Here is a 144179-nt window from a genome sequence, read left to right as displayed (position 1 = left end):
CGAGTGACTTGTTGTGGATTGATTCTTCCTTGAAATCATCATCACTCTCCAATAGTTGAACTTGTGTCTTCCCTTGATTGGCATCCTTTTTTGGGTTGGTTTCAACGGCACCTTCTTTCTCTTGGCCAATATCTTCTTGCATCTTTTCTTTCTGCTGCTGTTTTGCTTCATGAGCACCCTTTTTTTGCTCGGGTTCAGTAGTAGGTTCTTTTTCTGTTTCGATTTCTTCTTTTTTCTTTTCATTCTTCTTATCTCTTTTTTCATCGGTACCCTTTATTGGTTTGGGTACATCAGCCGCAATTTCTATCTTGTTCCTTATATCTTCTTTGGCTTTTGTCATTGGTTGGTATTCAAAATCTGGGTTATGTGCTTGTTTTCTTGACTTTTGTTTGATTCTCTTGACCATTGATCTTTGTTGGGGACTGCCAGTTTTTTTGGCGGACATTTCCTTCAATTGGTCTTCTTTTCTACGTAATTCAGCCATGAATTTTTGTTCCATTTCTTGCATTTGTGCTCTCATGGCTGCTATGAGTTTGTCATTGTCGTCCTCTTTGGTTGATATTTGTGCTTCGCCATCACCTATAAAAATGTTGGATTGTGTTTTGGTTAGTTTAATTAAATTTTGCAGTTTGCTTTAGTATTAGACAAGAGTGTACCTTGTGTATAAATGTGTCAGATTTCTCTTGGAGTTCTTCTTGTTGTTCTGTCCTTTGTTCTTCTTGTTGTTTTGCTTGTTCTTTTTTTTCATGTTGTTGTTGGTTTGTCAATTCTTGTTCATTGATGTCTTGTTGTTGGTTTGTTTGATCTTCTTCTTGTTCTTGTTATTGGCCTTCTTCTTCATCAGTGTCTTCTTGTTGATCACCTTCTTCTTCATCATTGTCTTGTTGTTCATCAGCTTCTTCTTCTTGTTCAATCACTTGATTTTTTTTCCTCATCACTCTATTCTTCTTGTTCATCACTTTCTGGTTCTTGCTTTCTTTTCTTTCTTTTTTTTTTGTTGTTCTTCTTGTTCTGATTCTGATTCTGATTGGTGTTCTTCTTTGAGAAAGTCATCCTCATCACTGTCTAGAAGTCTTTTTTTTTTGTTGTTGCTTTTGTTTGTTTTTTTCGCTTATTGTCATTTTCGTGGTCATGTTTCTTTGCTGAAGAGTCTGTTGATATGCTTTGATTGATATGCAATAACTGTATTTCTTGTTCAGTTGGAGTTAAAACACTTTGGTCAACCTGCATTGGAACAATGTGGCATATATCAGTAATACTATAAAATTGGTCAGTTTCATAGCATGAGTTGTACTGTGAGTAATGTGAGTTAAGTGTTGAAAATATGTTGTTTGAAACTGAAAACTTTTATAGTTTCATAACATGAGTGATGTTAAATAGATTTGTGCGTTTAAACTGTAAACTTTTGCAGTTTCATAACATGAGTGATGTTAAATAGGTGTGTTCTTTGAAACTGCAAACTTTTACAGTTTCATAATATGATTTGTACTGTGAGTTAAGTGTTGAATATATGTTGTTTGAAACTGAAAAATTTTACGTTTCATAACATGATTTTTACTATAATGATTGTGAAAGGAGTGTTAAATAGATTTGTGCTATGAGAGTATAGAAGAGTTTGAATACCTTTTCAAAGTCAGCAAGGCTGATGTGTTTCCACTTGGAGTACATTTTACCAAGGTTCCACTTTATAAACCTTGGGAAGTCTTCTTTGTTGGATGGTCGGAGGAGTTTACTGTGCTCACAGTACCAGTACTGTAAAAAAAAATTGAAATATGTTAGATAGTTCGAAATAGGTGGATGTTTGATATTTTTGTGTGAAGTAGTTGAGTAGTGTGCTTACTAAGAGTAACATGATGCATCCAGTGACATGCCTTGGGTTGTTGTTTGCATTTACCATTAAATTCATTAGTGTGTCTTTTATTGCCTCAACCCAATTGTACTTCTTGATGTTGTTGAGATTGTCAACATAGTTGAGGAAACTCCAACTGAGTGTATGGCCTGTTGTAGGCATGAGAAGTTTCAAGTACAAGTAAAGAGTGATGACCCCTGCAAGGTCTTGACGATCATTGGTTGATTTTCCTTTTTTTGTTTGTTAAAACATTTTGGTTAATGACTTGCCATCCAATCTCTTTACTGATTTGCATTGTCGTTTGTAAAATGCAAGCTCAAAATCCTTTGGTCTAGCATAGGATTTGGTGGTGATGCTGTCTTCTCCAAAGTCGATACCAAAAATGAGCCTGACATCACTGTTTCTGAGTTTCATTTCCTTTTTGCCAAGTATAAATGCTCTTTTTCTTTTGTTGTAGTGTGTTGTTATTTTTACTACAATGGAATTGTAGCATCTGCACCAAGAGGCCTTCAGTTGTGTTGAGGAGAGAGCATTCATAATGGGCCAAAAAAAGGTTTTTTCCAGCCCTGTTTGTTGGGCTTTTGTGAATTTGATCCCCTTTAATAGTTTGATTACTGTTCCGATGTTGGAACGTAATTAAACTGTTGGAATCTCTTTGCAGGGATTGCTCATTTTTTCCCTTTTGATGGCTTGGTTTTTATTTTGGGAGTTGATTGGCTTTCTTGGAGCTTTCTTTTTTTGGTTGGATGAGTTTTTTGTTTTTTTATTGGCTTTTTTTTGTTTTTTTTTTTGTGGTTGGAGGTGTGGTTGGTGTTTGTTGTGTGGGTGGGGTCTGTGGTATAGTTCTTAGGTTTTTTTCTTGTAGGTAGTGTGGTTGTTTTGTGGGTTTTTTCGGTTGTGGTGGTTGGGTTTTTTGTGGAGGGAGAGATTTTGGTGGCATTTCAGTGGATACAAGCAAATGACTGTCAAAAGGGGAGATACTTAAATCCCTGATTGGATTTTTGGGCATATGAGTTTGTTTCTTCCAATATCTTCCAACAACTATTTTTGAAAAAATGAAAGCGATAGCAGAGCATGAGTAATATAGTGACAAAACTGTATAATTTTGCAGTTTTATATGCAGTTTAATATGAAGTTATATCTATTTGTTGTTAATAGTTACAAAATTGTATAATTTGACAGTTTGATTTGCACTTTATAATAAGTTACCTATTTGTTCAGAATAGTGATTAAACTGTGTAATTTTGCAATTTCATTTGCAGTTTGAATAAATTTAGATATGTTACTTGTAGAGTGATGAAATGAAACTGTCTGATGTTTCAGTTTTTATAAACAGTATCAATAATAAGAACAACCCATTGTATTTTGTAAGCAACAACAATAACAACAAGAAGATTAAATATTCAACGAAATGTAGCAACAATACGAAGAAGAAAAGCCAATATTTAGCAACAAGAAGAAGCAAGAACAACAAGAATAAGAACAAGGAGTTGAATGTGTAAAAACAGGAATTTATGTGTAAAAACAATGGATTAGAATGTTTTAAAACATGGGATTATATATAAAAGAGGGTTTATACATTTTGAAGTATGTAAAATGTGTTTTATAAGGGTTTTTGTATGAAAGTGTTATTGAAACGGTATATACGAAATATGAAAGAATAATGTACAAATTTGAATGAAAAATAATAGGTGAAGAGAGATGTTACTTTTTTTCCCCATTTCTATGAATTGGAAGTTAGGAACTATGAAATTTCTTTAGAGTGGTGATGGTTCTTCGTGTTGTTGAGAGTCGTTGATTGGACGGCTTGGTGTTGTGTTGGTAAGAGTCGACGATTGGAGAAGATGAACGGGTTCGTTTTGTGGTTAGGGTAGGGTTTCAAAGGGAGTGGAGTCAAACGGTGGAGAGATGAAGGATTGAGAATGCAGAGTCGAGCAGCGGAGATGTAACAGTGTACTGATCAGACTGAGATGATCGTGAGTGAAGGTTGCACGCGTGTAAATTGGATGATATATTGTGAGTATTTTCATCTGATTGATAATTTGAGGACTTAATGGAGTATTAAATTTGTTTTGGGGCTAAATGGGGCATAATATGTTGTGCTTGTACCTTTGGGTTAGTTTCCCAAATTACATTGACATTTTCTGAGATTTTTATTTAATATAAATTTTTCTTTTATATTTGAAAAATTACATTATTGTTCTTGAGATTTGTAATCTCATTACAAATTGCCCCTAGATTGTCGATGTCACGTCCTAAAAATTTTTAATTGACAATCTTACCATTTTTTCATTACATCATCATGATTACATTCTACAACTTTTTAGCGTTAAATTCTCCCTGAACATATTTTTATTCAGTGATGATATACAAACATAAATTTTATACAAAATTTTCAAACATAATGATATATCTTAATGGTGACCTTTCACTTTAAAATAAAACACTCATAAACGTGATTTATATTTACAACAATATCACTATCACAATATTTTTATGATATTTTTTGTATAAATTTTAATATATGAATAGAATTCTTTATTTTTACTTCCACAACCATTTTTCTTTCTCGTCTATTTATCCATATTTATTATAGTAGTACCAAACATCGCCATTCACATTTATTACAGTATTACTGATTTTTTGTATTTTGTATTTTTTTTTGTGGTATTTTGAGATTTAAAAAAAATACAAAATATTATACTTCTTAAATATATTTAAATTAGATGTATATAAAAAATAAAAAAATACTTAAAATATTAAAAAAATTTAGTAAAATAAAAAGACACGAAAAATTTAAAAATTCAATTTTTTGTGTGAGTTAAACTAACAAAGATGATGGTTATTTCTCTTGAAATGACATGAACAAAATATTAGCATTATTTTATTATGCATAAAGGTTAAGGGACAAATATGTCATTTTAATCTGACAATGAGGTAAGTGTAAATTCTCAAATGTAAGGAGGGCATCTGTATTAAATAAAAATCTCAGGGAGTGTTAGTGTAATTTACCCTAAAATTAAATTTTGTCTCATGCGTTGCGGGCTAATTGCGGACTACTAAATATCGAATATTGATGGCTGACTCTATTAATATTTAAATAATTACGTCTAATAAAAATTTTGAAATTTTAATTTTATTATATCCTAATATAAATTTACTAATAAGGATAATGCACATTAAATCTTAAAATAAATTTTTATTTTTTTCTCATAATACACCCAATATTTCATATTCTATTCTCTTCATCTTCTTTCAAAGTTTCAATTATTTTCTCTTCATCTTCTTGTAGACGTCCCCGAATGTCCTGGGAGGGAATCCCATTTTGTTCATTTGGGGCTCACTATAGTTCGGACTCAATGTCACGGTCTTGTATCTAATCTCGCGGAGTGCAATGCAAGACCAATGAATCATCAAAGAGTCCAAGTCCGGCAAATCGTTTTGGAAAACAGATTTTTAGAAAGAGGTGCCAAACATGGACTGCTTTGCCAGATACAGAGTCGCCACCTAAATATTTTGTTTTGGGGGAATTTAGGAAATCCTGACTCGTTGCCTAAGGCCACATGTCCGTCATCACCAAAGTTGCCTCGGCTCGGGAACTTGGGTACGATTGGGGAAGGTCAGCTATGAGCACCCCCGCTCGCCCGATCCGAAGATCGGCCTATACTAAGCATGATATTTTATTTTGAAAACATATGTGTTCTTATTCCGGTTAATTAGCTAGAATTTACTATGTAATGCACACAACACACAAGTATAGACTAGATCGCCTAATTTGGAACAAAGCATCGTATATCCGTCTTGTTTTGGAAATTGGTTTGAAATTTGCTACTCGCAAGTAGGCTAAAACACGGGTTTCAACGAATTATTCCAATTCAAACAACCCAATCTTCACCCACAGGCATTCAGGCAGTTATATCACATAAGCAAATGGCCTCATGGTAAGCATGCTGTCATATTAACACTTACACACATGCAAGATGCTAAAGCATAAATACTCACAGTGTACTCCGAGCCAAAACAAGGAACATGTTAGTAATCAAATGTATGATCCAAGTCCATGTTAAGATGGCTAATGCATTGCATACAAAATGCAACTAGAATAGGCTCGGCTAATCTAAGGATGGCATGTGAAATGCAACAACTCGATACACGTATTCAACTTGGAATTTGAAATACTATGTAGTTAGTATGATGCGCCGAGCCCAGTGCATGCAATACAGATGAATGACGCAAACAAGCATAGCATAAGGATGCTAATTGAAATGTGCCCTAGAACTAACCATCAGAAGTGGTTAAGTAAAAGGGAGACGGAAATGATGGTTGGAAGACATGCATCACATACACACACTTATTACAAAATTGCCCTCTCTCGGAGGGTCCGAATGAATAATACATATTAATTAACTAACAAGCTAATTAAATATTACAAACCCTTAATTAATTAAACAAATTAACTAAATTACTGAAAGCAGTAAAACAGCCTCGGGAAGAGGGACGAATGCATGCACGCTTGGCTCCGCTCGGAAATCCACCGCCATGCTCATGTTGCCTCTGTTTACACCGATCTGTACTTCTGAAAACTTCACAAGTCTCAAAGAAGCTTCAGAATCACTCCCTGAGCACAGTGGAATGTCACCGACCAAGAGGGAGCACCACCGGCTATGGAATTATGGTCATCGACCAAAAATTAGATCACCGGCTGGGTATTGATAGTCGGCCGGCACTGAAAGTTGCCGACCGGCCATTTCTTCCTACAGAATACTGGTTTGCTGCAACAGAGGACAGACAAGATATGGCAATGCATTTTCAAAGCAATTTATGTACCACCACCCTCCTTATCATGTTTGAGACTCAAAGGAGTATGGTTCTCGATCCTTGGGCCATCAATTACGTATTTCAATGCATGACGGCCCAAGATGCCAAGTGTGCAATTTGATATCAAATGAAATGCACACAAATACACAATGATCCTAACCTCTATCATAATTGATCAAGAGGCAAGGGATGCAAACATGCACAATGCTATGCAACCTAGACATGCAAGCAAACTAATGCAACATAAGCTTGTGAACAAGCATGCAAACATGCAAGTATGTAACAACATATTAAACTCATGACAAAATACAAGCTAACAAGCATGCAAAATGCAACTTAAGCATGCAACGACATGCGATGAGCAAAGTATGCAACAACATACAAGGCGAGCATGCAACAACATGCAAAGGATGGGCTTACACCAAGATGGACAGCTCTCCAATAGGTCCAAAACAGTGGCCAAAATGCTAAGGGATAAGGGACAAAACCACATACAAACTTCCATGCTAATGGCCCATCACTTTAAACACAAAAGGGCAACCCTTAAGCACACTTAAAAGAGGATGAACATGGACAAATGGCATACATTGTAAGCTCTGAAATCATGTTAGGAATGGTGCCAAACCAACTAAACAAATCAAGCAAAGCATGCAACCAAGCCCAAAATTTGGAAACTAGCCATGGGACTCGAACCAAGACTACATGAAGCAAATCCCAAAGGGCCATGGGGACCTAAAATAGTCCCAAGGCAGGTCTAATCAAGACCAAAAGTGAGCTCAAAACTAGCCAATACAAGCTAGATTAAAGGGACAAAATCATGAGGCATGCAAGGCCATCGAAGAGGTGTTATACTACACCTAATACAACCAAACATAGCATGACTCAAGCAACAAAAATCAGAGATATGACATGTTAAAATGAGCCCAAAAACCCACTTAGATGGCATCTAAATGGTCTAAGCATGATGGCATACACAATGGTCCAAACATGGAGCATAAAACAACTCTTTAAGTCATTAAAGGAGCATCAAATGTAAGTAAACAAGCATGCCACGTGGACTGAAATGACATGGTAAGTGACTCCAAATCACTGAAATAAGCCAAGTAATGCATGCTAGGGGGTTCTAAACTCAAAGCCTACAAGCTAGATTGCATGGTAGCTATACAGAGCAAGTCATGGACAACCAAAACAACTAAAACCAGAGCTCAAGAATGTTAAAACAAGGCTAGAAGCTTCACAAAGTTGAGCCAAAATCATGCTAAAAACACATGTTATAACATGATGCATGTTAAGGCCAAAACATGGGATTACAAGACAAGTGTCTGGAGCATACATGGCATGTCTAAACCAACTTTGGACAGAGGTAAATCATGGCAAAATAACACCAAATATCAACTAAGCCATGGCTAACATGAACTTAAACAAGGTGCTCATACATGAGGCAAATATGACAAGTATTGAAGACGACAAAGAGAGGGGATGGCCCTCTCCTTCTTAGGACCTCAAAACACCATCCCCACCACTGAAATCCCTCTGGATTTTAGTGGTGAGAAGGCCAATACAAGGTGGTCCTGGAACTCACAAAAAAGGCACAAAAATGAGGCCAAACAAGGCCTAAGAGGGGGTAAACAACCCCAAACACCAAAGTGATCTTAAACAACTATTTTAAGCACTTAAAAATAGAACTTTTATCAGTTATAACTTAAGCTTAAAAATAGATGCAAGATAGGTTAAAAGTTTGTACAAAAATGGGGAATATAAAGCATATAGTGCTCACCCTCGAAGAACACTTCAAGAACACCAACCCCAGCCCCTTTCTCTGATCAAAACCAACTTAAAAACTCTAAAACTAGTCCCTCAACACCTTAGTAACTGAAGTATAGTGTAACACTAGGTGTTTTAGTGCAAAACTAAGAACAAAAGCACCTTTTGAACACTATTCCACACACAAATGGAAAGGGAGGGAGATATAGAGATAGATAGATATAAAACTTCTAACCCTAATTCTCTGAACCTTGGAGGAGGGAGGAGGGGCTCTCATCTTATAGAGGTTCAATTCTAAAGCTTCTAAGAGAAGCTAACCCAAGAGGCAAATCCCTCCATACACGTGTATGGAGGGGGTGAATTGTGCGTGCCAGCTCACAGCTGGCACTAAATATCTGCATAAAGCAGATGAACAGGGGTCGGCTAGAAAATATGGCCGATTGACCAACAAAAATGGCCGGCCGACCAAAAACATTGCCGACCGACCAAAATATTTGGCCGGTAGCAAGAAAACTAGGACGGTGGCCTCAAGCCAAGGCCGGTGAGGTGTGGGGATGGCCAACAAGCCATTCCCTGCCCTCAGAAGCAAAAACACAAGTGTTTGGTATACAACCAAGCACAAAACAAACAAGTCGAGAGGTCTTGAGGCAAGGTGCGCGACTGAGACCTCCGAGAACTCAAGACGAACACGAACATGGATGATCACCTAGTGTTCAAACGGTGATGTCCAAGTCTTGAGGACGGTCAAAAATGGGGTGTCTACAGTTGCCCTTCTTTGACAGAACACGAAAGTCATAATAATGACAGGAGTGAATGTCAAAGCCCAGAGAGGACCCATTTTTGACAAGGCCGAAGACTTAGACAAGCATGCAAGATAACAAGATATGTGCTCGAAGGCAGGGGCAAAATGCAAGAACAATGAATGTAACAGTTTTAAGCAAGCCAAAAACCAAACTACATTACAATGCAGAAATGATGTAAGAGAATTATGTAATTCTTGCTACGTTTGACACGGAGCATACAATACCTGTGCGGCTCGTCTGGTTGTGCCAGCTTCAAATGAACCGTACATACAATATCGTTCCTGTCCTGTTCGTCTGGTCATGCCAGCCTCAAATGAACCGTACATACAATATCGTGCCTGAAAAAGAAAGAGAACTTAACAGGTACAATATCGTTAGATAGATGCATAGTAACGCAAGTGAAAAGTGCGTGACAATGCGAGTGAGAGGGCGCATGACAATGCGGGTGGAAGGGGTGCATAACAACGCAACCCGGGTGTGTGCATAACAATGCGATTTGAAACAAGCATAACAATGCTATGAAGGCACAAACACATATAAGTAAAGTACACGTGACAACGTGTACAATGTGTGAAGGTGAGGCAAAGTATACACACGTAAGTAAAGCATGCGTGGAAACGCATGCAATGTGTAAAGCAAGAATGAAATGTACACATGTAAGTAAAGCACATGCGACAACGTGTCCAATGTGTGAGGCAATTGTGAAGATAAGTATGAACACATGTAAGTAAAGCATTCGCGACAACGCATGCAATGTGTAAAGTAAGGAATAAAATGTACACATGTAAGTAAAGCACATGCGACAACATGTACAATGTGTGAAAATAAAGGAACTTGAACACATATAAGTAAAGCACATGCGACGACATGTACAATGTGTATGGCAGGAATGAAATGTACACATGTAAGTAAAGCACATGCGACAACATGTACAATGTGTAAGAATAAAGGAACTTGAACACATATAATTAAAGCACACGCGACAATGTGAGCAATGTGTATGGCAGGAATGAACACATGTAAGTAAAGCATGCGCGGAAACGTATGTAATGTGTATAACAAAGCGAGAGAAGAGAAAGGGCGCATAAACACATGTAAGTAAAGCATACGCGAAAACGCATGCAATGTGTGAAGCAAGCAAAATATACACATGTAAGTAAAGCACGCGAGGAAATGCATGCAATGTGTATAGCAGAAACAATGCAAATGAAACGTGTACGACAATGCGAGGTAGGAAAATGTATGACAATGCATATACTGAAATGCATGACAATGCAAAATAGGGAAATGCATGACAATGCATGTACCGAAATGCATGACAATGCATGATAAGGAAATGCGTGACAAGGCAAGATAAGGGAATGCATAACAATGTATGTACTAAAATGCATAACAATGCAAAGTAAGGAGATGCATGACAATGCATGATAAGGAAATGCATGACAATGCAAATGCGGTGTGCATAACAATGCGCGATGAGAGAAATGCATGACAATGCATGTACTGAAATGCATGACAATGCAAAGTAAGGAAATGCATGACAATGCAAAATGAGACACGCATGACAATGCATGAACAAGAATGCATGACAATGCATGGAATTGAAATGCACGACAATGCAAAATGAGACACGCATGACAATGCATGAACTGAAATGCGCGACAATGCATGTGATTGAAATATACGACAATGCGTGTAATTGAAATGCATAACAATGTGTGATAAGGGAATGCATGATAATGCATGTACTGAAATGCATGACAATGCACGATATGGAGATGCATGACAATGCATGTAATTGAAATGCATGACAACGTGTGTAATTGAAATGCATAACAATGCGTGAGAGGTATGCATGACGATGCGTGATAAGGAACATGCATGACAATGCATGTGAGGAAATGCATGACAATGCAAGATAAGGAAGATACAGGACAATGCGTGTAATTTGAGATGCATGACACTGCATGTGAACTCAAATGCGTGACAACGTACGTTTATTGAATGCATGACAATGCAAATAAATTCGAATGCGCGATTGGGCGCATTTGTTGAAATGCATGACAATGCATGTAAATGCAAATGTGAGACAACACACGTTTATTGAAATGCATGACAATGCAAATGAACAGTGCATAACAATGCAAATTGTGTGCATTACAACGCGCGTAGACGTGCATAACAATGCAACCTATGCATGTTTATCATAAACGAGGCAACACATGTAATGCAACGCATTTAAAGTGGTTATTGAACCTTACAAGATACCCAAGGATACGAAAAGGATACACCTTGCGCGTATTGAGCATCGCATACGGGAGACACGGCTCGAGGTCAACACAAAGGCTGATCAAGGTTCAAAAGTGCATTTCTTTGTACCGCCTTGATAAATGAAGGTTTCAAACCACATGAATGACCCAACCAAGGGTGTGGAAGATGCACCGGCCACCGGAGAAGACCACCGGCCATCTATCAACCACTAAATAAGGTCACCGGCCAAAAAGTTGGCCGACCGGCTAACAATGTGGCCGACTGGCCAAAAATTGTTGTATTGGGGTAGTTTTGTCAATTGGCCACGGGTCTTTAAATATAGGGCTTCAATCCCTATATTTCCACTTCTTCTTTGGTCAAAAATCTCTCCCCTCTCTCTCTAGGCGAGTTTCCTTCCTTTGATCCGAGTTTTTGCCATATTTTAGGGCCCTTTTCGTCGTTTGATTCGCGAAAACCTCCTCGCTTTGCGCGTTTTGAACCGAACAAATCTTAGTTTCGGTGATTTTTTCTTGGTTTCCACCACTTGGGGTTTGTTTCCCCTAAGTTTACCTCGATCTTTGCGTCCTTTTCGAACTCTGACTTTTCTGTCCATTTTTCATCCTCTCGGGGTTGACTTTTGGGTTGACTTTTCACATTCTTGTCCGGTTTTCACACTTTCGACCATTTTCACACTATTCTTGAGATGGCAGATGACATTCCAGGCGGTGGGGCTCCCCTGGAGTTGGACGTGGACCCTGAGGCTGAGCTCCTGCCTCTTCACATCCGGCCGTTCGATCCGGCAGCCTATAGGCCGGCGATACACGTGCTTCCTCCTAACAGCCTCCGTCACTTCAGGAGCTATGAGCGACGCGTGCCACTGGAGCTTCTACTGCGCGAGCAAGAGTCACATCTGTCCTATGGCGCTTTTGAGGTACACTCTTCCCTGTTTCATTTTCTGCAAAGTAGAATACATAACTGCAATAGTTGATTCTGTTCTTTTAAATGTTTGGCCTGGATACACCGATACATCGCATGCTGTAGTTCACTACGAGCACACCTGCACCTGATATCTGTTTGAATCTGAACACGTGTACACACGTTGTATTTTCCACTGAACTACTCAAACACACTGATACATCACATGCTGTAGTTCACTGCGAGCACACCTACACCCGATATCTGTTTGAATCTAAACACGCGCACACACGCTGTATTTTCCACTGAACCACTCAAACACACTGATATATCACATGCTGTAGTTCACTGCGAGCACACCCGCACCCGATACCGATATCTGTTTGAATATGAACACGCGCACATACGCTGTATTTTCATCAATTCTGAGTGCTTTCAACACTGTATTTGTAACACTGCTTCGCAAATGTTTGTTTTGACCACAGGGGGATTCCCATGTCTTCCGGGGGTATGGAAATGTTGCTGCCAGAGGTTGGTACATGGAGCTACCTGACGCGGTTCGTCGCATTATTGACTGAGCCGGATTTAGGACCTTCTGCATGGGACTCTCGCGCCTCACTGGGAGCAAGCCCCTTCTTGCTGCTCTGGTGGAGAGGTGGTGGGACACCACCAACTCCCTCCACATTTTTGCCACCGGGGAGATGACGATGACTCCCTTCGAATTCTCCATGCTCACAGGCATCGGAGTGGGGGGTGATTCGATCCCCTTTGATACAGACATGGATGAGTGGGATGCCACTCAGATGTACCTGCTCGGCGCTCAGCCACCTCTTGCTCGGGCAGGGTTGGGGCGATACTCATGGTTCGAGGATCATTTCCGGATCCAGGCACCTACTACCCAGGAGGAGGAGGAGCAATATGCTCGCAGTTTTATCATGTTTCTGCTAGAGACCACGCTTTTTGCCGACCGGGCGAACACCGTCGCCCTCTATTTGCTGAGCGCGCTTGTGGATATGACATAGATCCGCTGCTATGACTGGGGTGGCGCCAACTTGGCCACTCTCTACGGGTACATGAACTCATCTTCTCACCTCAGTGGGTAGTTACTCGGAGGCTACTGGTGAGCCTGGGAGGTACATGTTCCCTTTTCTGTCTTTTCAGTTCTATTTTACATTATCTGTGCTCTATACATACTGCGCATACGCAATCTGTTCTATATTGACTGTACATTGCACACACTGCACAACACACCGCACACATTGCACAATACACTGCACACTATTTTCTGATTTTCGCTTTTATCTGTACACTGCTTTATCTGATAAGCTTACTGGTGTTTGCTTTGTTTCGTTCTGTAGTTGTGGGTGTACGCCTACTTTCCGAGGCTTGCCCCAGTACCGGACGAGGAGATGCCCCCATGGTCCTATTTTCTCACCGCTTCGACGTGAGGTGTGAGTGGAGGCTGCAGGAGCCCTTCATATTCTTCCGCCGCTACGTTGACACTATCACCGCAGCCGAGGTATGTCAAACATTTCAGTTTATTGGCTCTTCTTTGCAATGTACCTTAAATATCAGATAACAAACTGTATTTACTGCTATTTGCAGATCACTTGGCAGCCATGGGCCTCATTGCCCATTGCAGTTCGGGAGCAGTATGCTGGCGCTGAGGAGACTGCCCGATTCAGAGTCTTGTTAGATGGCCCAGTCTGCCGTGCCTGGTACTTTGGGGAGCGCTTCTTGCGGCAGACCTTGGGTGTACCAGAGCAGCCGGTCCCAGCACCTCCTCCTACCCATGCGAGGGACACTGAGAAGTATACCTTAGCGGAGATGATGAGTTACACCATCAGCTGGAGCCATGAGCGCTATGTAGACGAGGGCGACTACACGGAGTTCGTCCAGACCTATATCATGCGGCCTCTGGCCGGTACCGGTCGAGTTGAGAGAGAGAGACCAGCGGCGCCAGCTGTGAGAGTGGGAGCATCGCGGGCACCTCAGGCCTGAGGTAGGAGTGGGCCCCGGAGAGGGCAGGGAGCTGGGTGGCCCGAGCTGCCTACCATGAAGACATGCCGAGGGCAGGGTGGGGAGACTTACCAGATCCCCATCGCTCCTCCTCCGCCTGATCACGAGCTAGTCAAATTCTACGGCTTGCCTCCGGTATGTACTACTGTATTTTGCATTTTGTACAGTCATTTCATTTCATTTCTCTTGATTTTTCGCAGAATATTGATGTTTCTAACACTCTTGCAGGCTTCTGCCGAGTACACTCGCCAGTCTTTGGATTTGACTGCTTCCGTGATGGGGATGCTACAGCGGAACCTTGACCTGTTGGCTATTTACAGTATCCCGGTAAGCTCCTTCAACCACAATCTCAAATTGTGCATAATCTATTTCACACATAATCTGATGCATCGCACTGCCAACATGGCACTTGATACACGGCCCACACAACATTTGATACACTGTAACCCACAGACTGTTCATAGCATTGCTTACGACATTCATACACTGCACTCAGTCACTATACTCTGTACTGACACACAGCTCATAGCATTCATACACGGCATTCTGCACTGATATACTGCTCATAGTATTCATACACGGCATTTTGCACTAATATACTTCTCATAGCATTCATACATGGCATTCTGCACTAATATACTGCTCGTAGCATAACTGATGCATCTACTATTTTTCATTTTCAGCCCCCATTCCAGATACTGGCTACAGGAGGTGCTCGAGCAGGACCATTCGTGTCTGCCCGAGGAGGAAAGCGAGCAAGGCGAGGGACCACAGTACCCCCCCGCACCAAAGCGGGGCGCACTCATGTTGGGAGCAACTCGCGGGCACCGATTCCAGATGATGATGAGTCCGAGACAGAGGCAGAGACAGAGTCATCTAAGGATGAGACTGGAGATGACTCGGGCTCAGGCTCAGATGGTGGGGACGGCGACGACGCTCCTGGACCTTCGTCCAGGAAGAGGACGAGGATAGACTCTCGTGCCTGAGACCAGTTGACATTGATCTAGACTTTTGCTGCTTTTCTTTCTTTTTGCTTTATTTTCCTTTTAGTAGTTTGAGCACTTTGTACTGCTTGAGGCAGGTTCTACTTTCCCAAAACTATTTACTTGAAAGGATGATGGAATGAAACAAGCTTTTTTGCTGAAAAAGTGTTGCATTTGTACATCGCATCGCATCATATCGTATCATACCATATCACATAACAATGTAATTGGATGGAAATTGAACATGCATGTACTGCCGGGTCAGGTAGACCAACGTAACAAATTAACTCAATAAGCAAAAATGAGACCTTAACAAGTTTACAACTCGATAAGCAGAGAGCAACAACTCGATAAGCAAAATTGCGACAACTTGGTAATCAAATGAGTAACAACTCAATAAGAAAATGGGTAACAACTTGATAAGCAAATGAGCGACAACTCGATAAGCAAAATGGGTAACAACTCGATAAGCAAATGAGCAACAACTCGATAAGCAAATGAGCAACAACTCGATAAACAAATTGAAGTAACAACTCGATAAGCAAATGAGCAACAACTCGATAAGCAAGTTGAAGTAATACAGGTGTGACTTTGCAAAATCAACACCGGAAGGGACTGGAAATGGAACTAATCACAAGTTCTCAATATGTTCAACATATAGAGTGTTCATTTTGAACACACCGCTCGCATCATAATACTCTGTTCATTTTGGTCATATGGCTCATGCAGGACACTGCTGATTCTGAATACACAGCCCATTCTGAACATTGCTTATTCTGAATTCACAACCCATAACACAGCATTTGGTTTATTCGGCACACGGCTTATTCTGAACAAACAGTTCGATCCGAACAGACAGGATGCAAAGGTGGGATTGGCAGAAGTTGAAACATACTCAGATGCTCCAAATGTAGAAGAACAAACGTGGATAATGGCACAGCACTCTGAGCACAAAGCGATCCATTTTGAAAATCGAGAAATGAGTTCTCAATCAGGTATTGAGCCTACGACTGAACACAGCGAAAAATGACTCAACAATAGAAAACAAAAGGTATACAACCTAAAGACAAACATAGACACCTAAAACGACTCAAGACAAGAATCAAGACAAACAAAAGACACGACATTCAGACGTGTTACAAAAGCGAGAGGCCAGTTTCTCTGGGTATTGTTTCCCACCCTTTCTCATTTGTGATTCTTACATCACTCTGGCACTTAATCTCTATTTTTTTTTTTTTTTCTGAAAAAGCCCTTTTCCTCACTTTTTCTCTCAGCGCACATTTCTCTATTCTTCAATCTCTCATCATTTTTTTTTATCCCTCCCCTGGGTGGTTTGATGGATAAACAAAAGTTGTGGGTTCATGCCCAACACTATTAGCTCGCGGCTATCTCCTCTGATGTCATTTAGTCAAGGCCCCGGATGAGGGAGTGGAGTAACTTGATCCACTCGAATTCGTGTTTCGCACTTGGCTTGATACCTCGTTGCTCGGAGGATGTTAAGAGCTTTCGGCCATTTGTTGTTAGCTTCAACTGTGCGCTTTTCTGGCAGGTAGAGTGCCCTTTCTGGCAAACGCATGGATAACGGGGAAAAGACAGGAAGCCTGACTCAACTGTGCCCCTAGTTCATCATTTTGACTCTTTTTTGTTTTTGCTTTTTACTAACACAATTTTGATCAATATAAAAGTTTGATTAACATGCTCGTTCAACTTTCTGACTTAAAATCATGCAAGTTAGATTGTGAGCACTGAAAATTTTCCTTTTTGGGTCCAAGAAAATGGTCTGGTTTTGGAAAAATGGAATAATTTTTGAGAAAATTAGTCAACCTCAGTAAAAATTCTCAAAAACTATTTTTGCAAACGGCCACTACTCTACGAGCACAGAACCTACTCTTGAGATGTATGACCTCAGATCCAAAACAATGGAAAATTGCCCCTTGTCTGAACGACATCTCAGCACACTAAATGGCAACGAAAAGTTGCCCCTTGTTTAAATGGTATTGCGGTGCATTGTATGGCAACAGAAAGTTGCCCCTTGCTTGGATAGCGCCGCTGCGCATTGTAATCAGCCTTCAGAGTGACGATCACAACCAAACTCTCGGATATAGAGAAAACAAAGATAATCGAAACCATTACATGGAGACAATCCATTTGGGAATGTTTGTGGCTGGACTTCAAGATGAAGTTGCCTACGTATCCCAAATATGGGAATCAAGCCTTACGTAGTTCAGGTTAAGGGACACTCGGGTATTGACCTCTCCTTTTACGCTCTAACTTTTGCCAAGGCCGCCCTTCTGGGTTTTCGACCTTGCGAGCTTTGTTCTTCTTTTCTTTTCATTTCTTTTCTTCTTTTTTCTTTTTTTCATTCTTTGCATTTTTATTTTTATTTTTTTGTTCTTTTGTCCTTGCTCTAACTTTTGCCTAGGTCGCCCTTCCGGGTTTTTGGCCCAGCAAGCCTTTCAAGGATAAAAGTGTAGCTTTGTCCATGTCAAATGGTTTTAAGATCTCGAAGCCATCTGAATCCAGAAGAATGGCTGCTGTTTACTGATGATGTCAGAGTCCATCCAATGGAGGCTGAATTTGCCCCTAGTGTTGTGGATAGGAATTCAGTTGTTCTCCGGTAGTACTTTTTTCTTTCCTCCCTTCTGGGATTTGGCATTCTTGCTAATCTTCGTCTTGGACTCTTCGAGTGCATTATCTGACGTCTTTTGCCCCTTGTTCGAGAGGTGCTTCTGATCTGGCCATACAAGTCTCACATTGTGATTGATCGTTGAGCATTCTGGACGCAACTTCAACTGTTTGAAAGCAAAAGGGGGTCGAGTCTCGAGGCTGAAAGCAATCCTAAGCTGCATGATCTCAAGAGCGATTCCACACAGGTCTTCGCAGGACCACGCAAAATATTTTTTGAAAAATTTTAAGAAAGCGACTAATCGCTCGCGCTGAAGACATGTAGAACCAATTTAGATCAAGTCACGATCCTTCTTAGTACTCATATTAACAAACATGATCTCATTCATTAAGGGCTTAGCATGCCTTTCTTTCTCTCAATTTGATCAAATTTTGCAAACATGATCTCATTCATTAAGGGCTTAGCATGCTTTTCTTTCTCTCAATTTGATCAAATTTTGCAAAACCCGAGGAATTCCTTCCTCTCCGTTTTCATCACAATGTTCAAAAACTTTTGAAAAACTTAGGTTAATGCAATGATTTGAAGGCGCAGAAGAGCAGGTGAAATGCACTACCGTTTCATTCAAGATTCTAGCACAATTGGCGTAAGGCAAAAGCAAACACGAGAGTGTGAAAATTATTGTTGTTTCATTCAGATCTTCTGGTGTAACTGGCTTTAAGACAGAAACAAATTCAAAAGAAAGGACGAACACAAAACAAAATAATGATGTCCGAAACAACAACCCCAGAATCACCCAACTTCTGTACGACAGGACTGACTCGACACAACAAGACAGACCTTTAATCAAAAAGACTGACTCAAAACAAAGAGACAGACTCAAAACAAAACCACAGAACTAACTCAACACTCGAGTCAGAAACTACAAAAGCTAGCATTCACAAATGCTCAAAACAGTGCGTGCCATACGCCACATCTAAAGTAAACCGAGCACCACCGGCAGGTGGGCCAACCCCTAATCACATACTTGTATTATCTTCGAAGTCCACAAACTCAGTAGTGACGGACTTTGTTGAGCTAGGTGCGAGGATGACCTCATTATCGATCAAGTCTTGCACTTCGTGGCGAAGACAAAAGCAATTGTCGGTGGTGTGACCAGCCTGTTGATGGTACGCACAGTACTGGGTGGCATCATGTGAGAGAGGGAGATTACCTGGGAGAGGCCGAGGCTCAAGAGGTTTGAGATGACCTTTTTCCGTGAGGATTCGAAGAGCCTTGGACAAGGGCATGTAGAGGGCATGAAAAGCCCTGCGCCCTCGGGGCAGATACTTCGAAGTCTGTGGACCTTTGCTGGACGCACTAGCAAAAGGATCGGCAGGTGCTGCCTTGGCTCTCTGATCTTTTCCAGGTGCAGGATTAGGGTTGAGAGGAACGGTTCTGGTACGACAGTCCCTATCTCGATTTTCCCTGTGGCTTGAACTGCTCTCGGTCTAAGTGGGGAAGATGTCATCCACAGTCTTAGCCACAACTGCGAGTACTTGTTGCTTATTCAACCCCCCGACTTTCAGAGCCTTATTAGCTTGCTGGAGTTGTGCATAGGGATCTGCAGCTGCCCTCATCTTGTTCTTTCCACTAGCCTCAGCTTGGTGGGAGGTTTGGGTTGTTGCTTCAGTGCGAAGCCCCGTTGTTGATGATACATCATTGCCGGAGTTCGAGACAGCTTTAGGCTGGCTGAGCTCAATTACAATTCGCCCCAGTAGCGGGGGCTCCTGTGGCATGAAGTTCCCGGCATACGATATGGTTGGTGGCGAAGCTGACATTCCACAGGCGAGGTCAGCCACAGACCTTTGGAGGTCGCCAATATTCCCATTAACTCAAACATGGTGGGTTCACGAGCTTGAAACAACTGGGGTGTCCAGATCGGGTGCGCGACAGGCGACCTAGGCGGATGTGGTATTTCAACATTGGTCTCATCCTGCAAGATGATTCCTTGGTCTAATGCGGCTGTCATAACCACAATTTCCTCTGAATTTTGTGTCATCATAAGTCTGTTGAATTGAACGGAGGTGACTGACGAAGCAGGTGAACTGGTAAGCCTTGACTGGTCTTGCCTCAACAAAGGAGAACGCTGGCTGCTCCAAACAGAATCTCTAAACTGAAAGAGAAAGTAGGCATGATCTTAGCCCAATTTTACTAGAACAGACATAAGTATAGCTGAATAACTGTATTCGACCACTGATCACTATTCCCCAAAATTACTGCCTCAAATCTGAATCTGATACCCACAGATATAACTGATTCTCAAAACACTGATGCCCGCAAGCTTGATACCCAGACTTGCAAACTGATATGTGCATTCCCTGTAGAGGTCAACCCAAAAAGCACATAACAAGCAAGTGAGAGCCAAAACACCCCTATGTTGCGGTAGGGTTTCCCTGTCCTATTTTGTCAGGAGCTAGGGTTTCACTACGTACACAGCGGTTTCAAACAACCTATAATTGGGTAAGCAACTTGTCCTAGTTTGGAATGGTCACTATGGATTCTGAATATGCACCAGGTCGAATAGTCAAAAGGGGTGCCCTGGTAAAAACCGGGGTTTGTGTTCCCATCGTGGCAGAGCCCGTAACCGGTCAGCCTTATGACATGCTTCTCAAAGCGAGCCTTCGGCAAACTGTTCAAGAATAGAAGATGGCAAACACGGTGTCCTAGGCACACCAATGCAAATGCAATGCAAAGAAACACATAAGTGTAGTAAAAAAAAGATATCATGAGTCCGAGCCAAGTTCTCTAAATCCCCAACAGAGTCGCCAGAAACTGTAGACATCCCCGAACATCCCGAAAGGGAATCCTGTTTTGCTCATTTGGGGCTCACTACAGTTCGGACTCAATGTCACGGTCCTGTATCTAATCTCGCGGAGTGCAATGCAAGACCGATGAATCATCAAAGAGTCCAAGTCCTGCAAATCGTTTTGGAAAACAGATTTTTAGAAAGAGGTGCCAAACATGGACTGCTTTGCCAGATACAGAGTCGTCACCTAAATATTTTGTTTTGGGGGAATTTAGGAAACCCTGACTCGTTGCCTAAGGCCACGTGTCCGTCATCACCAAAGTTGCCTTAGCTCGGGAACTTGGGTACGATTAGGGAAGGTCAGCTATGAGCACCCCCGCTCGCCCGATCCGAAGATCGGCCTGTACTAAGCATGATATTTTATTTTGAAAACATATGTGTTCTTATTCCGGTTAATTAGCTAGAATTTACTATGTGATGCGCACAACACACAAGTATAGACTAGATCGCCTAATTTGGAACAAAGCATCGCATATCCGTCTTGTTTTGGAAATTGGTTTGAAATTTGCTACTCGCAAGTAGGCTAAAACACGGGTTTTAATGAATTATTCCAATTCAAGCAATCCAACCTTCACCCACAGGCATTCAGGCAGTTATATCACATAAGCAAATGGCCTCATGGTAAGCATGCTGTCATATTAACACTTACACACATGCAAGATGCTAAAGCATAAATACTCACAGTGTACTCCGAGCCAAAACAAGGAACATGTTAGTAATCAAATGTATGATCCAAGTCCATGTTAAGATGGCTAATGCATTGCATACAAAATGCAACTAGAATAGGCTCGGCTAACCTAAGGATGGCATGTGAAATGCAACAACTCGATACACGTATTCAACTTGGAATTTGAAATACTATGTATGCGCCGAGCTCGGTGCATGCAATACTGATGAATGATGCAAACATGCATAGCATAAGGATGCTAATTGAAATGTGCCCTAGAACTAACCATCATAAGTGGTTGGAAGACATGCATCACACACACACACGCTTATTACAAAATTGCCCTCTCTCGGAGGGTCCGAATGAATAATACAAATTAATTAACTAACAAACTAATTAAATATTACAAACCCTTAATTAATTAAACAAATTAATTAAATTACTGAAAGCAGTAAAATAGCCTCGGGAAGAGGGACCAATGCATGTATGCTTGGCTCCGCTCGGAAATCCACCGTCATGCTCATGTTGCCTCTGTTTACATCGATCTGTACTTCTGAAAACTTCACAAGTCTCAAGGAAGCTTCAGAATCACTCCCTGAGCACAGTGGAACGTCACCGACCAAGAGGGAGCACCACCGGCTATGGAATTATGGTCATCGACCAAAAATTAGATCACAGGCTGGGTATTGATAGTCAGCCGGCACTAAAAGTTGCCGACCGGCCATTTCTTCCTGCAAAATACTGGTTTGCTGCAACAGAGAACAGACAAGACATGGCAATGCATTTTCAAAGCAATTTATGCACCACCACCCTCCTTATCATGTTTGAGACTCAAAGGAGTATGGTTCTCGACCCACGGGCCATCAATCACGCATTTCAATGCATGACGGCCCAAGATGCCAAGTGTGCAATTTGATATCAAATGAAATGCATACAAATACACAATGAACCTCTATCATAATTGATCAAGAGGCAAGGGATGCAAACATGCACAATGCTATGCAACCTAGGCATGCAAGCAAACTAATGCAACATGAGCGTGTGAACAAGCATGTAACAACATATTAAACTCATGACAAAATGCATGCTACCAAGCATGGAAAATGCAACTTAAGCATGCAACGACATGCGATGAGCAAAGTATGCAACAACATACAAGGCGAGCATGCAACAACATGCAAAGGATGGGCTTATACCAAGATGGACAACTTTCCAATAGGTCCAAAACATTTGCCAAAATGCTAAGGGATAAGGGACAAAACCACATACAAACACGCATGCTAATGGCCCATCACTTTAAACACAAAAGGGCAACCCTTAAGCACACTTAAAAGAGAATGAACATGGACAAATGGCATACATTGTAAGCTCTGAAATCAAGTTAGAAATGGTACCAAACCAATTAAAAAAATCAAGCAAAGCATGCAACCAAGCCCAAAATTTGGAAACTAGCCATGAGACTCGAACCAAGACTACATGAAGCAAATCCCAAAGGGCCATGGGGACCTAAAACAGTCCCAAGGTAGGTCTAATCAAGACCAAAAGTGAGCTCGAAACTAGCCAATACAAGCTAGATTAAAGGGACAAAATCATGAGGCATGCAAGGCCACCGAAGAGGTGTTATACTACACCTAATACAACCAAACATGGCATGACTCAAGCAACAAAAATTAGAGATATGACATGTTAAAATGAGCCCAAAAACCCACTTAGATGGCATCTAAATGGTCTAAGCATGATGGCATACACAACGGTCCAAACATGGAGCATAAAACAACAACTCTTTAAGGCATTAAAGGAGCATCAAATGTAAGTAAACAAGCATGCCACACGGACTGAAATAACATGGTAAGTGACTCCAAATCACTGAAATAAGCCAAGTAATGCATGCTAGGGGGTTCTAAACTCAAAGCCTACAAGCTAGATTGCATGGTAGCTATACAAAGCAAGTCATGGACAACCAAAACAACTAAAACCAGAGCTCAAGCATGTTAAAACAAGGCTAGAAGCTTCACAAAGTTGAGCCAAAATCATGCTAAAAACACATGTTACAACATGATGCATGTTAAGGCCAAAACATGGGATTACAAGACAAGTGTATGGAGCATACATGGCATGTCTAAACCAACTTTGGACAGAGGTAAATCATGCTAAAATAACACCAAATATCAACTAAGACATGGCCAACATGAACTTAAACAAAGTGCTCACACATAAGGCAAATATGATAAGTATTGAAGACGACAAGGAGAGGGGATGGCCCTCTCCCTCTTAGGACCTCAAAACACCATCCCACCACTGAAATACCTCTGGATTTCAGTGGTGAGAAGGCCAATACAAGGTGGTCCCGGAGCTCACAAAAAAGGCACAAAAATGAGGCCAAACAAGGCCTAAGAGGGGGTAAACAACCCCAAACACCAAAGTGATCTTAAACAACTATTTTAAGCACTTAAAAACAGAACTTTTATCAGTTATAACTTAAGCTTAAAAATAGATGCAAGATAGGTCAAAAGCTTGTACAGAAATGGGGAATATAAAGCAAATAGTGCTCACCCTTGAAGAACACTTCAAGAACACCAACCCCAGCCCCTTTCTCTGATCAAAACCAACTTATAAACTCTGAAACTAGTCCCTCAACACCTTAGTAACCGAAGTATAGTGTAACACTAGGTGTTTTAGTGCAAAACTAAGAACAAAAGCACCTTTTGAACACTATTCCACACACAAATGGAAAGGGAGGGAGATATAGAGATAGATAGATATAAAACTTCTAACCCTAATTCTCTGAACCTTGGAGGAGGGCGGAGGGGTTCTCCTCTTATAGAGGTTCAATTCTAAAGCTTTTAAGAGAAGCTAACCCAAGAGGCAAATCCCTCCATACATGTGTATGGAGGGGGTGAATTGTGCGTGCCAGCTGTGCCAGCTGGCACTAAATATCTGCATAAAGCAGATGAACAGGGGTCGGCTGGAAAATATGGCCGATTGACCAACAAAAATGGCCGGCCGACCAAAAACATTGCCGACCGACCAAAATATTTGGCCGGTAGCAAGAAAACTAGGACGGTGGCCTTAAGCCAAGGCCGGTGAGGTGTGGGGATGGCCAACAAGCCATTCCCTGCCCTCAGAGGCAAAAACACAAGTTTTTGGTATACAACCAAGCACAAAACAAACAAGTCGAGAGGTCTTAAGGCAAGGTACGTAACCAAGACCTCCGAGAACTCAAGACGAACACGAACATGGATGATCACCTAGTGTTCAAACGGTGGCGTCAAAGTCTTGAGGACGGTCAAAAATGGGGTGTCTACACTTCTTCTTCACTTCAAAACTTTAATCCACCCTACAAAAATTCACTATCTTTAGTGTGGGTATTGTCTTAGCACCTTGTTGTGACAACAAAATCCTATCATTTTAGTGGGTTTGATTTGTATATTAAAAAAAGAAGAAGAAGAAGAAGAAGAAGAAGAAGAAGAAGAAGAAAAGAAAATCAATGAAAGTAATTGTGTTCATTCACTACAACCTGACTTCACTTTTCGTTTATTACAAGGAAATCAATCTTTGCCCAAGTTTTGTTTCTTAAACTTCCTACCATAAGGGAGGCTTGTGAATGAGAGGGGGAGGGGAGGTCTCACGCAGGGTTCATGGATTAGGGGATTCAAACAAGTGGATAGAAAAATTCCACTCCCACATTTACAAGCAACAGCCATTACGAACCCTGATTTTGATCTCACAAAGTGAGTTTGTGTGTGAAATTAGGTTTTTTAATTTGTTCGTTATTTAGGTATATCTTGAAGGATAGTTTGGAAAAAAAAATATACTTTGTCGTTTGGAAAGTGGGTTGGCTTTTTGATTTTTTTAGCTATTTTAACCTGGGCTAAAATGTAAGCTGCGTCTCCTAAGAGGAGACTTAAGGCGGCCCACATACATATTAATATTTGTAAATTATATATATTATATATTATTTATATATTTATCCTTACATATATATTTATCTTTTGATAATTATGGGTGATAATTATTAAGGTTGCCTAAAATATCAAGAACTCTAAAGGGTGGTTTGGCTAAAGCCTATCAATTTCTACTAATTAAGTTTCCTTGATGGAAGGAAACTAACAAAGTTTATCTGATAATGTATCTATCTGATAAGGGTCCCTGACCTAGCAGTTATAAATAGGCCTGTGGTTTTCCATCAATGAGGCACTCAAGTTCTGCATAGGTTAGAAGACACTTATTCCTAAAGTGTGAAGTGAGTGATATAATATTGAGAGGTTCAGAAGAAATACACACATCACATAACTTGATCAACAATGGCTGGAGGAGGTTAATATAAATTTTATTCTGCTGTATAGCCATTCATATATGATTATATTATATGTGTATGATTTTCCTACATTGTGGTATCCGAGCTTACCTCCAAATCCCTGTTGATCAGTATATAGATTCAATATATATATATATATATATAATATATATCTAGTTGACGTTCATATAAAAAATTTTTTTTCCTTTTTTCATCAATCCCGTTCTTGCAATTGTATAATTGTCTTCATCATGACTAGGATAATTTAGAATTTGGATTTTTATCAATTTGTTTTATATGCTAAAGCTTGTCAAGCTTTCATTGCTTACTAAACTCTCTGTGTGTGAGAATGCATGTACACGTATGTCAAAAGGTAATTAAAAATGCAAGAATAGCTTCAGATTCTGATATTAAAAAAAAAAAATCTATAAATAGTTGTGGAACTTTATTTTGTGAACAATTTGTTTCAAAATTTGAAGTTTGTGATGCATAATGAATTATTTACAGAAATTAAATATCTTGGGACCATTTTTTTTGGGTTTGTTTTCTGTTCAATTAAAGGTTATATGGTGCCGAATTTATAAGATGGTTGAGCATTACAGTAATTTGAGAATAGCCACAACATCTTAAATTATTGTTATATGTATAAAGTTAGAAAATAATTTTATTAGATGGCATCTTATTACTTGCATTTAAATTAGTAAAATTAATTATTTTACCCACAGGAAGATAATTGTTTTATTAATTTATTTGGAATAAGATAGTAAGTTAAATATCAAAATAAAAATTTTCTATGTCCACAGATAATGGAATTATTTTTATTTTGTGAGAGATATTTACTAGTCTTATTAATAAAGTTAAGTAGGTTCGATGCAAGTTGCAATCTTTATCCATAGGGAGATTAGAATTTACTTTATTTTTTATTTTTTCTGTAGCATGATTTGTTCTTGGTTGTTGCAGTCATTCGTACTACATTATTGAGTTCTAAATCATCTTATATTCCATTTTTGAGTGGTGAAAATTTTTCTGACTAGAAAGATAAGATTCTTTTGACTTTGGGGTGCATGGACCTTGATTTGGCACTTCGTGTGGACGAACCACCTATTCCCACGGAATCAAGTACGCTAACTGAGAGGGCTTCTTATGAGCGGTGGGAGCGATCTAATCACTTAAGTTTAACGCTCATCAAGTCCCATATCAGTAAGGGCATTAGGGGTTCAATCCCTGACTGCGACAAGGTTAAGGTCTTCATGAAGGCTATTGAAGAGCAATTTGTGACACCTGATAAGGCATTAGCCAACACCCTAGTGAAGAAGCTCTCAAGCATGAGGCTTAATGGTTCTAAAGGTGTGCATGAACACATTATGGAAATGCGGGACATTGCAGCTCAACTTAAAACATTGGAGACAGAGATTTCTGAGTCATTCTTAGTACATTTTATCCTTAACATGGAATATAGTGCTTTCAAAATTTCCTATAACACACAGAAGGAGAAATGGTCAGTAAATGAACTTTTGGCCATGTGTGTTCAAAAGGAAGAGAGATTGAAGCATGAAAAACTAGAGACTGCCAATCTTGCATTTCATGGAAAAGGAAAAGGTCGAAAGGACAAAATTGTTCCACAACAAAAAGTGCAAATGAAGCGTTATGGCAATAAAGGTGAATGCTTCTTTTGCAAGAAAAAAGGGACACATGAAGAAAGATTGTCCTAAGTACAAGAAATGGCTCGAGAAAAAAGGTAATCTATTCTCTCTTATGTGATATGAATCTAACTTAGTTAAAGTTCCTGGTAATACATGGTGGATTGATTCTGGTTCTAGAATTCATGTTGCCAATACTATGCAGGGCTTTCTCAGCCTAAGGAAACCGACAAGAAGTGAACAAGGCATCTATTCGGGAAATGGGATGCGTTCACATGTGGAGGCTGTGGGAACTTTTAGATTGATTTTAAATTCTGGCTTTGTTTTGGATCTTGAAAACACTTTTTATGTTCCATCATTTTCTATAAGTTTAGTTTCGATTTCAAAATTAGTACCTTTTGGATATACATTTAATTTTGTTAGTTTGAGTTTCAATTTATTGAAAAATAATGCTATTATTGGCAATGATTTTTTAACTGATGGTTTATATAAATTTGATTTTGATCTTTCATATGAAAATAGTCTTTTAACCTTACATAATGGAATTGGCATTAAAGAGAAGTGTTACCAAAGAGAACTCCTCTATGTTATGGCATAGAAGATTGGGACATATCTCAATGGAAATGATAAAAAGATTAGTAAATGATGGAGTTTTAAATACTCTTGATTTTACTAATTTTGGTACTTGTGTGGATCGCATTAAGGGAAAGCAAACCAACAAGTCCACTAAAGGTGCCAAAAGAAGTTCCCACATTCTTGAGATTATACACACAGACTTCTGTGGACCATTTACTCCACCTTGTTTCAATGGTCAGAGATATTTTGTCTCATTTATTGATGATCATACACGATATATGTATCTCTATCTTTTATTTGATAAGGCTGAGGCACTTGATGCTTTTAAAGCCTATAAAGCAGAGGTAGAGAAACAAATAGAAAAGAGCATTAAAATCGTGAGATCAGATAGAGGTGGAGAATATTGTGGAAGGTACACAGAATTCAGACAAATACCTAGTCCATTTGCTAGGTTTCTTAAAGAAGAAGGAATAATTGCCCAATATTCAATGCTTGGTACACCACAACAAAATGGTGTAGCTGAAAAAAGGAACCGTACACTTATGGACATAGTAAGGAGCATGCTTAGTTATTCCAATGTTCCCATAAATTTGTGGAGTGATGCTTTGAAAACCGTTGTGTATGTCTTAAATCGGGTTCCATCTAAAGTTGTTTCTAAAACACCTTTTGAATTATGGAAAGAATAGAAACCAAGTTTGAGACATTTGCACATATAGGGTTGTCCAGTTGAGGTAAGGGTTTATAACCCACACTTAAAGAAATTGGACCCAAGAACAGTTAGTGGTCTTTTCATTGGCTATGCTGAAAACTCTAAATGTTTCAAATTTTATTACCCTTCACACACTCTTAAAATTGTTGAGGCTAGAAATGCAAAATTTCTTGAGGATCCTGAGTCAAGTGGGAGTGGTTTTTCTCGTGTCATAGAATTCGAGGAAATAAGGGACCCTATTGAGAAACCAATTGGGGAATTGGTTATTGTTCCAAGTGTTATTCCAAATATCATTGAAGAACAACCAATGCAAGAACAACTGCTCCATGAGGAACAAATCAATACAGAACCTCTTATTCAAAATTTAAATAAACCAATAGGAGTAAGGAGATCCACAAGAGAAAAGAAATCAGCTATTTCTAGTGATTACCTTGTATATCTACAAGAATCTGACTTTGATGTTGGACCTAAAGCTGATCCTAGTTCATTTTCACAAGCCATGAATGGAATTAATTCCAATTTATGGTATGATGCCATGAAAGAAGAGATGAAATCAATGGCCACAAACAAAGTTTGGGATCTTGTTGAGTTACCAAAAGAAGCTAAGGCCATTGGCTATAAATGGGTCTATAAGACCAAAAGGAATTCTTCTGGTAACATTGAACGATATAAAGCCAGACTTGTAGCCAAAGGTTTTACTTAAAAGGAAGGAATTGATTACCATGAGACCTTCTCTCCGGTTTCTAAGAAGGACTCATTTCGAATAACCATGGCCTTAGTAGCTCATTTTGATTTAGAGCTACACCATATGGATGTGAAAACGGTTTTTCTTAATGGGGATTTTGAAGAAGAGGTATACATGGTTCAGCCTGAGGGATTTTCCTCAAAGGATAATTACTTGGTTTGTAAGTTAAAGAAATCTATATATGGACTTAAACAGGCCTCCCGCCAATGGTATTTAAAATTTCACAACATTGTTACTTCATTCGGGTTTACGGAGAACATTATTGATAATTGTATATACCTTAAGGTTAGTGGGAGTAAATACATATTCTTAGTCCTGTATTTGGATGACATTCTACTTGCGAGTAATGATTTGGGTTTGCTACATGAAACGAAAGAATTTCTTTCTGAAAACTTTGAAATAAAGGATATGGGTGAAGCCTCATATGTCATTGGCATAGAGATTCACAGAGATAGATCTTGTAAAACATTGGGACTATCTCAGAAGGCCTACATTGAAAAGGTTTTGGAAAGATTTAACATGAAGTCTTGTTCACCTTCTGTAGCACCTATTGTCAAAGGAGACAAATTTAGTCTAAATCAATCGCTACAAAATGATTTGGAGAAAGAACAGATGAAAAACATACCTTATGCATCTGTAGTAGGTAGTCTCATGTATGCTTAGGTCTGTACAAGACCTGATATTGGGTTTGTCGTAGGAATGTTACGTAGATATCAAAGTACTCCAGGCCTTGAGCACTGGAAAGCTGCTAAAAAGGTTATGAGGTATTTGCAAGGAACTAAGGACTACAAGCTTACATACAGACATGCGGATTCATTAGAGGTGATTGGATATTCAGATTCAGATTTTGTTGGATGTTCCAACACTAGAAGATCTGCTTCAGGATATATATTTCTTCTTACTGGAGGAGCTGTATCTTGGAGAAGCATCAAACAGTCCATAACTGCTTCGTCTACTATGCAAGCGGAATTTGTTGCATGCTATGAAGCTACAACACAGACCTTATGGTTAAGAAATTTTATCACAGGACTAAGGATTGTTGATTCCATATCAAGACCACTAAGGATTTACTGTGATAATTCGGCTGTAGTTTTCTTTTCTAAAAACAATAAAAGTGGCAGCCGAAATAAACATATTGACATAAAGTATCTTGTTGTTAGAGAGAAAGTCAAGATGCAAGAAATTGCTATTGAGCACATCAATACTGAGCTGATGGTTGCAGATCCCATGACAAGAGGATTGCCGGCTAAAGTACACAATGATCATGTGGTTTATACGAGACTAATTAGCTCTTTTGATGTATGAAATTACTTTCTCATTTTGAGGGATTCGCTATTGAAAACAATATTTATTTAGAATAAATACATGACCTTTGATTGTGCACTTAAAGTATTTGTCATGTTTGTTATCCATTGGGATACATAAAGTACGACCCGAATGGCTATTTGTTAGTCATTTGTAAATTGAAGTATTTTATTTAGTATTCATTGAGAAGTGTCATACATTGTAATTTATAGAAGGAAATGTCCATTAAATGGGGTATAACCGCTATGATTCGTGTAGTAACACTTGACAATGGAGTGTGAGGATTTCAATATTAAAGTTTAGGCAAATTTAATGGCCATAATTTAGTACATATCACCCAATACAGTATTTATTTGATTTATGGACCAAGTGGGAGAATGTAAGTTGTGTCTCCTAAGATGAGACTTAAGGTGGCCCACATACATATTAATATTTGTAAATTATATATATTATATATTATTTATATATTTATCCTTACATGTATATTTATCTTTTGATAATTATGGGTGATAATTATTGAGGTTGCTTAAAATATCAAGAACTCTAAAGGGTGGTTTGGCTAAGGCCTATCAATTTCTACTAATTAAGTTTCCTTGATGGAAGGAAACTAACAAAGTTTATCTGATAATGTATCTATCTGATAAGGGTCCCTGACCTAACAGTTATAAATAGGCCTATGGTTTTCCATCAATGAGGCACTCAAGTTCTGCATAGATTAGAAGACACTTATTCCTAAAGTGTGAAGTGAGTGATATAATATTGAGAGGTTCAGAAGAAATACACACATCACACAACTTGATCAACAATGGCTGGAGGAGGTTAATATAAATTTTATTCCGCTGTATATCCATACATATATGATTATATTATATGTGTATGATTTTCCTACATAAAAAGCTTGGTTTGGGAAGGACTTTTTGGGTTTTTTGGCTTTTTTTTTTTTTGTGAGAGAAGAGTGTACTGATTATGGGTTGGATGTGATGTTTTGTTTGTTGTGGTTAAAATAGCCTATTTTGTCTTTTGTGGCTAAAATAGCCAAAAAAGCCCATAAACCTTCTTCCCAAATTGAGTCACCCTAAATAATTTAATAAAGTGTACTGAGAAATTGAGCGTACCTAATAATTTTTTTGAGCCTAAATAGAATCTTCCAATATGGATTGAGCCTGTAGCTTAGTACCCTTTTGACCCGTGAACTCTTTAATAGCCAGCAATGGCCCTTAAGACCTAATTACCATGTAAGTGATTAATTTTCTAAATGTTGAATGTAATTTGGATGTTATGTGGCTTTACAATAGTAAGTCAAGCGTACTGAACTTATCAGATTTCATATTGATATTTCAACTTTTAACTATCCCTTTAGAAAATCGTAGAAGAATTTTCGTCAATTTTGTTAACTTTAGATGCACAACCAAGATTTTTTGGGGAGTGAGGGCCATATATAATATATGATATACTAATTATACGTGTGCACACTGGACTAAGTCCTTACAGTCTAGCCAAGTAGGGTTTTTAAGCCCTGATATCTATGAGTCCAACATTTTTTGTTGGCGAGGAGAGTCGAATCTAAAACTTTGAAGAGCCTCATCCTCTAGGCTCATATGATTAAAAAAAATTCTTAAATTTAATCATTTACTAATTATGAACTTGACAAATTGAATGAAATTATGTAAATATATATTAACATCATCATCATAAAATTATACGTTCATCAAATTTAAACTATATAATTTGATGCTCTATTGAAATTAATCAGAGATTTACTTTTTAATCTAGAGTTTCACAACAACATATATTAACTCGAAAAACAAAACACAATTTGTTTGAGAAGTGGGTTGGCTTTTTGACTTTTTGGCTATTTTAGCCTGGGGTTAAAAAGTCTCGTTTGGAAGATACTTTTTAGCTTTTTGGACTTTTTGTGAGAGAAAGAATGTAATGATTATAGGTTGAATGTGATGTTTTGTTTTATTGAGGCTAAAAAACTTATTTTGTCTTTTTGTGGCTAAAATAGCCCCAACCCAACCCAACCCAACCCAACCCTTCTCCCCAAACGAAGCCTAAAAAAAGGAAAGGATTATGGTACCCCTTACCATAAAATAAAATAAAATAAGTTATGAGTTTTTATGATGCTAGTTACAAATGATTGTGGTTATATGATAAAGAATAATGCTTGGTAGCTTGAAATCCCTACGGCCCGAATGGCTCGACTGTCCAAAACGACGTCGTTTTGAGCAGTATTTTTTTTTTTTGTCACGACCCATCCCGATGACCAAGGCTGGATCGCAACTAGCTAATCCTAAAATCCTATAGAGTAATTCCAAGTAATTAATTTGAATAACGCAGCGAAATAAAATAAAAGGGGTAGATTAATATCCGGAGCGTACATGGAAATTTTTATTTATGATATAACATTAGTTGAATGATGACTATAAGGAAAAAAAAACACATGATATCCATGTCAAATTTGAGGTTCTGATCCACAGGGTAAAACCATCATTCTTTAAATTTCTTCACCTGAAAGGGTTTTAACAACTATAAGCACATGGCAGAGTGAGAAATATTATACTGAGAACATAATTATTTAAGCTAAATGATGAATAATTTGATTTGAATAAATTATTTTTCATAACAGACATATAACACAAAATCATATAAAATAATTATAACCACGGTACAGAACAGATCAGAGGGTCAATGGATCCATGACAGACAGAGGGTCACAAAGTGACTAATCAAAGTGCCAAAAGTTATTTAAGTCCCCCAAGGCATGGGACTATCAGAGGGTCACTAAAGTGACAATTCAGAGGGTCAGTAATTATTTAAGTCCCCTAAGGCATGGGACCTCCGTGGTGATACTTATTCAAAACAAATGTTTACAAAATCATTGTCAAATATTTCCTAAAATTCAAACAAACATATCAATAGGTTTCAATTTAAGCAAATAGAGTTCAGAAAATAATCCACGTAATTAAAACATTAATATAATCATAAAACATAAATTATATAAAATAATTCGTGGTAACTTAAAACATTCGTAAAATATATTATGGTGACTCAAGGTATAATATTACTCACCTTATTATCGACTCTTAGCCTTTACTTCCCTATTATTGCTCACTAGTATACTGTACTTGCTTGAATCTATGTATTTTTTTTTTTTCTTGTTGCTTTCCGAAGCTTGGCAACTCTCTCTATTTATAGGGAGAAATTCGCATAGTCATGGTGAATGTGCCACCACGTGTCACCCAAAAACACTTGCCACTTGCTTCATCCCTATCATTACTTAGCCAAGGACTTATCTAAAGAGGCACATTCACCGCCTATGTGTTAGGGTGGTGACAGACCGTATATATCCTTTTATTATTGTTATTATTAACATTTCATTTTATTAACCATTCCAAATATATATATATATATATATATATATGTGATATTTATTTTAGGGTGTCACATTTTTTCCCTTCTCTTATATCTCTGAAACAAAGGAGGGAGGAAGAGAGAGAAGAGAGAAGAAGAGAGAGAGAAAGAGAAAGAGAAGAAAGAGAGAATGAGGGGGAACCACGCATCACCGGTGCTGCCATCATCTGTGTGTATACACACATGGATCTGTGTACCTCTCTCTCTCTCTCTCTCTCTCTCTCTCTCTCTCTCTGTGTGTGTGTGTGTGTGTAGATCTATGTGTATATAGAGAAGAAGAAGAAGAAGAAGAAGCACATCACAGATCTAACCAGAGGAAGAACATATATAGAACAGATATGTGTGTGTACAATTTTTTTTTTTTTTTTTTTTGTGATTGTTGGTTGTTGTTGATGATGATGTATTGTTGTTCATGTTGATACCCTCTCTCTCTCTCTCTCTCTCTGTTCCTCTTCTCTTTTTCTTCTCTCTTCATCTTCTTCATCTTCAGAGAGAAAAGAGAAAGAAGAAAAAAAAAAATCCAAAACGACGTCGTTTTTGGAATTCAAGCCATTTGGGGTGAGTCTTATTCGAGTTATATAGCAGAACTGTATGATAAAAAGGTGAACAATAAGAAGTGATTATGTTAGGAATACAAAGGCTTCGTTTGGGAAGATAAATAAGGTTGGGTTTGGGGCTATTTTAGTCACAAAAAAATAAAATATACTTTTTAGCCCAATAAGATAAAAGATCACATTCAACCTATAATTAGTACATTCTTTCTCTCATAAAAAGTCAAAAAAAATCAAAAAACCCTTCCCAAACGATACTTTTTAGCCCGAGTTAAAATAGTCAAAAAATTAAAGAGCCAGCCCATTTTCCGAACGAACCCTAAATAGTTACTAAAGAAAAGTTACAAGCTATAATGGTTAGAAAAATTATGACTTATATTGTGTTAAAGTTACTTAAGTATATACGATGAGTAATTTTTTAATAGCATGTACGATAATCTTTCCTGTATCAAATGCAAAAAAGTTTTCTTGTGCATTGAAAAAAACATGTAGATATGTTGGAGAAGAAAAGTGAGGCTATTTGGTTCGCGGAAATAATGGAAAGGAGGGGAAAAAATACAGAAGGTAAAGAATAAGAAAAGATAATAAAAACAAAAAAGGAACAAAAACCAAAAAATAGAGAGGAACTGGAGGCTCAGGGATCAATATATGTAGAAGGGAGGAAATAAATAGGTAGAAGACTTATGGGCCAATCTTATTAACATTGCAACAATAATTCATTTTACTAAAAAAAAATTATTAATAGCATTAATACATTGAAAATGTCAAAAAAAAAATAAATTCACATCATTAGTTGTGCTATTAGAACACTATTTTTACTACGCTCAACTATTTTTTTTAACATTCTATACAAGGGAAATTGAAATTAACCAATGGCAAGGGGTCATGGTCCATTATTGTCTTAACATAGTTCTGTCTCTAGACACAAAGCTAACATTTTAACTTATGTAGAGTGAAATGTGATAATCAAAGTTGAAGGCATCAAAACAATATTTTGATAAAAGTATAGCATATTAAGTGTAATTATTTTTTTTTTTCATTTGTTAAAAGTTGAGTTAGTGGACTTTGCATTTCCTTAGTAAATTCGTAACGACTTTTTAAAGCAATGAAATTTCCATTGTGTCCTTGTAAACCAATGAATCCATCTAACTTTTCTTCAATTGGCTGTTGCTGCAAAAGATCTGCGTTCTTTTATGCTTTATAATATGGAAAGTTATCCTACTTTGTACCGATCTAGGAAACAAATTCAAATGGGAATGCTTTTGAGGGTTTTCAACTGTTTTTGATAGGGATGGGCTGCCCGTCTAGGTCCGTGGGGTCAATTGGCTGTTTTTACAGTGAAATGCGGTTTCAACTTTTCGAATTATTTATTTTGTAAAATATTTCGTATAGGTTAGTTATAACAAAAAATTACATCAATTTTATAATTATAATTTATTTAGTTTTTTTCTATAAATAATATATATAAACATTTTATAAAATAAAAAGTTTAAATTATTAAAATAAATCTCATAATAAACCTTACGGGCTCAATAATACCCTTCTTTGCTATAATAAAAAGATTTCTTTCATCACCTAACGATTACATATGTGCAGTGGCGGAGTCACAGTAGGCCTAGGGGGTCACGTGCCCCTTTGATTTTTTTTTTTGCATTGTTCACACACAATATATAATCTATTTAGTAATCTTGGAACGCCATGTGGTGGTTTAAATTAATAATATAGTATCAAATTTTATGAATGGAACATAATAACTCATTATTGTAAGGTAATTGGAAGATAATAGGTGAATCACTTAGTGTGAGTTGCGATTTCTTATATCCAAAACACTACGTCATCAACACCACATAATATTCTGAGATTATCTAATAATTTCTATTCAAAATACATTTTTATAATTAATACTATCTCTCTAATATTTTTCTATTAAATAAAAATTATAGAAATTTTATAATGATTTGTGTTATAAATGATTTGCTTCTATTTTCTAAAATTAAGAATTTTAATTTGTAATTTTTTGTGCTAAAATTGCATACTTATATTATTATTGTGTCCGGATTATTTCACATTATTATAGAATTTTGATTAGTTGCTATTAATAATAAATAATTAAATTTTTATACTTAAATTTAGCTCATAAAATTATTATTATTTTATTGGTGATCACTAAAAACAATTAAAATTATAAAGTGTCCATTCTACCTTAATTTCTTGGCTCCGCTACAGCATATATGGAAGCAAAATGTTAGAAATTTTAAATTTATCCACTAATTTATCATCAATGCTGTAATAATGGAGTTAGACCTATATATTTGAGTGTGTGACAAATAAAAAATTCGACCCCGCTACGTAGCTCGAAACTCGGTGGCTCGAATTTTGCTCGACACCAAAACGACGTCGTTTTGGTCTCTTTTTTTTTTTCTTTTTTCTTGTGTTTTTGTTGCAAAAGAAAGAAGAAAAAGAAGGGAGAAGTAGAAGAAGGGTGGAGAAGAAGAAGAAGAAGAAGGGTGGGTCTGTAGATCGGGAGGAGGGGGAAGGAGGAGGAAGAATGAGAAGTGGAGGGGAGGGGGCCATAAAAATCGGGCTGGAGGAGGAGGCGCGCGGGGCTGCGACGAGCTGTAGGGGCTGCGACGGAGGAGGAAAAAGAAGGACTGGAGGGGAGCTGCGATGACGGCAGGGAGCTGCGGCGATCTCTCCTCTCTCTTTCTTCCTCTCTCCTCCTCTTCCCCTTTCTTCTCTTTCAAGCCATTTTTCGAGCCAATTTCTCAAACTATCAATTTTTTTTCTAAAAAATTATCACTTATTATATTATATCATCACGAGTCATATTGAAAAAGTAAATTTTGAACACTCAAACCTAAGAGTCGGGTGTGGTGTCGTGTCAAATCATCATGGAATTTAATATATTATATACTTCTATGATCACTCTTATGGAATTTAATATCAGGAAAATATCATGTACTTTACCAATATTTTAATGACACTTCTGGAAGCTCTGAATATGATCCAGATGATAAATCTTTTTATAGTAATAAATGTTTTGCATTTTGTGAGAGATAAATTACATTGATTTTTTTGAGATTTAAAGAAAATATTGTAAGTTTTATAAATTTGACATAATTATATTGATCTATTTTTAAATTGAAACCGGTTTTCCTCCGGTCCCAGATCGGATTGGAGGGAACTATTAGGCCCGTAGGGGTCCATCACAAGTCTCATTTCAATAATCCGAACTGTTCAATGTGTATAATTCGTCGAGTACTATATGTCTATAAAAAAATCACGTTGATCGAATGTCAATAACTATGCCTGTAATAACTCTATAATTTTTTAGTTATATCGAAAACCGTAAATGACTAATATGTATGATTTATATTTTTAATAATTTTTGGCTTTTTTATTTTTAAAATATTTTTAGCTTCTTGACTTTTATTTACTAGAAATAGTGGCACACACAATGCGTATACATATGATCATTTTGTTTTAAAAAATAAGATTGTAAATTATATAATTGAATTCAAAATTTGAAAATTAAAATGAATTTGAAAAAATTCAAAGAGATTTGAACAAAAAAAAGAAGAAGAAGAATGTAGGACGTAACTGTCCATATAACTGATATAAAGTAAAAAGGAATTTTGGAAGAAATTAAAATATGAGATACAAACACAATGCGGAGTTTTATACTAGTGTATATTTATTTAACTTTTTAATTTTTTTAATTAAAAAAATTATTTTCCTAGATGAGAACAAAATTGACACTTTGAGGGAAAGTAATCCTAACCAAGTAATAGACGAATGCGGATAACGATGATTCATGTCATCTTCTTGGCTACAAGTCATCATTGACGGAGAAAATATACCATCTCACTTGTGGTGCGTTTGTTATCTTCTTGGCTACAATTCATCAACTCGTTTGTTGCTTTAAATATGGAGGGGTCGATTTAAAGTTGTATTAATCATGATCGATGTTGATTTTTTGAATTTAAAATATAATTAATTATGTAGTAAAATTGAACCCAATTAACGTAATGTAGTTTTGATTGGTTCAGGTTGGAACCTTAATTCCACCATAATAAATCATTTATTTAAAAAACATTGCCTTCCCTTTCAATCTTATTATCATAATAAATAAGAAGAAATTGGTGAAATATCTACTCCGAGAAAAATTATTCAATATTTCTAGAGCGACGTATGCTTACGCTCCTTCACTAATCATCATATACAATGCTTTCTCCACCAATTACAACTCTTTGGAGTACTACGTGGCCATATTCTAGGAGCATCCAATAACCACTCTCATCCCAAAGGGATATAAGATGTTCAATTTAAGGTAAATTCTTATTTGATGATAAAGATAAACTGGAAAAGGTTGTCTGAAAAAGTCGCTAAAAAAAGAAAAAAAATGCTTGGAAGCACTAATTTGGCACCACCAATCCACCCCTAATGACATGAAATTGATCATGTGAAGGGGTGGGTCCACACTCCTCTCTTTATCTCTCTCTATTCTCTCTCTCCCATGTCATTCGAGGTAGATTTTGGGTATTATATTGGCGGAATATAACATAGTTGGAAAAAAAAGTAAAGTTAAAGACTCACAAATTAAACTCCTAAATTTATCCATAATGATGTGGCAAGATAGATAGGACCCACATAATTGAATATGTAACAAATCAAAAATTTGCATATATTATATCATATTATTGTGAATCAAATTGTGAGAGATTTTATTTTGTGTGGGTCTTAAACATTTTCCGCTAAAAGATTAGTTGAAAAAGTCACCGGCGGTGACAACCGACAGCTGGTGACCACCAATGGTAGTAAGATAGAGAAATATGTATATTTAACAGATCAGTTATTAAATGAGCGATATGTTAGTTTCGTGAATTTTAACAAATAGACAAAGATGTTGATTTGAATGTTGACTTCAACAAATAGTTGCCCTTTTAGACAAATTATGTCATTATGGTCCAAAGAACTTAGAGCTTGGGACTAAGGGTTCAAAATATTAAGAAATGGATTGACTTGATTGCCCTAGAAATAAAATTAAAACATTCTAACATGGCATAAAATTTGACCCAAAAAAATAAGAAGAAAAGAAAATGACATAGAAAAAAAAAAAAAAAAAATTGCTTCAAAATTTAATAGAAGCCAACGACTATGATTAGTCATTCATATTGTTCTAATATTACGAATACAAATTACAAAAGTCATTAATATTGTTCCATTAACAAAATTCAATAAAATAGAAAAGTTAAAAAGAGAGGGGGAAAAAAAAAAATCAACAGTATAGCACTGTCTAATTTTCTTTCCACCAATTATATGAAGACACTTATAATTTTTTTAATAATATGTATATAAATTCGAGTTAATTTTGTTTAGATAAGGTCTAAATTGGGAACCAAACCGATTATTAGGTTCATGATTTTAAGACAATAAAAGATGGTTGATTCAATTTTTGGGTCTTATAGGTCTCTTGTATATCCGTACGGATAAGAACAGCAACAAATTTTTCAAATGAGACTTGTTACATAAAATAACTATTATTTTTATTTTTTACAGCTCCAACATGCTCTAACACCTAGTTCCGTTTGGCAAGTTGGGTTGGGGTTTTTTTGGCTATTTTAGCCACAAAAGACAAAATAGGTTATTTTAGCCACAAAAAACAAAACATCACATCCAACCCATAATCATTACACTCTTCTCTCACAAAAAAAGTCAAAAAAGTCAAAAAGCCAAAAAGCCATTCCCAAACCAAGCTTTTTAGCCCAGGCTAAAATAGCCAAAAAAGCCAAAAACCTAAAAAGCCAACCCACTTCTCCAACGGAGGCTTAATATACATCTTCAATCCCCAATGAACACCCCCGCCACTTTCTTTTCCCATCTCTAATACTAATGTGGCGTATTATAAAATATTATAAATTTTAAATTAATTAAGAGAGACAACTATATAGAGAATAATATTAGAGTACATTAGAAAAATAAAAATTATATTTATTATATTCTTTAAGTAGCCAAATATGTAGGGAAATTCTAGGTAGCGTTTGGTTTAATTTTGAAATCATGATTCCAATAAAAAAATTTCAAAACTGTTTTTAAAACTCATAACTAAACACTCAATTCAAAATTATTTTTAAAACTCAAAATTTCTTTTTTCAAAACTCTATTTTTAAAACAAAAAAAAATTCAAAAAAATATTTTTATTTTATTCTTTAAAATTATTTTTTATATTTTATTTTTAAAAAATATATATTTTTCAGAAATATTTTCTTTATTTTTTTGGAAAAAATATTTTGTTATTTTTTAAGTATTGACCATATAATTTGTTATAATTTCGATATTTATGAGCGATGCCAAAATTTTTAAAATTCAAAAAAAAATTCAAAAAAAATTAAGTACTTAATTTTTTTTTAAAAAACTATTTAAAATATTTTTAAAAAAATAAAATAAAATATTTGAAATAAACAAATAAGAAAATATTTAAAATAAAAATAATATATTTTAAATTTTTAAATATTTTAAAAAATATAGCGCGCAAATGTAGTAAATACAAAGTACATTAAAAAAAATATTTAAAAGAAAAAATATTTACTCTAAAAAAATAAAATTAAAAAAATTAAGTATTTAAAAAAAAAAAAACCCAAAAAAAATTTAAAATACAATTCAAAACTCAAATTTTTTTCCAAAACTCCTTTCAAAACTTTTTTCAAAATTCATAATTAAACAAGTTTTCTCTTTCCAAAACTCATTTGAAAAATTATATTTTCAAAACACAACTCCGCACTCAAATTTTGATTCTAAAACTAAACTAAAATGAGCCTAGTTTTCGTTTAAGATATGAGTTGACTTTTTGATTATTTTAGCCTAGGGCTAAAAAATCTCATTTGTGAGAGACTTTTTAAATTTTTTGACTTTTGCAGAAAAAAAAAAAAGAAATAATTATGATTTGGATGTGACATTTTATCTTATTGATTTTTTTAATCTATTTTATCTTTTATGACTAAAATAATCTCAAAATGCTATATCAAACCTAGCCTTAGTGTCTCCTCCCATGTACATACGCGGCAGTGCTATGTAGCTCGAAACCCCTCCTCCCTGAATCCCCCGAACCAAAAACGACGTCGTTTTGTTTTGTTTTATTTTTTTTGCAGATCAGAAGCAGGAAGAAGAAGGAGGAGGGAGGAGGAGGAGGAGGAGAGACTGGAGGGGGAGGTGGAGGAGGGACTGGAGGGGGTCCAACAAATGGGGCTGGAGGCGGAGGCCGGGGGCGGAGGCGGCAGAGGCAGGGCTGCGAGGGGCGGGGCTGCGATGGCGGAGCTGCTGCTGCGACGATCGGAGCTGCTTGACGATGGGCAGGTCGGCGGCGGCAAGGAGGGGCCCTCTTCATTCCCTCTTCTCTTTCTCTCCTCTTTCTCTCTTCTCTTTCTCTTCTCCCGTTCCTGAGCTGATCGAAAATGGAAGAAAAAAAAAGAAAAAAAAAAAAAAGGCTAATGCCCAAAACGATTAAGGGGATTCGGGGAAATCCTCGAGCTACCAAACATTATTCATACTTATATTAGTACAATTTTTTTTGAATAGTATGTATTAGTACAATTGGAGTTATATACCCTAGTATGTATTAGTACAATTGGAGTTATATATCCTAACCTATTGGTCAGGTACAAATCATCAAAATTGTTAGCTCATTAGTTTGACTCATGAAAGGTCTTTAGTTCACATCAAGCTCACCTTCATGGCCGCCTGGCCTTTTTGTCCAACCACTCATGCATTTTCAATCTTTAAATTTGGCTCTACCCCTTTGAGATAGAGACTATTGGCTCATTGACTCACAACATCTACTTCAACTATTCTACCCATTCTTTAGTACTCCCTTCTTCCCTCAGAGTAAGGATCCTTTAAAAGAATTTTTTAAAAGTGATTTTAAAATAATTTTTTTAGATAATTGAGATTTAGAGAGTGTTTGGGGTGCACTACGAAAGTGTACAATTTTTTTTATCTTTTTATCTTCTTTAGATTATATCATCTCTCTACTTTTCTATATATATTTTTTTGTAAAAAGTCAAAAAGTATATTTATTTTTAGATTATCCCAAATATCCCTTAATATTATAAAAATTAAATGTGTAATAGTCAAAAGTTAAGGGTACAATAATCATACCAAAAAAAAATACACTTTACTTCAGAAAAATCACTCCAGAGAGGATATCCTTATTCATCATTTCATCCTCCCTCTTCTTTATGTAATTTTCTTAAACTAGAATGGTGTTTTGTAATATAATGAAAAGTTAGTTTTTGTTATTTATTTATTTTCATCTTTGATTGAAAAATAAAAATAAAGAGACTTCAAGCTTTCACCTTAAATTTAAGAGATCAAGTATACCTATTCGTTGACCACTTTTTATTAGCAAAATAATTATGGGAATTGCAAATAAGTAGATAGTGAAAAAATTATTGTACTATAAATAGATATTTTTTGGTATAATTTTGACAAACAAGGACTTGCACCTTGCACACATGACACTTACACTATCCTGAAAATAGAAATGCTTTTTCACTGTCCCATTAATTTTCAATTTTCTCAAATAATTATAAAAAATGCTACTAGCCTAAATTTATTTATCAAATTTTAGATATCATGTGATATATTATCAATACGTCGATGTAATGGATCTCATTTCTCACTTTTTATTTCTTATGATTATGTTTGGTTTATGAATTTGGAAAAAAAAAAAAAATATGTGTGAAATGTAATTATATCATATTCACATTTTATTTATCATTTCCCTTTTCCTTTCCCTTTTCCTTTCCAAATCACTCTTTAATGTTGTGTTTGGTTAGGGGATTTGGGGAGGAATTTGAAAAGAAAAATAGAAAAGATGTGTGAAACTAGGTTAAATATAAGTATATTTTATTCACATTTTACCTAATTTTTTCCTTTCACTTTCCAAATCTTTTCTCAAATCTCCCAACTAAACACAGCGTAAATCTATAAATCAAATACAACCAATATCAATATATTGTATTGGTAACACATCAAGAATATGTTTATTTAGTTTCATAAGTGGTGAAATTTGATTAGCAATTTAGTGGATTCTATATAAATTTGTTAGGATTTTTATTGATAAGTCCAATTTAGAAGTGTTTTAACCCAAAAAGTCCATGAAGGAAATTTTTAACCCATTTAGTCCCATATATGTATAGTTTTATTCCATAAAGTCCATTTTCTTGATTTATACTATTTTCTTGGACACTTATGCCCTTACATTCAATTTTGATACCCTTATAAATATTTTTTGAACGATTAGCAATTTAATGATGTGAACATTCATATTTTAAAATTCACAATGGTAAGAATGTAAAATTGACCCGTGGGCGGCCCGAAACCCGCCCGGGAGCCGGGGTGGGCCCGGCCCGTTGACAATGTGAATATTTACATTGACATATTAACATTCACATTAATAGGAGTGTAAAATTTGTCAGCGTCCCGTGGCGGCGCGAAACCCGCTTGCGGCCCACGGACGGCCCGGGACGGGCTCGGCCCGGCCGGTTGACAATGTGAATATTCACATTGACATGTTAACTTTCACATTGATAAGAGTATAAAATTGGCCCGCGGCCCATGGGCGGCTAAAAGCCCGCCCGCGGCACGGGGAGGGCCCGGCCTGGTCCGTTGACAATGTGAATATTCACATTGACATGTTAACATTCACATTGATAGGAGTGTAAAATTAGCCCGCGCCTCGTGGCTGCCCGAAACCCGCCCATGGCCCGTGGGTGGCCCGGGACGGGCTCGGCCCGGCCGGTTGACAATGTGAATATTCACATTGATATGTTAACATTCACATTGATAAGAGTATAAAATTGGTCTGCAGCCCAGGGCGAGCCCGACCCGGCCCGGCCCGTTGATAATGTGAATATTCACATTGACATGTTAACATTCACATTAATAGGAGTGTAAAATTGGCCCCCGTCCCGTGGCGACGCGAAACCCGCCCGCGGCCCATGGGCAACCCAGGGCGGGCCCGGTCCTGCCCGTTGACAATGTGAATATTCACATTGACATGTTAACATTCACATTGATAAGAGTATAGAATTGGCCTGCGGTCCATGGGCGGCCAAAAGCCCGGCCCGGCCCGGCCCGTTAACAATGTGAATATTCACATTGACATGTTCACATTCACATTGATAAGAGTGTAAAATTGGCCCGCACCTCGTGGGGGGCCCGAAGCCCGACCGAAGCCCGAAACAGGCTTGGCTCGACCCGTGACAATGTGAATATTCACATTGATATGTTAACATTCACATTAATAGGAGTGTAAAATTAGCACACGCCCCGTGGCTACCCAAAACCCGCCCACGGCCTGTGGGCGGCCCGGGGCGGGCCCGGCCCAACCTGTTGATAATGTGAATATTCACATTGACATGTTAACATTCACATTGATAGGAGTGTAAAATGGGCCCGCAGCCCGTGGGCGGCCTGAAGCCAGACCGCAGCCCGAGGCGGGCTTGGCCCGACCCGTGATAATGTGAATATTCATATTGACATGTTAACATTAACATTGATAGGAGTGTAAAATTTGTCTGCTGCTCGAAGCTCGCTCGCGGCCCGCGGTAGGCCCGGACCCAAACCTAGGCCACCCCGGGCCGCCCATGGGACGCGAGTCAATTTTACACTCTTATCAATGTGAATGTTAACATGTCAATGTGAATATTCACATTGTCAATAAGCCGGGCCGGGCCCGCCTCGGGCCATCTACGGGCCGTGGGCGGGTTTCGGGCAGCCACGGGGCACGGGTTAATGTTACACTCTTATCAATGTGAATGTTAACATGTCAATGTGAATATTCACGTTGTCAACGGGCCGGGGCCGGGCTTTGGGTTGCCCATGGGTCACGGGCCAATTTTACACTATTATCAATGTTAATGTTAATATGTCAATGTGAATATTCACATTGTCAACGGGCCGGGCCAGGCCCGCCCTGGGCAGCGGACGGGCTTCGGGCCGCCCATGGGCCAATTTTACACTCCTATCAATGTGAATGTTAATATGTCAATGTGAATATTCACATTGTCAACAGGCGGGGCTGGGCTCGCCCCGGGCCGCTCACGGGCTTCGGGCCACCCATGGAGCGCGAGTCAATTTTACACTCTTATCAATGTGAATGTTAACATGTCAATGTGAATATTCACATTGTCAATAGGCCGGGCCGGGCTCGCCCCGGGCTGGTTTCAAGCAGCCACGGGGCGCAGGTTAATTTTATACTCTTATCAATGTGAATGTTAACATGTCAATGTGAATATTCACATTATCAACGGGTCGTGCTGGGCCCGCCCAAGGCACCCCACGAGCTGCGGGCGGGTTTCAGGCCGGCCACAGGCCACGGGCTAATTTTACACTCCTATCAATGTGAATGTTAACATGTCAATGTGAATATTCACATTGTCAACGTGCGGGGCCCGGCCTGGCCCGGCCCGGGCTTCGGGCTGCCCACGTGTCACGGGCTGATTTTACACTATTATCAATGTTAATGTTAATATGTCAATGCGAATATTCACATTATGAACGGGTCGGCCCGAGCCCGCCCTAGGCGGCGGGCTGGCTTCGGGCTGCCCACGGGCCGCGGGCCAATTTTACACTCCTATCAATGTGAATGTTAACTTGTCAATGTGAATATTCACATTATTAACGAGCCGGGCCGGGCCTTTTTTTTGGTTTGTGGGCCGGCCCGGCCCCACTCGAATTTTTTGGGCACCCACGAGGATCGACATGGGCCGAGCCCCTACACATTGACGATATGAACATTCACATTGACGGTGTGAACATTCACATTAGGGGTATTTTGGTAATTATGTCACCCATAGGACTTATTGAAATATAAGAAAATAATGTGAACTAAATGGAACATAAGTAGATGAAAATGGTATTTTGGTCTTCTTATCTCAAATTGGACCTAATGGAATAGTCAAAAAGAATATGGGTTGGATGGAATAAAGCTCTTAGAAAATGGATTTATCAAAAAAAACTCTCAAATTTGTTTGGTTGTCAAAAATAACATAAGACTACATGTCATATTACATAATTGACAAGCTTCTTAAAATTATTAATTTTAACTTTAATTTAAATAGGAGGATCAAATTGAAATTATAGAAACTAAATTAAAATGAAATTTGAATGAAAGGTGAAAAGTGTAAATTAATCCTTAATAATAGTAAAACTTTAGGTACACCGTGTAATTATGTCTCCAAAACAGGGGCATTATGTAATTCTCCATTTCGTGTGGTGTGGAGCAATGTTCCTGTACCACTAAATAACTTCTCCAGCTGTTTTACCCGCGTTGCTTCCTTCGTGTCATGTCACTTGGGTACTTCGCACGGCAACACCTGCCCCTTCTCTCTCTCTCTCTCTCTCTCTCTAGACTCTGAAGTCTTCTTCTCAGTCACTACACACATGCAACTCATCTCTGGTCTGTTGTATTTCGATGCCTTTCTCTTTGCCAATACACAATTTGAATCGAGTTCTGTTTCGATGTAAAAGCCACCGTAATCTTAATCTTCCTATACTTGCTTATGAATTTTCTTCTAGGTTGCTCTGTTTGGTTGCTGAGAAAAAAAAAAAAAAAGGAAATGAAAGGAAAAGTTGTTTTTTTATTGGAAAGTCTCTATTTCTGTTTTAACTTGTCGGTTTTCTCAAGAACCAAACAGAGTATTTTTGGTTTGAGTAGAAAATAGAGGTGTTTGTTGATAATGATAAGTGTATTTTGTAATTTTGATTGGTTTTGCAGGCTTAATTAGAGGAAGTGAAATTTAAGTTATTGTAAAAGGAAAAGGGATTTGAAGAAGAAATGGCTTACAATAGAAAGGGGTCTGATCCGCAACCGCAGAGGCGGATTTTGCGGACTCAGACCACGGGGAATTTAGGGGAGACAATGATGGATAGTGAGGTAGTTCCATCATCACTGGTCGAGATTGCTCCGATTCTACGGGTCGCTAATGAAGTTGAGCCCAGCAACCCCAGGGTGGCCTATCTTTGTAAGTCCCAATTCCACACTCTTAAGGCGTAGTTTGGGAACAGGTTTTTTTGGTAATTTTTTAATTTTTTTACTAGAATATGTAAAAAATTAATACGTTTCGAATGATTTTTTAAATTTTTACAAAAAAAAATATATGAAAGTGGAGAATTTTTTTTTTTGACATTTTATATTTACTTTTTAATTTTTTTAATAACTTTTGCTTTTGATTAAAATTACACTGAAAAAACCGGCTTTATGTTACTTTTAAATTCTATCTACTAAAAAAGAGGTTCAGAACTGCTGCAGACCCCAGGGGGGTCGCACCCCGTGAGGTGGCGAGCTTTTTTTGTCCAATCACGGTGCACTGGGGTCGACCCTCAGGGGAGTCCGAAGCATTTTTCAAAAGAGGTTACATATAATCAATTTTTTTTAAATCATATTTTCACATTTTTTTGAGACAAAGTGAGTGTCTTATTTTTCACCTAGAGGGTCTATATGCATTTTTTTAAATCATTATGTATAGTTTCACATATCTATTAGTAATGTTAAATTGTTAACTGTTGTTAACTCATTTAAAAGGTTAAGCATTTTGGGAGACTGATAACTTTATTATTTACAGGGCTAATTTTCCTCATAGCTTTAGTTTCGCCCTTGTACTTTGAATTTTGTCAGTTTGATTCTGATCCTTTCTATTAGGAATGGCAACGGGGCGGGGCGGGGCCGGGGATCACCCTCCCCGTCCCCGATCCCCGATGGTGAACATTGCCCCATCCCCGGCCCCGATCCCCGACGGGGAACCTATTACTCTCCCCATCCCCACCCCCGATCGGGGATCGGGTTTCCCCGACCCCGAAAATTACCCGGCCTAAATTTGTTTCAACAACATGAATAACAACATTAACAACAACAACACAGATCTGAGATCTGAGAGGCACAAAATCATCAATATCATCAACATCAACAACAAATTATTAACATAAAAAAAAAAAAAAATTGATAGAAAAAGACACAGATCTGAGAGGACGACGGAGAAGGGAGGGAGAGAGAGAGAGAGAGAGAGAGAAACTAGATCTGGTGGTAATCGATCGATCATGCAGCGGCCAAGATCGCCGGTGATCGCCGGTGACAGAGGGAGGCGCGGCGGTGACGGAGGGAAGAGAGAGGGACAGACCAGTGGCGAGAGAGAGAGAGGGGAGCGGCGTGAGTGAGTGTGAGAGGCTTTGAGTGACGGATGGAGGATCGCCGGTGACGGAGGGAGCCGCGGCGGTGACGGAGGGAAGAGAGAGGAACAGACCAGTAGTGGCGAGAGAGAGAGAGAGAGGAGCGGCGTGAGGGATGATGAGAGGCTTTGAGTGTGTCTGTGATGAAACCTAACCAAGACAACATATGCATATATATATATCCAGGGACAAAAGGGTAATTTCAGCTTGGGGACCATGCGGGGCGGGGCCGGGGCCGGGGCCGGGGCCGGGCCGGGGCCGGTTCTGAAACACATATCCCCGTCCCCGGCCCGGATATCATCGGGGATGAATTTTTAAATACCGTCCCCGGCCCGTAGGGGATATTTTTCGGTGAATAACCGTTGAATTCGGGGTCGGGGGGTCGGGTCACCGTCGGTCCGGTTTCAAATTGCCATCCCTACTTTCTATCTTGTTCCACTTTGGTCTTTTTGCTTTACAATATGGACCTTAAGATTTTAGTTATTATATTCTTGCGTCTTAAGTTTTGTTATATTATAAAAATACCTTTTTATTTTATTTTATCACGCACACCTTTTTTTTTTATTATTATTATTTTTTTTCATTTTTCTAGTGGTAGTAATTCAAAAGGTAAATGTAAGGATAACAATTATTTGTAGTGTTTTTTCACTTATTTTCTACAGTACTTAATTTCTTACATTTATCTAATAGTAGATGTTTCGAACTTGTGTATAATTTCTAATTGATTTTCTTTAATATTTTCATTAAGTTCTTTTAATAACCTGATTATAGTATCATTTTGTTCAATTATTATTTGTGCACTATACTAAAGGTTAGGTGACAGGTGTGTACCTAATCTTTTTCCTTCCAAACACATATTAATGTGTACTAATTGGGCGTTATTTTTTTTTTTAATCATTTGTAGTGAAGTGTTATTATTTAAATTATCTAATTTGATTTTTTTAGTATATTTAATACTCATGTATTTATATTGGCAAGGCTGAGAAACCAGAATCTGACACCAATTCTAAACTTAAACAATTTTACATGGATTTTATAATTATACTGTCACGCCCCAAGCTCCGTGACAACGCCGCACACTCATTTAAGTGAGCATGCAAGGCTAAGAGTCCAACACATAACCAACAATGTAAAATACTCAAATTAAATCCTTAAATATCATAATGCTAAAAACCATACAAATAGATAATTCTTATCATATGAAATTGCCCACCAAGTCCACTAATAAAAGAAATAATAATAATAATCCAAGTACTTAAATCATAGTCCTACTCTTGGCACTCCCACAAGTAAAAACCCCGCGCAGCTCTATTCCTCAGAATCTGAAAAATAAAATAAGGGTAAGCTAGACAGACCAGTAAATAACCAACCATCACTGTTAGCTGGATCAAGTATACAAAAAAAATAGTCGATAACCAATAAATATATTTATTGCTACCATTCAATAAATGAACAATTATTTTGTAAGATGTTTCGTAGCTGAAAATAAACAGTGTAGCAATACATTTTAATTGAAAAGACAATGAGGTAATTCAATGAAATTTCGTTGTTCAAAATTGATGGTTCGATATTCAAATGGTTCAATGATGCAATTCACAAAACCCAAGTCTTGGTGACTACGGTCACTTAGCCCGTGACAAGGCCCAGAACCACACGTAGGCCGGTGGTAAAGCCCCAAAAGAAACTAGTTTCTGTGCCAATAAATAACCCCCATTGGCTAGGGTCCAAATCATAGTCAGACTAGAGTGATGCTCAGAATTCAAACAATACACAACTTTTAAATAAAAATATTCGATATTTTCGGAATAAACATTTGGTACAATTTTCAGAATAGTTTCACCAAATATTCGAATAATTTTCGTAATAATATTCGATGTTGTTTTATACTTGACCCATATTTTATTTTAAGAGAACATAAAGGTTATAAATAAATATTTATGATTTTAAACGATTTGATACGAATGAAAATGAACCAACAGTGATAGAGGGTTACTTACCTTCAAACAGCTAAAATAATATTTTCCAAGCTAATCTCAATTTACCAATATCCACCTCAATCTCACAAACCTAATAAAATATTACACCGCATAAACAATTATTATGTGCATCCATTCATCTCTTCTTGTAACAACAATAAAATAAATTAACCCAATTGCCTATTAAGAACTCCCCCAATTTAGCATCAAAACAAAGCCATCACGGTTTCGGAAATTCTCAATCCATATTATTCTATTGTTGTTTATATACACGTAACAATTTGTAATTGCTTGTAGTTAAACGTGTATCCCACAAATACACCACCATTAAACTTAACCCATCACATATCAATCTCAAAATATGAACCACCCAAATGGGATGCAAAATACACTCTAAAATTTAGCAAAATTGAGACCCCCAACATAGACTACATCAATATATCTATTTAATCATATATGCCCATAAAGTCATCTATTGATATATTAACACTAAAATCATAGATAGGAATGCAATAAAATAAATCTTACCTAAGTGATGAATAAAGCAAAATCACCACTCTTATGAATCCTCCCTTTTCCTTGGTTTGGGTTTCTTTTCTTTAATTTTAAACTTTTCCAAACCCTTGCTTGTTGCCTTCACCTTTAACTCTTCCAAACCCTTTCTGCAGCACAAGCCTCTCTTCTCTTTTTCTTTTCTTTTTTCTTTTACCTTCTCAAACCCTAGCCGCCTATGGAGCAATTCATAGCCTCTGTTTTGTTTGTTTTCCAAGACTTAAAGCCACAATAGGTGGGCTTATTAACCTAATTTCTCAAAGTTACAAAATTACCCATCTAAGTAATAGGAAATATAATGCCATCTCATAACTAATTCTTTGATATTAATAAATGACTCATATAAGTTAATTTAATTACTAATCTATCCAATAAAATAATAATATTTAAAACTTGGGTTTTACATATACTAATAGGGAAATAGAGCCTTATAGTAATTAATAGAACTTCTGGGTTTATAGTTTATTTGTGTATTTCCTTCAAGAACTAAATTGATTTGGAATTGAATCTTAATGGACTTAATTGGCACAATTTGAAGAATAGAGACTAAAATGAAATAGGTGTCAAACTTGAGGGACTATGGCTATAATTCACCGTTATTTATATATTCAAACACAAGCCAAACTCTTTTTTCTTAGAGGGGTTAAAGATATGCTAGTATCGTAATTATTGGGTAGACAGTGAAATTTGACTACATGAATTATTACCATATTAAATTGTTCATCATTACCACATCTAAAAACTATTAGAGAAATGGACAATCTTATTATTTATATCTTCAATATAAAATGCGGATTTCGCTTCAATTTACATTTTCCTTCTTTTATGTTTCCATTAATAAAAAAATATATATATAAAAATATTTTACCAGTCATGATAAAAAGGATGATGATATTAAAACATAGATTGTTTAGAACTGACTTGAGTTAATTTTAAGGCCTAATGTGACAATTTTAATTAATACTTTTTACAAAGTTCAATATTTTTTAAAAATATTTTATTTAAAAATTAATTTTTTTCCTTTCTTTTTGAGATGAAAATTACTAAATAAATCTTTCTATTCAAGTTTTGCTAACATATTATTTTTTAATTTATAGCATGGTTAATCCAGTTAATCTCTTTTGTGACATAGTCAATCTAAGGTATAATTTTGAATTTTTTTCTTTTATGCAGGATCAATGGGTTTCATCAATAATATTCTATAGACAACGCATGTAATTGGAAAAAAATATAATATTTTTGGTTTTTATATAATTTAGTCTGTCAATCGGAGCACTTTATTTTGTTTCTATAATTTCCCTATTTCATTTCTGAAAATAAATTTAAACCGTTAATATTAGGACTTCCAATGATTGAAATATATGAGGAACAACTTTATTATTTATATCTTCAACATAAAATGTGTGTATGCACGCCTACACAATTCAGTTTTGCTTGTGTCAAAATGTGGATTTCACTTCAATTTACATTTTCTTTCTAGTCAAGGAAAAAAAGATGATGATATTAAACATAGATGGTTTAGGGCTGACTCGAGATAATCTGAGGCCTAAAGCAACAATTTAATTAAAGGTTTTTTTTTTTTTTTTTTTTTTTTTGAGATAAAACTACTAATTAAATCTTTGTAAGTTTTGCTAACATGTTCTTTTTCAATTGAAGGTATGGTTAATCCACTAATCTCTTTTGTGACATAGTCAATCTCAGATACAATTTTTATCTTGATTTTTTTTTCTTTTGCTTTTATGCAGAAACAACTGTATTGTTAATAATCAATAATATTCTACAGGCAATGCATGCAATGGGAAAAATATAGTCTTTTAGTTTTTATATAATTTAGTATGCCAATTGCAGCATTTTATTCTGTTTCTATAATTTCTTAATGACTTTCAATTCTCAAAAATAAATGTAAACCGTTCAGAACTTCCAATGATTGAAACATCCAACAAGACAATGCAAACATGGTTGTTATTTTGTTAACCAATCTCCATTAGGTTCAATTTTCAAATGAGGGCAACGTTTAAGACTATCTTTTCTTTCTTTGTTTGCAGTCCTTTTTACTCATTCACCGTTTGCTTAGTTTCCCTATTTTAATATGATATATGGTTTTTGTCTTTGTTCCTGCGAAGCTTGATTATTTTCTTCTCTCCCATGCACATTGAATTTAATAGTATATCATGTTAGAGTGATATTATTCTGCTCAGTTGTTGTTCCTGAAAAAATGCAATGGTCTTTTTGAACTTAAATTCAATCTGAACTCTTATGGATATTGATGCCTTTACTGGGATCAGGTCGGTTCTATGCCTTTGAAAAAGCTCACAGACTAGATCCAACATCAAGTGGGCGTGGAGTTCGCCAATTCAAAACTGCCCTTCTTCAACGCTTAGAAAGGGTATGTGAATAAGTGGTTAAAATACAATTGATGTGCTTACCACATCGTTCTTTTTTCTTGACGATATAATCTTTAAGAATGTTGAGATAAATAAATTGCTTATTATACTTGAGAGCTAAGTTTTAACTTTACATATTTTTGACAAACATATCTCTGGACACCTAAATTTAGATGGTTGGAAAAAGAAAATATTCTTTTTTTGAATATTTTAATAAACATATGGGAAACGCATAGAAGAAAACAATGACATTTTTTTTCCGTGTATGTTTACTAATATCTTATCTTTGTGATTGTCTCTATACCTCTTCAGTATGGTCTCTCTGCATTCTTATCTCAGTGGTTTTGGTTGATATAATAATTTGTCATCATTTCAACGTTGATATTTTCTATTTCCTTTGATAAGACTGAAAAAAGACTTTATCTACAGGGATGTTAAATGAGCTGAGCAGCTTGTGAGTTGTTTGGGTTTGGCTTCTTCAATAGCTAGCCTGAACTTATTTGTTAAGAAAAAAGGCATAGTTCAAGTGTAAATTTTCAGGTTGATAAAGAAACAAACAAAGTTTGTGTAATTTTTCCCTTGGCTCAGTGAGGCTAACAAGCTTACATGCTAATAAGTTTAGCAGGGTCAATGGCATTTGATTAAAGGTGCTGGAAATGGTGTTGTTAAAAGGACAAAAGGCTGTCACTTTTTAGAAGGAATATAGTTTTACCCATGTGTACTCAAGTACATGCCCACGTATGAGATTGTACTTCTATTCTCAACACAAAATAATTTTATTACTTGTATGATTGCTGTGACATATTTATATGGTTATAGGTACAAGTACATCACTTGAACATTTGATTGATATATTATTTTTGATGGGATTGGATATAAATGGGATTATTGATAGGATTGTGGGGAATGAGTAATGTTATTGGATTAGATGTGATGTAGTATTGGATATATGATAGGTTTATGGATAGTATTATGGGGATAAACTATACCATGGGATAAATGATTGGATAGAGGAATTAGGGTATTATGTTTGGTTAGGATGTGATAAAAAGATATAATTATTTTTTGCCATTGGATGGCACAATTCCTATGGCATTACTTAATCCCCTTGGTATTACTTAATCCCTATTTTCCCCCATTTAATCCCTCATACAAGTATTAAAATTATCCGGAGTTTCTATACCGTGCTAAACAAATGTTGGACTGAAAACATGTGGGCCCAGGTGATCCTTCCTTCCTCATCCTGCAATCAAAAGTGGGATTAACTTTCAGGTGGGGCCTAGATGTTTTTCAACCTCTTATCCTGCATTTTATCCTCCAAACAAACATGCACTCACTGTATTGCCACACACTTTTGCCTTTCTCCTCAAGGATCTCCATTTAAAGGTGCACAGTAAATATTATTGAACCATTCCTTTCTTTTCAGGAAAATGAAACAACATTAGCGGGAAGGACAAAAAGTGATGCTCGTGAAATGCAGAGTTTTTATCAGCATTACTACAACAAATATATCCAGGCTTTGCAGAATGCCGCTGATAAAGCAGATCGGTAAATTGTCAAAGGGCATCCTCTGATTATCTGCTTGGAGATGTGGCCTTCCTGCATTATGCTTTATTTGATAGGAAGTGTTTGTTTTTTTCCCTAATTCAGTGCTCGGCTTACAAAAGCATATCAAACTGCTGCTGTTCTGTTTGACGTTTTGAAGGCTGTTAATCTGACAGAATCTGTTGAATTGGCGGATGAGGTGTAACCGAATTTTTTTTGATTGGTGATTTTTTTAATACTGTCATTTATTTAAGGAAATTGTTATATCAGTTTTGTCTATGCTAAGACAAACTTGTATCTATTTAGAACTTTGTTGTGCTTGTAGTAGTTTTCTTGCATATTTAGTGTATGGACTTGCATGTATTTGTAGGTTTTGCAAACTCAGAAAAAAGTTGCAGAAAAGACAGAGATATATGTGCCTTATAATATACTGCCTCTTGATCCTGACAGCTCAAATCAAGCGATTATGAAATACCCTGAGGTTGGTTTCTGAATTTCATGTGCAGCTTTCTTGATTTTTTCAATTATATATATTTCTAGTACCTTCTTAATACCTTCTTAATACCTTCACTGTTTAATTTTCAGATTCAAGCTTCTGTTTCTGCTCTTCGAAACAACAGGGGTCTGCCATGGCCCAAGGGGCACAAGAAGAAAGTAGATGAAGACATTCTAGACTGGCTTCAAGCTATGTTTGGATTTCAGGTGACTGAATTGATTCTTTCGATGACTTCTTTTCATTTAATTCGTGAGGGGATATATTCTGTTTACTATTGATGTGTGCAGAAGGATAATGTAGCAAATCAAAGGGAGCACTTAATTTTGTTGCTGGCGAATGTGCACATTCGAAAATCTCCAAAGCCTGATCAGCAACCTAGGGTATTATGTCACAAATTGTGTTGGCTTGTAAATTTTTTACTTTTAAAGTGACACCATTATTCATAACATATACCTGTTTAGTTGGATGACCGTGCACTTACAGAAGTTATGAAGAAACTTTTCAAAAACTACAAAAAATGGTGCAAGTTTTTGCGTCGCAAAAGTAGTCTTTGGTGAGTAAAGATTTTATTATTCTTTTTTATTGTTGTATAATTTTTTTGGCTCAGTGGAATGATTTTATTCCTCTCATGAGTGTCAGTTTTCTTCCTCCGTATTCCATACATATCTTTTTTTCTTTTTGGTTAATTAGAGATTGATGCTTAGATTCATTTATAACTTTCTTAATTTGTAAGTGTTGTAAGTTGTGGTTATTCTTCATTTGCAGGTTGCCAACTATTCAACAGGAAGTGCAGCAACGGAAATTACTGTACATGGCGCTATATCTTCTCATATGGGGGGAAGCTGCAAACTTGAGATTTATGCCAGAATGCCTATGCTATATTTATCATCACGTATGCAATAAGATGCTTCTCTTTCCTTTCAATATGGAAAACCTGTATATAGTATTACCTTTCCCCTTTTATGATTCCCTATAAAATTTTGATAGTTGTCATGGCCTTATTCTAGTGATTCAAACTGAATATTATGTAAAGCTTGGCTTCTAATATACACATGCAATTACACTGGCCAGGGCAGATTGAGTAATTACTCTGGCTTCTCATTTTTGGGACGATTGGAGGATGCAATATAGACCTATCAAGTATCTGTGTGCTCGCGCACACACAAAAAAAAGAATGCAGACCTCCTAAAATAATTGGGCAATAGTATAATACTGCATGGAAAAATCCAATCTCACAAGTTAAATTATATGTAGTTGAAATTAGCACCTTGCCTTCCCCTTAAATGCATATTTCTGCATACATATATATACACTATTAATATTAAATATCTGTATGCACAATAACCATGAAATAATGTAAGAGAGACTAAAGTTAGTTTTGAAATTTCAGTGAAAGATTTTGATTCATGAATTTGATTAAGAAAAAAATCAAATACTAAAGTTTACGGACTAAAATTTCCATTTGAGAAAGGACACAATAATCAGTGATATCAAACATGTAATTGTAATGTAACTTATAAGAGGAAGTTCCAGTTTAAGGGGTAGCCATGGTCCGTAACAGCTCCCTCCTAAATCCTCTCCTACCTCCAGCTGAGCACTTATTCTAACTTACATAAAAGCCTTAGATGTAAAATATAAAATGGAAAGATTCATGGAACCTTCATGTTAAATAAAACCCTTGCATAAACCAAGGAATGTTTCTTTGAGCATTTTTCGTGTTTGTGTGTGTGTGTGTGTGTGTGTGTGAGAGAGAGAGAGAGAGATGCATGAAATATAATTTATTTCAGATTGTTCTAATTATTTCATTCATAGCAAGACATCGTATATAAGTTATACGCTTCTATAAACATAAAAATTGTAAGATATCATTAGTTTCACAAATAAAAAGGATTATAATGGTACTTTTTCCATACTGTACATAACAAGCATGAAAATTGATCACATTCGTTGTGGTTTTTTACAGAAACTTATACAACATATGCAAGTATTGATATCATTTCATATATGTTACCAATGCTATGATAGGAGTAGGTTGAGAGTAAATTTCAACATTAAAGGACCACATTTATATACCAAAAATTATTTATTATCTCATTTGTCACTGTTGTATTGGTTTAATGTACCAAAGCTGCCCTATTTGTTTGAGATAAGATTATATTGTCAAATATATCAGAAGATATGGAACATATTAGAATATATGGGCATCCCATAATTTGTGCTTATTATGATTTTTTTTGTATTTTTGATTTATTTTAGTTTCTTAACTGAAGGGATTTGTTTGTATTTCCCACTCTAGATATATGGTGTATCATGTATATAAGAGTATCAAGTGGAGTGAATAAAAGATGTAGTCCATAGGGCTTTGTGTGTGTGGATGTAGGCTAATATTGGCTGCACCATGTTAAACCTTTATGTTCTTTCTTTTATCTTTTATGTTTCTATTATCTTTCCATATTCAACCTTATTGCCTTATTACAAAATTCAACTTGATATCAAAGCCTACCAAACCGTGGGCATGTTTCTCTATGGAGTGTTTTCTCACTCTACAATTTTTGTTGTTGTTGTTGTTGTTGTTGTTGTTGTTGTTGTTATCAAGGTGTTTTTCTCTTTTCCTTATGTTGACCACTAGTTTGCTGATGTGGTATGCAAACTTTGTGATTTTTACTTGTTTCGGGACTGCTGGTGTGATTGGTAGCATTATTCTATGATACGATGAGTTTTTCGGCTACCACTTTACCCTTTTTGGTTCCCTGTGCTGATGTGGTAAGCACATATTTGGTTCTTTTTTGTTTTTGGGCTATCGGTGTGTTTAGTAGCATTCTTTGTGGGACGCCGTTTTTTTGGCCTTACTGTTTGTGGTGATTTGCCGTTGCTTCGACCTTGTTGCTTTCTCTCTCTTGGTTGGTTTCTCTTACTGTCATCATGATTCATTCAATGCACGTTTTTCTATTGCAAGATGTTGATTTCTTGCCTATATTCATTGAAGGGAGTTATTACAATTGTTGTTGTCTTTCGGTAACTTCATTTTGGTTGTTTGTAATGATCATTTTATTTACAAGTTTAAGTTGGACATTTCAATTATTCCGTGTTCCAACTTGAGGGGGAGTATTGGGGATAAGATTATATTGTCAAAGATATCAGAAGATAAGGAAGATAATAGAATATATGGAGATCCCATAATTTGTGCTTATCATGATTTTTTGTATGTTTGATTTATTTGAATTCCTTAACTGAAGGGATTTTGATTGTATCTCTCACTCTATACATATGGTGTATTATGTACACAAGAGTATCAAGTTGAGTGAATGAAGGCTGTAGCCCATAGGGCTTTGTGTGTTAAACCTTTGTGTTATTTTTTTTTTTATCTTTTCCGTCTCTTTTATTTATCAATATTCATCCGTACTGCCTTATTACAAAATTCTACTCTGTCACTCATATATATTACCAATGCAGTGATAACAAATGAATTGGTAAGTAACTTTTGGAGCGTGATCATCATGGCAATAATAAAATTTCAATGGTTTAAAAATTTTATTAAGATATTTGGGTAGCATGTCTTTCATGGCCAATAGGAGTAGGAGACTTCAATTGACCTTTAGGGGAGGGGCACTTCTTCCTAATATACCATCCAAGAAGAAAAAAGCTACAAAATATTTGGAGATTTGTGGATGTTTGTGTAAGTTTCTGAATATTTCTATATATTCAACTTGTTCTAATACAAAGATTACAACCAATATTTATAGAAATCCTAACCCTAATCTGAAATAGGAAATAATAACCCTATACAATCAATCTAATATTCACACAATCAATCTAAAATATACAATCAACCTAATTGATGTAAGTAACATAATATTCTCACATCCCCACTCAAACTCATGGTGTTTTAGTAGAAAACATTGAGAGTTTGTCTAGAAGAAACTGAAAGCGAGCAGTGTTGTGAGTTTTCGTAAAGAAATCAACAAGTTTCAACGCCGAAGAGACGAAAGGAAGTGAGATGGAGCTAGACTGCAGATGCTGACGTACAAAATGACAATCAATCTCAATGTGTTTCGTCCGCTCATTAAAGACAGTGTTATGTGCAATCTGAATAACACTGCGGTTGTCACAGTAAAGGGAGGTCGGAGAAGACTGAGGGACACCCAAATTAGTCAAGAGACAACGAAGCCAAACAATCGTAGCAGTGGCATGGGTCATGGCATGGTACTCAGCCTCGGCAGTGGATCGCGTAACAACAGTCTGTTTCTTGCTCTTCCAAGAAATCAAAGAATCACCAAGAAACATGCGGAAGCCAAAAGTGGACTTGCGATCAGTGACATCACCAGCCCAATCAGAATTAGCATAAACCACTGTGTCCAAAGAGGAAGTAGAAGACAACAGTAAATCTTAAAATATAGTATCCTGGAGATAGCGAAAAATCTGAACCAAAGCAGTCCAATGGGTAGAATGAGGAGCAGAAACGAATTGACTAACCACATGAACAACATAGGCAAGATCAGGGCGAGTGACTGTCAGATAAACTAAGCAACCCACAAGCTCTCGATATAAAGTAGGATCATCTAGAAGAACACCATCAGTAGTGGTGAGCTTCACATTCAGCTCAATGGGGGTTTCAGAAAACTTAGTGTTAGTAAGACCAGCACGATGAATAACCTCACTGGCATACTTGGCCTGAGATAGAAAGTAGCCTTTGGGAGAAGAAGCTATCTTAATACCAAGAAGATACCGTAAGGGGCCCAAATCCTTCATTTCAAAGGTGCGAAAAAGATACTGCTTGACCTCAGAGATAGTAGAAGAGTCGGAGCCAGTGATGATCATATGATCCACATACAGTATTAAGGCAACAAATCTAGCAGAGGTGTAGAGAAGAAATAAAGTAGAGTCCTGAGTAGAAGGATGAAACCCAAGTGCAGTAACAACAGTCTGAAAGCGATCATACCAAGCACGAGAAGACTGCTTTAGACCATACAGAGCACGTTGAAGTTGACAAACCTGTCCAGAGGAATGGTGAGGGCCAGGGGGAGGACACATGTAAACCTCCTTTGTGAGATGGCCATTAAGAAAATGGTTCTTAACATCCATCTGATAAAGGGGCCAAGAACGAACAGCAGCGATAGAGATCAAAGTACGGACAGTAGTCATCTTGCCAACATGAGCAAAGGTCTCCTCATAATCAATATCATATTCCTGTGAGAAACCTTTGGTAACTAGACGAGCTTTGTAGCACTCAAAAGAACCATCAGAATGAGTCTGGACTTTGTAGACCCATTTGTAACCAACCAGCTTCTTACTAGCCGACAAAGGAACCAACTCCCAAGTATTAGTTTTCTGTAAAGCAGACAATTCGTCCTCTATAACTTGAATCCAATGGGGATCCTGACAGGCCTCCTTGTAAGACTGAGGTTTTGAAAAAGAATGAATCGCAGACAAAAAAGTACGATAGGAAGCAGAAAAATATGTATTAGACCAACCCAACCTGTTTGGAGGATGACGCGCTCGAGTAGGATATCGATGTGCAGTAAGATCAGAATCGTCAGAAGCAGGAGGATCAACAGTAGAAGCAGAGACAACTGGTGGAGGGAGAGCTTGGTGGCTAGAATAAACTAACAACGGAGGAGGAGGAGGAGGAGGAAGAGGAGGAGGAGAAGGAACAGGTGGGGGAGGAGGAGAAAAGGGAGGAAGGTCAGGGAGAACAATAGACATGTACTCATTAGGAGGGACCTCAAAAGGAAATGGATCAATGTGAATCAAATCCTCTTTGGAAATTGGAGCAGTGATAGGAGGAAGCTGGAAGTAAGGCAAGCATTCAAGAAAAGAAACGTGACGGGAGATGTAAAGATGACAGGAAATAGGTAACACCAATATCCTTTCTGAGTAAGACTATAACCCAAAAAGACACATAGGACAGATCGGACACTAAGTTTGGTCCGATCTTTACGGGGAAGAAGGATAAAACAAGCAGACCAAAACACATGAAGGAGAGAGTAATTGGGAAGTTGAGAGAACAGAGCCTCATAAGGAGACCGAATAGAAAGAAGAGGAGTAGGCATGCGGTTAAGAAGAAAAACAGCAGTAAGAACTGCCTCTCCCCAAAACGAAGCTGGAACTGAGGTAGAGAGAAGAAGAGACCTAGCTGTCTCAAGGACATGACAGTGTTTACGCTTGGCTTGACCATTTTGGGCAGGTGCATCAGTACAAGAAGTTTGGTGAATGGTGCCCAAATTGGCCAAATACTCACACAACTCAGTTTTAAAATATTCTCTACCGAGGTTAGATCGTAACAATTTAATGGTAGCCGCAAATTGTGTAGTGATCATAGACTGAAATGTACGATATATTTGGTAGAAGTCAGATTTATGAGTCATAAGATAAAGCTAAGTATAACGGGTGCAATCATCAACAAAAGACACATAGTATGCGGAACCCCCTTTAGTGAGAACAGGAGAGAGTTCCCAGACATCAGTATGCACAAGAGAAAATGGAGAAATAGAGATTGAAGTATTTTTATTAAAAGGTAAAGCTGACATTTTGGCAAGTTTACACCCTCGATATTCATCAATTTGACTAAGAGAAACTTTACCCAATAATCCTGACCGAGCTAAAGACCGTAAGCGGTCAACAGATAAATGACCTAGGAGAGAATGCTATAAGTAAAATTGACTCGACTGAGAATCTAACTGAAATGAGGAAAAAACAACTGGAGATGTGGATAGAGGGAGATGCAAGCTTTCTACTACATAGAGATCTCCAACTCTACGGTCGGTCCCAATCTGCTTTTTGGACACCTGATCCTGAATAAAGAAAGGTGAGAGCAGAGGCAGATGAGGATGGTTGGGAGGTGGACAGGAGATGTTGAAGCTGAGCCATCTGGGCATACAAGGAAGCCAAGCCAGGATCAGAAGCTAGAGCAAATGCAGTATAAGCAGCAGGAGGTCAAAACTGTGGCTAAGGCAACTGAGAAGATTGAGCAGACTGACGTCCCTTCTTGGGACAATTGTACTTCTAACGGCCATCCTGATGGCAAAAGGACACTCATTAGAGGCTAGTGGCCTCTTCTTGGGCTTCGCATTGCCCTGAAGCTGATGAGGTGGGAGGGGCCGACAACTGAGGAGGCTGAGTAGGAGCCAAGAAGACAGATGGAGACAGAGTCTGACTGGCCGTCTTAAGATGGGTTTCCTCGGAGCTCACGAACAATAGCATCCAAAGAGGGAAGAGGCGACCGGTGAAGGATGCCACCATGGATAGCCTCATACTGACGGGAGAGAGTCGTTAAAAATTGCACCAAACGACCCTCTTCTCGAAACTGCAGATAGGCATCTAGTACCTTAAGACTAAATGGTTCCATGAGAGCAAGCTGATCCCAAAGTCCCATCATCTCAATATAAAAATCCTGAATAGACCGATCTTGCTGACGAGCATTCTGAATAGCTATTTCCAACTCATACCATTTGGCAAAGTTGGATTGTTGATAAACCCGCTGTAAATAGTCTCAAACCTCCTTGGCAGTAGTATATTTGGAGATTATGATCCCAATGTGATCATCCACAATATTATGAAACCAAGTCAGAACTTGGGCAATATCACAATCCCAAGTGTCACATGAAACCTGATATCCATCCGTTTTGGGATCTGACAGATGAGAGATAGAACTAGAAACATATCCCCATTTTTTCGACTAAGCAAAAAAAATTTCATAATAGTGGACCAATACGCATAATTGGCTCTAGTAAGTTTGCAATTTATAGATTGACTTTTGTCGTCTGACATGGTGACAATATTATGAAAAATTATAAAGGACCTTAATGAAGTATAGTAAAACCAGTCAGGTCAAACTTACAATACCCAAACCTAGTTAGGTCCAAATGCTAGAAGCAGAGTTTCTTAATAAAGTATAGTAAAACTAGTTTGGTTAAACTTATAATACCCAAACCTAGTTTGGTCCAAATACTAGAAGCAGAGTTTCTAGAAACAGCGGGTGACCCAAACACAAGTATCAATAGGAGAAATCCAGAGAGAACCTGAAGTCGAGATGAGAGAGAGAGATCGCGAACCAGGTGTGAACCCGAGAGAGAACTCGAGAAGCCGAGATGAGCGAGGGAGGTCGCGAACCACAGAGGAGAGAACATGCTTGCACAAGATAGAACCAGAGGGTCGCGACTTGACCAAAGATGTCGCGACTTTAGACCAATGATCAGAAGTATGTCTCGACTTCGAAGAAACACAGAGAAGACCTTCGCGACACAAGGAGGGCTTCGACCAACAAGTTTGAATGAAACCCTAACTCTGATACAATGGAAATTTCTGAATATTTTTGTATATTCAACTTGTTCTAATAGAAAGATTACAATCAATATTTATAGCAATCCTAACCCTAATCTGAAATAGGAAATAATAACCCGATACAATTAATCTAATATTCATACAATCAATCTAAAATATACAATCAACCTAGTTGATATATTTCCGTGAGTAACATAACATTCTCACAGTTTGCAGGGGCCACCGCCCATCACTATTAATATTTATTTCAATTTTCTTTGGTAGGCCATGTGACAATACATGAATTCTTGACCTTCTACTGAGGTGCAGGAGTTCTGGCCAATTGAGCTAGCCCAAGTTGGTTTATTTTTTAGTCAAGAAGCAAGTTAGGGGGGGAGGTTGTGTGACTATTTTCTTTTAGATTCTAAAGGCATTCCTTTCTCTATTAAGCCGTTATTTTTTAGTAGTTGCTATGAAGTATTGGGATTGGCCTTGATTTGACATGTTCTATCAAATTTGGGTCCTTTGCAAATCGGTAAGCTATGAAGCACGGATACTTCAAATAGGGTGACGTATCCGTATCGTATCCGTATCGGATACCGATACTCCTTGGATACTCGCGGATACGTATCAGATACTTATTAAAAGTATCGGATACTTCTTAATTATTTTTTCATTAATTTTGAAATATCGGATACTTAATTTTGAAGTATCAGATACTCTAAGTCATGTTTACTTGTTTTATGAAATTAGAATTGTAATATTTCTTGCATAGTAATATAATATAATATAATTGCAAGTATAAATATAAGAATATTTTTCTAATATTTTGTTAAGTTCTTCGATAAGAAGAGCATAGTGAGTTAAATAATATAATTTATCAAATTGATGTATCTTAATTATTTCATGCATGTCCCCTATAACTACATAGAAAGCAAGAATTAACAAGAGAATATAAAAATGGTAAAATTAAATATCAATAAATAAATAAACAAGGAAACTTGAATATAATATTTTTCACTAGTGTTAAAGGAAAAAACCATAGGTACAAATTGCGAATTGTTCTATTATTGTAATATAAATATATTAAACTTGATATTGAAATGAAATATTTGCAAGACCTATTAAAAATTTAAAAGTAAACAAGCTACTAGCTTAAATTAATACAAAATTCTTAAAAGATAGTATTTTGCATTATAAAATTATATTGTGGTTTCTCAACGTTCTTTAGCTTATGTGTAACTTACTATTAATAATTTTAAAAAATATGTTTTTCACAAACGTATCCTAGCCGTACCCGTATGCTATTTTTTTAAGTTTTGTCGTATCGCCGTATCCGTATCGTGTCGTATCCATATCTCGTATCCGTATCTATGCTTCTATGCTTCCTAGTCGGTAAGGTTCTTAAAAAGTTGCAAATCTTGTTTTTATGCCTTATTTGAAACCTAGATAAACAGAATCAATGTGTATTGGGACAGAAAAGAGCAATTTTGGAATACATTTAGTCTGTTAGTGTCAACTGTATAGAACTTATGTGTAATGTTTTGTAAAAGTTGAGCAATGGTACAGATTACAAATTTTCATAAAATAATTGGTAAGTGGTGAAAAGGAGCAACAATTTCTTGACTTTACATTGAATGGTTGCACTTCAATATTTTTATTTTGCTTTTTTGAATTATTATTATTTTTTTTTGGGAATTAGTTGTGAGTTTTGGAAAGTATGAGGACGTATAGTACCATACATCAAGCTTACAAGTATACGCCTTTGAACTTAAGCTGGGTTCATCCTTTTACAATCACCACAGCCAATTATATGCTGGAAATATTCTATGGTTTCAAGTTTTTGTATACATATTTATATATATATATATATATATATTTAAATTTAAACTGACTGTTAGATATATTAATTTGTTTTCTATATTAATCTGTTCTTTTTTTTATTTTATTTTCAGATGGCATTTGAACTGTATGGCATGCTGGCTGGGAATGTAAGTCCCGTGACAGGTGAACATATTAAGCCTACATATGGTGGTGAAGAGGAGGCTTTCTTAAAGAAAGTGGTGACTCCAATCTATAACATGATAGCAGAGGTGTTTCCTCTTCTTGTTGTCTTCAGTCTGTAAAAGTTATTGCTGTGGTCTTTTGACTTTTCTTTTGGTTCATGTCTTAAAAAATTTCCTTCCTTGTGCCTTGCAGGAAGCTAAAAGGTGCAGAGGGGGGAGATTAAAACATTCTCAATGGAGGAACTATGATGATTTAAATGAATACTTTTGGTATTGTGATTTTCTTTGTCTACATTTTCTTTTTCCTTTTTCATATGTATTCAGTTTGTCAAATATGAATCAATATTGGGATTATTGTAGGTCAGTTGATTGTTTTCGGCTAGGTTGGCCAATGCGCGCTGATGCAGATTTCTTTTGCCTGCCTATTGTACAGCTTCATGCTAACAAGAATGAGGTATATAATATTTGGTACCTAAATATGTAACTATCGTACAGTTAACTTTTCCTTCTTTAAGAACATTTGACTGTTTACTTCTTTTACATGAAAACATTATGCGCCGGGGATTTAAAATCTGTTTCATGCATTTTCCTATCAATTTAATGTAATGGAAGGAATTTAAGCCTTTGGCCTCAATGCTTGCTTGATGGGATACTCAAAGAAAGCACTTCAATAGTTAATGTTTTGATGTTTAAAATGTACATTAGCTTGTGCAATGCTTGCTTTGATGTGAGATGTGCCTCTTGAACATGGTTTGAAGTGCAAGCACGTCCTGCCTTGGATGTGTTAGAATCACCAAGTTTATAAACCAAACTATGCCTTGTGTCCCACTCAAGTAGGGTCGGTTACATTAAGCAGAAATGGTATATGATGTTTTATAAGAGTGTAAGAATTTATGTATTATTGATTGATGTTTATTGATATATTACAATGATTCATGATTCCTATATATAGAAGAGGGTGAGTGTGTAGTAGGTAAGGAGTAGGTGAAGTGGAGGTGGTAGTGGTGTAGTGGGTTAGGTTTAGTGGAGTAGGTGAGGTGGTAGTGGTGTAGTGGGTTAGGTTTAGTGGAGTAGGTGAGGTGGTAGTGGTGTAGTGGGTTAGGTTTAGTGGAGTAGGTTTAAGTGGGTGAAGTAGGTGATAGGTTTTAACAGCCCCCCGCAAACTCAAGGGGGATAGGAACTAACCAACTTGAGTTTGGAGAGAGTTACAAAACAAGAAAATACATAAAAATAAAAGAGGATAGGTGACACTGTATGGTCGTGTCAGACCATTGGTGAAGACACTGGATGGTGGTGTCATAACGTTGTAGAGGACACGGTATGGGGGTGTCATAACGTTGTAGAGGACACTGTATGGTGGTGTCGGACCGATGTAGAAGACAGTTTATGGGGTCATGTCGGACCGTTGTAGCAGACAATGTTGTGACAGTTGTTGTGACAGTTTACAGAGTCTTGCTGGACCCTTGTAGAAACTAACCGGAATCAATGTCGGGACAGTTTACAGAGTCTTGTCGGACCCATAAAGGAGCTAACCGGAATCAATATCGAGACAGTTTACAGAGTCTTGTCGGACCCATGAAGGAGCTAACCGGAATCAATGTCGGGACAGTTTACAGAGTCTTGTCGGACCCCTAAAAAGTCGCACTCTCAAAAGGTGTGCCATCAAAATGCGTGCCCAATCCATAAAAAGACGTGCCATCAAAATGCGTGCCCAATCCATAAAAAGACGTGCCATCAAAAGTTGCGCCCTCAAAAGGCGTGCCCACTTCATCAAAAGTCGTGCCCGACAGAAAGCGTCGAGCCATCAAAAGGTGAGCCGGAGACGCGGCGAGGCACGTGAGCGACAGAGTGGCGTGTCGGCCGCGTCGTCAGTGTCGATATAAACCAATGCGGAGGCTGTGCTTGAGGCAGAAGCGAAGACAAAAAAACCTGGGAAAAAATTTCTGAAAAAACTCTTCATTTTCTGAGAGAGATATTCGTTTTTCTGAGAGGTTGCCTCTAAGAGCTGCAAATCTTGAAACACTCCCCTTCCGAACATTATCAGTCTGAAATTGCTATTTCCCTGAAACACTCAGCAACCCAAAAAACATGGCCTCTTCTTCCCGTTCAGCTACCCAGAATATGGCCTCTTCGTCCCGTGGTCTGCTCACTCTTTTTCCCGACCTCAACGAGTCAACAAGAGAGATAACTGGTGCGGTGGCACTGGAACCTCAACCAAGCGCCCCGGAGTTTGCTCCTTTGAACTTTCCTATGCGGTCTGTGGAGCAAAGAATGGCAGTGCAGTCGGATGTGGAGGCCAATCAGTATACATTGAAGTCATGTGTGGAAACCATGACTGCGGTTACAAATTTGTCGAACCGGCTGCAGAGTAGGACAAATGAGGTGCAGCAGTTAAACGCCCAACTGGCTCTGCTCCAACGCATGTATAAGGATGCGCGAGCAGAGTTAAGTGTGCTAAAGGCGGAAAATAAGGAGCTGAAGCGGAAGGCCACCGTGATGTTCCGATTTGGAGGTCCACCGTATGCTGTAGTGGAGGAGCAGGGAGGAGGCAACTTGCTTGGTGGTCTAGGAAGCACGGAGGCAACACCGGCAAGGACCACCCAGGACGGAGGCAAGAAGAAAAGACCGGCGGCTGAGTAGAGAAGAAAAATCCCACTGTGGGTGTGGTAGTTTTGTTTTTGTTTGTGTGGGTTTTTTTTTTTTTTTTTGATGTAAAAGTGTGATCGGGGTTGATCCCCTGATATGAATAAAATGACAAGGTTGTGGAATGTTGTTGGTGTTATTTTGTGGTGTTGTTTTGTTTAATAAGAAAAATAAAATAAAAGAAAATAATGGATAAAGAAAATAGAGAAAAATATTTGTGGATGGGTGATAAGAAAAAACAGCAGTGTGATTTTTTTTTTTTTTTTTTTTTTTGGTGGAATATAAAATAAATAATAATAAGAGAATGGAAAACGGGTGATGCTTACTAACAAGGGATAGGGAAAATATATTATAATAAAATATATATATATATATATATATATATATTAAAATAAAAGAAAAGGGTGAAAGAACGTGGATGAAATAAATTAAGAGAAAGGAGAGATATGATTAAAGTGGGTTTGAAAGTGGGAAAAGATGAGAGAGAGGGAGATAGAGTGGGTGCATGATGATGATGTTGGGTCCATGGAGAGAGAGAGAGAGGGATGTCCAAGAAGCTTGTGCTTTTGATAGTTACACATTACCCAAGCTGTATGTGAAGATGCATGTTACTGTCTTACACTTCTGCAGGCTTGGTATTCTTTGTGGGGCACTTGCAACACGTGACATTGAAAATTGTATTCGAAAATGATGACATCTCCAACATGAAACGTCTTGGAAGCAGCCCAGGCCTTGTAATCAATATTCCCAATGATGGTTCAACCAGCGGAGTCCCCAACCTTGTACACTGCTGCCATTGAAACCTTCAAGCCAGCAAACATGGCTACCAACAACAGAGCCACAGCTCTACACCCCACACCCAAATCCATGGCTAAGAGAGAGAGAGCAAATCGGGAAAAAAAAAAAAACAGCAGTGACGAGCAGAAAAGCAGCGCCAGAAACGCCAACGACAACGACGACGACGAGTAAGAGTACAACCACGGATATGTGAGAGGCGAGGTGAACGGCGATAGAGGCTAGACGATGATGCGGGTGCCGCCGCCGACATAGCGGAGGAGGGGTGTAAGAAAATGTTGAAGAAGTCAAGGTATGTGTAGAAAATAAGCGGAATAGGTTGAGGTCCGGCGGGCGGCCAAGGCGAGGTTGCCACCCGCCGGTGAAGCGAGAAATACTAAGGTCTTAACCTTGCTCTGATACCATGTAAGAATTTATGTATTATTGATTGATGTTTATTGATATATTACAATGATTCATGATTCCTATATATAGAAGAGGGTGAGTGTGTAGTAGGTAAGGAGTAGGTGAAGTGGAGGTGGTAGTGGTGTAGTGGGTTAGGTTTAGTGGAGTAGGTGAGGTGGTAGTGGTGTAGTGGGTTAGGTTTAGTGGAGTAGGTGAGGTGGTAGTGGTGTAGTGGGTTAGGTTTAGTGGAGTAGGTTTAAGTGGGTGAAGTAGGTGATAGGTTTTAACAAAGAGCGACTATGAAATGGTATCTTATAAAACATTAGGGGCATTTAAATAAAAGGTTATATAATAAGGAAGGGGCAGCTTGGGGGGTAGCTCTAAATGCATCCCAAAAATTAAGTTGGGCACCCCAATTAAAAATTTAAATATTTATTTGTTTGTTTGGACACCCCAAATAATACCTATTATAACCCTAAAAAAAAAAAACCCTAGAAATTCTACTTTCTACACCCGAAGTAATAGCTTTTTCATTTGGACACTCTGTGCCGAACAAATTATGTATGTTTGGAAACTTAATTTTGAACCTATGACGTTTCTTCAGATACTCAGTGCCATATAAATTAAATATGTTCGGATACTCAATTCCAAACAATAAAAAATTGGTTGTAGCATTTTCACTTGTATACTTAGTGCCGAACAAATTATATATGTTTGGATATTTAACTCCGAACCTATGAAGTTTATTTGGATACTCAGTTCCGAACAATAAAAAATTGTTGCAACATTTTCATATGGATACTTAGTGACAAATTGTATATGTTTGGATACTTAATTTTGAACCTATGAAGTTTCTTCGGATACTCAGTGCCGAACAAATTAAATATGTTCGGATACTCAGTTCCGAACAATAGAAAAATGAAAAAGAACAAATGAAACATGTTTTATAGAAAACTGCTTGAAACATCTTCTCTATCTATAGAAAATTGAAACATCTTCTTTATTGTCCATTGTTGATTCCAATATGAAATAGAATGCAAGAATGACGGATTCAAGCAAATAGGGTTAGGTATGAAAATGCAAAGCGAAAAGAGTAAGAAGAGAAGAGAAAAAAAATATTGGAACTGATGATGAATGGGGTGTTCAGAACACTTTGATTTACACTTTTTCCAGTGTCAAGTACTTTTTGGTGATTTTAAATAAAGACTTAATGGTAATAAAAAAGTTTCATTAAATTGGGGTGCCCAACCTAATTTTTGGGGTGCAAATAGAGCCACCCCAGTTTGGGGCCACCATGCTGATCCTGGCCTGAACCCAAGTCAGGCATGCTGCCTTCGTCCCATGCACTCCTTACCCCACTTAAGCAGTTAGGCCCCACATAAACCTGTTCCATAAAGGATGGGAAGGGTGCAGGGCGGCCCAACACTTAACGGGGCCTAAAGCAAAATATTAATGGGGGCCTTCTTTACTTATAAATATTTATTATTTTTATTAAATTTCATGCAAAAAAAATTATTTTTATTTTCAACAAACTTTTGACTTAAAATGTGTAATTGCTAAGCTCAACACAAAACTTGGCAAATATCAAAACTCAACCATTCGAAGACATAAACAATGTCGTTTCGCAAGGAAGAAACCAGATGAAATGCACAATGCCCATAAAAGATGGTCCTTTTTTGGTGTTAGTTCGCTCAATGAAATGTTATTTTCACTTGAGCCTCTTTTTTATTTTATAATGATGGTAATTACATTTACATATCACATTTGTGTACATTTAACACCTAATATAATACTAATCACATCATTTGATGAGCCTATAAAATATTGGTGTTTGTGTTTTCTAAATAAGAGATAAACTTAATAATGTGATTAACGCCATATACATTAGATCTTACCTAAATTTTAAAATTTATATCTAATTATGATCACTTTAACATTGCCCTTCGATTTTTTATTTTAATTTTTTTTGAACCTGTAGCCTTTGAGTTTTTACTTATGGTGAATATGCAAAACATGTAATACTAAAAATTGGAGGCTTTTCTACTGTTGAGGCCTAAAGTAGTGGCCTCTTTGCCTTTACAGTTGATCTGGCACTAGGAGGGTGCCCAACCCTTGATTTGAAAATTTCTTTCTAAAAAACAGTTGTAATTTTCGTGATCCAACTGAATATAATGCAGCAATTGAATCCAACTGTAAAATGTCTAGTGATTGGAGAGTTTGGATTACTTGAATATATAAGAGGATCAGTTTTTGGTTAATTTGTAGAACCACAACTGCAATTCTGAAAGCTACCTGCTCTTTGGTGAAATCCAGTTTAGAGTTTTTAACTGGATTATACTTATATTTGTATTGGGTTTGAATCAGTTCCTTTTCCATTCTGCGCAGTTGTGTCTCACCTTGTTAAGCAGTTCCAAAAGCAGACAAGGACTGTTTCTCTTGAAGCATCACTTAACTTTAATTGGAACACAAATTGCTGTAAGAAGGAATCACAAAATAAACCTCGAGACTGCACTCTTTTGACATGGAAACATAAGTTCTCTAAGCATATATCTCACAGAAACTTGCAGAAAAGTTCCAATATTGTTGACTGAGAATGTGAGAAGGAATTTGCTATAAGAAATATAGTTTCTTGCAAGTTATAACCATGGGTTCGATCATAAAATAGAATACAATTAGACCTCATCTAAGCCAACAGACTACGAAGCACAAGCACGGACACAGACACATGACATGACTTGGACACGCACGTAAATTTTCAAAAAATTGTAGGACACGACACGTGGGGGACACAAGCAAAATATATAATTTTATATATTTATTGAATTCTAAGTTAATTTATTCAAACTTATAATGAGTTTCATGTGTGTCTAAGTGTTGGGAAGTGTCCAAAGATAGTCGTGTCGTGTCGGACACAACACGTTGCCTTCTTATAAGTGTCCATGCTTTTTAGCCAACAGATTGTTAAGAAATTGCATTAGCTCATAGTTCCTGGGAATAGCATATAAATGCCTTATTGACAATACTGTTTTTTGGCACTATTTGGACTGTAGTCCATGTTGTTCCGTAAAGTTATTCTTCGAATATTAGTCTCTTATTCAAATAAAGTCAACAACCATAGCTGTCTTCAATCTGAAACAAGCTTTGCATTTTTCTGGAGGAAGCTGGATGTGCATTATTCTGATACAGTTTCTATGAATTGATTTGAAGCTTTTCTTGAATATACTTCAACACTTCTTATTGTTGGATGTGCTCAAGCAGGGTTGGTTGGTAACTCAACTTTGCTGATTGAGACTCTCTCTCTCTCTCTCTCTCTCTCCCCCCTAACCTGATTTTTGATATGAAATACTGCCTTTCTTATAGTAGATTTTGATGATATTCAGGAGACCAAACCGGCCACTAGGGATCGATGGACAGGCAAAATTAATTTTGTTGAGATATGCACATTTTGGCATATTTTTAGGAGTTTTGATAGAATGTGGACCTTTTTTATCTTGTCTTTACAGGTAATCTTTTTATTTTATTTTTTTATGTTCTTTATCTATATATCTATCTATTGTTGGTTTCATATGTCTTCTTAACTTTATTTGATCATGTTAACATGACAAATCGATTGAAGGCAATGATCATCATTTCTTGGAACGGGTCGGGGACACTACGTTCTATATTTCAGGGTGATGTGTTCATGAAAGTAATGAGCATCTTTATAACTGCCGCAATATTAAAACTTGCACAAGGTGATTTTTTGTTAATTAGCTTTCCATTTTCTTCTAGAGCTTTGCGCGCTCTCTCTCTCTCTCCTCCCAACTGTTAGGTTCAATTATGTTTTCATTGAAGTTTTCATACTCTAGATAATTGTTCATAATCCTTTTCTTGTTTATTTTGTAGATTTGTGTTGGTTGTAGGCATTATTATTCCCTCTAAATAGTGTTGGGATCTTTTTTTTTTTTTGTTTAAATTTCATTTGTTTATTTTTAATGAAACCTCGGTAGCACAAAGTGAAATTACAAAAGAGGGGACCAACCCTTTGTGAAGCGAAGTCTTGTTGAATATAGGAATTAGAATATTTCATGTTGAATATAGGAATTAGAATATTTTTATGTTTAGTAGATTGTATAAAAACCGTGATTGTAGAAATCACTGATTTAGAGCCTTGTTTATATTGTTTCCTAAATTGTATTATGAATATATTATATATACATGGCTCTACCACATTCATAAGTAAGTCAATTCATCATTTTCATTCTTTTTGGTAACAAAGCCTTCTCTCTTCTCTCTTCTCTCTCCCTTCACCGATACCCTACCCACTTCTTTTCCACTACCCGAAAACCCTAGCCCCCCACCTCATCCTAGCAAAAACACCTACCCATACCTTCTAACCTAGCTGAAACACCTACCCAACCCCTTTACCCTAGCCGAAAACCCGTACCCACCATCCTACTACCCTTGGCAGTGCTCTAGCACGTCTGCCGAGGGCCTTCAGTGCTGCCAACTAGGTCTTACCTTGGTCTAAATAGAGTGATCCGGCACCCTCCTTAGGGTGGTCCAGGTTCTATTTTCCCCCCTTTCGGGGTGTTGTGCTAATGTATTAAGCACCTCTCTTCATCTTTCATTGTTCTTTGGGCTACCGGGTTTTGTTCGGTAGCAGTTCTTTAGGTAAGCCGTTTTTTTGGCTTTTTTGGACATATTTTTGCTGCTGTTGCTATGTGATTTATCAGCCCTCTTTCTTTCACGATGATTGAGTCTCCTCCCGCTGTGTCTACTGAGGTTTCCATGAAACCCATTCCGGTTAGTTCTGATTTTTCTCTTTCTCATCACACTCTTGTTCATCGTATTACGAGTGTGGTGTTAAATGGGAAAAATTTTGCTGTTTGGAGTCGTTCTCTTAAACTCTATTTAGGGGGCAAGGGAAAGGCTCATTGGCTTTTCCCTACTATTACACAGCCGGTAGCCACTGATCCTACTCGTAGCCAGCGGGATATTGATAACTGTACTATCCTTGGCTAGATGTTCAACTCCATGGAGGACCGGATTTACCACATGTTCCTTTACTGTGACACTGTTCCGAGACTATGGAATGCTTTAACACAGATGCATGCTCATGCTCATAATGATGCTTTTATCTTTGAGCTTTATTAGGATATTGCTTGTGCTTCTCAATCTACTTTGAGACTTTCTGTAGCGGAGTTCTTTGGATATCTTCAAGCCCGTTGGGAAGAGTTGGCTTAATATAAGCCCTTGACTGAGTTACCTGAAGCTTGGGTAACCAGCTTAGGGAATGATAGAATATCACCCCCTATTTATAGATTAAGATTAGGGTTTACAAGAAATGCAATTACAAGATGATCCCCCTGAGTGCTATCCCTGAGTGCATAAAATGATTACAGACAGACCCTAGTGTATCTTTCGGCTACCTTTCGGCTAATATAATATCACTTAATATAATATGCTAACACTCCCCCTCAAGCTGGTGCGAAGATATCTCTCATGCCCAGCTTGACTATTATGTCATGAAATGGTTTAGTGCCAATCCCCTTGGTGAGAATGTCAGCAAGTTGTTCACCAGACTGGACAAAGGGAGTACAAATGATACCACTAGTGAGTTTCTCCTTAATGAAGTGGCGATCAATCTCAACATGTTTTGTCCTGTCATGTTGAACTGGATTGTGAGCGATGTTGATGGCGGCCTTATTATCACAGTATAACCGCATGGAGTCCGTTTGATCAATACCTAGATCACGCAACAATAATTTGATCCATAAAAGTTCACACACACCTTGTACCATAGCTCTAAACTCAGCTTCTGCGCTGGACCTGGCAACCACATTCTGTTTCTTACTCCTCCAAGTAACTAGGTTGCCGCCAACAAATGTGCAATACCCTGAAGTTGATCTCCTATCAGATACTGATCCAGCCCAGTCAGCATCTGTATAGGCTTCTACACGAAGATGATCATACTTTGAAAAATACAGACCCTTACCAGGAGCAGACTTCAAATACCTCAAGATTCTCATGACAGCCTCAAGGTGAATCTGATGAGGAGCATGCATAAACTGACTAACTATACTGACAGCAACAGCAATATCAGGACGGGAGTGAGATAGGTAAATGAGCTTACCCACTAGTCGTTGATAGCTCCCCCTATCCACAACTTCTCCTCCTTCATCATCCCCTAATTTCTGATTGGGTTCCAGGGGGGTGGCACATGCCTTGCAGCCAAGCATCCCAGTTTCCTTCAACAGGTCAAGCACATATTTTCTCTGTGAGATAAATATCCCATCCTTAGAGCGAGCAACTTCAATTCCCAGAAAATACTTCAAGCTGCCCAAGTCTTTGATTTCAAACTCTTTAGCTAAATATTTCTTCAACAGAGGTATTTCCCCACTATCATTGCCTGTAAGAACTATGTCATCTACATAAACAATAAGTGCTGTAGTCTTACCGTGTGAGGAATGTTTCACAAACAATGTGTGATCTGCCTGACTTTGTTTGAAGCCATATTTAAACATAGCCTGAGTAAATCTCTCAAACCAAGCCCTTGGAGACTGTTTGAGACCATATAATGACTTTCGAAGTTTGCATACTTTGCCTTCTGTTTGATGATCCTCAAAACCCGGAGGGATGTCCATATATACTTCTTCTTCGAGGTCACCATGAAGAAAAGCATTCTTGACATCAAACTGATAAAGCGGCCAATCCAGATTAGCTGCTAGAGAGAGAAGTATTCTGACTGAATTCATTTTAGCCACGGGTGCGAAGGTCTCCTGATAATCAATGCCATATGTCTGAGTAAACCCTTTTGCCACAAGTCTTGCCTTGTAACGCTCAATAGACCCATCTGCTTTGTGTTTCACAGTATATACCCATTTACATCCCACTGGTCGTTTGCCCGGAGGTAACTCAGTCAATTCCCAAGTGCCATTCTTCCTAAGTGCTTTCATTTCCTCAATCATGGCTAGTTTCCATTCAGAGGTAGCAAGAGCATCCTGAAAATGGTTAGGAATGCTAACAGAGGAAATATTGGACACAAACGCTCTGTATGAGGATGACAAATGAGAGTATGATACAAACTGTGAGATAGGATGTTGAGTACAAGATCTCACACCCTTCCTCTTGGCAATAGGAATATCAAGATCAATGGACTCGAGAGATTCAAAGTTACCTCGACTCTCATCAGAAGCAGGAGATGGCAGTGGGGTAGCAGAAACGGTCCCGTGTATCCAGTTAACTTGTTTTCTGTCTATGTCCCGGACATAAACATGCCCATCCGTATTCTTGGTGACAGTGGGTTCTAGAGTCCCAGTAGAAGAGGGTGGTGCAAGAACAACTGGTTCCTCCATAGGAAGCACAGTAGTAGCGGGTGGTGCAAGAACAACTGGTTCTTCCATAGGAGGCACAGGACTCACTTCACACCAAGGCTCCCCCGGAAATGAGGACGGTGACACCGGAGAGGACAAGAAATAGGACTGGGATTCAAAGAAAGTGACATCCATGGACACAAACCACTTACGAGAAGAAGGATGGTAACATTTATACCCCTTTTGAGTAGGAGAGTAACCAAGGAAAACACACTTGAGGGAGCGAGGGTCCAACTTACCACGAGAGGGAGAGTGATTATGGACAAAACAGACACAACCAAATATTTTGGGAGGAATAGAAAACAAGGACGAAGAACCAAGGAGGACATGAAGCGGAGCCTGTTTGTCCAAGACCTGGGTAGGGAGACGATTAATAAGATGGGCAGCGGTGAGAACAGCGTCACCCCAATAGGGCCGAGGGACATTCATAAAAAAACACATACACCGAGCCATGTCAAGAAGGTGCCGATTCTTGCGTTCGGCCACCCCATTTTGTTGAGGGGTATTGGTGCAAGAGGTCTGATGGATAATGCCATGAGTAGAGAAATATTGTCCTAACCCAGAATCTATGTATTCCCCGCCATTATCAGAACGAAATATTTTGATAGTGGCCCCAAACTGAGTACAAATCATCTTATGAAAAGTGCGAAACACAGAGAAAACCTCACTCTTATCTTTCATGAGATACACCCAAGTAGCACGAGAAAAATCATCAATAAATGTAACAAACCAGCGATGACCTTTCACAGACAGAACACGAGAGGGACCCCAAACATCAGAATGTATTAATGAAAAAGGAACGGAGCTTTTATTCAAACTGGGAGCAAAAGAAGCTCTATGTTGTTTTCCAAGTTGACAAGACTCACAAAGAAATTCAGACACATGATGTTTTGCAAAACTAGAAGGAAATAAATGCTTAAGTAAATGAAAGGAGGGATGCCCAAGACGCCGATGCCACAGCCATAAATCAGCGGGGGTAGTAGAAGACGTGGTGGAAGAATAAGCAAGTTTGTCCGGTTGATCTAGGAAGTAGAGACCATTTTCTGCACTACCACTGCCAATCGTCCTCCCCGTGACAAGGTCCTGAAAAAGACAATGATCATGAAAAAACGTCACGCTACAATTCAAATCTTGGGTAAGACAACTTAAAGATAACAGATTAACAGAAAACTTAGGAACATGGAGAACAGAAGATAGATGTATGGTAGGAGTGACTTGGACTAAACCTTTTCCAGAAATGGAAGAAACAGTACCATCGGCAATCCTAACTTTGTCCTGACCTGAAGAGGGCTTATAGACAGAGAAAAGATCAGAGGAGCCAGACATATGATCTGAGGCACCAGAATCAATAATCCAAGGCAATGATGTATGACACAGGAAAGCACAAGGAGAAGATGCTAAGTTACCTGAGCGGGCAAAGGACGAGGAAGCGGTACTGAGAGTAGTAGAAGATCGGCGGTCCAACAATTGGCGCAAAGCATCCTCTAGTTCAGTATCAGAAGTTGGGGTAACAGAAGTAGAGTTAGACTCAAGGGTATCAACGGTACTTGACTGATGAGCCCGGGAATATGAACCACGTCCTCTAGATTGGCCTGACCGACCTCCTCGAGAACCAGACCGATCACCTCGACCCCCGGATGGAGTCCCATGAAGCTTCCAACACGTCTCACGAGTATGCCGCGGCTTCTTGCAATAATCACAGAATACAGACTCCTTATTAGCAGACGAAAGAGGCAGGCTGAGGCCATCTCGAGGAGTAGACAGTAATGCGGAACGGTCAGTAGAGACAGTGGACATCATGGCAGACCGGCGACTCTCCTCATTTTGTACATAGGCAAATGCCTCCTGAAGTGAAGGAAGAGTATCCATACTCAAAACTCGACCCCTAACTGGATCATATTCCACATTTAAGCCGGCCAAAAATTTAAAGACCCGTTCCCGGGCGATGAACTTTTTGTACCCAATAGAATCAGTAGGGCAAACGGGCTTATAGTCTTCCAGGTGGTCAAGGCGTTTCCAGCCGTTGGTAAGGAAAGTGAAGTATTGAAGAACAGTTTGCTCCCCCTGAAGTGAGCTCTCAATAGAGCGGCGCAACTCAAATGCCTGTGAAAAATTTCCTTTGCGGGAATAGGTAACAGCCACAGCCTCCCAAATGTCCTGGGCGGTTTCCATAGACAAGTAGCCCTCACCAAGTTCTGGAACCATCGAATGGATAAGCCAACTCATAATCAAAGAGTTGGTAATCTCCCATTGGTCATATCCTGAGTCAGTGGTACTAGGTGCCTGTATCCTGCCATCAATATACCCCATCTTTCCTCTGCTTTTCAAAAACAAAGTCAAACTTTGAGACCATGCTAGGTAGTTTTGACCATTAAATAGAGAGGTGGTGATTTTCAGACTAGGGTTGGGGTTCTCAGTCATGGTAGTAGGTAGAATGGGACTCTCACTCTTTGGTGTTTGAGAAGAAGGAGACACACTGGTGGAATCTGTCATGGATACAATACTACCGAACCCGCAACAAAACTAGTGATAATCACAAACCCGGAAGGTGGTAGTGAGATAACAGGCACAATGACTACTATAAAGACAAAACAAAAAAAAAAAAAATTAAGAAACCATTCTTCTTCTTTTTTTTTTTCTTTTTTTTTTCCTTTTTTTTTTTTTTTGTTTTTGTTTTTGTTTTTTTTTGTTTTTGTTTTTGTTTTTTTTTTTTTGTTGTTGTTGTTGTTTTTTTTTTTTTTTTTTTTTTTTTTTTTTTTTTGGGTTATATATATATATATATTGATTTATTTATATAAACATGTATTTATATATATAAATATATATGATCAGGTTATATTAATATATATCAGCATATATATACATATATTTATATATATCAAGGGTGTGAGATACCAGAGTGACGAAGGCGAGGGAGATGAGGACGACGAGGGCGATGGCGGAAGGCGAGGGAGATGAGGACGACGAGCAGACGAGCAGACGAAGCAGACGAAGCAGACGAGCAGACGAAGCAGAGACGAAGCAGACGAGCAGACGAAGATGAAGACGAAGCAGACGAGCGGAGGGACGAAGATGAAGCAGAGGACGGCTGAAGGAGATCAACCCAGTAGATGATCCAACTAGGTACGTTTTGAACCCTAACCCTAGAGGTGTAGCTCTGATACCATGAAGCTTGGGTAACCAGCTTAGGGAATGATAGAATATCACCCCCTATTTATAGATTAAGATTAGGGTTTACAAGAAATGCAATTACAAGATGATCCCCCTGAGTGCTATCCCTGAGTGCATAAAATGATTACAGACAGACCCTAGTGTATCTTTCGGCTACCTTTCGGCTAATATAATATCACTTAATATAATATGCTAACATTACCTACTGAAGTTGCCTCTCTTGTGTTCAAGCGACTTACCTGACAGCACACTTACTAGTTTCTGATGGGTTTATACCCTGAATTTGAGTCTCTTCGAATTTAGATTTTAAACACATCACCTATTTCATCTCTCTATGAGGCCTTTGCCACCATTGATAGTGATGAGTGTCATCGGCGTTTGGTTCGGCCGAGCCCTCTAGTGTCTCCAATTTCATTTGATCAGATGGCTCTTGTTGCAAATTTTGGTTCTCGGGGTTCTAGTGGTCCAGTTACTTGTCATCATTGTGATGCTTCTAGACATGTTAAGGCTCGTTGCTTCAAACTTCATCCTGAGTTGAAGCCACGCTTTTCTCACACTCGTGGTACTAGCACCCCTCGTACTGCTGCTTTAGTGGAAGCTACTATTGCTTGGGGCTCTCCTAATATCCCTAATTTATAGGAGTTGCTGACTTAGATTGGTCAATTTCAGGCTCAGCTTGGATCTCTCATTGCTAGTTCTCATAGCCCATCATCTTCCACTGCTGCCATCCTTACTATAGGTACCTCTACTGCTTTCCATGTTCGGTCTGCTACTCCCTTATGGGTTTTGAATTCTGAGACTAATGATCATATGATGGGTGAGTTTTCCTTTCTTTTTTCTCCAATTCCTACTACTATTGCCCAATTTGTGTGTCTTGCTGATGATTCTTCATGTTTTGTTCGTCATAAGGCTATAGTGTCTTTATCCCCTACCATTACCTTATCGCTTGTTTTTCATGTTTCAAATTTTGTATATAATCTCTTATCCGTTAGTCATCTTTCCAAAACAATTTAATTGTGCTGTCATCTTCTTACCCTCTTCTTGCCTTTTACAGGACCTAAGTTCGAAGAGGATTTTTGGCAAGGGCTATGAGCGTGATGGACTTTACTACTTTGGGGATCCACCGGCTGAGCATTCCTCTTATTCTTTAGCTAGTTTTCAAGTCTCTGTTTTGCTTGCTTCCATGTTTTTTGTATTCAGGCTTTAGAATTATGGTATGCTCGTATGGGTCATATCAATTTTCAATATTTATGTCAAACTTTTTCCTTCATTTTATAGAGCTTGCAAAGATTTTAAATTTCATTGTGTGGTTTGTGAGTTGTCTAAGCATACTCATACTAGCTATATCTCTCATATGACTTGTGCTCCTCGTGCTTTTGATCTTATATATTCTGATGTCTGGGGTCCTTCCTTTGTCACTACTTTTTCTAGTCATAGGTATTGCGTGACTTTTATTGATGATTACACTAGGTGCACTTGGGTTTATCTACTTCGTCGTAAGTCTGACATGTTTCTCATTTTCATTCAGTTTTTACAAATGGTTAAAACTCAGTTTCATACAGTTGTTAGGAATATTCATTCTGATAATGGTGGGGAATATATTTCTAATGAATTTCATTCCCATCTTAATCAAATCAATGTTCTTCAACAACTTACTTGCCCTTGAACCCCTGAACAAAATGGTGTTGCTGAACGTAAAAATCGTCATATTATGTCTGTTGTTCGGTGTCTTCTTCAGGGTATGGGTGTTCCCAAGTCTTATTGGCATATGGCTTTCCTTACTGCTGTTTACCTCATCAATAGGACTCCTAGTCGTGTGTTGAATGGTCTCACTCCGTTTTATATCCTTATGCCCACTACCATTTTGTTTTCTCTTTTACCTTGTGTCTTTGGGTGTACCTGTTTTGTTCAAAATTAGAGTCCTACTCGCACTAAGTTAGATGACACATCTATTCTTTGTGTCTTCTTAGGGTACTCTTCCATATCCAAAGGGTATAGGTGTTGTAATCCTGTGTCTCATCACTTTCATCACACTTTGAATGTTATTTTTTGTGAGAATCTTTCTTTCTTTAATACTAACCCTCCTTTGCAGGCTTTTACTCTCGTTACTTCTAGTGTTCGCCTAGTGCCCATTTTGGACAAGTTTGAGGATGAGGTTGTTCCCTTTCCTCCTTCTCAGTCTTCGCCTCCTTCCCCTCTCCATTGTAGTTATACTTTCGTCTCCTATGCACTTAGCTTGCCCTCTGCCGCCTCTCCGATCTCTAGGTCAGGTAACTCTTCTCCTTTAGCTCCCTCTCTTCCACCTCCTCGTCGTAACCCACCTCGGGATTAACATCCTCCAAATTGTTGGGGTTGTTTGAGTAGTACTAATCATCCCATTGTTTAGTAACTTTCCTTTGACAAGGTTTCCGATTCTTATCGTTCTTTCCTTAGCAAGCTTGAGTCAGAGTCCATTCCTCATTCTGTGTCTAAGGCCCTTCAGAATCCCAAATGGGTAGAGGCTATGCAGACTGAAATGACGGCCTTAGAATGGAATCACACTTAGGATCTTGTACCTTTACCTCCCGGGGCAAGCATTGTTGGTTGTTAATGGGTGTTCACTATAAAGTACCTAGTTGATGGCTCAATTGACCATTACAAAGCCCGCCTGGTGGCCAAAGGTTTCACACAGATTCCTGGTGAGAATTTTGGTGCCACTTTTACCCTTGTCGCCAAGCTTACTTCTGTTCAGTGCGTCTCCGTATCTCCCTTGCAACATCACATTCTTGGCCTCTTCATCAGCTTGATGTCAAGAATGTGTTTCTTTATGGAGATCTCCTTGAGACAATTTACATCGCTCCTCCACATGATTTTCGGGGTGAGGGGGAGTATTTGGGAAAAGTGTGTCGGTTACACAAATCTTTGTATGGTCTAAAATAGTCTCCGCGAGTATGGTTTGGTCACTTTAGTTTTGTTATCATATCTATGGGCTTTGTTCAGTGCCGCTCAGATCACATTTGTTTCATTCGCCATAATTTTGTGGGTCAGCTTATAGTCTTGTTAGTTTATGTGGATGATATTATTCTCACAGGTGATAACTCTGTCGACATTGGTCAAGTAAAAAAGGACTTAGGCCAAACTTTTGATATTAAGGATCTGGAATGTCTCAAATATTTTCTGGAAATTGAGGTGGCTCGCTCAAGGGAGGGGATCTCCTTGTCTCAAAGGAAGTACACTCTCGACTTGCTTAAGGATACTGGTATGTTAGGGTGTAAACCTGCTTCTGCTCTTATGGATCCTAATGTCAAGCTTACATCAGAGTCTGGTGAGGTATTGGATGACCTAGGCATGTATCAGCATCTTGTTGGACGCCTCATTTATTCGACCAATACTAGACTTGACTTGGCATTTGTGATTAGTGTTGTGAGTCAGTTCATGCATGCATCTCGTACGGAGCACCTTGACGCAGTTCATCACATTTTGAGGTATTTGAAGACTTCTCCTGGCTTGGGATTGTTCTTCACAGCTGGTCTTCAATCTAGGCTCTCCTGTTTCACCGATACTGATTATGCATGATCTAGGACTGATCAGCGTTCCACTTTTGACTTTTGTACTTTCTATGGTGATTATCTTATATCCTGGAAAAGTAAGAAGTAGGCGGTTGTTTCTAGGTCTTCTGCATAGATTGAGTATTGGGCTATGGCACATAGAATATGTGAAATTCTTTGGCTTTGCTCTATTCTGACAGAGTTGGGTTTTGAGGAGACTGTTTCTCCCTCTTTATTTTGTGATTATAAATATGCCATTATGTTATCCTCTGATTCTGCCCTTTATGAGCGTATCAAGCATATTGAGATTGACATATATTTCATTATAGAAAAGGTTCGGACTGGCATTATGTGTCTATCTTTTGTCTCTTCTTCTCAACAGTTAGCAGGCATGTTTGCAAAGTTAGTGGGATCAATGTTGCTCCAGTCATCCATTGACAAGTTGCGTTTGTTGAATGTATTCATGCCAACTTGAGGTGGAGTGTTGAATATAGGAATTAGAATATTTCATGTTGAATATAAGAATTAGAATATTTTTATTTTTAGTAGATTGTATAGAATCCGTGATTGTAGGAATCATTGATTTAGGGTTGGTTTGGGATGTTCTAAAAAAGTGCACTTTTTGACTTATTGGCTTATATGAGTTGGGTTTGGGTTGGGTTTGATGTGTTGTGTTAGAGAGGTGATGTGATTTAAATAAGATAATGTGACTTAAATAGGATAGTGACTTTTTGACTCTTTGTATTATTTAGTAGATGCCAAACTTGACCTTAGAGCCTTGTTTATATTGTTTCCTAAATTGTATTATGAATATATTATATATGCATGGCCTCTACCTCATTCATAGGTAAGCCAATTCATTCTTTTTACTCTTTTAGTCCCACATCGCTCAAGTACTAAAATAATGTTAAGCATATAAGCGTGAGGGCACTCTCACCTCAAAAGTTAGCTTTTGGGATTGAGTTCTATCCAAGACCGTGTAACATGGTATCAAAGTCAGAGTACTTAGGAAAGGGTAGGGTGTGTGTCCCTGGTCTGCATGCCGCAGGTACTGCTGAGTGAGCATAGTGGGTGTGAGGGAGGGTGTGAAGTGAAGTCCCACATCGCCCAAGTACTAAATTAATGTTAAGCCTATAAGCATGAGGGCACCCTCACGTCAAAAGCTAGCTTTTGGGGTTGAGTTCTACACACACAAAAAAACAAAGAAGAAAAAAGCTTTTGAAGCCCAATTACAAAATTTGTGCCAACTTTTGTTTATTTAGGTAAAATCAAACCTTGGTGAATGAATATCAATTCATTCCCTTTTATATTAAGTAACATAACTTACAAGGAGAGCCCTAAGGCATGAAATCAGGAAACAAATAATTACAAATATATAAATGATATATAAATGAATATTCTAACACTCCCCCTTAAGCTGGTGCGAAGATATCTCTCATCCCCAGCTTGCGAAGAATATCATCAAACGGGATATTCCCAACCCCCTTTGTAAAGATATCAGCTAGTTGTTCACTAGACTTCACAAATGGAGTACATATTGTGCCGCTAGTGAGTTTCTCCTTGATGAAGTGACGATCAATCTCAACATGCTTTGTCCTGTCATGTTGAACTGGATTGTGAGTTATGTTGATGACAGCTTTATTATCACAATATAGTCGCATGGAATCTGTTTGATCTATCCCCAGATCACTCAACAACAACTTGATCCATAAGAGCTCACACACCTTATGCCATGGCTCTAAACTCTGCCTCCGCACTAGATCGGGCAACAACATTCTGTTTCATACTTCTCCAAGTAACTAGATTCCTTCCAACAAGGGTACAATACCCCGAAGTGGACCTCTTATCAGTTACTGATCCTGCCCAATCTGCATCCGTATAGGCTTCCACACTAAGATGATCGTGTTTGGAAAAATAAAGGCCCTTTCCAGGACAAGATTTTAAGTATCTCAGAAACCTCATAACTGCCTCCAAGTGTATTGCATGAGGAGCATGCATGAACTGGCTAACTATACTAACTGCAATAGCGATATTAGGACGAGAATGGGATAGGTAAATGAGCTTACCCACTAACCGCTGATAACTCCCCCTATCAACAGCTGCTCCTCCAATATCATCACTCAGTTTTTGGTTAGGCTCTAGAGGAGTGTCACAGGCTTTACTTCCAAGCATCCTTGTTTCTTTCAATAGGTCAGGGATATATTTTCTTTAATAGATGAAAATCCCATCATTGGATCTGGCAACTTCAATACCCAAAAAATACTTCAAATTTCCCAAGTCTTTGATCTCAAACTCACTTGCCAAATACTTCTTTAGCAGAGGAATTGCCTCAACATCATCCCCTGTAAGAACTATGTCATCCACATACACAATGAGAGCCGTTGTCTTACCATGGGAGGAATGTTTAACAAACAGAGTATGATCAGCCTGACTTTGTTTGAAACCATACTTCACCATCGCTTGAGTAAATCTCTCAAACCAAGCCCTTGGAGACTGTTTGAGACCATATAGTGACTTTCGATGTCGACATACCTTCCCCTTTGTCTGAAGATCTTCAAAACCAGGGGGAATGTCCATATACACCTCTTCTTCTAGGTCACCATGGAGGAAAGCATTCTTCATATCAAACTGGTGAAGTGGCCAATCCAAATTAGCTGCAAGAGAAAGGAGTGCCCTGACAGAATTCATCTTCGCAACTGGAGCAAATGTCTCTTGATAGTCCACCCTATATGTCTAAGTAAAACCCTTTGCTACAAGTCGAGCCTTATAACGCTCAACTGAACCATCTGCCTTGTGCTTGACTATATACACCCATTTGCATCCCACAATTCGTTTGCCCCTAGGTAACTCAGTCAATTCCCAAGTGTCATTCTTACGAAGTGCTTTCATTTCCTCAATCATAGCAAGTTTCCACTCAGAGGTAGTGAGAGCATCCTGAAAATGATTAGGTATACTCACAGAAGAAATGTTGGACACAAAAGCTCTATATGAGGACGACAAATGAGAGTATGACACAAAATTAGAGATAGGATGTTGAGTGCAAGATCTCACACCCTTTCTCTTGGCAATAGGAATATCAAGATCAGTAGTGTCAGGAATAGCAATATCAGTAGACTCGAGAAACAACAGGGTCAAAGTTACCTGGACTCTTATCAGAAGTAGGAGATGGCAGTGGGTGAGCAGAAGTGGTCTCTTGTATCCAAGTAACTTTCTGTCTGTCTGTCCCTGATATAAACTTGCCCTTCCCTGTCCTTGGTGGCATTAAAGTCTATAGTCTCAGCAATAGTTGGTGAGGGAACAAATGATTCCACCATAGGAGTAACAGGGATAACATGAATCTCTTCACACTAAGGCGCCCCCTGAAGGGATGACTGGGGCACCGGAGAAGACAAGAAGTAAAACTGGGACTCAAAGAATGTGACATCCATGGACACAAACCACTTACGAGAAGGAGGATGATAATACTTGCTGGAAATTTGTGTTAATAATAAGATAGTGGCATGTATATAATATGATAGTGGTGTTGGTGGTAGATAGTGGCATGTATAGAATATGTGATAGTGGTGTTGGTGGTAGATAGTGGCATGTATAGAATATGTGATAGTGGTGTTGGTGGTAGATAGTGGCATGTATATAATATGTTAGTGGTAGATAGTGGTAATATATAATATGTAAGTGGCATATAATGGGTTATAATGATGTTTGTAATATCTCCTATATAAGGAGTGTCATTTGGTCTTGTAAGATAAGAAGTTTTGAATATAACAAAAATATATTCCTTCTTCCTCATATTTTTCGGAGTTCTTCTTCCTCATATTTTCTAAGTATACTTATATCCCTTTTGAGTAGGGGAGTAGCCGAGGAAAACACACTTGAGAGAGCGAGGGTCCAACTTATCACGAGTAGGGGAATGATTGTGAACAAAACAGACACACCCAAAGATTTTTGGAGAAATGGAAAACAGAGACGTGGACCCTAAGAGAACGTGGAGAGGAGCCTTTTTATGCAATACTAGAGTAGGAAGACGATTAATGAGATAGGCAGCGGTGAGAACGGCTTTGCCCCAATGGGACCGAGGCACGCCCATAGAAAAATACATACACCGAGCCATGTCAAGAAGATGACGATTCTTGCGCTCCGCGACCCCATTTTGTTGCGGGGTATTGGTGCAAGAAGTCTGATGGATAATGCCATGAGTGGAAAAGTATCTCTCTAACCCCGAATCAATGTATTCACCCCCATTATCAGAACGTAAGATTTTGACAACAACCCAAATTGAGTACAAAGTATTTTATGAAAATTTTGAAACACAGAGAAAACCTCACTCTTTTCTTTTATGAGATACACCCAAGTAGTACGGGAAAAATCATCGATAAACGTGACAAACCATCTATGGCCTTTTAAGACATAACACAAGATGGACCCCAAACATTAGAATGTATTAAAGAAAAAGGAACTACGCTTTTATTAATATGAGGAGCAAAAGAAGCTCGTGTTTGTTTGCCAAGTTGACAAGACTCACATTGAAAGTCAGACACATTATTTGTGGTAAAAACAGAAGGAAATAAATGTTGAAGCAGATAAAAAGAGGGATGACCAAGACGTTGATGCCACAACCATAAATCGTCCTTGGTGGTTGGAGACTGGATAGAATGATGTGCAACCTTGTCAGCCTGATCCAAGATATAGAGACCATGTTCTGCTTTACCACTGCCAATCGTCCTCCTCGTGATAAGGTCCTGAAAAAGACAATGATCAGGGAAAAAAGTCACACTACAATTCAAATTCTGAGTAATACGACTCAAGGATAAAAGATTAACAGAGAAATTAGGAACATGTAAAACTGAAGAGAGAGGAAGGGTAAGAGTGGCACAAATTAAACTTTTCCCAGAGACAGAAGAAATAGTACCATCTGCAATGTGAACTTTGTCGTGTCCTGAAGAGGGCTTATAGTCGGAGAAGAGATCAGAAGATCCAGACATATGATCTGAGGCACCAGAATCAATAATCCATGGGACAGACATATGGGATATGAAAGCACTGGGAAGAGAGGCTAAGTTACCTGATCAGGCAAATGAAGAAGAGGATGCATCTGGAGGAGTGGTAGAAGACCGGCAGTCCAACAAGTGACGCAAAACATCCTCAAACTCAGAAGAAGACAGGCTAGATACCCCATCAGAGGACAAGCCAGCTGGGGCTGGAGTGGAATCAAGTATGCCAACTGCACTGAACTGATGGGCCCGTGGATTAAAGCCATGTCCTCTAGACTGGCCGGACCGGCCTCCGCGAGAACCAAACCGATCACCTCGACCGCCAGATGGAGCCCCATGAAGCTTCCAACAGGTCTCACGAGTATGTCGTGGCTTGTGGCAGTAATCACAGAACAAAGGGTCCTTTGTAGAAGGATTAGGAGAAGCACGGGGCAGATTGGTCCCATCCCGAGGAGGAACAGAAAGTAAGGCAGAGCGTTTTGGAGAAGCAGTTGGCATCATAGCAGAACGACGACTCTCGTCATTCTGTACATAAGCAAAGGCCTCCTGAAGAGAAGGAAGAGTATCCATGCCAAGGACACGACTCCGAATTGGATCAAATTCCAGATTGAGACCTTCCAGAAACTTGAAGGCCCTCTCCTGTGCAATAAACTTCATGTAGCCAACAGAATCAGTAGTGCAAACCAGTTTATAGTCCTGCAGGTGATCAAGACGTTTCCAACCATTGTTAAGAAATGTGAAGTACTGAAGAACAGTCTGCATCCCCTGTACGGAGCGCTCGATGGAACGACGTAACTCAAAGGTCTGCGAAAAATTGCCCTTGCGAGAATAGGTGGTAGCCATAGCTTCCTAAACATCCCGGGCAGTTTCCATGGACAAGTAGCCTTCACCAATATCCGGCAACCATAGAATGAATAAGCCACCCCATAATCAAGGAGTTAGTAATCTCCCATTGGTCATAACCAGGATCATTGGGACCTGGTGGTTGAACCCTTCCATCAACATAACCCATCTTCCCCCTGCTCTTCAAAAAAAGAGTCAGACTCCGCGACCAGACTAGATAATTATGATCATTAAACAACGAGGTGGTAATTTTGAGGCTAGGATTGTAGTTTTCGAATTGAGTAGGCACAATGAGGCTCTCCACTTGAGGTGGTTGGACACGAGTGGTGGATTCACTAGTAATTTCGGCCATTTGAGTATGCTACTTATTTAAACCACAACCAGCAGGAATCACTACTATGGGAGGAAGAGAACAACCAAATAATGACAATCACAGCCACTATGGGCGCATGAAAATCAAATTATTGGTGCCATCTATTGACCCAAAAATAAATTAAAAAATAACTGAAACCAGAACCTCAATCAAAACAAGTTTTTTTTTTTTTAAGATATCACGATCAGTATATCAGTACCAAACCTCACAGAGACATGCGAGAGCCACAGAGGAACAAAGGGACTGCCGACTAGACTTAAACAGACAGTCGAACTGCCAAAAGGTGTCGCCTAGTCCTGGGTGAACTCCGACGGAAGGCGTCTGGTCTTGGGTGACCTCCGACTGGCTTCGTCCTGGCTTGGATGGCCTTCGACGACTGTCGGCTGAGCTTGGAAGGCTTGCTGCTGTGTGCGCAAGCCCTAGCGGAAGTCGTCTGGTCCTGGGTTACCTCTGCTGGTTTCGTCCTGGCCTCTATGGCCTTCGACGGCTGTTGGCTGAGCCTGGAAGGCCTGCTGCAGCATGCGCAAGCCCCAGATAGCTAAATGAGAGACCGAAAAATGGTGGTGGTGGGTTGGCTGGAGATGGTTTTTTCAGAGTGGTGATGGAAGGTGGCGGGAGAGCTGGGTTTAGGGTTTGGGCTCTGATACCATGTTTGTTTAGGTAAAATCAAACCTTGGTGAATGAATATCAATTCCTTCCCTTTTATATTAATTAAGTAACATAACTTACAAGGAGAGCCCCAAGGCATGAAATCAGGAAACAGATAATTATAAATGTATAAATGATATATAAATGAATATTCTAACAACTTTGTCCAAATTGATAAGACCTCGGATCTAAGTTGGAAGACGTTGAAAAGAAGGAAAACAATCATCTAGATGATCACATCCCCAATTAGCAAGAGCATCATCCCCACTATTAACTTCTCTTAAACAATGAGAAACTTGATAGTGAGTCCCTAAGAGCATCCCTTAATATTCATAGTGATAGAATGCACAGAATTGAACATGAACCTAATAAAATACCATAAAATCTTTGGAATCCAGCTCAGTAGAAACATGTGACAAACCAACCCTCTTGCAAAGATTAATACCATGTGCACAAGCATATGCTTTTTAATGTAGGAAGTGTGCCTAACATGTGAGTTGGTGAGTAGTTGGCTAGTGGCCTATATCTAGAGAAGTAGTGATCATTTATATGACAATTGATTGATACAGAGATATTCTCTCTCTAGAACCCTTTTTGGGTTCCTGTCTTTCTAATTTCTCTGTCTTGTTCTTGGATCCCATCCCATCACTTTTGTAACCATATTAGAACACACCCAAAAAGAGTTTGCAAAAGTGAACAAAACCTCACCCAACATATCACAAATCAATGTTCCTGCAGTTGCTGGCCCCAGTTTACCCGTGCTATTGTTGGATAGCTGTAAATACATTGTTGGGGCCATTTCCTAACAATTTAAGCTTTTGGGACAATTGGTGACTTAACATGATATCAGAGCTTAGGTTGAGAGAGGTCTTGAGTTCAAGTCTCTTCGTTGGCATCTAAGAATCTGTCTCCGTTTGGTTTCTACTTCTCTGTTTAGTTATTTGCTTCTCTTTCTGTTTGGTCTGTTTGTCTCTCCATGTGCAAGACGGGGTTGCACACGAGGGAGGGTTTTCGATAGCTTGATATACGTTTAAGCTTTCGGGACAATTGGTGTCTTAAGCTTTTAGAACAATTGGTGACTTGACAACTACACACATTGCAATTAAGCTTGCAAAATGAGGAGGTTTCAAAAATTAAAGACCAAAACCCGAATTGTCACCCTCAAAACCTGATATTTTCAAAAGATTATAGAGTTGCAACACATTCATATAAATCTGGTTCTTATTGATTGACAATCCCTCAAATCTACACTGATTTCTAGCCCTTGAGTGATATTCCTGTGGAGGCAGCACCCATTGTTCCCAAGCGCATTCACATCCGTTTTTGATGGGTTTGAAGCCTGAATTCGAATCTCTTCACATTCAGGTTTTAAATACATCACCTATGTTATTGTTGAACTAAAGATTGTTTAATGTTTGATGCAACCTAACCTTAAGTGGTAAAGCTTACGGTTTGTCACAACATGTTCTTCAGACTCATTAATATATTATTCTTTTTAACTTCAGTAAGAAAAGATAATGGCTTATTATAAGAACTAATGATAATACTATCTTCTCCATAATACTCCTCTGCATTCAACAATTAATATAATGAGAATCTACTTGCTGAAAGTTGTCATTTGATTTATGGACTCTTCATATTTGCAGCTGTCCTTGATATAATTATGAGCTGGAAAGCCAGGCACAGCATGTCATTGCACGTTAAACTAAGATACATTTTGAAGGCTGTTTCTGCTGCGGCTTGGGTGATAATTTTACCAGTAACTTATGCGTATAGCTTGAAAAATTCTCCTGGATTTGCACAGACCATTAGGAGTTGGTTTGGCAATAGTTCAAGTTCATCTTCTTTGTTCATTTCGGCAGTTCTAATTTACTTATCTCCAAATATGCTCTCTGCATTGTTGTTTCTGTTTCCATTCATCCGTCGGTATCTAGAAAGGTCAGACTATAAGATTGTGATGCTCATTATGTGGTGGTCTCAGGTATGCAGGAATTTCCACGTTGTTTTATATGATTATTATGTTTTTTGGCCCATACTTCCAAAACTTCTTTGTGTCTGTCAAAACAATACCTGAAGCTGCTGCTTTTTAATATTATTTTTTTTTTCCTTCAGTTTTTCTGTTGCAACCGTTCTGATATCCTGTGATGTCTTGCAGCCTCGGCTCTATGTTGGAAGGGGAATGCATGAGAGTGCATTTTCTCTTGTCAAGTAAGAATACAATGTCAGATTGTCAGGTGGGTATGGCTTGAATCAGATGTTTGCTGTTGTAACTGATAACATCTGTTTCAACTTTCAGGTATACAGCATTTTGGGTTCTCCTCATTGTGGCAAAGTTAGCTTTCAGTTACTATGTAGAGGTGTTCCTCTTATTCATTCTCAATTGCTAAGACCCCAGCACTGATTCTAGTGAGAGGGGAGTCTTTGTTTCAATTCAACTTGAGTGGGATAAAAAATGCTAATTGGCAGGCTCAGACCAATAATCTAAAAAGATTTAATCTTTCATGAAATGATTTTGGGTGAATGATATTTTGAACTTTCTGCTCATGTACATGAAAGAAAGGCCTGGACTATGATAAGAAAAGGAAGGGGAAAAAAAAGTGAAACAACATAATATGTATTATGTAAAACAATTACTTTGAATAAAATATATTATCATAGAGACGTCTCTGTCAATCTACTTTCCCATCTTTCTGTGTGATGTAAAATCTTAGGCATCCAAGTGTAAGAACAACAATTTGAGTCTTAGGCAGTCATTTTGTGCTATTTAAGATGAACAAAAGTTTGTTCCTATTTTTACTTTCCTAGCACTCTCTCACATCAAATTTCCCTTATCATAGAGACTCGAGGTCAAGTATTATTTGCTGGCATACAGTAGGGAATTATCTCATTTGTTTTCTTTGTTACAGATAAAGCCTCTTGTGGATCCTACGAAAGCTATCATGCAAGCTCAGACACCAACTTACCAATGGCATGAGTTCTTCCCTCGAGGTAACAAATGAGTGAATGTTATTTATGTATGTTACTGTTACATAAAGGAAGAGATGGTTTCTAATGTTATATTTATCTTTTTGTAGCCAAGAACAATCTTGGTGTTGTGATTGCACTCTGGGCACCTATTTTTCTTGTAAGTTCATTTGTATTTTATTGTTGGATCTGTCCCATTCAATTTCTCCAAGCTCATTTTGTTATTTGAGTCTAAAGCAATGACCACTACAGGTCTATTTCATGGATACCCAGATATGGTATGCTATTTTCTGCGCAATATTTGGCGGCATATATGGTGCTTTTCGCCGTCTTGGAGAGGTCAGTGGAACCTGCGATTATCTAGCTTGCATTTATAGAAATTGGTGGTTTTTGTTGTTTTACGCCCTATCCAAGCATAGACTCTTCAGGCTATATATTTTTGTGGTCAACCCTTCTACAATGTCATGAAGGACGAGGCTTAAAGGATTAGTGGATACCTACGTAAATAGGTCATTTTTATCAGTGTTTTCAAGATTTTACTGGTATTATAACACAACACATTTATTAATAAGCTACATCATGGGCAACGGTAAAGGCTTGCCCAATGCGAAAGGCTGGTCATTAGTGTCCTGGCAGCACAGTTTGAGTCGCAAAAAAAACCTCTCCAGAAATGGGGGTTAAGGCTATGTACATCTTGTCATCCTTAGACCTTCCTTTAGTGGGAGCCTTGAACACTGGGATACCTTTTTTTTTTTTTTTTTTCTTCACATAATGAGCAAATTGTATCCGTTGTAGATTTACCTCTACATATGATGACATATTGGATCTCATCTATTGAATGATTAATTGAAGTGCTGCTAATTGGAGTGTGACATATGAAATTGTTAAAATTGTAGTATTATTGATTGATGTTTTGATACAAGATTGATTACAAGATTGTTGTGTTGATTAATTACAATTCTTATACAATCTATATATAGAAGAAAATGTGGTAGTAGGTGTAGTGGAGGTGATAGTGGGTTAGGTGAAGTGGAGTGTGTGGTGAAGTGGAGGTAGGTGAAGTGGAGTGTGTAGTGGAGTAGGTGAAGGTAAAGATGGGAAATTCTAACAGCCCCCCGCAAACTCAAGGAGGAGAGAAACGAACCAACTTGAGTTTGGAGGAGTAACAAAACAAGAAAATACATAAAAATAAAAAAGGATAGGAGACACTGTATGGTCGTGTCAGACCGTTGGTGAAGACACTGAATGGTGGTGTCATAACGTTGTAGAGGACACGGTATGGTGGTGTCATAACGTTGTAGAGGACACTGTATGGGGGTGTCATAACGTTGTAGAGGACACGGTATGGTGGTGTCATAATGGTGTAGAGGACACTGGATGGCGGTGTCAGACCGCTGTAGAAGACAGTTTATGGGGTCATGTCGGACCGTTGTAGAAGACAGTTTATGGGGTCATGTCGGACCGTTGTAGAAAAACAGTTTATGGGGTCATGTCGGACCGTTTGTAGAAGACAGTTTATGGGGTCATGTCGGACCGTTGTAGAAGACAGTTTATGGGGTCATGTCGGACCGTTGTAGAAGACAATGTTGTGACAGTTTACGGAGTCTTGCTGGACCCTTGTAGAAACTAACCGGAATCAATGTCGGGACAGTTTACAGAGTCTTGTCGGACCCTTGTAGAAACGAACCGGAATCTATGTCGGGACAGTTTACAGAGTCTTGTCGGACCCATAAAGAAACTAACCGGAATCAATGTCGGGACAGTTTACAGAGTCTTGTCGGACCCATAAAGGAGCTAACCGGAATCAATGTCGGGACAGTTTACAGAGTCTTGTCGGACCCCTTAAAAAATCGCATCCTCAAAAGGTGTGCCCAATCTTTCAAAAGGCGTGCCATCAAAAGGCGTGCCCAAAAAAAGGTGTGCCGGACATGATGGCGAGGCACGTGGGCGCCTTGGCTTGCGTGCCCGTTTGTCGGCTGGTGGTAAGAGGCGCGCGATGCGCGTGGCTGCCTCGGCTATAAGACAGAGGCTGAGGCTGAGGCAAAAAACCTGCGAGAGAAATTCTGAGAGAGATTTTGGAGAGAGATTCTGTAACACTCTGTTGTCTGAGAGAGAGTTCTGAGAGAGATACTGTGTAACACTCTGGTGCCTAGAAAATGGCTTCATCGTCTTCCCGCGGGCTGCTCACCCTCTTTCCCGACCTCAACGAGTCAACGAGAGAGAGAACTGGTGCGGTGGCACTGGAAACTCAACCAAGCGCCCCGGAGTTTGCTCCGTTGAACTTTCCGATGCGGGCTGTGGAGCAAAGAATGGCAGGGCAGTCAGATGTTGAAGCCAATCAATATACACTGAAGGCATGTGTGGAAAGCATGACGGCGGTCACAAATTTGTCGAACCGGCTGCAGAGTAGGACAAATGAGGTGCAGCATTTAAACTCCCAGCTGGCTCTGCTCCAACGCATGTATAAGGATGCGCGAGCAGAGATAAGCGTGCTAAGGGCAGAAAACAAGGAGCTGAAGCGGAAGGCCACCGTGATGTTCCGATTTGGAGGGCCGCCATATGCTGTAGTGGAGGAGCAGGGAGGAGGCAACTTGCTTGGTGGTCGAGGAAGCACGGAGGCAACACCGTCAAGGGCCGCTCAGGACGGAGGCAAGAAGAAGAGACCTGCAGTAGAATAGAGAAGGGAAAAGAAAAATCCCACTGTGGGTGTGGTTTTTTTTTTTTTTTTTTTTGTTTTTGTTTTTTTGTTTTTTTGTTTTTTTTTTTTTTTTGGTGTAAAATGGTGATCGGGGTGAGGCCCGATATGAATAAAATGAGTTTGCAGTTCGTCTTCTTCCTCTTTTTTTTTTTTTTTTTTTTTTTTTTTTTTTTTTAATAAAATAAATAAATAAAGAAATAAATAAAATAAAATAAATAAAAAAAAAAGTGGAGCAACGGGTGAGGTGCAAAAGGTGATGATAATGTTTTGTGAGTGGAAAATAAAGAAAAGAAAAGAAAGGGGTTGTGTGGTGTGGGTGGTGGAAAAAGTAAAGTGGGAGAGAGAAAAAGGCATGGGAGTGCGGCAATAACAAGTCCAACAGACAAAAACATCACAAAAGTCCCTCTTGTCCTCTCTCATCTGTTCTCAACAACCTGGAATAGTCACATAAAAGAAAATGATGCAGCCACTAGAGCCACAATAAGAGATCCAATCGAAACGGCAAGTGCAGCAGCTTTTGGATCTAGAATTGGGTGTTTTTTTTTTTTTTTTTTTTTTGTTCTCTGGTTGGTCATGTGAAGATTGGTGGGTCTTTGAAGCCGTTGGTGTTGGGTTGAGATGGGATCGAGCAGTAGCAAACCCAATGCTGCTGAGTCCTCGTCTTCATCGTCTTCTAAAATTCGTCGGAGTCGATCCAGAGGAAGCAGAGTGTTCCAATCTTCGTGTCTTACACCCTCGTCTGGATCTCAAGACAGTGACAATGATGAGCAGGTTTCTGATCATCATAATAAAGAAAATGGTTGTAACAACCTGATGAAAGAGCCTGTATATCTTCTAGCACTGAGCTTCACAAGATAGTTAAAGAAGACAAGGCTCTCATCTATGAGGACTGGAAATGGAACTGGGGTGTTCATACCTCATATTGTCAAATACAGAAGACGGCATAAGAACAGAGGGAGGAACAATGACAAAGGAAGAATATTTTCTGGTATGTGTTTAAAATTCTAGGGGACTACGTTGAGGTCCGGCGGGCGGCCAAGGCGAGGTTGCCGCCCGCCGGTGAAGCGGGAAATACTAAGATCTTAACTTGGCTCTGATACCATGTTAAAATTGTAGTATTATTGATTGATGTTTTGATACAAGATTGATTACAAGATTGTTGTGTTGATTAATTACAATTCCTATACAATCTATATATAGAAGAAAATGTGGTAGTAGGTGTAGTGGAGGTGATAGTGGGTTAGGTGAAGTGGAGTGTGTGGTGAAGTGGAGGTAGGTGAAGTGGAGTGTGTAGTGGAGTAGGTGAAGGTAAAGATGGGAAATTCTAACAGAAATGAATCTGCACGATACTGTGGATTGTCTTTAGGAATGATACTTTGCCATCTTGAAATGGGGACTTTCAAGTGAAGGAGTTTCTGATGGTAAAGAAAGAGACAGCTCACCTGTTTCTAGATTCATAAGATCAAGTCCTTGGGAAATAGAGAATATACAAGGCTGCTGTAGCCTGACTTGAGCTCATAGTTAAAACCATGCATGATTCATTAAACATGATGATACTATGTTGTTCTCGACATTAATGAAGCACTATTGTGATGTAGAATGATTGCACACAGCAGCAAAAGCTCTACATTTACAGTTGTAATTAATACTTTTTGTGGCTGAGGGTGATAAAGATATAGGCATTTAGGGTTGTCATGTCATAACGAAAGGGTAGAGGTGGGGTTTATGGGGACTGTTCAGGGGCTATTCTGGGTGCTGTGACTACAGTAATTATTTGCTTTTTTTTTATTTTTATAAAGTTTGTAGTTGAAGGATTACCATAAATGGAGATGCTAATGGGAAGGAAAGACCTAAGTTGACATGGGATGTAGTAATGAAAAATAATATAAATTTATTTAATTTAATTGAGTATATAGGCTTTGAAAAAGCTGAATGGTAAAAAAAGATTTATGTAGCCAACTCCACTTGACTGGGAAGCAAGGCTTAGTTTGGTTTGGCTAGTTCATGATTGACAGTTCAATAGCTTAGGTTTGTAAAATTAGGGTTAAAGGTAAAGAAAGAAGGGCAAATCTGATCTGATCCTAGGTTTTCAAAGTTTTTAATATCACAGATTTGTAAGGAAGAAAAAAGAAGAAAATCTAGGCATCACAGCTAGAATTCGTTATTATCACAATTAGGATTAAGATTGCATCACACAACCCAAAAGAAGTTCCAAGTGTTAGATTTTATGTATAGAGAAATAGAGAAAATGAATTATGTATTGATTTGTTGATTTACAATAGATACACACACTCCTTCATATATAGGAGATGAGAAGATGCTAAAGCTATACAGACACCATCATAGGAAAGGGACAGAAAGGAAAAGCAGCCGAAAGCACAATGCCACTACTGCCACTAACTATACATTAATCTAATCTATGTATATAGATTATATATATTATCTATGTAGATATATTATATATATTAACACCAAGACCTTTGGAGATTCTCTAAAATCTGATCTTCTATGTCAAAAGGAATCTTTTTCACAAATATTCTATTTTTAGGTGTATCTAGATTAGGTGCATCTAAACAGGATTTAAAAAAAAAAAAAAAAACTAAAATATGAAAAAAATCTCACTAAAGAACAACCCCCCCCCCCCCAAAAAAAAAAAAAAAAAAACCCCAAAAACAAAATAGTTAGAAATATTTTTTGATCAAGGCATGTTTCAGAGAATTTCATGTGACATAGGACTTTAAGCATTCAAATATGAACAAAAATATGCACATGTCATGCAATAGCACCAAGGGTGTTACAAAGAGATTGTTTCATGATTCAAACCTATGCCACCAAGAATGCTAACGACAAGCCTTGCTGTTGGACGAAGCCACCCTTTCTCTTGTAGATTTTATATGGGAACTTAATTTTTTGGATGTCTTTTTGTATACGCCTAATGTATAGAGGTCTCACCTCTCCTGACATATATCTATATACTAGGTAGGTAGGACCATGCAAGGCGTGGGTGAGTCGGCCATTTTTTTATTTGTTTTTATTAAAATTTGTCTATTTTATTTTATTTTAAGGTAGTGTTTGTTTGATGGAAGAAAAATATAGTGGAATAATCATTTGGTAGAGGTTAAAGAAGAATGATTTGATTTTAATTCAATGATAGAGGTTTAAAGAGAATGATTATTTGGTGTGTATTATAGCATTATCCATATGTATACATTTATCTCCCTCTATCTCAATTTGTTGATCACTTTTGGGGGTTCCAACTTTGTAAGGGGGGCATGCAATTATTACACTTAAATTTCAATTTCAATTTTTTTTTTCCTCTAATGTCCTTATCTTTTCAAAATTTTAATATATTTATAATTACTCAAAAGGGATAATTTTGGAAAATCAAATTTTTTTATTGACATTTTTTTCCTAATATGTTTTTTTTTTTTTTTAATTTTTTCTTTTTTCTTTTCCTCTCTGAGAGTTTGTATGATGTCACGTGTAAATAAAATTTCCCATATTTTTCCCTTTTTTTCTCCAATTGTTGGATAAAAAGGCCTCTTATTTTTAAAAAATAGCATGAAGTTCTTTTGAACAATTCAAAACATATCCGATTAATTTGATTTTTTTTTATAAATAATATGCTTGACAAACCCTACAATATGAACATTTGATTTGTTTAATCATCTACTCTATTCAATTCCGAGAGGAAAAATCTTATTTTGGGATAATAATCTCAAATAATACTTAATTAATTGAAATAAAGGCTAAATATCATTAAATTTAGTGAAATAGAACGAAATTATCAATTTTTAAAAGTTTATATCCGAACACCATTTGTGATGTGTACTGAGAGTTTGTACGATGTGTAAATATAATTACCCAAAAAGGATACCTCTATGTAAGTTGATTTTCCCAAATAACCCTCAAAACTCCACCCCCCCCCCCCCCCCAAAAAAAAAAAAGAAAAAAGAAACAAAGAAACAAAAAAATGGCAAAATTAAAAAACAAGCCACGAACAAAATAGGAAATTCAAAACCCTTACATAATTGACCCAAAAACCTTACATAATTTCTAAGAACCCTTCACTCAAGGTCATTGCACCAACTAATAAAGGACAAAATAGAAAATAGAAATGCAAGTTAAGGGCAAAATAGGAAAAAAAAGTACAAGCCACCAAAATGAAACAGATTCTTATATATATAGAAACAAAAAAATGGCAAATGGAGAATTAAAAAACAAGTGAAGGACAAAATAGAAAATTCAAAACCCTTACATAATTGACCCAAAAAGCTTACATAATTTCTAAAAACCCTTCACTCAAGGTCCTTCCTCCAACTAATAAAGGACAAAATAGAAAATAGAAATAAACGTTAAAGGGCAAAATAGGAAAAAAAGAGTACAAGCCACCAAAATGCAAGAGATTCTTATATATATAGATATATTAGCCAAAAACAAAATATTCATACCTCAAAATTGATCAACATTCATACCATAATTACCATGAAGTCTTCTTCCAAAGCAGTAATACCAAAAAAAGTCAAAAGACAAAAGCGACAAAGATGGCAAAATACAACCCATTTCACTGTTCCCAAAACATAAGTGCTTCTTATAGTAGTATAGATATAAGAATCTCTTTCATTTTGGTGGCTTGTACTTTGTTTTCCTATTTTTCCCTTAACTTGTATTTCTATTTTCTATTTTGTCCTTTACTTTAGTTGGTGGAATGACCTTGAGTGAAGGGTTTTTGGAAAATATGTAAGGTTTTTGGGTCAAGTATGCAAGGGTTTTCTATTTCCTATTTTGTCCTCGGCTAGTTTTTAAATTTTTCATTATGCTATTTTTGGTTTCTTTCTTTTTTCCTTTTCTTTTCTTTCTTTCTTTATTTTATTTTATTTTTGGGTGGAGTTTGGAGAGTTATTTTGGAAAAATCAGCTTTCATAAAGGTATCATTTTTGGGTAATTATATTTGCACATTGTACAAACTCTCAGTACACATCACAGATGGTGTTCGGATATAAACTTTCAAACAAATAACAAATGTTCGGATCTAAAGTTATGAATAAAAAAAATTTGTTCAAATTTACATATTGTGGTGTGTATTGAGAGTTTGTATGATGTGTAAATAGAATTTCCCATAATTTTTTCTTTTTTTCTCCAATTGTTGGACAAAAAGACTTCTTATTTAAAAAAAAAATAGCATGAAGTTCTTTTTAATTCAAAACATATCCGATTAATTTGATTTTTTTAATGAATGATATGCTCAACGAACCCTACAATATGAACGTTTGATTTGTTTAATCTTATACTCCATTCAATTTTGAGAAGAAAAATCTTATTTTGGGATAATAATATCAAATAATACTTAATTAATTGAAATAAAGGCCGAATATAATTAAATTTAGTGAAATAGAACAAAATTATTAATTTTTAACCTTTACAAGATAAGCATTTTATTATATTTTTTCTAATTAAAACAAACACTAAATTAAAGTGAAAAGGTAAAATCAAAATTTTTAAAAAAAAAATTAATTGTACAAGTAGCATGGGCCTTGTTTCACTAGTATATATATATATATATATATATATATCAGTTTTTGTTACTTATCCAAAAAATTAAACAAATCTTAGTGGGTGTGCCCATAAATTACCACAAATGTATTTTGTTTTTTCTTATTAGTTCTTTTAAAGTAACAAGCTTCATTCTTTTCAGCATCCTTGTTTTAGTTGGACTTCTTAAACATTTGTACAACAGTCTATATAACATGACTGGACTTATAGCTTTTCTCTTATTGAACTCCCCACAATTTTGTAGGAATTCTATGATCAGACAACAGTCTTGAAGTATTTTTCCATTTCATTCATCCTATCCAAGATTTGGAGGAACCATACTTCTCATTCTTCTCTTACTCTTGAATAATTTATCCAATGAATTGAAAATAGCCACTTTTTGGTCTCTCATGACGATCAAGATTCTATCTATCCTTATTGCTACTTCTAGTTTTGCTAGAATTACACGCATGTTATATTAAAAAATTACACTATATATTGCATCCTTGTGTGACGTAAACTAAAACTGTGGATTCTTAATTTTAACTAAGAGTCCACTCTTACTTTGGTTTTGCTAATTAATTTTATGTTGTTAGCAAACTACATACACGAGGGGATAGTCACTTGAATGTGTCTAGTAATTTCATTCACAATTAGAGCCAAAAAAATTATTTTTTCGGGGATTCATTTATCTTCCCCCTTGTTTTGCCACTAGTCAGAGCTTCTGTACAAGCTCTTAATCACATTGAGAAATCTAAGTGATAGTCTAAACCCTTATTTATCTTTTCAACAACCGTATTATACTTTTTCCAAATGAATAAATAACATATGGTGGACGTATTTTCCTTTTTATTTATTTATTTTCCTTCTATGCATTTAGTATTTCTCCATTTGCCGATGTGGCAAATAGCTTCTATGTGGAATTTCTTAGGCAAAAGACCAAATTGATTTTCTGGAATTGTTCTCTTATCTTAATCTTCATTCAACTTTTCTGTCCAAAGTTCCATTGTATAACTTGTAAGTTGGATGCTGGGATAATTATCAACACTTTGAATGTCATGTTTCTTGAAAATTCGTATTTTATTTCTCTTACAATTGTTAGACAACTGAATGGTCCCATGGAAGAGAAGGTAGTTTGCTTTAAAAATCTGCCTTGCAATTGGTTCATCTTTGGTCCTTGTAATGATAAATCCTCTGTTTTTATTTTGCATTCAGATTCGGACATTACAGATGTTGAGGTCCCGATTTCAATCATTGCCAGGTGCTTTCAATGCCCGCTTGATTCCTCTGGAAAAGAGTGAGAAGCGTAAGGGACTGAAAGCTGCATTCTCTCGCAAATTTGATGAGGTACAATCATTGTTTCTACATTGTTGATCACAATATTACTCTGATTTGTCTAGTTGGTTCGTTCGTGTCATTTATTAAGTTTTTGGAAATTGGCTGTTTATTCAGATCTCATCCAACAAAGGGAAGGAGGCAGCAAGATTTGCTCAGTTGTGGAACAAGATAATTACTTGCTTCAGAGAGGAGGATCTAATAAATAATAGGTAATATGATGATTTCAACACTGGGAAATGTTTCCTTTGAAATGTAATTTTGTAAGATTCTGAATAAACTTGTATATTCAATTGTATTGTGTTACAAAGTAGTCACCAGTTCATATAGCCCTAAGCTATGGCTGAACAAGGAAAGATTGAAAAAGGAAATACACCTATATGCCTAATTTACGCCTAATTCCTAATATACACAACGCCATATATACACACAATGCCATTTATACACAATATATTCTCACACCCCTGCTCAAACTCAAGGTGTTTGAGCAGAAAACACTGAGAGTTTGTTAAGAAGAAACTGAAGCCGAGCGGTAGTGTGAGTCTTGGTGAAGAAGTCCGCAAGTTGCAAAGCCGAGGAGACGAAAGGAAGCGAGATAGAGCTAGACTGCAGATACTGGCGGACAAAGTGACAATCAATCTCAATATGTTTCGTCTGTTCATGGAAGACAGTATTGTGGGCAATCTGAATAGCACTGTTGTTGTCACAATAGAGAGAGGTCGGAGAAGACTGAAGGACACCCAAATTAGAGAGAAGACAACGAACCCAAACAAGCTCAGCAGGAGCATGAGCCATAGCATGATACTTAGCTTCGGCAGTAGAGCGAGCGAACAACAGTTTGTTTTTTGGTTTTCCAAGAGATCAAGGAATCGCCAAGAAACATACAAAAACCAGAGATGGACTTGCCATCATTAACATCACCAGCCTAATCAGAATCAGCATAGGTCACCAAGTCTAAAGAGGAAGTAGAGGACAACAGTAAGCCCTGAAAGATGGTACCCCGGAGATAGCGATGAATGCGAACCAAAGCAGCCCAATGAGTAGAGCGAGCAGAAACGAACTAACTAACCACATGAACAACATAAGCAAGATCAGGGCGAGTGACAGCCAAATAAACTAAACAACCCACCAGCTCGCGATAGACCGTGGGATCATCCAGAGGGACACCATCAGTGGAGTTGAACTTCACATTAAGCCCAATAGGTGTATCAGGAACTTTAGTATCAGTAAGACCGGCACGGTGAATAACCAGAAAATAGCCCTTTGAAGAAGAGGCAACCTCAATACTAAGAAAATATTGCAATGGACCCAGATCTTTCATTTCTAAGGTGCGGAAGAGATGTTGCTTGACCTCAGAGATAGCAGAAGAGTCAGAGCCGGTGATGATCATATCATCCACATAGAGTAGGAGAACAACAAAACCAGTCGAGGTATATCTCAGAAACAAAGCAGAGTTGGAAGCAGAAGGATGAAACCTAAGCTCGGTAATGACAGTCTGAAAGTGATCATACCAAGCACAAAGAGACTGCTTCAAACCATACAGAGCACGCCAAAGATGACAAACTTGCCCAGAGGAGTGGAGAAGACTAGGGGGAGGACGCATGTAGACCTCCTCAGTGAGATGACCGTTAAGAAAAACATTCTTAACGCCCATCTGATAGAGAGGCTAATGTCGAACAGCAGCAACATAAATCAAGGTACGGACAATAGTCATCTTGGCAACATGGGCAAATGTCTTCTCATAATCAATACCATATTCCTGTGAGAAACCCTTGGCAACTAAGTGAGCTTTGTAGCGCTCGAGAGAGACATTAGAATGAGTCTTGACTTTATCGACCCATTTGCAACCAACCAGATTCTTGCCAGCAGGCAAAGGAACCAACTCCCAAGTGTTAGTCTTCTGTAAGGCAAACAACTTATCCTCCATAGCTTGAACCCAATTAGGATCTTGACAGGCCTCCGTGTAAGACTGTGGTTCTGAAAAAGAATGAATAACAGACAAAAAGGTACGATAGGAAGTAGAAAAACATGTATTAGACCAATCCAACCTGTTTGGAGGACGACGCTCACGAGTAGGATATCTGTGTGCAGCAGGATTAGAGTCGTCAGAAGCAGAAGGAGCAGCAACCGGAGTAGAGACAACTGGTGGTAGAGGAGTCTGGCGACGAGAATAGACCAACAACGGAGGGGAAGCAGAAGCCGAATGAGGAGAAGGAGCCATAGGTGACGCAGACGGAGAAGTAGGAATGGGCTCAAGAGGAACAATGGAGATGTACTCATTAGATGGGACCTCAGAAGGAAAGGGGTCAATGTGAACCAAATCCTCTTTGGAAACTGGAGCAATGAGAGGGGGAAACTGAAAGTAAGGCAGACGTTTGAGAAAGGCAACATGACGGGAGACGTAAAGGCGACGAGAGACAGAATCGTAACAGTGGTAGCCTTTCTGAGTAAGACTGTAACCCAAAAAGACACAGAGGACAAACTGGACACCAAGTTTGGTCCCATCTTTGCAGGGAAGAAGGACAAAACAGGAAGACCCAAACACACGAAGAAGGGAGTAGTTATGAATGTGAGAGAACAAAGCTTCATAAGGAGACCGACCAGAAAGAAGGGGAGTAGGCATGCGGTCGAGAAGAAAAACAGCAGTAAGAACTGCCTCCTCCCAGAATGGAGCCGGAACTGAGGTAGAGAGAAGAAGAGACCTAGCTGTCTTAAGGAGATGACGGTGTTTACGCTCGGCTCGACCATTTTGGGCAGGTATATTTGTACAGGAAGTTTGGTGAATGGTACCCAAATTGGCCAAATACTCACAGAACTCATTTTTAAAATATTCCCCACCCAAGTCAGACCGTAACACTTTAATTGTAGACCCAAACTGAGTAGTAATCATAGACTGAAAGGTACGGTATATCTGATAGGAATCGGATTTATGATTCATAAGATAAACCCAAGTGTAACGGGTGCAATCATCAACAAAGGACACATAGTATGCAAAACCCCCCTTGGTGAGAATAGGAGAAAGGCCCCGGACATCAGTATGAACTAAAGAAAACGGTGTAGTAGATATAGAAGTACTGTTACAGAAAGGTAAGGCTGTCATTTTGGCAAGTTTACACCCCTGACACTCGGTAAGTTGACTAGGAGAAATTTTATCCAATATACCTTACTGAGCTAAAGACCGTAAGTGGTCAGCAGACAAATGCCCTAATCTGGAATGCCACAAATAGAAAGGACTTGACAGAGAATCTAACTAAAAAGAAGAAAAGGCAGTCGGAGAGGTAGTCATAGGCAGATGCAAGCTCTTTATTACATAAAGGTCTCCAACTCTACGGCCAATTCCAATCTATTGCTTGGACATCCGATCCTGCATAGAACAGATAAAAGAAGAAAAGATAACATCAAAACTAGAGGCATCAAGTTGACTAATAGATAATAAACTGACAGATAATTGAGGAACATATAGGACAAATGGAATAGAGATAGCAGACATAGCATACGGTAAAACAAACCCAACAGATATAACAGACAAACCAGACCCATTAGTAGCATTAACAGTAATAGGAAAGGGAGGGGGAGTACAATTTTGAAGTAATGAGAGATGGGGAGTCATATGATGAGAGGCACCAGAGTTAAAAATCTAGACAGACGAAAAAATACCTGAAGAAGTGTAAGAAATAATGTATAGAGAAAGAGAGAGAATAAATTGTATGTATTATTATTGATTGATATATTGATTTCTATTACAATGATTCATGATTCCTATATATAGAAGAGGGTGAGTGTGTAGTAGGTAAGGAGTAGGTGAAGTGGAGATGGTAGTGGTGTAGTGGGTTAGGTTTAGTGGAGTAGGTGAGGTGGTAGTGGTGTAGTGGGTTAGGTTTAGTGGAGTAGGTGAGGTGGTAGTGGTGTAGTGGGTTAGGTTTAGTGGAGTAGGTTTAAGTGGGTGAAGTAGGTGGAGAGTAGGTGGATTTTAACAGCCCCCCGCAAACTCAAGGGGGATAGGAACTAACCAACTTGAGTTTGGAGAGAGTAACAAAACAAGAAAATACATAAAAATAAAAGAGGATAAGAGACACTGTATGGCCGTGCCAGACCATTGGTGAAGACACTGGATGGTGGTGTCATAACGTTGTAGAGGACACTGTATGGGGGTGTCATAACCATGTAGAGGACACTGTATGGTGGTGTCATAACGGTGTAGAGGACACTGGATGGCGGTGTCAGACCGATGTAGAAGACAGTTTATGGGGTCATGTCGGACCGTTGTAGCAGACAATGTGGTGACAGTTGTTGTGACAGTTTACGGAGTCTTGCTGGACCCTTGTAGAAACTAACCGGAATCAATGTCGGGACAGTTTACAGAGTCTTGTCGGACCCTTGTAGAAACTAACCGGAATCAATGTCGGGACAGTTTACAGAGTCTTGTCGGACCCTTGTAGAAACTAACCGGAATCTATGTCGGGACAGTTTACAGAGTCTTGTCGGACCCTTGTAGAAACTAACCGGAATCTATGTCGGGACAGTTTACAGAGTCTTGTCGGACCCTTGTAGAAACTAACCGGAATCAATGTCGGGACAGTTTACAGAGTCTTGTCGGACCCAAGCAAACTTGAATGAAGAGAGGAAACAATAGAGGCAGACAGGGATGGTTGGGAGGTAGATAATGTATGCTGAAGCTGACTAATGTGAGCAGTCAAGGAAGCCAAGCCAGGATCAAGAGCCGGAGCAGATGTAGTAGAATCGGCAAGAGGCCGAACAGTACTCAGAGGAGGAAAGCAAAACTTGATCGGAAATTGCTGAGAAGACACAGGCAAAGCAGACAAATATCCCTTCTTAGGACAATGATACTTCCAATGACCGTTCTGATGGTAGAAGGCATGTAAAAAATATATTGATATAGAGAAAGGAGAGAATAAATTGTATGTATTATTGATTGATATATATTGATGTACATTACAATGATTCATGATTCCTATATATAGAAGAGGGTGAGTGTGTAGTAGGTAAGGAGTAGGTGAAGTGGAGGTGGTAGTGGTGTAGTGGGTTAGGTTTAGTGGAGTAGGTGAGGTGGTAGTGGTGTAGTGGGTTAGGTTTAGTGGAGTAGGTTTAAGTGGGTGAAGTAGGTGGAGAGTAGGTGGATTTTAACAGCCCCCCGCAAACTCAAGGGGGATAGGAACTAACCAACTTGAGTTTGGAGAGAGTAACAAAACAAGAAAATACATAAAAATAAAAGAGGATAAGAGACACTGTATGGTCGTGTCAGACCATTGGTGAAGACACTGGATGGTGGTGTCATAACGTTGTAGAGGACACTGTATGGGGGTGTCATAACCATGTAGAGGACACTGTATGGTGGTGTCATAACGGTGTAGAGGACACTGGATGGCGGTGTCAGACCGATGTAGAAGACAGTTTATGGGGTCATGTCGGACCGTTGTAGCAGACAATGTTGTGACAGTTTACGGAGTCTTGCTGGACCCTTGTAGAAACTAACCGGAATCAATGTCGGGACAGTTTACAGAGTCTTGTCAGACCCATGAAGGAGCTAACCGGAATCAATGTCGGGACAGTTTACTGAGTCTTGTCGGACCCATAAAGGAGCTAATCGGAATCAATGTCGGGACAGTTTACAGAGTCTTGTCGGACCCATAAAGGAGTCGCACCCTCAAAAGGTGTGCCCAATCTTTCAAAAGGCGTGCCATCAAAAGGCGTGCCCAATCCATAAAAAGGCGTGCCATCAAAAGTTGCGCCCTCAAAAGGCGCGCCCACTTCATCAAAAGTCGTGCCCGACAGAAAGCGTCGAGCCATCAAAAGGTGAGCCGGAGACGCGGCGAGGCACGTGAGCGACAGAGCGGCATGTCGGCCGCATCGTCTGTGTCAATATAAACCAATGCGGAGGCGGAGGAAACCAAACCAGACTGAAACCTCTGAACTTGTTATTCTGAAACAATCTGTAAATACTCTGTATCCAACCCTTATCGGAAACACTCAGCAACCCAAAAAACATGGCCTCTTCTTCCCGTTCAGCTACCCAGAATATGGCCTCTTCATCCCGTGGTCTACTCACTCTCTTTCCCGACCTCAATGAGTCAACAAGAGAGAGAACTGGTGCGGTGGCCAGTGAACCTCAACCAAACACCTCTGTGTTTGCTCCGTTGAACTTTCCGATGCGGTCGGTGGAGCATAAAATGGCGGTGCAGTCGGATGTGGAGGCCAATCAGTATACCTTGAAGTCATGTGTGGAAACCATGACTGCGGTCACAAACTTGTCGCACCGGCTGCAGAGCAGGACAAATGAGGTGCAACAGTTAAACTCCCAGCTGGCTCTGCTCCAACGCATGTATAAGGATGCGCGAGCAGAGATAAGTGTGCTGAAGGCAGAAAACAAGGAGCTGAAGCGGAAGGCCACCGTGATGTTCCGATTCGGAGGTCCGCCATATGCTGCAGTGGAGGAGCAGGGAATAGTGATCGTGCCCAGTGGAGTGGGAAACACGGAGGCAACACCGTCAAGGGCCGCCCAGGACGGAGGCAAGAAGAAAAGACCGGCAGAATAGGCGAAGAAGTGAGGTCGGTGGGTGGCCGTCTTGGTGTTGTGTTTTGGTTTGTTGTTGTTGTTGTTGTTGGTTTTTTTTTTTTTTTTTTTTGGTGTAAAATTGTGATCGGGGTTGATCCTTAATATAAATAAAACAAAGTTGTTGTGCAAATCTGTATTGTTGGTTTTTTTTGTTTTTTTTTGTTTTTGTTTTTTTTTTTTTTTTGTTAATATATATATATAGGAAAAAACGAAAATGATAAATACGGGGATAAGAAGAAAAAGAAAAATAACTTGTCAAAAGGTTGAGGGACATGCCATGTGGGTGGATGTTTTTTTTTTTTTTGTTTTTTTGATTACGAAAAAAGGAAGATAAAATAAAATAAATAAAAGGAAAGTGGAGTGCAAAAGGTGATTAAAAGAAATAAATAAAGAAAGAGGGTGATGATGGATATGGGTATAGATGTAATAAAGGAATGAAAAGAAAGAAATAAATAAAGAAAGAAAAGAAGAAAAGAAAATGGGTTTGGACTATGTGCTGCTGTGTGTGTCCCCTCCATGTGCTGTCTCCTCCTGTCATCATACGAAATGGTGGGAAAGTTGACAAATTGGTGGGTGTCATTTATAATAATGGAAATAAAGGTGAGGTAGTGGATGTGTTTGGGAACTGCGTGGAAAGAGAGTGCAGAAATTTAGTGGTCGCCTATTCAGATATTAGAATACGAACCACTAGTTCTCACAACATTAAAAGACCAACAGTGGCCTCTCATTCATTTGCAGCTGCATCCTCTGATGGAGTGTTCTCTCCTTCACCATCTGACGGACCACAAGGCGATTTCCGGTATCGGGTTTGCTGTTGTGTTGGCTGCAGTTTAGGTTGAAGTGCCTTGAGTGGTCCTTTGGGCTTCTCTCCACCTTGCTTCCCCAGAGCCCAATCAGCAGAGTCAAAGTAAGCACGTTCATGGTCCTTACAAATAAGTGGTGGTTTCTTGGGCCCATACTTGCTCTTAACAGCTTCCTCCTCCTGTTGGGGTGATGGCATGGCCTTTTCAGAGTCCTCTGGGACATCTTCATCCACACCTTCATGCTCTTTGACATCTTCCTCCTTGCCTGACATAGTGTTCTTGCATCAATCCAATGTACAGCAGCGGTAAAAACAAGCTCTCGAGAGAAAGGAGAGAGAGCTTAGAGATCTCTTCTTGCAGAGTTACGGCTGTGGAGAGTGGAAGGTATGTGTAGAAAATAAGCGGAATAGATTGAGGTCCGGCGGACGGCTAAGGTGAGGTTGCCGCCCGCCGGTGAAGCGAAAAATACTAGGTTCTAAACCTGCTCTGATACCATGTAAAAAATATATTGATATAGAGAAAGGAGAGAATAAATTGTATGTATTATTGATTGATATATATTGATGTACATTACAATGATTCATGATTCCTATATATAGAAGAGGGTGAGTGTGTAGTAGGTAAGGAGTAGGTGAAGTGGAGGTGGTAGTGGTGTAGTGGGTTAGGTTTAGTGGAGTAGGTGAGGTGGTAGTGGTGTAGTGGGTTAGGTTTAGTGGAGTAGGTTTAAGTGGGTGAAGTAGGTGGAGAGTAGGTGGATTTTAACAAGGCACACTCATCAAAAGTTAGAGACATCGTAATAACTAGAAGTCTGAGAGGTTGAAGTTTAATAAACCCAAAATGGATAACTAGGGGGCACAGGGTAATAACGAGAAACCTGGGGTTGTAGTGTAATAAACCTGAAAATAAGGTATTAAGCATAAGACCCAAGCAGATTCTGAGAATAGTGCTGACAACCACCGAACAAATCAAGAACCAGAGAGAGACTGAAGGAGATCGAAACTGAGTGACAAAACCAGAGAGAGATTAAATGTGATTGAAGCTGAGAGACGAACTCCACGACCTGACGATCCAACTAGAGGTCACGGATGATGAGGCCTAGATCAGAGAGTCACAGAAGATAGTGCGATTTCGGCGAGAAAACGTGATTCCGAACCAGAGTCTGTCGGTGACGGCAAGCTAGAGAGAGAAAATGTGATTCCAAATCAAAGCTCCAACTCAACTTTGACTGTCAGCTTCAAAGGCGAAATCGAAGAGCAGAAGCTGATGGAGAACCAGATGGGTCGTTGAACAACGTCGAACCAGTCGACGACTTCAAGCCAACTAAAGAACCAGACGGAGAGACCAAATTATGCAAAACCCTAGCCACCACGAGATCAACGATCGTGTTGCTCTGATACCATGTAAGATTTTGAATAAACTTGTACATTCAATTGTATTGTGTTACAAAGTAGTCACCAGTTTATATAGCCCTAAGCTATGGCTGAACAAGGAAAGATTCAAAAGGAAATACGCCTATATGCGTAATTTACGTCTAATTCCTAATATACACAATGCCATATATACACACAATGCCATATATACACAATATATTCTCACAAATTTATAATTCTTGCATACTCTTCTGTATACTTTCATTTTCAGTGTTTTTATTTATTTTTGTTTATTTATTATTGGGTCCTAAATTAGAGTGCTAATCTTCTTGGGTTTGCAGAGAAGTGAGCCTATTGCTTGTCCCATATTCGGCTGATCGTGATTTGGACCTTATCCAGTGGCCTCCATTTTTACTTGCTAGCAAGGTTTTATCTCCTGAGCTACTTTCTTCCCTTGACAGAGGTTCTCGTTAGCTACTTTCTTCCCTTGACTTTGTTTAATAGAGAGACATCTATCCTTTGTGTACTGTGTAGCTTCCCATACTATTGGACATGGCTAAAGATAGCAATGGGAGAGACCGTGAGCTAAAAAAGAGATTGAATTCAGACAATTATATGCTCTGTGCTGTCCGGGAGTGTTATGCTTCATGTAAAAACATTATCCATTTTTTAGTTTTAGGAGAACGTGAACAAATGTGAGTTAATAACTCTCTAACACATACTCAACCTAAGCATACTTCTCTCTCTCTCTCTCTCTCTCTCTCTCTCTCTCCTGTCTTCTAGGTTGTCTTTGTTATTGACCTGTTAATTAACTATTTGCAGTGTCATCAATGAGATTTTCTCCAAAGTCGATCATCATATACAAGAAGGTGATCTGATAAGCGAATTGAATATGAGTGCTCTGCCTAGCCTCTATGAACAATTTCTTCAGCTTATTGAATATCTGGTAACATATAAAATGTGGAAACTTTCACATTGTAGTTGTTGAGGAATTTTGGGTTTCATAGTGAATCCTTGCTGTGCTGTTTTAATTCTGCAGATAGAAAATAGAAAAGAAGACAAGGATGAGGTTGTCATTGTGTTACTGAACATTCTTGAGGTTGTGACCAGAGACATAATGGAAGATCCAGTTCCTAGGTAAATCATGCAAAGCAATTATCACCACAATTATATTTATATTTGACTTCACTGCTCTAAGGTCATTATTTTCTCAATAGTTTGCTAGATTCAAGCCTCAGTGGCTCTTATGGAATGCATGAAGGAATGACACCCTTGGATCAACAACATCAGTTCTTTGGCGCACTTAGGTTTCCGGTTACAGAAGAGACAGAAGCTTGGAAAGAGAAAGTAAATTTTACTATACCTGTGAAAAAGAAATAGAAAAGTTTTAATTTCATAGTGCTTAGTAATTTGCGTGCTGTTCCTGTTAATTTTGCCCAAATTCCAGTTTTATTTCTATTGCGAGAGAGAGCAAGAACTGAAACAGTTTTTGCATCTCTTAGGCTGTGTTTGGTTCATGAATTGGATAGGGATTTGGAAAGGGAAAGAGAAAAAGTGTGTGAAAGGTGCGTGAAATGTAGCTATATGTCATTCACATTTCACCCACCTTTTCTCTTTCCCTTTTCAAATCCCTACCCAAATCCATGAACCAAACACGGCCTTATAGTTGGTTTCTTTGCAATTTCTTTAACCTTTTTTTCTTTTTTTTCTCTGGGCATCTTCTTTCTTTTAATCTATCTCTTTATAACTAGAAGAAACATAATCATTATAGCCTTTGTTCATCTTCAAGTTATACTTCTTACCTACATAATGCTAGTTTTTTTTTATCCGTCAGATAAGAAGGCTTCATCTATTGCTTACAGTGAAGGAATCTGCTATGGATGTGCCAACTAATATAGAAGCTAGAAGGCGCATTTCTTTCTTCTCAAATTCATTGTTTATGGACATGCCTGCAGCACCAAAAGTTCGCAATATGCTTTCCTTTTCGTAAGTTTTGATCACGCCGGACTATTGGTTACATCACTTCTGCATACAATGCAGCAATTGATTGAATCGTGGTCATATTTTTTAAAAAACTGATTTGTTTTAAAGGCAATGTGAGAATTGTTTTTTGTGTATGCTGTTCAGCATACCTACGAAACAAAAAGTGACAATTCAGAAATTAAGGATCTGGAAATAGCTTGTTTTCTATAGCTTGTTACTACTCTTTTGCTTCTTCCATTTTGTTTTCTGTTAGTACCAAAAATTGTAACTTATCATAGTGAGCAAAGAAATGCCATATGGAGCTTGAATTTTGAGAATTTAGGCTTCCAAAGTCATAACATGCAGAAGTTAAAGGCCTTCTAGCCATTAAGTGGGCTAAACATGGTCACCATACTTTACTGCAAACTTAATAGGCCTTTTGGCGAGTATGTCAGGCCTTAAAGAAATCTGACAGATCCTGCAGCTGTAGCTGAATAAACAGTAAGAATAGAGAACTTTCCAGCACACTTGTCAGGCCTTCGCGGCATTCTGTACATAGTTAAGGGCATTGCAACAGCTTGAACAAGGTACACAGCCATGCAACAGTTTAGATAGAGTAAAAGTCCTCACGAACGGCCTGAAATGGCCTGAACTTGGTGCAAGGTCAACCAATGGCCTGGACTTGGTGCAGGACCACACAACGGCCTGAACATGGTAGAGGGTGTCATTGAAGTAAAAGGCATTCACGACATCCTGGATATAGTGCAGGATGGCTTCAAATTGACATGGACAGTGTCAGATTGGCCTGGATATGGTGTAGGACTTGTTATGGAATAAATCCCTCCCTAAGCTCTGATAACACTTACTGGGAATAAATCCCACCTTAAAACTCTGATACCCTATGTTAAAATATAAACCCATGTGTCAATGGAAGAGTACCTACATATAAATATGCACACACAAAAGAAACACAATATTTAACGTGGTTTGGCCCAAAAGCCTACATCTACAGGAGAGAGGTAAATCCACTATATAACCAAAATAGAGAGTACAGTGAGATGGCCAAACATAAGCAAAAACCACACCTCTGCCCAAACCCCATGTCAAGGTAGTTGAGCCCTTGCTCACCCGTGTTACTGTATTTTTTCTCTTACACCATACAACTCCATTATACATTTTCCTCACTGCTCTCTCTCTCTCTCTCTCTCTCTCTCTCTAACCTATTGGGGATACTCCTCACTCTCAATGGAGAGCACCCTCTCTCACTCTCAACCCAACCCATACACCCACATTTGTATATAACACAAGATGGTTGAGGAGATATAGAAAGTAACCTTTTGGTCTCCCTAAGATGACAGCCAAGTACCCAAAAAATGCATCATGCACTTCATTTGCAAACCCAATGTCTGCTGCCACTTTCTTCCATCTGTGGAATTTCATTAACCAATGTTGGCAGCACCATTACAAAGAAAACCTTTGCTCTTCCAAGATTATTGGCTACTCCACAGCTTGGAAAACTGTGAGATACACCACTGCCAACAATCACATTAATTCTCACAAATGTGATATACACCATGTATGAACAATCATATACACAAATACCCAAAAATATTGGGCCACAACCAAATGGCTCCCAAGGAAAAAACCAATTACCATTAATAAATATATTTTTCCATTTGATATTGACAGAAAATCCTAACAGACCTCATAGTCATCCTAGATATGGCGTAGAACTTCATGGGCAGGTGGCAGGTTGATGCTAAACATTGCAGGCCATTGGTGTCAAGAGATGAGGTGGCAAGTGATTGAGCCATCCATAAAAACTAGCTGATGGATAAGTTAGTTGGCTAACATCTTCCTATTTCAGTGGAAGTATACTTTCTCCATATTTTTAAGGATGAAATTTTGTAAGTACAAGTCACCTAGTAGTTAAAGAGACATTTTTAAGGATACTCCTGTATGTTCTACTTCTGATTCTCCGCTTCATAGACCTATTCGGGTAACTCAATTACCAGTCCATCTTTTTGATTATCATTGTTATTCTACTGTTCTTAGTTAGCATGAACCTCACTCCTACGTGAGGCTTGTTCTAACTCTCTTTGGCAGCAAGCAATGATGGTTGAATTGCAAACTTTGGAAAAGACTCACACCTGGGAATTAGTGAATCTTCCTTCTAGTAAGACCGCCATTGGGTGTAAGTGGGTCTACAAAATAAAGACTCATTCTGATGGCACCGTCGAACGCTACAAAGCTTGCCTCGTTGCCAAAGCGTTTTCTTAGGAGTATGTGCTGGAAATTTGTGTTAATGTATATAATAAGATAGTGGCATGTATATAATATGATAGTGGTGTTGGTGGCAGATAGTGGCATGTATAGAATATGATAGTGGTGTTGGTGGCAGATAGTGGCATGTATATAATATGATAGTGGTAGATAGTGGTAATATATAATATGTAAGTGGCATATAATGGGTTATAATGATGTTTGTAATATCTCCTATATAAGGAGTGTCATTTGGTCTTGTAAGATAAGAAGTTTTGAATATAACAGAAATATATTCCTTCTTTCTCATATTTTCCGAGTTCTTCTTCCTCATATTTTCTAAGTTGGTATCAGAGTAACAAAAAACATAGCAGCCCTAAAACCGTCATAGCCATGTCGGAAGTCACGTCCGAAACCACTTCAACCCCTGCCGCTTCCATTCCGGTGAAAACGTCCAACTCTCACTCTGTCCAAATCACCACCATCCGCCTAAATGGTGATAATTTTCTTCGCTAGTCACAATCTGTCCGGATGTATATCCGTGGGCAAGGAAAGATCGGTTACATCACTGGTGACAAGAAGGCTCCTGCTGTTAATGATCCGTTGTTCGACAGTTGGGACGCTGAAAACTCCATGGTTATGACATGGTTGGTCAATTCCATGGAGGAGGATATAAGCTCTAATTACATGTGCTATACTACTGCACAAGAATTGTGGGATAATGTTAGTCAGATGTATTCTGACCTAGGAAATCAATCTCAAGTTTTCGAATTAACTTTGAAGTTGGGAGAGATTCGTCAAGGAGATGATTCCGTCACCAAATATTTCAATTCGTTGAAAAGGTTGTGGCAGGATCTTGACATCTTCAACATATACGAATGGAAATCGGTTGACGACTACAACCACCACAAGAAAATTGTGGAAGACAGCCGTATTTACAAGTTTCTTGCCGGCCTCAACATTGAGTTCGATGAAGTGCGAGGAAGAACTTAAGAAAAAAGGTACTGGTGAATCAATTGAAATTTCTGCTTTAATTAGCGATGCTGCGGCCAACAAGGCTGCAAATTACCAGCGCAGGTTTGATGATAAGCCACGGGTCTGGTGTGATTTTTGCAACAAGCCTCGCCATACATGCGAAACGTGTTGGAAGATCCATGGCAAACCTGTCAACTGGAAAAGCAGCAAACAAGGAGAGAAGAATCGCGGCTTTCCTACCGCTAATGAAGCCGATTCAGGTCCCTTCAACAAAGAGCAGATTGATCAACTCTTAAAGCTGATAAAATCCAACTCCTCATCCGGTACTCCTAGTGTTTTGTTGGCACAAATAGGTAGAAATCCTAAAGCCTTCTCTTGCCTAAACTTCTCTCCGTGGATCATAGATTCCGGTGCCTCCGATCACATGACTAGTTTTTCCCATTTATTTAGTATCTATTTCCCTTGTTCTGGTCATGACAAAATCAGAATAGCCGATGGTAGTTTTTCACCTATTGCAGGAAAAGGATTTATTAAACTAACTGAGAAAATTAATCTCAATGCTGTTCTTCACGTCCCCAACTTAGCCTGTAACCTTTTGTCTGTCAGTAAACTATCTAAGGATTCTAATTGTCGTGTTACATTTTTTGAATCCCATTGTGAATTTCAGGACCAGAACTCGGGGATGATGATTGGGCGTGCTAGGATGCTTGAAGGTCTTTATTACTTTGATGAAGTACCTGTTAGTAATAAAAAAGCTCAGAGCTTTAATAGTACTAGTTCAATCTCTGTTCGAGAAAAAATAATGCTATGACACTATAGGCTAGGACATCCCAGTTTTCTTTATCTGAAACATTTATTTCCAGAATTATTTAAAGGGATTGATTGTTCTTCTTTTCATTGTGAAAGTTGCATGTTTGCAAAATTTCATCGCTCTACTTATTTGCCAAAACCTTACCAGGCTTCCAAACCTTTTTATTTGATTCATAGTGATGTTTGGGGCCCTTCTAAAATCACTACTCTTTCTGGTAAAAGATGGTTTGTTACATTTATTGATGACCATACCCGCTTATGTTGGATTTATTTGATGAATAAAAAATCTGACGTGAAAAATTTATTCACAAATTTTTACAATATGATTGAAAACCAATTTCAAACCAAAATTGATATTTTACATTCTGATAATGGAACAGAATATTTCAATGAGCAGTTGGGTGAGTTTTTGGAAAAAAAGGGGATTTTTTATCAATCTACATGTCGGGATACCCCTCAACAAAATGGCATTGCAGAACGAAAAAATAAACATCTACTTGAAGTAGCACGTGCTATAATGTTTTACATGCATGTTCCTAAATATTTATGGGGTGAAGCAATTTTAACAGCCTCTTATTTGATAAACAGGATGCCTACAAAGGTGTTAACATACAAAACACCTTTTGATTATCTCAAAACTTTTTTTCCTGACACGAGGTTGTTTTCTGATTTACCCGCCAAAGTTTTTGGATGTACTGCCTATGTTCATGTTCCCAGTCAATTTCGTTCAAAACTTGACCCCCGTGCTATAAAATGTGTTTTTTTGGGTTATTCCTCAAACAAAAAGGGGTATAAGTGTTTCGATCCTCAAACCAAGAAATTTCATGTGAGTATGGATGTGTCATTTGTGGAAACAAAATCCTATTTCCCCAACACTTCTCTTCAGGGGGAGACAAGTGGAGTAGAAGACCGTTTTTGGGATATTTCTATCCCGCTCCCCAATGTCATTTATCCTACACAAAAATCACATCTGTCTGATAATGATCACTTAGGAGAACCAAGTTCTATGGTGCCTAGTCAAGAAGATTCTTGTTTAGGGGGAGAAGTACTACAAAATGATCTAAATCCTGAGCTTCAGGTTTATACTAGGAAGCGATTTCATCTGAGGAATAATGACCCGAATGTCCATCTTAATGACCCGAATGTCCATCTTAATGACCCGAATGTCCACCCGAGTTCTGGCATCGAAATTTTAGGTAATCTTATTCCTTCTATTTCCGACCTTGATGTTCCTATAGCAATTAGGAAAGGTGTCCGAAATTGCATTAAACATCCTATTGCAAATTACCTCTCCTATCAAAGACTGTCTAAAAACCATAGAGCTTTCACATCTAGGATTTCACACTTGTTTGTTCCAAGGAATATACAGGAAGCATTGGATGATCCGAATTGAAAATTAGCAGTCATGGAGGGGATGAATGCTTTAAGGAGAAGTGGTACTTGGGAGATAGTTAATCTACCCAAAGACAAGAAAACAGTTGGGTGTAAATGGGTATTTACGATAAAATGTAACGCAGATGGAAGCGTTGAGAGATACAAGGCGAGACTGGTGGCTAAAGGCTTCACTCAAACTTATGGGATCGACTATCAGGAGACGTTTGCTCCTGTTGCTAAAATAAATTCCATCAGAGTACTGTTATCTCTTGCAGTAAATTCAGATTGGCCTCTACATCAACTTGACATTAAAAATGCATTTCTCAATGGTGATCTTGAAGAGGAGGTGTTCATGAGCCTACTGCCGGGATTTGAGTAGAGACTTGGAAGCGACAGAGTATGCAGATTGAACAAGTCATTATACGGACTCAAACAATCACCAAGAGCGTGGTTTGAACGCTTTAGGAAGGCAGTTATCAGTTGTGGCTTCTCGCAGAGTCAAGCAGATCACACAATATTTTATAAACATTCAAAAGACAGTAAAATTGCAATTTTGATTGTTTATGTTGATGACATCATTTTAACTGGTAATGATGAAGCAGAGTTAGCAGCCCTCAAAGAGAAACTCGCAAAAAAATTTCACATTAAGGATCTGGGAGCCCTCAAGTATTTCCTCGGAATGGAATTTGCAAGATCCAAGGAAGGTATATTCGTTAATCAGAGAAAATATGTTCTTGATCTCCTTGGAGAAACAGGTATGCTTGGTTGTAAGATGGTGGAGACTCCGATCGAGCCTAACTTGAAGTTACAAGTTGCTAAGGCTGAAGAAGTCAAAGAGAGGGAACAATATCAGCGACTTGTAGGGAAATTGATTTACTTGTCTCATACGCGGCCTGATATTGCCTTTGCAGTCAGCATAGTAAGTCAGTTCATGCACTCACCAGGGGCAGAGCACTTTGAGGCCGTTTATAAGATCTTAAGATATTTGAAAGGAACTCCAGGGAGAGGCTTACTGTTCAAGAAACATGGACATCTTCAAGTTGAAGTATACACAGATGCAAACTGGGCAGGAAGTGTTACAGACAGGAGATCAATATCCGGATACTGCTCCTTTGTAGGTGGGAACCTAGTTACATGGCGGAGTAAAAAACAGAATGTGGTAGCTAGAAGTAGTGCAGAAGCAGAGTTCAGAGCTGTTGCCCATGGAATCTGTGAAGTAATGTGGATTAAAAGAATTCTTGAAGAATTAAAGCTTTCTCACCCGACACCTATGAAGGTCTATTGTGACAACAAAGCAGCTATATCTATAACTCATAATCCAGTTCTACATGATCGCACAAAACATATAGAAGTGGATAAACATTTCATCAAGGAGAAAATCAATGCTGACATAATCTGTATGACCTACCTTCCAACAGGTGAACAATTAGCTGATGTGCTAACGAAGGGACTACACAAGAAGCAATTTGATAAGCTGACTAGCAAGCTGGCTATGGACGATATCTTCAAACCAGCTTGAGGGGGAGTGCTGGAAATTTGTGTTAATGTATATAATAAGATAGTGGCATGTATATAATATGATAGTGGTGTTGGTGGCAGATAGTGGCATGTATAGAATATGATAGTGGTGTTGGTGGCAGATAGTGGCATGTATATAATATGATAGTGGTAGATAGTGGTAATATATAATATGTAAGTGGTATATAATGGGTTATAATGATGTTTGTAATATCTCCTATATAAGGAGTGTCATTTGGTCTTGTAAGATAAGAAGTTTTGAATATAACAGAAATATATTTCTTCTTCCTCATATTTTCGGAGTTCTTCTTCCTCATATTTTCTGAGTGTATGGTATCGATTACGAGAAGACTTTTGCTCATGTTGCTCGTCTTACCTCCACTCGGAGCTTACTGGCTATGGCTGCTTCTCGCCAGTGGGCACTGTCTCAAATGGATGTCAAGAATACTTTCCTCAATTACAAAAGAAGTTTATATGTAGCCTCCTCTTGGCTACGCCCACCCTCCAAGCATAGTTTGTAAACTGTTAGAATGTGTCCCACATCGCCTGAAGTTGTCCCATTTGTGCTGGTTATAAGGCTCCAATTTCTCTCTCCTTAATACTTGGGTTTTAAGGAGAAGTGTTGGATGGGTTTTTCAATTTGGTATCAGAGCCAAAGCACAGAAACCCTAGTCTTCTGCCCAGCCATTGTCAGCAACTCTGCCCAGTTACTGTTTCATCTTCTTCCTTCCTTCTTGAGTGCCGATAGTCCCCTTCTAGCCCTCTATTTCACCTGACAACCCGACCCAGCCAGCCTAGACCCCCTGAAAACACCTACCCAACCCTTTACATCCTTCGGCAGGCTGGCCTAGTGTTGTCGAGGGCCTTGTTGGCTGCCGACCAAGGTGTTTCATGGCCATAGATGCTTCGGCAACTCTTCTAGGGTAGTTCACTCCCTATTTTTTCCCTTTCTAGGGTGTGGTGCTAATGTATTAAGCACTTTTTTTTGGTCTTTTTTATTTAGTAGACTACTAGATTTGTTTGGTAGCATTTATTTGGACTAGCTGTTGAGTTTTTTTTTTCTGGCTTCTCGTATTTTTCTGGACTGTGTTGAGGCTTTTGTGTTTTTCAGCCCTTATTCATCCACCATGACTAACCCATCCCTTGTTGTTGCTTCCAATATGCCCACCAAACCTGTCCCAGTGACTTCTGATTTTTCTTTTTCTCATCACACTCCTGTTCATCGCATTACGAGTGTGGTGTTGAATGGGAAAAATTTTGCTGGTTGAAGCCGCTCCCTTAGACTCTATTTAGGGGGAAAGGGAAAGGGAAAGGCCTATTGGCTTTCATCTTCTATTCAGGGTTTTTGTCTTTTACCTATTTATATTGTATTGTTACCTTTGCATTATTATTGAATAATACGTACGTATCTTTCTTTTTGGTTCACCTTTTGTATCAACCACATCTAGTGCACTTTCCTACAAAAATGTAGGATATGGCTGGGTGGTTGCAAAAAGTGGGCTTCAAGTTAGCACCAAGTGCGACACATGGCCACATCTGGCGCATCTTGCAAAAGTGCAAAATGTGGGTTTTTGGTTGCTAACAAGTAAGCCTCAAGTTAGCACATTATGGGACACTTGGCTCAATTAGGACAGTATGATCGTCCAGGTAGTTGAGCAAAAAATGTAGAAGTGGTTTCTAGTCGATCAAAAGGTGGAACATTATATATAGACATCAAGTGTCAACAAGAAAAGGGTCCAGTACCAAATCAATCAAATCAACTCTTGTCAATTTTACTTTCAAGCTTATCATGCATTTTTTTCATCAAATTGTTTTTTATTTACTGATTAATTCTTGCAATGTCAATTTCTTTAGTATTTGTTGGTTCTTCAAATTATACTTTGTTATCCATTAATGGAAGTCATTTATTTATATTTATCTTGTTAGTAATTCTAGTTTGTTCATTTCCTTCGAAGTTCATATTTCACTATCATCACCTGGGAAAATTTTGAAGTCCTTGCATCCAAGGCAAGAAAGAACTAGTGGTTACTCCTTTAACCACACATAATTCATCTCATTACAAGCCAAATATTCCTACTCGCACTTACACCTTGGACTAAGTCACAAGTCCTGGCACGCCGTGTAATCCAAAGATCGACACACTCACTGAAAGTTGTGTTTTCCTTTCAAGGGAACATTTTTGTACGTGAACATGTTAATAGATTCTTATGTAACTCACTCATATCCATTTTATTATACTCTCGGTCTCATGTATATTAGATATTACATTACTGCTTATATTTTGTTTGAGTTGAAACTGAGTCAATCACGTGATAGACATTGATAAAATATAATTCGAAATGTTAAAATGTAAGATTTTATGCAATATATGCTCTGACTTATGAATCTCCCAGATGGTGAACTTAAATAACTGATTTTCTAGCATTGTGAAAAAGTAGGATATTATGCTATATGTGCCTATGATCAATAAACATCCATGATGCAATTATACAATCTACTTTCTTTTGACTATTAATTAATTTCCAATAATCTCTAGTAATTTGAGGATTTAAGTTGTTTCAATAATGAATAATCGGAAATTTTGACTACCATTGAAATGGGCCAGACCAAGCAAAAAGAACATGGACTGAGCACAGAATGGTGCTGACTGAACCATGCCACAGGACCAATAGATAGAATGGGCTGGACTAATTGAGGATCCCTGGCCGGATTGGACTGCTACGATCTCTTTGAACATCAGGCCTGACTGTAGGCTATGTAACCTGGAGTAGGGCTTGGGCTGAACATGGAATACGCCCAGGATGAGCAACACGAGGACCATCAAGAATTGGATGATGTGAACTACATGTCTAAGGAACAACTCAGAGAGATAAAGTTCATGCATGTGGGATAACAGATTATCCACGGCGAGAGGATTATGCATAATAGAATAGCGACCTTTGCAGGAGAGATAAGTGCGATCTGGAGAGGGTATCGCGCAAGGCAGTTGTGCCCACTCATGGCTGAGGGGAAGAAGAGCACTATAAAATGACAACCTATTTTGGTAATTGGGGGAGCCAACCTTGTTCACATTTTAACTTATCTCCTTGCTCTTGCTCTTGCTCTTTTTCTCTGCTCCAATCACTGAGTTAAAGCATCGGAGGGGCTTTTTGGCCAAACACCGATTGATTAGTGTTTAACGGTGTTCTAGATGTTTAGGCAGATCAGATTCCTCGAGGATCCAAGTGATATCCCATTTTTAAGATTGATCCCATGGTGTAGTGATTGATCGCTGACACGGAGTGTGTCAATTTTGTGCCACAGGTTTTCAAAACAGTGGTTAGGTGATTGATTGCCCTAATCTGCCTTTTGTGACGTTTTTTTAGTCACGAACGATTGCTCGCTTGATGCAATCGATTCCCGACAAATATTTTCTTTGTTTGTATTTTCTTAATTAGGCTTGGTAACCTTTTCATTTATAATGCTTCCATAATTCGTTAGGTTACCCAACTAATATTTTTAACTTAGCCATTTTCACAAAACTAAGAAAAACTCTTAAGATCTTATTTTGCATCCATGTGCATGAGTTTTCTTGAGTGATTGTCTTCATACATTCCAAATACCCTCATATACATGCATTGAGTTGTCATCACACCCTTGGAGCCATACATGTACAGAGATCGAGGCGAGGTGGTGTGGTGTTTAAGTGGATCTAGAGACTGAGTGAGTTAGGCCATGCTTTGGAACATCTTCAAGACAAGAGAGATAGGTTAACCTGGGTAGTGGTTATAACTTATTAAGTCCTTTGTCAATGCCTCGTAATCTTGATTCATTATAGTGGATTTTTGTTTGGTGTTGGGACCGTGGTTTTTACCTTTGGAGAGTTTTCCAGAAGAGTTTTCCACATTGATTGTTGTGTCATTGGTTTTTACATTCATGCGATAATTAATTTCATCACAACTTAATTAAAGCCAATATCTAAATCGAAGTGGTTTAAAGAAATTTTTGGTAATTGGCCTATTTATCTCCCTCTAGGCACAATATATTACCTTTATAGTTAACAGTACATGACAAATGGCCACAATGACCCAATAGCTTGTTCAGAGTACATACCAGACCTTCAAACCTATGTAAAATGGGCTCCGGGTCCACATAATTGATTATGTGACAAATCAAAAGTTGACACCTATCATTCCACATCATTAGGGGTGTCATTGTGGGGGTTTTATTAGAGGTCTCAAATATTTTCCATTGTTAGCAAAACTATATATGCACTTAGAAAAAGAGGCAATTTGATTTTGTTGACTTATTAAACATCAGAAATTGAATTAAATTGCATCATGAAACAAGTTAAACATGAAGAAGAAGATGCAACAACAGTTCACATGAAGTCCTTTTATCATGCCCATTCCAAACAGCCCCTTGTATTACTTGATGAATACTTCTGTGTGTTGGTTATTGCATTTTAAATTTAGTAAAAGTAATGATCGATCATCAAGTGAGTGAAATCTAACATACTCTAGCGAATCTAAATTATTTTCATAATGAAACAATCATGAAGATTTTGGTTGGCATGCTTAGTAATGTTTTTGTGTAGTTGGGAGGGAGGAGTAAATCTTTTTTTACTTTGGCTTATGCTGTTTTTCAGTTTTTCGTTCTTTTGCTTAAGTTAGATCTTGAGTAAGACATACCAACTTATGAATCTATTTTTTTCTTCTAGTGTTCTAACTCCCTACTACAAAGAAGAAGTCCTTTTTTCCATGAATCTCCTGGAAAAGCCAAATGAAGATGGTGTTTCTATCCTATTCTACTTACAAAAGATTTTTCCTGGTTAGTCACCTTGTGAACTATTATGCATAGTTTGACATGTTTCATCATTGAGTTGTAATCCTTCAATCCTGAATGGAGTCGCAATAAACAGATGAATGGACCAACTTTCTTGAACGGGTTCAATGCAGCAGTGAAGAAGAACTAAAAGGAAATGCAGAGCTTGAAGAACAACTTTGTTTATGGGCCTCATATAGAGGCCAGACATTAACCAAAACTGGTATAAAATTTATTTGAGTTTGAAATTTCGATATTCTTCTGTAAATGATGATAACTTTTCTATAAATGTTCTAACTCCACATTGAACAAATAAGTACGAGGTATGATGTACTATCGGCAGGCTTTAGAACTTCAAGCTTTCCTTGATATGGCAAATGATGAAGGTACTGACAGGACATGGTGATATTTCCCCCCATCAATTTTACAGTAATTGATTCCTTTATAACAATGTAACTTGCTACGTTTCTGCAGAATTGATGAAAGGCTATAAGATTGCTGAATCAAATACTGAGGAACAATCAAGGAATGATAGGTCATTGTTGGCACAATGTCAAGCAGTAGCTGATATGAAGTTCACATATGTGGTGTCGTGCCAACAATATGGCATTCACAAACGATCTGGTGATGCTCGTGCCCACGACATTCTGAGGCTTATGACAACGTATCTCTCTAAAATTGAGTTTGAGTTACTTGTAGGACATGGACACGGTCTGGACACGTGAAAGTGTCCAAATTTTTTTTTGAATTATGGACAAGTGGACACGCTAAGGACAAGCTAGGGACATGTTCTGGACATGCCGAGGTCACTTTCATGATATATTATTTAAAAACTTGAAATAAATAAGTAAATACGCAAAAATAAAAGAAGACGAGAATAAGCTAAATAACTTGACAACCATTAGATCTAAAAAAAAGTAAGATATAAAGAACACGGAAGGAGAAAGAGTGGAAACTATAAATGTTATCTCCCACGTCTATGATGCTTTGTGAAGTTGTTGACTAATTTTTGGATGGAAAAATCTTTCGATTATGTGTTAAATGGTGGAATTATGAAATTTTTGAATGCCTATCAAAAAATTATGAAATTTGAATGATGATTAAATTAAAAGTGCTATGGATGTTTAGTTCTTGAATTTTATTTAGTGGTTATGTTGTTTTGATAGCTTGATAATATTATTGTTAATTTTTTTATCGCTAATTTAATTTAAATAATGTTGGTTTTATATTTCCTTATAGTATATATACATATCTTATTCAATGTGTCCCCGGCATGTCCATGTCATAATTTTTGGAGAAATGTCATGCCCATATGTCTGTGTCCTGTCCATGTCCAGTGTTCGTATCTGTGCTTCTTGGGTTATTGTTGTAGTATGGAATTGTAGTTCCATCTCCTTAATTTTTTGTGGTAGGTATCCATCTCTTCGCGTAGCTTACGTTGATGAGGTTGAAGAAACTAGCAAAGGTATATCAAAAAAGATGGTTGAAAAGGTTTATTATTCAGCTCTTGTGAAGGCTGTACCAAAGTCTGTTGACTCATCTGAGCCAGGTCAAAGCCTAGACCAGGTACAAGTTTCCAGATAACAACATTGAATTGAGCCCATCTAAAATTTATAGGTATTGTGAACTTGAATGTGGGATGAATCATGTAAACTTGATCCCTTTCCAAATTTGTCTTTTCTGAGCATTGGTCAGAATCATAACGTGATGTTGTAAGCAGCTTATCTAGGTTTTTTGCTTTCTAGAAGTTAATTGTGATCAGGTTTTTTTTTATTTTATTTTTTTATTGTATGGTATCCATAGATACTTGAATTTCAAGTAGGTTACATTATTGTTTCAATTTTGAGCTTGAGATGTTGACCCATGTATAGGGAGACATGCATTTTGAATTCCCCATTTTCTGCTGGTGGATAATATTTTCATTGTCACTGACAACAATTTTAAAAATCCCTTTCTCTTCGCAGTTGTGAGCGTTGCAATTTATTGTGCATTTGTTTATTTGAAAATTGAAACTTATCATGGCTGTTTAACTGTTTCCTTTTTTTTAACTACCTTCTCATCACACTACAATAATTTTTGACTTTTGTCAAATTCCTTATTCAGGTTATCTATCGAATAAAACTTCCAGGACCTGCTCTATTGGGTGAAGGAAAGCCAGAAAATCAAAACCATGCCATAATTTTCACGCGCGGGGAAGGCTTGCAAACTATAGATATGAACCAGGTATTATCTTATTTATATCTGCTTATAACTCATGGTACACACAATTGGTATCCCTGAAGTAAGATTGTTGAATGCTCATTAATAGGATAACTACATGGAAGAAGCCTTCAAAATGAGGAACTTGCTGCAAGAATTTCTTAAAAAGCATGGTGTGAGGAATCCAACAATACTGGGACTTAGGGAGCATATATTCACTGGCAGGTACAGAGATTGCTATTGCTAGTCTGGTATTAAATTCTAGTTTGCCACACACACATGTATGAATTCCCAAGTGCATTATGTGGTTCATGACATTCTCTATTTTGGGTGAATTTGTGCAGTGTTTCTTCTCTTGCATGGTTCATGTCAAAGCAAGAGACTAGCTTTGTAACAATTGGACAGAGATTGTTGGCCAATCCCTTGAAGTAAGATTTTAAGTTGGATCAACTATATATCCATGTTGATATGGTTCTAAAAAAAATAAATTCTTGTTTTGCGTCCAAAAGGCTCTAGATGTTCCCCTCTGGATAATTTGTTGGCTAAGTATGAATTCTTATCATTGTCATGGTTTATTTATAATTTGTTGGTCAATTCCTTTCTTTTCCTTACCATGTGGTCCTTAAATAAAGTTCCGTACATTACTCTTAATCTTTCAAATTTTGATTTGAATTTCAATTTGGTCCCTTGTCTTATAAATGCAACAATTATGTCTGACTTCAATCTTTGTTTCAATATAATCCTCCTGTCACTCGTTGTTAAAAACTAGACAAAAGTTGCTCATGTGATGGCCACATGAGCATGCTTTAAGTGCATTAAAAAAAAGAAAAGAAGAAAAAAGTACACTTTTCATCCTCAACCTTCCACTCAAATTCTACTTTGGTCCTTCATGTTTCAATTTTGGCTAAAATTTTAAATGATAGGGTGACGGGAGAACTACATTGAAACTTGGCTTGAAGTATAAGGACTTAATTGTTGCAATTAAAAGGTGAGGGACCGCAGTGAAATTTAGGTGAAAATTGGAGGGTGAAAAGTGTTGGAGATAAGATTAAATTGTCAAAGATATAAGAAGATATGGAAGATTTTAGAATCATGGGATCTCCATATATTCTAATATCTTCTATAGCTTCTAATATCTTTGATAATATAATCTGATAGCCAACAATATTATTGTGGGTACTTGTATCACGCCTGATACGTGGCAAGCCCTACGGGTGCCACACCATCAATGCCCCGCTTGCGTGGCTGACCAACAAGGCACCACGTAAACGTATCACATGCCCAATACATAGTGAGCCCTACGGGCACCATGTCACTAATACCACGCTTGCATGGCAGAACGACAAGGTACCATGTAAAATCAAGATTGCATGCTTAGCTTAAGAGAGAGCATGCACATAAGCCCAAGCATGAAGAGCTTTGCAACAAGCAGCACCATGACCCTCACAGGCTCATGGTCCTTCATATCTCACTCACTCCAAGTCCAACAACGATATAGTCAGGCCCTTGCCTGCTTGCATACATTGGACTGTTAAGAATGAGCCCTCGACTCTCCCAAACATTGAGATAGGCCCTTGGCTCACTCATCCACTTAGTTGCCTGGGTCGGGAGCAGGACCCAGGCATCGCCGCTTGGATCATCAGAGGACCTTGGGCTGGAGGCTAAGGTCATGGGATTGTCAAGATGATTGTCTTCTTGCTAAGACAGCTCCATCTTGATCAAGGTTGGAGAAGAGGTGATGGGGACCTTACACTCACTGCCTGATGCATACATGATATGTTATTCTCCCGCCTGCCATCAAACCATAGACGGCAATAGGGCTTAGATTAGCTTTTGTCAAAGTTGGGAAGAACGACCACCTGTCCAATAGGTTGCTTGGGCTCTAATACTCCGGAAGCCTATATAACATATCATAGATGCAGTAGGCAAACTCATTTATACTTACATTCACACTTGCACTTCTACTTCTACGCTTATACACTCACACCTATACACTTGTACACGAGTGTTCAAGGTCCCTAACTATAACCTCTCCCTCTCTTAGCTTGCCTTGACCTTCTCCTCTCCACCTCCGGTGATCTTAGGCCATTGAAATACCCACCATCTTCCTAGAGGTCAACGACCGACTACCTCTACCCTCACTCACCCACAATTATATTGTCAAAAGATATCAGAAGATATGAAAGATATTAGAATATAATCTTATCTCCAACAAAAAGTGTAATTTTAGCATAAAAGTTTGTCTCGTCCGTCTAGTCTGTGAATTCCAATTATGAACAATTTTTAGACCTCTCTTTATCACCATCTCTTCGCTCTACGTTCGTTTTGAGTCATATGTTGGTTTCATGTAGGGCTTTTATGGTTTCAAGTATTACATATCACAAAAAAGAAAAAAAATGTAATCAGGGATGAGATCATTACGTGCATTAATTCTACTACAATGACATACAATCATTCTTAAAGATTACATATAGCACATAATTAGGTAATATAAACTTTCATGCGATAAAACAGACCCTAATGACAGGTTGGTTAAGGCCTCGCTAGAAATTTTCACTTATGACCCATTTGCAAATGCACACTACACTAATTGGTCTCGCATTGCCTACATTCAGCCATGTCATTCTAGTTGCAGGTGGAACTAAGATGAGCCAGTTTAGGTTTATGTAGTCAATCAAGATGAGGATGCAATTTGGGGAAATTAGACTAGGGCTAATAATCGACATGAGGAATTGGCTGAAACCTACTCTTAAAAACACAAATGTACACTTCCATCTCATACTCCAATAGAACTAAAACCAATGGGTTCTTGCCTAGCTCCGCTAATATAGCAAACATGTGAGAAAATGAGTAGTGATAGATTTGGTACTTCATACATGAACAACTAGGTGGGTAAATGCAATCCATTTATTTGTTATTATTCTTCAACCCAAAAGTAGTTGTTTTAACCTTGTATGTGACCGTGGCCCCTATCAACTGAAAATTTAGACTATTTTTAGATAATTCAACACATACATTGGGGTTGTTTGATGCAGCTTAAATAAGCTGTTTATAACTTATTTTAATTTAGGAGTCTGTGCTTGATTATTTGGTGCAATTTCTGCTTATTGCTTATTATGCATAAATTGTTAGATAGCTTGATATATATTATTGGGCCCATTTTCTAATAGCTTAGGCTTTTGGAACATTAGTGACTTAATATGGTATCAAAGCTCAAGTTGAGGGAGGTCTTAGGTTAAAATCTCTCCGTTGACATTTTGTATTCTTTTCCCTTTTGATTTCTTCTTCTTTGTTTGATTGTTTGCTTCTCTTTCTGTTTGTCTCTCCATGTAGAAGACTTGGTTGCACATGAGGGAGAGCACTAGATAGCTTGATTATATATATTGTTGGGCCCATTTCCTAACAACTTAGGCTTTTGGAAAAGTTGATGACTTAACATAACTTGAATAAGCCGGAAAAAAAAACTGATTGTCTGCAAGTTGAGGAGGGAGAGGGAAGGGGGGGGTGCTTTTGGCTTATGTTTTCTTATTCTCAGCTTTCAGCTTATAATAAGTTGTACCAAACAGGCTCATTATATAATTACTATATTCTTGCAAGTTGTGGAAATAACTTGCCAAACGATGTCGAGGCTCGAGTATTCGCTTTGACTGGGTACTCATCAATTCTAGTTTGTACATGTTTGGGGTACAATTTACCATGACGTCAAGCATTTTCAGCTTTCATCATCATCTTATAGAAATACTTCATGAGACAATAACATGTTACCTCAATAGAAGTTGCAATTTGGGGTATTCTGTGCATTTTTCATGACACCGTTGAAGTGCTCTACGTGGTTTGTCATTAATATGCCCTAACAATGACCATTATCATGCGACAATGTAGTATTTGGGGGGGGGGGGGGTGAATTTTGCAATAACCACTGTATTGCCTTAGATTCAACTAGTCGATCTCCTCTAGTATTCAGTTGAACTTTTGCACCTGATGTGCAACACCTTCAGTCCAAGCAAGATCCTTAATCCAAGTATCTTTGAATGCTTTATTGAAGTTGCTATAACCAGATGAATTGTTGGATTGATCCACCATCTCGCCACGACACCAAGTAAAGTCTTGTGATGATCAAATATCAATGTCACCCCCTCGCAGGTAGGGACAACATGTTGCCTAAGGTTCATAAGGAACCATGACCAACTCTTGATTCTCTCCTCATCAATGATGGCAAAAGCAAGCGGTAAAATAGTATCATTTGCAATAGCTGCAGTGACTATCAAAATCTTGCCAGTATATTTCCCGTAGAGGTGTGTACCATCAACACATCTCACTAGCCAATGGTGTCTAAAACCTTCGATAGGTTGTCTAAATGCCCAGAATACATAGCTCACAATCATTTCATGTTGGAGGCTTATAGAAATGGTGTCCTATACCACAATTGTACCCAAATTAAAACGCCAACAATGCAAACATGATTTAGCAACCTTGTATGACTCCTCCCATTTCCCGAATACCAACACTATGGATTTTGTCCTTCCCATCCATACCTTCTTCTATGAAATTGTGTACTCGTATTTTTCCTTCACATTTTGATTGATGGTTGCAATGTCCAAGTCTAGTTGTATCTGCATAATACATAATCATAGATTTTATAGAGTTGCTTACAATCTTTGTGAACATAACTAAACACATAACTTACCTCAACTTGGCCCTTTGATAATTGGAAACAAGGCCAGAATCAAGTTTAGTGTGGTCCTTATTCATCCTCGGATTGACACAATGATGAGGACCACTATACTCTGTGATCTCAAAGAAGCCATGTTTTTCCCTCTTTAAAACTACATTCATGCTTGCATTGGCACACCTAATGCTCTTTTTCTGGAATCTAGAACCAAATACTACCGATTATTCTTCACATGGTATAGCATACTGTATGTTGTTTTCATCGTTTAAAACCATCCCTTGTTTCTAATTTCACACTAACGGGATTCCATAATAATCCATGTTGAACAATAATAAGATTGGTAATGGAACTATAATTTCCAAGATAAATATTGAAGAAAGGGATAGCAAAGTTGGTCTCCTGGGTGTTGTGGATAGAAGGGCCAACAATGTCTTCCTCGTCAATGTCATCATCGTTGTCACAATTTTGTTCAAATGTACAAATCTGGTGGGGGAGTCACATGGGCGAAGTTTGTGGAAAGGGATTTGGTTAGGGCATAAGGAGTTTTGGAAGTGAATTCGTTTTAGGGTTGGGGCGGGGGATAGAACTTGATTTTGGAGTGATAAATGGTGTGCAGAGGAGACTCTCGAAGAGTTGTTCCTTTTGATTTTTCATATTGCTATTGATCTGGATGCGATGGTGGCTTCTTATGGGATTGGACAAGGGCAGATGATTGTATGGAACATTCTTTTGCGACGTGAGGTGCAAGATTGGGAGGTGGACCAATTGGTTGATTGGGTGCAGTGTGGGGAAGGTGTAGTGTGGGCTTGTCCGAAGGCCAAAGGGGTTTTTGTCGGTATCTTCATATTATTGTGAGCTTGTGGGAGGGGCAGGGGTGTCGTTTCCTTGGAAGAGTGTATGGGGTCCAGGGTCTCCTTCCAAGGTTGTTTTCTTTGTCTGGACAGTAGCTTTGGGGCATATCTTGACTATTGACAATTTGATTCGGCACCGGCATATCTTGGTCAATTGGTGTTATATGTGCTATGGAGATGTAGAATCGGTGGACTATTTACTTATCCATTGTTCTGTAGTGGCTAGGTTATGAGCGCTTATTGTTGGTTTGGGTTCAACCGGGGTTGGTGGTAGAAGTTCTTCAGAGTTGGAGGGGGGAGGGGGGGGGGGGGGGAAGAGTTGGGAGGCATAGACGAAAGGCGTGGTTGCTTGCTGCTTAGTGCTTAATGTGGCTGATTTGGTTGGAGCGCAATAGATAAACATTTCAGGTGATTTCTCATTCGGTGTCTTAGTTGGAAAATAGGCTTTTTCTGGTTCTTCATAGTTGGGTTATGATGTCGGTGGATCCAAATGTGTTGGCCTTTGTAGATTTTGTGGATGATTTGATTTCTTAGTCTTTGGCCTTTTGTGGGCTTTAGTTTTGTATTCTTTGTACCACCTTGATGCTTTTTAATAATAGCTGAATTTTATTATTGAATTTTTTTTTGGTTCAGATGTCAAAGAATCATCCACATCTTCTTCTAAACCCGACTCGGCACCATGAGAATCGACATTAGAACTCATATAAGACAGAGTGTCCCTTGGGCTAGGTGTCATTAGTTACAACTTTGTCAAGGTCTTTTATAGTAATAACAATAATAAATAAATAAATTTAATGGCGTAATCAATCTTTGGGTTACATTCCTATTTATTGTCTTTTGGTTATGTTTACAAAAAAATGAACTACAAAAAAAAATTTGAAAACTATAGCCATAAACTTGTTTGGTGTCTATTTTTATTTTAAAAAAATTGTAAATAATTTACAAAATTTACTCGTAACCAAAAGTAAGTTTGTTTCATTAATTTAGAAAATAAATTTCATTCCTTCCACTCTCTCCTAACCCCACCATCCACCGCTCATCACTAGTACCGGACACCACATCTGTCTACCGTCGTTGGCGACCTCCCCTGGCAACCAACTCCAACCTGCACCTCCTAGGGCTGACGATAACCTTTGGTCATTGGCAACCACCACCTCTAGCCGTCGGCAACCACCTTCAGCCACCACCTCCCACTAGCAACCATCTTTAAAATACAATTTTAAAATACATGTGGGTACCAAGCATGTTTTTTGTTTTTGATTTTTCCAAAAATTAATTTAAGCATGTTTAATTTTTTGTAAACTGTAAACATTATTAAACAGCTGCAATGTGTTATGAAAATTAGTGTGCAAGGAATATAAAATACAAGTTTGGAATTGGGAATTCTAATAATTTACTAAATAAATGAATCTTAGAGCATCTCCAACATTAACCTTTTTTTTTCATCAAATTTGAGTAAAAGCTTCATCTGAGCAATTTGGAATTTCATCAAACTACCAGTCGACCGGCTGGTGTAATTTTTTCACAAATTTTTGCAAGGAGGTGGTCATCCGGGGGTACAACCTGCTAGACATCCGGCCAGTCGTCCGGTGGTGAAAATGAACTGCAGCTCCAACGGCTATGAACAATGAATTGATGAAAGCTCCCAGCCATCCTCAATTTGGTGAAAGATTTAACACATCGTCGATTTGATACTTGTTTGGTGAAATGATTGGAGCAGTAAAAGACGCTTTTTTCATCAAATCTAAATTTGATGAAAGAATAGGTGCAACGTTGGAGATGGCCTTGGATGTGGTGATGAATGATGGTGTCTAATTATGTTCAAGAATAAATATGGCATGGGATTGAACCGAATGACACAAAAGGAGAAATGAGTTTGACTAAGTAATTGACATGAATGTTAGCAATATACATTTTTCTAAGACAACATAAAAAAAAAATTAATCCTCCTTTTTATTATTACTAGGTTCATATTGTTTTATTACTCAGTTTTGTTGAGTTTTTTATATTGTGGTTGTCTATGAAGCACGGGTACTCCAAAAATAGTGCCGTACGAGTACCGGGTACTTACCGGGTGCGGGTACGCGTACCGGGTACGGCAAAAGAGGGTCCGGTACGTTTGGCTTATTCAGGTACGGCATAGGTACGCCACGGGTACGCCATGGGTACGGCGTGGGTACGCCAAGGCCAATTTTTTTTTTTTTTTTTTTTTTTTTGCCCTTGCAAATTAGCAATTATTATTATTATTTTTTATTTTTTTTGGTGCCCTTGCAGATCAGTAATTTTGATGTTTCTCTGTTGTCCTGTTTGTCTGTATAAATTGTAGAAGCATATCACCAAATGATTTTAATATTTTTAAAAAGCAATTTGAACCAAAAAAAATAACAAGGCCTATAAAGGGTAATTCTGTGTATGACTATGCATTATGCTTTTGCTTTAGATCCTCCTAGAATTTCTTTATAAAATCTTTAATCACAACAAACTTTTAAAGTTTATGCACAAAACATTAAAAATTGATATTGTATTAGTTGATTAGTAGTTGTTGGGAATGATGCAATTTTATGTATTATGCAAATTGCAATTGACAACCTGCACCAATTGAGAATTTTTTTCCTTTATTGTTGGTAATTAACTTTAAATCTTTCTTTGGTCTCCTGTTATTTCTTTGGTCTCACCCTATAAAAATAGCAAATTGATGAGCAAAAAGAAACATTTTAAAAATAAATTATGATCACAAATTCACAGTGCATAACATATCAAAGTGAGAGATTTCACAAATATTATTTTTAACGCTTAATGGTTTTAAATTATAGGAAAATGAGTAGTTCTTTTTTTAGTTTTGATATTTAATTTTAATTTGTAGGTTGGATCCTTTAATCAAAATTATATTTAAAAAAAAAAATAAAAAAATATCGGCGTACCGTAGTCGTACCCGTATCGTACTTTTTTTGAGTTTTGCCGAATCAGCGTACCCGCACTCATACCCGTACCGTACTCGTACCCGCACCCGTGCTTCCTTGGTGGTTGTATACTTTGTTCATTGACGTTTGATGCACTAAATGGTCATAACTCTCTTTCTTTCTGCTCATTTAGGGTTCGCTTCCACTATGGCCATCCAGATGTGTTTGATAGACTCTTTCATCTGACCAGAGGGGGTGTCAGCAAAGCTTCCAAAACCATCAACCTAAGCGAAGATATATTTGCAGGCATTGCATTGCTTTAGGACTTTGTTTTAATTTTATAAACATGGTTTCTGCTTCACCATGCATCTTATCCTTAACTCCATAATGTGCAGGTTTCAATTCTACGCTACGTGGAGGCAATGTTACTCTTCATGAATACATACAAGTTGGTAAAGGGAGGGATGTGGGCCTCAATCAGATCTCGCTGTTTGAGGCAAAGATAGCCAATGGCAATGGTGAACAGACAATGAGTCGTGACATATACAGACTTGGCCATCGGTTTGATTTCTTCCGAATGTTGTCATGTTATTTCACAACTGTGGGCTTCTATTGGAGCACCTTGGTATAATATGAACCATACTCTTGTTACTCCATTCTTTTATGATCTCCCATTATTGTCTGATCACTATGGTTCTGCTTTGGCAGATATCTGTGCTTACTGTCTATGTGTTCCTTTATGGTCGACTTTATCTCGTTCTTAGTGGACTTGAACAAGGATTGATTACCCAACCAGCTATTCGGGACAACAAGCCTCTTCAAGTAGCTCTTGCTTCACAGTCTATTGTGCAAATGGGATTTTTGATGGCATTGCCCATGATGATGGAAATAGGCCTTGAGAGGGGTTTCAGGAATGCGTTGAGTGATTTCATACTGATGCAACTACAGTTGGCTTCTGTATTTTTTACATTTTCTCTTGGTACAAAGACCCATTACTATGGAAGAACTTTGCTTCATGGCGGTGCACAATACAGAGGTACAGGTCGTGGCTTTGTTGTGTTCCATGAAAAGTTTGCTGACAACTATAGGCTGTACTCCCGGAGTCATTTTGTCAAGGGAATTGAATTGATGATTCTGCTTCTTGTGTATCAAATATTTGGTCAAGCGTATAGAGGTGTAGTTCCATTCATACTGATCACTATATCAATATGGTTCATGGTGGGAACATGGCTTTTTGCTCCCTTCCTCTTCAATCCCTCAGGCTTTGAGTGGCAAAAAATTGTTGACGACTGGACAGATTGGAATAAGTGGATAAACAACCGTGGAGGAATTGGTGTGCCTCCTGAAAAAAGCTGGGAGTCATGGTGGGAAAAGGAACAAGAGCATCTTCGTTACTCTGGGACACGCGGTATTATTACTGAGATTTTGATGTCCTTGCGCTTTTTCATCTTTCAGTATGGACTTGTATATCACCTGACCCCTACGAAGAACACTCAAAGCATTCTGGTACTTGGTTGTCCACATATTACTTAATACATTCATTTGAAGAAAAAAAAAAAATCCTGTTCTCATGACTGGCTATAAGATTGACTTATTTTTCCTTGGATCTACAGGTTTATTGTATATCATGGCTTGTGATCTTTCTTGTATTGGTTTTGATAAAGGTGAGTTGTAAAATTCTTCATTCACCTAGTTTTATTTTGGCATTGAGTTCTTCATGTGTGAGAAAGTTCTTTGATATTCTTCCCTTAATACAATATTTGAGGCTATCTAGTAGGTTAAAATTGTGAAAAAAAAGAAGCATCAATGGGCTTTCTTATGGCTCTTGTTGATGCTTTGGAAATCTTTTCCTTGAAAAATGAACATAAAACAACCGTGCCTTAAATCTCATCATAGCTACACTTGGTTGCATGGTGGTATCTCATGCTAGACAGTAGTCGTGGGAACCAGCTTACAAAATTGCTTCAAAATTGATGGTATTTTGGAAAAATAAGCGTGAAAGAATCACAAACAAAGAATAATATAGTTTCTATCAATTGGACTCAAAATCAAGAGGCAATGGACATGCTGTCATGAGATGATTTATTGAAACAATAAGAATAGTTTTCGCGAAAGGAGTTTGTTTACACATAATTCCTGCTGCATGATTGTATTGGGTGAACAACATGAATTGCTAGGTTGCTGCTTTTAGATTTTGCTCTGCATTGTGTATTATTTTATTTGCATTCCTCCACAAGGCAGTTTTAATTTTTGGATTTTTATTGCTATTTCAGAATTCATAAGCTTTCTTTATATGTACATTATGTCTATATACCATCGCACATGTTAGAACTTCCAATATATTGTAGTTGTTTGATCCTTCTTTATTTTAATCTTGTAATAGATAAATTAATGTTTTTCTTTACTCCCTTTCAAATTTTGCAGGGTGTGTCTTCTGGAAGGCAAAGATTTAGTGCAAGGCACCAGCTTGCTTATCGATTGATGAAGGGCCTCATCTTCCTGACATTTGTTACTACTCTAATTCTTTTAATAGTGCTTCTCCACATGACTATTGAGGACATCATAATATGCATTCTTGCTTTCATGCCAACAGGATGGGGGTTGCTTCTGGTGAGTTCCTGCTTCTTTGTACCTCTCCCTTTTCCTCTTTTTCCTTTTAGGGTAATTATATTTTAGTTCTCAAGTATGAAAGTTCTCTTTTTCCTTTGTGTCTTCGGACATTCTTGTCAATTTTTACTCATCTTTTCCTCCCTGGAAGATTGCGCAAGCTTCGAAGCCTCTGGTTCAACGAGCTCATATCTGGGGATCAGTTCTGACACTTGCTCGTAGTTATGAGATACTCATGGGCTTGCTTCTATTCACCCCGGTTGCATTGTTGGCTTGGTTCCCATTTGTTTCAGAATTCCAAACACGGATGCTTTTCAATCAAGCGTTTAGCAGAGGTCTACAGATCTCACGTATTCTTGGTGGGCAGAGGAAGGAACGCTCCTCTGGCAGCAAAGAGTAACTAACTATAGGGAATTGCGATTGCAACCATGTAATACCCTTGTTCCTCCATCAATGGGTAAAACATTAGTTGGGCTAGTATCGTCGGTCTTATTTGACGTGATGAAGATTGTGTGATGTAAATACAGATTGGAAATGGAAATGTGTGAAGTGTTATATGTATAGGTTATTACAATCTTCTAGTTGAATCAGAGGTTAGATAACAGCACATACAGTGTGATAGACGTAGATTGCTGCTTTCTATAGATGCCTATAGCCTCTAATGTCATTATTGAAATTTCTATTGCTCATGTCAAATGTTATCTCTAGGGCTATACGGATCTTGGATTTGTGGTGAAAAAAAAAGAAAAGAAAAATGGCAATTTTAGTTTATATTTCATTCACTTCATCTTTCTTGGTTCTCGAATCTCTTATCAAATCTAACACAATGTACATGAATTTTCAAGGATTGGTATTGGGATATGGAACTTGGCCTAACTTGGTTTGTCATTCCCATAAAAATATGTGGAACTTGACCTAAGATTGTCAACTAGGTTTTTAAGGCTACATTTGATGTTGGTTAGAAATCTTTGAAGCATATGCCAAAGCAGCTGTTATATATCATTAAAATATTTCATTAGAATTTACCTTAGGTGGTTTTTCTTGTGTTATGGTGGGTCTTATTATTTTTTTAAATATGTTAAGTATTACATACACATGCAATTTATTGTGTAGATACACATAAGTAAAATATATCCAATGATAAATATAATTTTTCTGTCATAAAATATTAAGGTTTTTCTTCACTTTCTTTTTTCTTTTTGTTTAATGAAGGGACCTCATAGCCTTGGATATTCAAATGCTAAATTGGACTATAATTCTAAAAATTGTTCATTGATATCCACCTCCTTGAGTTGGATGATATTTTTCTCGAGTGCATTTGCAAAAAATAAAAAATAAAAAGAAGCTATTCTTATCTTACAATACAAAATTGGCTGATTTGATGACTGATATTTTTACAATTAACAGGCATCTAGATGAGTTCTTTACTTTAAAATGATAGGCCCGTAATGTAGTTATATTATTTTGTACAAATTGTTTATATGTTTTTTTTTTTTTTTGGTTATTATAATATTATTGAAAAAATAAAAAGAGATTGATATGAAGAGTGTCATACATATGCATCGAGGAAGCAAACAGAGCGTGATGCATTCAACATTGCATTATGTTATGCGCACTTTTCTCAAAAAAAATCGATGTACCTATGCTTAGTAAAGTGCATAATCTCAAATAATTGTTTTACAAAGAACAATGGAGGTAGGTTGGTAGTTACCAAGTAGCACACAAGTTGGTGAACCAGGATCTTTTTGTGCACAGATAAGATTATCTATAAGATTTTTTTTCCAGGAAATAGTTTAATTTGGTGTGAATTTATCTCTTCCTTCTTAGACTATATTTGCATTATGGGGTATGATTTAATTTGGTGTAAGTTATTATACATTTTCGTGTTCTAACTACACACATCTATTCGTTACTCAAGCCTAGATTTGAATTTGAGGGTATTCCAATTATATATAAAGCACACAACTCAAAACATGTTTTGAAAGGGTGCTTATAAATGCACCCCATGTTATCATTGGACATCCCAATTTTGACATATATATATATTTTTTACGATCATACCTCAAACTAAAATTACTCAACACGATAAGTTAATTTTTATCTCTAGCTCTGATTACCATCGCCATCAGCATCCTCCAACACCTCTAGCTGCCACCCCCATCCTCCAATTTCCCACCCTGTCACCATCCAGCCCTTTCCGGTCATTCCCCAATGCCTCCCCTTCTTTCTCAACCTCTCTATTTAGAAATGTTTCATTTATAGATTTGACAAATTTAGAATATTTAGACTTTTGTGGTCTATCAAAATTGATTTATTCGGACTTTTGCATCTAAACAAACTTAAATTGTTCCGATTTTTTTGGGCTCAATGCCTAAAAATTGAGCAAATTAAGTTTGTCTAAATGCAAAAATTGAAACATTTCAAGTTTGTTTAGCCACATAAGCATTATTTTAATTTAAGTTTGTTGGACATTGGAAGTCTAAATAGAGTTTTAAACAAAATTTCAATTCAAAGGCTAGCAAAGAAACTCAAACTTCTTACTTTGGCCACTTCAGGTTAAGGAGGCTCCTCTCAAAACAAAAACAAATAACAAATCCACTTAAACATCAAACCAAATCACTTTTAAATAGATTTCTAACAACTACAAAACTAATTAAATATTAAATAAATATTTTTATACAACAAGTAAAGAATTTATTAAAAATCAAACAAAACATACATGAATTATGAAGTTTAAAGAGAGGTTACGGCGGAAGAGGGTATTAGGGAATGGGAGAAAAGGGGATGGCAATGATAGTAATGAGTAGTAGTTGTAACACCCCACTACTTACTGGCTCAAATAACTTGTGGATTTATCAAAATGACCCAAAATCTTAAGCCCAAGTTACTTAGTCAAAATAATGGTGCTTTATATGCCCAAAATCACCCATGCAAACTTCCAATGTGGGATAGGGTTTACAAACTCCTCCACTTATAAATTCTCATGAGGGTTCATAATCAATCAGAATACCATAACAAGCTCGTGGCCAGCCCAGAATAAGTCACCCACATGGTTGTGTGCATGGGTCGACTCTAATACTCTTTATAACGCCCCACTACTTGTTAGCACAAATAACCCGTGGGTTTACCAACATGACCCAAAAGCTTAAGTTCAAGTTACTTAGTAGCAAAGCAGTGGTGCTTTATATGCCCAAGATTATCCATGCAAACTTCTGATGTGTGACGGGGTATTACAGTTGTAGGGTGATGGTAGTGGAAGTTGATGAGGGTGTACTATAGCACTTTGTGCTTCTTGGTATAATGGAATTATATTGGACTCTATGATTATCATGATTGAGAACCTTCTTAGTCGATATTTGAGCCTTAGTTGAGGTGTTGCCATAGTGGTTGAGCAAGATTAGATCAAAAACTCTAAATTCGAATAGTTGTTGTTGAGTAGTCTTCACTCTTTTATCATTTTCTCTCTCCACACTTTGAATCTTGATGTAAGGCAAAAACCATTGGAAAGCTTACTTCTGGGGCTTCAATTTGGATACAAGAACGACCCTAAACGGAGTCCGGTCGAGAGAAATATGCCTCTTTGAAGTTTGTGAATCTACACTGTATACATAGTTTGCTTGAACGCAACTTTCACCGCTCGAGCGATCCATAGACCCTTCTAACCCTATTTTTCAAAATTGCCTGAGATACTGGAAGTTTCGATTAACCGCTCGAGCGCACTTTTGACCGCTCTAGCGGTTTGTCTAGAATCATATCTTTAAAAGTCACTTTTTGGGTCAAATCTCTTCACTTTTCACTCTCTCTTCTCTCTCTTTCCACAATTTTTGATTTTTTAGCTTTTTAAATTTGATTTCATCTATTTCTAAACACCTTTGACCCTTAGTTCCATATGAAAATGTAGGGCTCAGTGAGGGCTTCTATTTAATCTGAGCGGGTTGTCGTTTCGTCGCCAATGATTTTTGGATTGTCTCGTCTTCGCTTCAAGAGGTATGGATTCTTTTGCTCCTCTTCAATAACTCTTTATAGATAGACATGTGGTATTTTTTTTATTGCATTTAAAAATATGTTTGTTAAGACATTTTCTAAAAGCATGAAAGGGGATTTGGGGTTTGAGCTTTAGGAGTTAGAATTGTATGATTGATGGTTGATTTGGTATGTTGAGAGGTAGTTAATCATGTCTATGTTGATTGTGGTGAAAAGCCCTAATTTATTATTAAGAATTAATAAACAAAAGGGGGTAAAGTTAGGTAATAATTGGGTTATGAGTTATGAGATTGAACAAATGCTTTAGGGGATTGAATTAATGCTTGGTTACTAAAAATGGGATTTTTGTTAAATAAGAAGAGGCTTAGCTATGGTTTGAAAATGTTGAGGGTTTGGAATAACCAATTTGGTTTTTGAACATAAAACAATGAGTCTTAACTCTTTTATGAAATGAAATGGGAATATTGCTATTTGTAATGTCGATGTTTTGAAATTACGAATCTAATTCATGAGAGTCATTTATTTATCTGTTTAGAGATTTTGTCTTTGGTTATCGGTGGAGGATGACATTGTTGTTGTTGAATAAATTATGTGTATGTTTTAAACTCGTACGGTATTTATGTAGTTTAGCACGTTGTGTTATTGCTTGAATGTTGTTTGGGAGGTCTATTTCTCTCCAGTTAAGCCGGTAAAGCATGGTGCCTTACTAGAGGTTCATCTTCCTTCTAGTATGCGCTCGATAAAGTGTGAAATTGAGATCTATTTTTCTTCGGGAGGCCAATAAAGTGTAGTGGCTTGAGATAGGTTCCTTTTTCTTCCGGTTTGCGCCCAATAAAGTGTGACCTTGGGGTCGTTCCCCTTCGGGTGAGACCGATAAAGCATTAGTGTTATGTGGATTGTATCATTTGCCATTTGCAACGTAGGCCTATGGAAATGGAAGTATGTATTATGTTCAATTAATTATGTTTAGAAATATATGTTTCTTGGTGTTTTTGTTATGGGTGTTCATTGCCCTTAGGCCTATGGACAAGGAAGA

At 38.1% G+C, this 144179-nt stretch overlaps 2 protein-coding genes, 1 long non-coding RNA gene and 1 pseudogene across 7 annotated transcripts in view; all 4 read left to right on the top strand.

Annotated features, from left to right (window-relative positions):
• The first annotated feature begins 26900 nt into the window (after positions 1-26900).
• Positions 26901-27716, top strand: LOC145819235 (uncharacterized). Its single transcript, XM_082913198.1, has 2 exons — positions 26901-27495; positions 27682-27716. The coding sequence occupies exons 1-2, from the start codon at positions 26901-26903 to the stop codon at positions 27714-27716; spliced, it is 630 nt and encodes a 209-aa protein (XP_082769324.1).
• Positions 27717-30205: 2489 nt separating this feature from the next.
• LOC145819234 (secreted RxLR effector protein 161 pseudogene) lies at positions 30206-30811 on the top strand (annotated as a pseudogene).
• Positions 30812-47049: 16238 nt separating this feature from the next.
• On the top strand, positions 47050-139941 carry LOC114267696 (callose synthase 2). Of its 5 annotated transcripts, none has more exons than XM_028208743.2 (43): positions 47050-47300; positions 47555-47801; positions 53816-53916; positions 55341-55462; positions 55565-55658; positions 55830-55940; positions 56045-56161; positions 56243-56335; positions 56417-56508; positions 56721-56847; positions 66170-66307; positions 66414-66490; positions 66581-66674; positions 73423-73545; positions 73659-73776; positions 92597-92931; positions 93106-93158; positions 93247-93307; positions 93857-93938; positions 94025-94074; positions 94167-94253; positions 103360-103491; positions 103597-103691; positions 112568-112652; positions 112761-112921; positions 113049-113172; positions 113266-113363; positions 113444-113573; positions 114061-114212; positions 125827-125936; positions 126028-126153; positions 126248-126316; positions 126405-126594; positions 127343-127496; positions 128034-128153; positions 128239-128354; positions 128474-128557; positions 136746-136858; positions 136948-137177; positions 137261-138058; positions 138166-138216; positions 138977-139162; positions 139311-139941. In XM_028208743.2, exons 2-43 carry the CDS (start codon positions 47615-47617, stop codon positions 139557-139559), a joined length of 5835 nt encoding a protein of 1944 aa, XP_028064544.2. In that variant the 5' UTR covers positions 47050-47300; positions 47555-47614; the 3' UTR covers positions 139560-139941. The 5 variants fall into 5 exon arrangements, with proteins under 5 accessions (XP_028064544.2, XP_028064546.2, XP_028064545.2 ...); XM_028208745.2 differs by having other exon boundaries at positions 47107-47236; XM_028208744.2 differs by having other exon boundaries at positions 47107-47312.
• Positions 139942-143058: 3117 nt separating this feature from the next.
• Positions 143059-144179, top strand: part of LOC145820454 (uncharacterized) — a 1789-nt gene continuing 668 nt past the window's right edge. Inside the window, exon 1 of the long non-coding RNA XR_014362028.1 lies at positions 143059-143146. This is a non-coding gene — a long non-coding RNA (uncharacterized LOC145820454). The remainder of the gene's footprint in view (positions 143147-144179) is intronic.

The sequence above is a fragment of the Camellia sinensis genome, chromosome 2 (assembly GCF_055761805.1).
Source record: "Camellia sinensis isolate YWXY chromosome 2, ASM5576180v1, whole genome shotgun sequence".
Taxonomy (NCBI): domain Eukaryota; kingdom Viridiplantae; phylum Streptophyta; class Magnoliopsida; order Ericales; family Theaceae; genus Camellia; species Camellia sinensis.
The sequence above is the reverse complement of the archived record's forward strand: the minus strand, read 5'-3'. Positions and strand labels throughout refer to the sequence as shown.

Excerpts from the sequence above, each read along its gene's own strand:
- LOC145819235 (XM_082913198.1), top strand. The coding sequence starts at position 26,901 with ATGGACCTTGATTTGGCACTTCGTGTGGACGAACCACCTATTCCCACG. Across the intron at positions 27,496-27,681 it reads GAAGCGTTATGGCAATAAAG|GGCTTTCTCAGCCTAAGGAA; the intron begins GTGAATGCTTCT and ends AATACTATGCAG.
- LOC114267696 (XM_028208743.2), top strand. The coding sequence starts at position 47,615 with ATGGCTTACAATAGAAAGGGGTCTGATCCGCAACCGCAGAGGCGGATT. Across the intron at positions 93,308-93,856 it reads CTTTCAGTTACTATGTAGAG|ATAAAGCCTCTTGTGGATCC; the intron begins GTGTTCCTCTTA and ends TCTTTGTTACAG. Across the intron at positions 112,922-113,048 it reads TTAGGAGAACGTGAACAAAT|TGTCATCAATGAGATTTTCT; the intron begins GTGAGTTAATAA and ends AACTATTTGCAG.